Source organism: Stomoxys calcitrans, chromosome 5 (genome assembly GCF_963082655.1).
Source record: "Stomoxys calcitrans chromosome 5, idStoCalc2.1, whole genome shotgun sequence".
In the NCBI taxonomy this organism is placed as follows: Eukaryota; Metazoa; Arthropoda; class Insecta; order Diptera; family Muscidae; genus Stomoxys; species Stomoxys calcitrans.
Window position 1 is genome coordinate 40,094,360 of NC_081556.1, and position 144,179 is coordinate 40,238,538.

The 144,179-nt window shown below is 37.9% G+C and overlaps 11 protein-coding genes across 13 annotated transcripts; 3 read left to right on the plus strand and 8 right to left on the minus strand.

The window, feature by feature from the left end:
* Window positions 1-1,310: 1,310 nt before the first annotated feature.
* On the minus strand, window positions 1,311-2,086 carry LOC106080917 (phosphopantothenoylcysteine decarboxylase). Its single transcript, XM_013242523.2, has 3 exons — window positions 1,952-2,086; window positions 1,689-1,892; window positions 1,311-1,603 (listed from the first exon to the last, which is right to left on the minus strand). Exons 1-3 carry the CDS (start codon window positions 2,084-2,086, stop codon window positions 1,349-1,351), a joined length of 594 nt encoding a protein of 197 aa, XP_013097977.2. The 3' UTR covers window positions 1,311-1,348.
* Window positions 1,917-2,428, minus strand: LOC106080918 (cytochrome c oxidase assembly protein COX19). The gene has a single exon (XM_013242524.2). The coding sequence runs from the start codon at window positions 2,340-2,342 to the stop codon at window positions 2,067-2,069; it is 276 nt and encodes a 91-aa protein (XP_013097978.2). The 5' UTR covers window positions 2,343-2,428; the 3' UTR covers window positions 1,917-2,066.
* A 3,533-nt stretch (window positions 2,429-5,961) lies between these two features.
* On the minus strand, window positions 5,962-35,418 carry LOC106080922 (uncharacterized). Its single transcript, XM_059368437.1, has 13 exons — window positions 35,245-35,418; window positions 34,465-34,689; window positions 18,800-18,925; window positions 18,549-18,719; window positions 18,090-18,467; window positions 12,697-13,606; window positions 11,000-11,291; window positions 10,759-10,894; window positions 10,602-10,704; window positions 8,151-10,534; window positions 7,946-8,087; window positions 7,479-7,880; window positions 5,962-7,411 (listed from the first exon to the last, which is right to left on the minus strand). The coding sequence occupies exons 2-13, from the start codon at window positions 34,645-34,647 to the stop codon at window positions 6,606-6,608; spliced, it is 6,033 nt and encodes a 2,010-aa protein (XP_059224420.1). The 5' UTR covers window positions 34,648-34,689; window positions 35,245-35,418; the 3' UTR covers window positions 5,962-6,605.
* Window positions 35,419-37,708: 2,290 nt separating this feature from the next.
* On the minus strand, window positions 37,709-38,622 carry LOC106080937 (alpha N-terminal protein methyltransferase 1). Its single transcript, XM_013242566.2, has one exon. It carries the CDS (start codon window positions 38,513-38,515, stop codon window positions 37,763-37,765), a length of 753 nt encoding a protein of 250 aa, XP_013098020.2. The 5' UTR covers window positions 38,516-38,622; the 3' UTR covers window positions 37,709-37,762.
* An 824-nt stretch (window positions 38,623-39,446) lies between these two features.
* Window positions 39,447-41,043, plus strand: LOC106080936 (eukaryotic translation initiation factor 3 subunit M). Its single transcript, XM_013242565.2, has 3 exons — window positions 39,447-39,597; window positions 39,726-39,905; window positions 39,977-41,043. Exons 1-3 carry the CDS (start codon window positions 39,550-39,552, stop codon window positions 40,913-40,915), a joined length of 1,167 nt encoding a protein of 388 aa, XP_013098019.1. The 5' UTR covers window positions 39,447-39,549; the 3' UTR covers window positions 40,916-41,043.
* LOC106080935 (GDP-fucose protein O-fucosyltransferase 1) lies at window positions 40,956-42,610 on the minus strand. 2 transcript variants are annotated; one of them, XM_013242564.2, is made up of 3 exons: window positions 42,543-42,610; window positions 42,268-42,452; window positions 40,956-42,206 (listed from the first exon to the last, which is right to left on the minus strand). In XM_013242564.2, exons 2-3 carry the CDS (start codon window positions 42,362-42,364, stop codon window positions 41,122-41,124), a joined length of 1,182 nt encoding a protein of 393 aa, XP_013098018.2. In that variant the 5' UTR covers window positions 42,365-42,452; window positions 42,543-42,610; the 3' UTR covers window positions 40,956-41,121. The 2 variants fall into 2 exon arrangements, with proteins under 2 accessions (XP_013098018.2, XP_013098015.2); XM_013242561.2 differs by having other exon boundaries at window positions 42,268-42,568.
* A 1,262-nt stretch (window positions 42,611-43,872) lies between these two features.
* LOC106080943 (cysteine--tRNA ligase, cytoplasmic) lies at window positions 43,873-46,610 on the plus strand. Its single transcript, XM_013242571.2, has 6 exons — window positions 43,873-44,151; window positions 44,210-44,699; window positions 44,780-45,466; window positions 45,543-45,687; window positions 45,754-46,340; window positions 46,408-46,610. The coding sequence occupies exons 1-6, from the start codon at window positions 43,970-43,972 to the stop codon at window positions 46,531-46,533; spliced, it is 2,217 nt and encodes a 738-aa protein (XP_013098025.2). The 5' UTR covers window positions 43,873-43,969; the 3' UTR covers window positions 46,534-46,610.
* LOC106080944 (nucleoporin Nup37) lies at window positions 46,555-47,771 on the minus strand. The gene is made up of 2 exons (XM_013242572.2): window positions 47,510-47,771; window positions 46,555-47,442 (listed from the first exon to the last, which is right to left on the minus strand). The coding sequence occupies exons 1-2, from the start codon at window positions 47,642-47,644 to the stop codon at window positions 46,621-46,623; spliced, it is 957 nt and encodes a 318-aa protein (XP_013098026.1). The 5' UTR covers window positions 47,645-47,771; the 3' UTR covers window positions 46,555-46,620.
* Window positions 47,772-75,216: 27,445 nt separating this feature from the next.
* On the minus strand, window positions 75,217-75,858 carry LOC106080920 (uncharacterized). Its single transcript, XM_013242526.2, has one exon. It carries the CDS (start codon window positions 75,833-75,835, stop codon window positions 75,419-75,421), a length of 417 nt encoding a protein of 138 aa, XP_013097980.2. The 5' UTR covers window positions 75,836-75,858; the 3' UTR covers window positions 75,217-75,418.
* A 4,722-nt stretch (window positions 75,859-80,580) lies between these two features.
* Window positions 80,581-87,088, minus strand: LOC106080915 (protein deadpan). 2 transcript variants are annotated; one of them, XM_013242520.2, is made up of 3 exons: window positions 86,825-87,088; window positions 83,222-83,317; window positions 80,581-81,845 (listed from the first exon to the last, which is right to left on the minus strand). In XM_013242520.2, the coding sequence occupies exons 2-3, from the start codon at window positions 83,300-83,302 to the stop codon at window positions 80,700-80,702; spliced, it is 1,227 nt and encodes a 408-aa protein (XP_013097974.2). In that variant the 5' UTR covers window positions 83,303-83,317; window positions 86,825-87,088; the 3' UTR covers window positions 80,581-80,699. The 2 variants fall into 2 exon arrangements, with proteins under 2 accessions (XP_013097974.2, XP_013097973.2); XM_013242519.2 differs by having other exon boundaries at window positions 86,053-87,088.
* Window positions 87,089-122,600: 35,512 nt separating this feature from the next.
* LOC106080923 (protein peanut) lies at window positions 122,601-134,236 on the plus strand. The gene is made up of 2 exons (XM_013242528.2): window positions 122,601-125,027; window positions 129,949-134,236. The coding sequence occupies exons 1-2, from the start codon at window positions 123,428-123,430 to the stop codon at window positions 129,981-129,983; spliced, it is 1,635 nt and encodes a 544-aa protein (XP_013097982.1). The 5' UTR covers window positions 122,601-123,427; the 3' UTR covers window positions 129,984-134,236.
* Window positions 134,237-144,179: the final 9,943 nt, after the last annotated feature.

A 144,179-nucleotide genomic window follows, 5' to 3' on the forward strand; every position in this document is an offset into this window, starting at 1 on the left:
TTTGTTTACTGATTGCTTCTTAATATAATGGTGTGTTCGCGTACTTATCCAGTAAGAGTTTGCCAATATAAATTTTCAAAATAGTAACTTCTAAAGTGGAAAAAACATACAGCAGAAATTTGCAACCTCTCATTTAAAAAATTCTCAAATGTGTTTCGCTCTCTCACTCTCTTTTAATAAAAAACGAACAACTCCGCAAAAGTTTGTGCAAATTCTTGAGTACGCGATTGTATTGCTGCGTAATGTTGCAATGTTGTACGCGATTACGAATTGCTGCGTAATGTTGCCATATCTTCTAATTTACCTTAAGAGTGTACCAGGATTCACTGAATAAGGTTAGGCCAAGCAATCAGCCGACATACAATTTTTTGAATTTTTGACAGTAGTCGGCATTGAGGATGTCAACTTGCTCTTTGCTTACATTCTCACATTCGTTGATGGTTTGCATATGTCATTTATTTAAATTTGAATTTTGAAACGTTTGAAATTTTCGAAATAAAAGATTTGAAAAACTACATTTAGAACTTTTTCTTTTCCAAGACTGCGGCTTCAAGAAACATAGTTTTTGAATTGAATACGTCTACGCCTTTGTCAGCAGAAAAATCATATGCCATAAAATGTTTAACAAACAGCAAATAACAAAACAGATAGTTTTTTTTCAGAGAAAGAAGGAGAGAATGAAAGAAAACAAAAATCTACTGACATTTGATGACATTTCCAATCGGCACATTTGACATCCTCAATGATGTTATGGGGCCAATTCACTTTATGTTTTCGAATGTGACCTAACCTTCTATTGGTGAATCCTGAGAGTGTACGAGAAAACAAAATTTGTTAGCAGGAGGTTTATCAACACTATAAATTAATGTTCCGGTTAGCTAACACGAACTTTATTTTTTTACGAATAAACCCGCCCTAAATTTTGTAAAAATACATCTATCCCCTAAAAATGGCAAACGTTTCTTCCACTGATTTCTGTTTGCTTCCCACTGTGAGAAGGTAGACATAAAAATCTGTTTAGATAGCCTGGTCGATAACAACAACAAACTGCTTTAATAACAACACAATCCCTTGGCAGCCGGTTGTACGTAGCGGGTTGATTTGATAGAGTCCTTCATCGGTCATCCTACATGCTACAATAACAATAATCGAACATTTCAAAATACACCTGTTAAATAGATACACGTCTACAGAGGTATTCCAGAAAATTGTAGCACCACCCTACACTATCGATGAAAATTGGGATTCTTTGAAATTATTTCGCACAGCCTAAACTTGAAAATAAAACAAATTTAATAAAAATTTAACAATTGCTCCTTAAAATATTGATTTATTAAAACATAATTTATTACACGCGTAAGTTATTTAATATATGCTCAACAATGGTATCCACCTCGGCCATAGCACCATTGCCGGTATCACCACACATTAGAGTTTTAGCTATTGTTGGAACCTCAAGGTAGCCCCAAGACTTTAACTTGGCAATGTGCTCTGCAGTCACTGGGTGATCATACATGCGAGTATTCATGGCAGGGCAGAAAAGTAATTTTTTGTCAAAATCCCAGGCTCGCACGACGCACATTAAAAGATTATCACACAGCCCCTGTTATATAAAGTAGAGGTATGTTATAACAAAATATCTCCTGCTTGGGTACCTATTGAGATAACGATGATGATGGATTACTTACAACTGCCATTTTAGCCAAAGAATTGGCACTAAGTGGTGCTATTACCATTAAATCGGCCCATTTTCCCAAGTCAATATGTACAACAGGATCACCTCTCCTATTCCAAGCTTCCCACTCGCTAGTATCGTCCAACATTTCTACATTTTGGGGCAACAATGAGGTATCAACAAAATGTTTGGCATGTTTTGTAACTACTACTTTAATCTGGATGAAAAAGAAAGCATGGTATAATTTATTGTCATTATATTTGCACTACAACTGACATTAAAATTAAATTCCGAATCAAGTGTTTGCAGTTTTTCAATTAGTACAGGTAATTTTATTGTGGCTACACTTCCAGTGCAAGCCAGAATCAGATTTTTGTCCTTCTTAATGTCGTTATTTTCCTGGCGATTCATTTTGCTTCTGTTTTGTTGTATCTTCAAATCCAAGTTTTGACCATTCAACCTCTTCCATAAGCTGATTTTTCATGCGGCATCCAAGATAATCTTGAGCTTCTTTGCGGCACTCTGAACTTTGATCGTCACTACGCCGTAGGCATCGCATGTACAATAAATAATACTTCTTGCACAGGCTTTCGTGATCCAACGGAAAACTGCCTTTTTCGGGAGGAGTCGGAATGAATTTTGATTGATTAAAAGTATTTGAAGTCATTTAATGTCAACGTTAAGCAAAGCAAGAGGTGTTATGAAGTCGAGGAGTCTTTTCATGGCTCTCTGAAAACATTGTTCTATTGTGATTAGCTAACTAGTATTGTGAATAACCAACAAGTGTTGCTTGTATTGTGACAATTTAGATGAAGCGACAATATTAACATACGACACGCGACTTAAGCTGAGTATTCTGTTCAGCTTTTTAAGCGGAATGCTGTCAAACTCCATATGAAAAAAAAAAACGTTGCCTAAAAGTAGGCGGAAAATTAGTACTCTGCTTATAGAGAGAAAAATGGCAAAAAACTATTATAGTGCCAACACTTGAAACTATTGCTGGCATCATTTTTGTTTGTTTTATTAGTTTCAACGGTTCGTTTTTCTTTATTTATTTGAAAAAAAAAAATATATATATATATTAGAGAAAACAACAAGTGCAGATAAAGAAACGAGTTTTGGTATGGAAGCAAAAACAATTGATTGCTGTCAAATTCCGGAACAATTAAAAATTCCGCGACTATTCCGAAAGCAGAATAAAATACCAACCCTTAAACAACTACATTTGTGAGATCTTCAACCATGTGAAGCTCTCTTAAATTGGTGACGAAGATAATGCGAATAGATTCCGTACAAGTGGTACATAGTTCTATGAGCAAGATGTCGCTGCATCAGGAAAAATTTCGCTCAATTTTAATTGCAAATGTAATTAAACGCTCACGAAATGGACAGAAATAACTCTGTTTCAATACTGTTGTCTTTGTTGAGTGTTGTTGTTTGGCTTTTGCGAAGACAAAACTACATGCTGTCTAAGTAATACCTTTTGGGCTGTTATCGAAGAGACAATCCAAATCATCATCTTGTGGATAGATATCCACCACCCAGAAGCCATAAGGTAGATCTACATGATATAGAGCGTGAGGTTCAGCGCTACAAGTGAGAACATCTAGATTAAGCGGCATATCAAGCAGGTCTAGACAACATTCATGCAGACACGGTAGCAGATGCGGTAAATAGCTACCGGGTGAATGTAGTCCTTGGAGAACGCCTCCCGTTGCACCTGAAGAAATTGACCTCCCCGGCAACCCAGAGTAGTTCTGGCCCAATTACGTTCCGGCAGATTCAGCCGCCTCAACTACTACAGAGCTAGGATTGATGCCGACGCACGATACATGTCACCTGTTTAACTATCCATTCGACTCAGACCCTGATCCCTGTGGACGCACCCCATCTTAGTCGCAGAGTTCCCTTGTCTTGACACTTAACAGAATCAAGCAGACGAAAGATAGAACACAATAAACTGCTACAACAGCTACAACAAAGACAAACGCTGTGAAAAAAATTGCACATACATATGCAATTAATATAAGCGATAATATAGACCAACGTAGGGACATGTCTCTTGTATTTTGCTCTTAGAACTCGGTACCTTTTCTACGGAATGTGTTCGTATTTTCTTTGTCACCATTTTTTGTAATGTGTTTTGACAGTTGTTTGAGCGAAAAGTCAAACTCAGTACTATTAGACAAACTTATTATTGAGCCATGCTATTTTCAAAATGTTGAAGTTTTATTGCATTCACAACATAATATATATTCACAATAAAACGAGAAAGTCGCACACACGCAAACATTTCACCTATGGGAACCCGAACACATTATGTGGGAAAATGGAAGTGTGGGTGTAGGTTGCGGGGGATATATTTTTCTTCTTCTTTCTTTAAAGCACAACTGCTTTGCCAGTGTTCACTAAAGATTGTATATATAATAATCTATAATTGCACAATGTGCTTTGCATGCCATAATTTTTTGGGGCTTCTTGTCGCATTTGATAAGGCGGTGCTTGCCCTCCGATCACTTTTGCAACCCTTTGACACACACCGGCTTTTCCCTTCTCATAATGTAGAGGTGCATAGGTTCAAAACGTCAAGAAAGTGAAAGTGTTTTGATCACCACTACCGAGCAGGGCCATTCTCGTTTTAAAACGGATCCGCTTTTAGCCGATTCGACGAAAAAATAGGAAGTTGCTTTAGACCATTAACATCCTTCTACAGTATGTATTGTTGGTATGATGCCCATGATAGACAAGGTCAAAAGTCAATGTAATCATACTTTCCAGAATGGCAGTTTGTTCAGTGTTGGCTTGTGAATCATGCCTGCAATCGCTGTTGATAGTTGTTAGTCAACATTCGACTTCGAGGGCCAATTATTATGCCTAGGTCGTCACGAGGTTATGCTTTCTCTGGTCCAGGATAATTTTATTTAATTTTTACCAACTTTTTATTTTTTTTTAATTGCCAACCTGTTTCACGAAACCCTCTGCCTCGTAGTAACTCTGCATAACTCCACAGTATCAGTTCTTGTTTTCTTTGTGTGGTAGTTGTAAACAGCGTCTATCCTACCAATTAGCTCGCACAGGGGTTAGGGGAATTACTAATTCAGGGGATTGATCAGCATTCATCAACTATCCGTTTCTGGTAAGCTAGTCTCTAGCCTTTTTCCCCTGCCATCCCTTTTTGGCACGGGACCCAACAAAGCCTTGCCAAGCTGTTTCAGTTCCTTTTTTTTCTTTGTGTGGTGGTTGTAAAGAGCGTCTATCCTACCAAGTAACTCACACAGGGGTTGCGGGAATTACTAATTCAGGTGCTTGATCAGCATTCATGCCTTTTTACTTGCCATCCCTTTTTGGCACGGAACCCAACAATGCCTGCAGGCTATTCTCACTGTACTAAGATACTCTTGGCATCTACCAACTAAGATACTCTTGGCATCTACTCCTCATATAGCCGACGCCAGAGCTTTCAGTGCAGATTTTTCGCCTTCGACAACCGGAATATAGGCAATCAGATTCTCTGAAATATTTAGTCCATTGAGGAACTATTGTACAAGAGCAAACACGAAATAATCAACCAATTTACAATGTTTTCATTCGCTAATTCATACAAGTCTTAAAAGACATACAACCATTAGTCTATTAACATGTTTTCCATGGCAGACGGTTGTACGTACCGGATCGACCCGATGGAGTTCTCCATCGGTAAGGGCTGCCGCCTCAGTGTACAACACACTGCTACAACAACAACAACAGCGGACTCGCTGAGTAGATACTTTTTTGCTCGCCAATGGCAGCAAAGTTATCTTTTTGGCAGCTCCTTTCCACATTCCATACAATCTGCTTTCAGGTCGCTAGGTGTATAACTACAGATCCAGTTCTTCCGAATGTGTCAGATGATTCTTTGTCTTGCAAGCTCATTTGCTCAATAATTCTCTGAGAACTTGTGGTTGTGGTAGCAAGAATAGACAAATTCTTAACTGTGCAGTCATTTCATTGACAAATCTGCAACATTTTCGGGCGGTTTTGAAAGAAATGAGAAATACGTTCTCCAGAGATCATCCAGTTTGGACCATGCCATAGAAGTATTAGTAGCTTACGTTACCAACGGTTGAAAGGCTAACCTTTGTTGTTATAACGGGAATTGAATGTCGTGTGTAGACCGTAATTCTAACCTCCCCCCCCCAAACAAATTAAAACCCGTACAATTGAAATCAGTTTTAATATATTTAATTTTTTATTGTTTGCATTATGTTCGAAAATCAAAACTACACATTAAAAAATAATGAAAGGACTTAATTTGTAAATAATCATTTTTATTTATTTGAATATTTGTGTTTTTTTTTTTATTTTTTAATATTTTCATCAGCATTTTGGTTGCAATATTAAATGTTGGTTTTTGCATATATAAATATGAAATGATGTATCATGTATTTTGAGTAGTGTTCCAAATGGCCAACGTTTGAACAAATCTTAAAATGATTTCCTCTTCTCTCGATATCAGGTTGCGATCATTCGAGAACACAGGTCAAAGGGGAAAATGTTAATGCTGTAGTACAGTGTTTTAATGGCTAAATGATGAATGACTAAAAGTCAGTGTATAAATAAAAAAAAAGAAACTAAACTAGAATTTTCCATAAGTAACCAATGAAGAGACGTTTACCTAAATCTCTAACCCTTGCAAATTCAATAAATTTAGGTATTCTCAAAAATATAGGACACACTAAATACTAATCAACGAATAGATAAAACTATAATGTGTAGGTGAAGTTTTTAACCAGTTCAACCACACACATAAATATATAGTATATACAATTGGAATTGGATCAATAGACAGTTGCCAGAGGAGACGGGCGACAGACTGAAAACATTGGCCCGAGTATTTCGGACAGTATCCAAAGGGGGACCAAATGTTGTAGTAGCACAGTTTTTCCGTTTCCTACATAATAGAACAAAGTCCGGAAGTTTCATTGCCGCATATCACCTTCTCCTTTTTCTTGAGCGTGGCTTTCTGCAGCTCCGGCTTTAGTTCGTACGTAATGGTCTCCTCGACAGGCGGCGGTGGTGGTGTGGCAGGTTTTGCTGGAGCTTTGGCAACGTTTGCTGCTGGCGGTATGGGTCGGATTACTGTCGCAGGACCATTGCTGCCATAAATACTGCCAATTACTGATATGCTACTTACACTACTATCGCAAATGCTGCCCGAGCTTATGGTTTGAATATTCGATGGCTCATCATACAAAGCACCACCCATGGAGGATGATTGGGTACTGCTGATAGTAGTTCCACCACCGCATAAGACCGGTATAGTGGATATAGTTGGTATGTGATTGAATGTAGTCCCACCTGATGTGCTACCTAGGCTACCTTTTGATTGCTCAGTCAAACTACTACTATTGCTGTTGGCTGAGGAGTTACTTTTACAAGTGTTTGTAGTCGTTCCTGTTGAGCTATTACTACAACTAGCAGTGCTATTTGTGGTTACAGAGTTCTTGGTAATATTTATTTTGATCTTATTAACTAAACTAGCCAAGGGCATGGTGGGCACAAGGCCGGCTGCGGACAAGTTGTGTTCGTCCCCAGTCTCCATATTACCATCCATGGAATTATTTAAATCGGCAACTGAAGGCTCCGCGTTCGTTTCATTTTCATCATTGATGACGGATGGCGTTGTTGAGGCAGGACGTTCCAGAATAGGAGACATGGCAGACGTGGAAGACTCTATCAATTGGGTTTGAGTCTCTTCTGTGAAATGAATGCAAAAAAAAAAATTGACCAAATACTACTACTACTTGAAGTACCACCCACTTACCACTGCTATGAATTGATATTTCATCTGGCGCAATTAAAACTGTACCCACGTCTTCAAAACCATCATCTTCGTCTTCGTCAGCATTCGGCTCCAGTTTGATTTTCACATTCATGAAGGAGGTTCTAGATAATTCATCGCCCTCTGGTAACTCCTTCTCAACATAGGTGTCCAAATCGGTAAAAGGTATGTGTGGTTCCTGAATCTCCACATCCGATTCGTTTGTTTCGTTGAGATCCCCTGCTTCGTCTTCCTCATGAACATTGCCCATATGTTCGCGGGTTACATTGGCAGGTACATATTCGTCATCATCATCATCGTAGATTTCTGTTACCGAGGGCTCTTCGTTGGGCAAAACGATTACATCATCATCGTCCTCATCCAGTTTAGCGCCACCGTCATTTTCTGAATTTTTATATTTGAAAATGTATTTCCCTATTGACAAATGAAGCCCCATACAGCATACTTACTATCATCTTTGCTATCCTCCTCAACTTTTATGACAATATCAACAGCATTGTCATCGTCGATTTGTATAAGTGAAGGTTCATCTTCTGTTGTGTCGGCTAGCTCTTCTTCTGCTGGTTTGGCGGGTGGTGGATTAAGTGAGGCCTTGAAAAAAATTAATCAAATAATAATAAAAATGGCCGGGTTCTAAACCTCCTAATACCGTACCTTATAATCCTCGTAACACAGGGGGTGATAGATTTTATCCTCAACACGAATTGCACACCTCAAATGCCATTCCTCGAGCTCTTCATTGTAGAACTGTTCAAACTTTTCTTGGCACATATCACAAGCTCGATCAACATCATCCGGACCTGCTGGGCAACTTTGAATAGGCGAGTGGGTGGATCGCTGGTTTGAGGTTTCATCAATGACTTCCAAGTCATTTTGCGGCGTTTCAAAGAAGTTTTTCTCACGTTCATCCACATCTTCTATCTCCTCGTATTGAATCCAATCATTCAGGTCATAGTACCACTTGCGGGAGTGGGCCTTGCGCGAAGAGTCACGCTCACGCCGGTTCTGTCGGAAGTGCCAATCTAAATGTTGGCTATATTTTATGGTCTGCTCTGGGGGGAAACGTACACCGCAACTGCTGCATTGCATTCCGGAAAATAGGGTGGCAACAATACCTGCTTGACGAGATTTTATCGATTCTGGTTTGGAAAGATCAATGGGCTTTATAGATTCTGCAACATTAAGAGGCGGAGGAGCCGGCACTTCTTCGGTCGATTCATCTTCAGAGGGTTTCGCCGCCGTTGTTCCAGCTTGATCTGCTGGCCCCGTTGTCTGAGCATTGCTACTATTAATGGCGGGCAGTATTCCACTGGCGCCACCCAATATTCCCGTGGACACCAGTTTCTGGAATAATTCATCGATATTGATGCTGCTTAATGCGGCAGCTGGCAATATGGGTACTGAAGTCTCTGCAGGTTTTTGTAGATCAGCTTGACTGAGTTCAGATTCAGTTGCAGCTAACATGGGGCCAGCAGCAGGAGGAATATTGAGTGCAGTTTCTACATTTATTGCTGAGGGCTTTGTTTCCACATAAATCATGTCCTTGATTTGCACCTTACCGGCAACAACGCCCTGGGGTAGAGCACCAAAACGGACAAAATATTTATTTGCCCCTAGGTACAGACTTTTGGGCAAACCTCCATATTCAACACGCGTGGGAGTGCCATCGAGAAGTACAGTCAACAGATTATCAGCAAATTGCACTGTGTGCTCCATGTCAGCCAATTTAAAAGTTTGTACGCGAGCATCCAAGAACAGGGGAATAACATTGTGGGCATCAACGATCATGTTGATTTTGCCCACCACTAAATCACGTCGCAAATTTCCTATGTTAACTTGAGGCGGGGGACCTTCGGCTTTCAGCATGTGCATTTTATTTCGAATAGGAACACTTATGGCAGGACCACCAAAGTAGATTTCATACCAGTTCTCGTCAATGAATAATTCGCGAGATGGGAATCCAAAACGTAAATTAAAGGTCTCACCATCAATGGTCACAGGCTTGTAGTCATGGTTGAATTGCAACGTTATGGGTTCATGGCTATCAATGTATATGGTACGTTGACCATTTTGAAAGCCAATTTCCCGTGGCTGATCAACTTCCATAAAGACTATGGCCACTTGATCATAGAAACGAATTTCCTTGGCAAGGCCATCTATGGTTATGGTACGCACAATATCTTCCTGGGGATTGTCGATGGAGTTGCATGCTCTGGGCATAATGGGAGGAGGCGGAATCGGTGATTGTGGACCCATGGAAGGCATGGCATTGTTATTGCCTCTCATGTGGGGTGCCATCATGGGCGGTCCTCCTTTGGGGAAATGTTGGGGTCCATTATTACTACTCGACCAGGGTGGACGCACATTTGGTGGCATATTCGGCCGGAAGGGCATGCCTAAATTGCCGCGTTTATTTTGTGCCATCAATGTATTCCAAGGGCGCTGTTGCTGTTGTTGTTGTTGCAACAAACCTGCTGGCATCATGGGTGGGTCAGGCACTCTATCGCCCCACTTTGAGGGTTTGTAGCCACCGCGCTTGTCACGTCTACTATTTCTCAGGGGTGGTTCATCGTTCGAATCATGCTTGTCATCCACCAAACGCATAGGCTGCTCATCCATGTTGCCACCACCACTGCCGGCACTACCCTCGTTCGAGGAGTCAATATTTATAACATCGCCGGCAGGACCACCGCTGCCACCTTTGTTTATACGGGGTATACGTTTCTTAAGTATGGCTTCTCTGGCTGCATTGCGTTCAGAAGAGTCATTGCTGCCATCATCATTATTGTGACTTTTCTCTTTGAAAGCATTGAGTGACTCACGACGCTTGGCTTCTTTCAGTTTGTAGTCCTCATTGATGGACATAACATTACGCACAAGCTTTTTATATTGTTCTTGGTTGATGGCTTTCGATTCCAATAACTCTTGAGCTTGAGCAATCATTGTGCGGATTTTTTCATCATTTGCCTCCTGCGTGTCCTCGTTCATCTGCAGTTCGGCCAATTTATTGCGGTGATCTATGTCTTTGTTAGGTTTCTCTGTAAAGAAAAACAAGTTGCATCAATGCAGACAGACAAAACTTGTAAAGAATCTTAGGATACATACCACCAAGCTTTAGCAATTTGTTTAGTTTTGCTGTTTTCGCCAATTTAGCACGAACATCCTCAAGACTAGACTTCTTAGGGGGGGCAGCTTTTGCAACTTCAGTCTAAATTAACAGATGTTAGGCAAGAACTAGCCACAATAATTTTTCAATACCTACCTTAAGATTATCCCAATTTTCATTCGACTCAGCGGCTACATTAAGGGGGGGCGGCGGAGGTGCAGTCTCTTCTTGGGCACTCACCGCAATGGGTGGCATCAATTGACGCAGATCTACATCCTCAGATCCAAACAAACTGTTTTTTTTACATATAAAATGAAATTTGGGGAAAAAAAAATACAATAAATGGAATGTCAGTCAGCTTGAGAGACTAATAGCGCGCATTTTCCCAGCTACTCACTTGTCAATTTTGGCGGATTTGCTTTTCTTGGCCAGTGGTTCTTCATCCTTGTGGGGTGCTAAGGGCCTCTTCTTGATATCCTCATCATGATCTTTACTTACTTCATGGGGGGAGGTGTCAGCTCCAGCTTTACTTCCGCCATCAGCATCACGTTTGCCAGTGTCCTTTGTGTCGGATTCAGCAGCCTTGACCCTCTGATCATGGCCCATCACAGCCGAGCTCAACGTAGAAGAGGTTGCAATTTTGTTGCTTCCAGCCAAAGAATAGGAGGAGGGGGCTGATAGTAAATTTTCTGTAGATTTTTCTAATTTATTAAAACTTTTTTGAATTTTGAACGAAACTTTGGGTGATGATATCGCTACGTTTCTTCTAGCATTTGTCGAGCATGAAGATGAAGAAAAATCTTCAATATTCCTAACGAAGCTGGTCAGGGTATTTGCCACAGAAAGGGTGGTAGGAGTGGTAGTAGTAGTAGTAGTACAGTTTGAATCTAAAGAGGAAGCACGCAGCTGACTTTTATCTGGCACCAGCAGATGTGGCCTCAAATCTATATCCATCGAACCTGTTGTGGCAGCAGATTCTGTTGGCGGTGGCAACGCTAATAAGGAATTTGCGAAATTTTACAACATTATGATTGGATAGAATATAAAAGTCAAAGGAACAAAATCATCATCATCATCAACAACGATGTCAAAATGAAAAGCGACCAACTTATGAAAGAAATCTCAAGAAATGAACTCAACTCAAAACAATTTAAAAAATAAAGACAAAAAAAAAGGAAGAGGCGACATCATCACCATAAACTTACAAAATAATAAAATATGTTTAAGACAAAGTATAGAGCTAAGAAAACGTTGTTTTTCTTTCTTAAAAAAAAAAAATATATTAAAATGATACACACACACATTATATAGAGTCAATATTCACTCATGATTGGTACAAAGTTCTAGTTTTTAAAGGTGTTTTTTGTTGTTTTTATTTTCTTTTCGTTTTCATTTAAAATTAAAAAGAAAGAAAACATTTTTCATACATAGTTAGTTTTCAATCATCTTCGTTTTCTTTTGTTATACAGTCATTGTGTGTCTCTACTTCTGGTTGACTTAATTTACGAGTTTAACTCATTCGTTATAAACAAAACCCCAAAGAGTTGAAATACAAAACAAAAACTTAATTCGGTGGCTATTACAACAACGATAACAACAAGAGAGAATGCATAATTTCAGAAGCAGGAATTAAAACAACGAAGGACAATTTTTAAAAATGTTTATTTTAGTGTATTAAAACAATTTAATACTAGACATATAAATGTTTGGTTCTTTTGTTACTTAAGCATAATTTTTGATATTGGCCAGCCGACCAGTAGATAGGAAAAAAAAAAACATGGACTAGTTATCTTTGGTATACCTATTACAGCAATTCATAAATACATGGGAGGATAGAGTTTACACGCTGTCTCCTATCACAGATTTGGTACATAACCAACAACTTCTAAACAATCAAGCAAACCCCCCAATTGAGATGAGAAGAAATTGGCCCCTCTAGAGGTTTAGTTAGGCAAACGCTGCTGCTGCTGCTAATATACCACCTACTAGTTAGAGATCTTATGAAACTCTTTGGGGTTAGAAACAACGATTCGATTTGACAAATAATTAAATTTAATGCAAGAGTATTGTAGTGAAGGAGGAGACATGTCTTACTTTTGTCTGTATTATTATTCGCAGACGTAGTGTCTACAATTGAGGATTTCGCCATATCCTCTGCAGCTTTGACTTCTTGCTTCTGCTCCTTGTCATCCGGCAGTTTAGTCATCTTCTTCTCGGGTGAGGCCATCATAGATGATGAGGACGATGTGGTAGACATTCGTCGTGTATTGATATTTTTATACACCCCCAACGAAGATTCAGGAGATGGACTGCGTGAACTAGTTTTGCTGCGCGCCGAACGAGATTTATTGGAACGTTTGGATTCTCTTGATTTACTGGGCGAGGAACTTGGTGAGGTGGATTTCCGTTTGAATGCACTCGAAAGGGGAGCTATTTCAAATGCATCTTTGTCACATTTAGCTGAGTTGGACGAGGTCGACGTCGAAGATGACGATGAAGCCGCCAGCCTGTCAACTTTGCTGCCATATGATGAAGACCCACCATATGACGATGATGATAATTTCTTACTACGTTCAGTGTTAGCAGCACTCTTTGCTGACAATGAATCGGAGCGTTTACTGCGATCTCTGTCCTTTTCACGACTGGAACTTTTGCCCGAACGACTCGATGATGCACGGCTGCTGCTGCTGTTGCTAGTAGAAGTAGATCTTGTAGGCGATTTTCGGCTGCGTTCACTGCTTTTGTGACTACGTTCATTTCTAGGGTTTTTAGAAATATCTGCTGTTTGCAATTGACTAGAAGAAGTTGCAGCATTTTGCTGATGATTGGATTGCTGCAATTGTTGTTGTTGTTGTTGCTGTTGTTGCTGCTGCTGCTGTTGTAGTTGTTGACGGGCCAGCCTGGGATCACGTTGCCGCACCGAACTGATCAATGCTGAGTTTACCGGATGCACTCTAGGCTTATTGACAGTTGCCCCCATATTCCCTGCTGGAGGAATAGTGGCCTAAAAAAAAAGAAATGAATTTGATACTTTTACAATAGATTATACAAAAAAATGATATGATCAGATTCAATTATATCTCTCATATGATATAATTGGATCAAATTATATCTAATATTAGATACAATTAGTTAAAATTTTTACCGAATCTTTAACTTTTTTACTAGGGTCATTGAAAACATTTGTGTAGGGGGTTTAAAAAAGAGATTCCTTTTTGATAAATGCGCAAAACCTTATATCGAGACATCGGTCTATATGGCAGATCTATCCAAATCTGGACCGATCTGGTCCAAATTGAAGAAAGATCTCGAAAGGCATAACAAAACTCACTGTTATGCCTTTCGAGATCAGAAAAATCTGATGATAAATGTGGCTTTTATGAGCTTAGGTTAGGTTAGGTTGAAAAGAGGGTGCAGATATTAATCCGCCCAATGTCACCAAGGACATACACCTAAGCCAATAAGCGGCTTATTGTGCGCTCTAAAAACTATAATGTAACCACTAAAAAGAAAATTTTAAGTTAGGAATTCTGTGCTGCTTACAATATCCCTAAGTTGGTTCATGTCTGATACCCAAATACCCCCACCTAAGTGGGGGTATTTGTTGGACGCGAAAGTCGGGCAATGACGTCTCATCAGCTTTCCCGCATGCACTACACATGCTATCACTTGCCGCACCGATTTTACATAAGTGAGCTCGTAGTCCTATGTGTCCCGTTATGATACCAATAGATATACTGACCTCCTTCTTGCTTCCTTTCAGTAATAGCCTCGTCTTCTTACGATCTTGATCCTCACATAGGATTTTCGCCGTCATACGGATCGTTTCGCTGTTCCACAATGTTGCATGCGCTTTCGTCGCCCACTGCCTTAAATCGGACTGCGTCGACCCGAAAGGCTTAACCGCGTTTATTGACGACAGTCTTCTGGCCTTCACCGACACATATCGTCTGCCCTTTCATTTCCCCTTACTCCATTATGGCCCGGCACCCAAACGATGCAGATTTTTCTATCCTCAGAGAAGGCGTTAATCTCCTTCCTACACTGCAAGACTGTTCGTGATCTTATTACCGTTCTGGTTGCTATTACCCTTATAGCAATTTTACTGTGGGTAACGATGTTCACACTGGACGTCCTCGCGTTAGCACCACACCACTTCACGTATTTCGTCAACGCCCGGATCTCCGCCTGCAGGACCGTATTATGGTCAGGCAGTCTAAAACAGATCTCAGTCCCTGGGTTCTCAATGTAGACCCCCAGGCCCACTCTGTCCTCTAGCTTTGATGCATCCGTGTAACATGACCTTCCAAATGGCAATACTAGGGTTCCGTTAATCCAAGACTGTGTTGATGGCAGCAGTGCCTCGCACTCGACTTGAAGGTTCATCTCTGGTATCTGATCGGAAACCTCTTCCCTTCCTTCCAAGTTTCCTATCGTCGCCTCGATTATACCGCGATGGTATGAGCTGCCCCCATCCTCAATCCATTCTCCCATCGCCTTAAGTCTCATAGCCGCAGTGGCTGCCTCACACTTAATCTGTATGTCAATGGGTCGGATATCTAGGATAGTATCCATTGCCCTAGAGGGCGTGGTCCTCATCGGTCCGCCTATGCCAAGACAACATGTTCTCTGAATCTGTTGTATGGTCCTTATGTTGCACTTTTTCTCCATAGCAGTCCACCAAACTACTGAGGCGTATGTAAGTAGTGGTCTAGTCGAGCTCCTGTAGAGCCAGGGCCCGTCTACATAGTGCTGAATATGACACTTCCTGAATGTGACACTTCCAAATCAGTTTCCTGTCCAAGAGGTCACCTAACTATTTGACCTTGTCAGATATCGAAATCGTCTTATTGAGGGAACGTGGTGCGTTAAATTGGCCCAACTACGTCTTCCACGTGAACAGGCATATTTCAGTCTTCTCTGGGTTAAAATTGATAATTCTTGGTCTAGCCCAGTCATATGCCATATGCAAGACCCCTTCGGCCCATCTGCGTAGCTCGTTCGTATTCTTACCCCATAGAAGTATTATAACATCGTCTGCGTAGCAGACGGCATCAAATCTCTCCTCAGTCAACATCCCTAATAGGTCATTTATGGTGGTCACCTATAGGAGTTGCGATGAAATGCCTCCCTGTGGCGTGCCTTGTGCCACTTTCTCCCATTTATTTAAGTCATGGGACACGCATTTTATCCACCTGTTCCTTAGCACCTTAACATATGGTTTATCCAGTCTCTAAGTATCCGGTCCACCCGGTACTGGTCTAGGGATTGGATCAGTGTGTCGGTCCGCGCATTGTTAAAAGCCCTCTGGATGTCAATGCATACCACCAGGGTGTACGTTTTGGCATCGAAGGATTCTTCTATTTTATGCACAACCTCGTGCCGGGCAGTCTCCACCGACCTTCTCTGGACATAGGCATGCTGTTTGTATTTCAGCATGCCTATGTCAATGGAAGGCGACATTTGCGAGGATGGCACCTCACACATTCCAACTCAAATATGCATATGAAATTCGAGCTGCACTTCCAAATCACTTTAATTCGAGCCACTTATTGCCATGGCCGGTAAATATGAACCGTTTGGTTTGTGTTTTGGGGCTGGGTCGGCCACCGGTACTTTGAATTGAAAATAGATATCAAATTCGCTCTTTATTCCCAACGGAAATTAAGTTCAGTTTAGGAGGTGGTTTAGGGCGTACCCCAAAATACTTGGCTCCAAAATTGAATATCAAATTCGTTTTTTACTCTCAAATAACTTTTATTTGAGTCCCATATTGTCATAATGGGTCAAATAACCCATTTTACGTATCTTTAGGAGGAATAGCGCCACCTAGAAATGAACGCAAATTTTAATGTCATATTGGTAATCTACTCCCTACTACCTTTCATTTGAGTCCCATATAGCCATGGTCGGCTAATATGCCCATTTGGGGGTATTTGGGGGCGGGCGACCTCCCAATACCGTAGTCGTTTTCTGGTCTGCAATACCTTTCATTTGATACCCTTATTGTGCCCATCGAACCACTTTCGGATATGGGTAACCTTTTTTGGAGTAAGGGGGAGGGTCTGCCTCTAAAAATTATATAGCCCATGTTTCCTTCCAGACAAACCTGGAACTTCGATCTGATATTGTACGCTAGATTCGAAATCTACTCCCGAATACTTTTCATTTGAGACCCATATTGAAATGAACGTCCACTATGTCTGTTTGGGGAAGTTTTAGGATTGGGGCGGCCCGATGGTTACTTAGACTCAAATTTTAACACCATATTCGTATTCTACTCTCCAATACCTTTCATTGTATTCTACTCTCCAATACCTTTCATATTGTCCCGATCGGCCCACTTTTGATTTTGGGCTGTGTTTTTGGCATAAGGGGGAGTGTCCGTCCCCCTTCCGTTATCAATAAATTATATAGCCTATGTTTCCTTCCAGACCAACTTACACAATATCCGGAAATGTCGAGAAAATCTGTTCTGGGGGTTATTCAGTCTATACGAAACAAAAAAACCGAGTCCCATATATCCGTGATTGGCTAATTTGCCCATTTTTAGCGTTTTTGTGGGGGTGGGGTGACCCCCTATACTTCGACTTGAATTTGTATACCAGATTCGTTATCTACTCCTGCATACTTTTCATTTGATACCTACATTGTCCTTATGGGTCAACTTTTGATTTTGGGTTGTTGTTGTAGCAGTGTATTGTACACCGAGGCGGCAGCCCTTACCGATGAAGAATTCCATCGGGTCAATCCGGTACGTACAACCCTTCCGCCCCGCCCCCTTCCGTTATCAATAAATTATAAAGCCTATTCCTATTTCCTGATCATATTCGTAATCTACTCCAGAATACATTTCATTTTAGTCCCATATTGTCTTGATTGTCAAATAAATCTATTTTAAGGGGTTTTGGGGCTTGGGCGGCCTCCCAGGTACTTGGATCCAATTTTTTTTTTATGAAATTCGTACTCTGTTCTTGAATACCTTTCATTTGAATCTCATATTGTCCCAATCGGTCCACTTTCATTTTTGGGTAGTACTTTTGCGGTAAGGGGGAGGGTCCGCCCATCTTCCGTTATCAAAAAATTATATAGCCTATGTTTCCTTTCAGACCAACCTACACAATCTGTGAAGATTTCAATGCAATCGGTTCAGGCGTTTTTGAGTCTATACGGAACAAACAAACAAACCGACAAACATGCAAACAAACACTAATTGAATTTTATTGGGTTGCCCAAAAAGTAATTGCGGATTTTTAAAAAGAAAGTAAATGCATTTTTAATAAAACTTAGAATGAACTTTAATCAAATATACTTTTTTTATACTTTTTTTCTAAAGCAAGCTAAAAGTAACAGCTGATAACTGACAGAAGAAAGAATGCAATTACAGAGTCACAAGCTGTGAAAAAATTTGTCAACGCCGACTATATGAAAAATCCGCAATTACTTTTTGGGCTACCCAATATATACAAGATATTACTATTAATTACCTGTGTTTGATCGCCCATTATGCCTGGATGCAAATTTGGCCTGAACCCTCGAATGTTGTGATGATATACAGATGGTCTGATGGGATTTAGGGCCATAGCTTGGGGCCCCATATAACCGGGTGCCATTACGGCTGGCATAACTTGGCCACCCATGGGCGTAGGTCGAATACCAACGGTTTGTAAGGCGTTGGCAACTACGAAGGCATCAACTGGTGGCAAAACGCCTTCAGCAGTTTTGGAAAATTGTTTTTCTTGTTCCTCCAAATGCTTTTTGGTAGCCTCCAGCTCTAATTCAAGTTTACGTTTCTTCAATTCCAAAAGTTCACGAGTCTTGTCCTGTAAAATCATCTCCATTTCTGTAGGAATGGCTTGATTTGCCTAAAACATAAAAAGAAAAACACAAAATACGTTCAGAAAAATAGACTCACAACAAAAAGAAAGGGGTTCTAATGTACTCACAGTTTTTAAGAAGTTGGGATTAACATGGATTGATGGTTGTTTGGCGGTGATGGGCCAATTGTTATCCAAACGTTTTATTTTCACATCTAGAGCATACAGTTTTTGGGCTGAGAATACTTCATTCCATGTTTGTCGTAGAGCATACATTCGTTCTCGAATTTTTTCGTTGACCTTGTGTTTGACGACAATTACCAAAGGGAAGGGAAGGGAAATATTATTTTATTTCGAATAGTGTTGATGATTGATCTCACCTTCTCAAAGACTCCACAAAATAAACTGACAATACATTGGCTGAAGAGTTGCACATATGTGCTTTTGACATTTTTTACAATTGAATCGATTAAATACAATATGGGCAATTTAATCTCTGGAGGAACCTGTTGTAAGCAAAATTCATATAAGTTTGTTGTCGAGGGCTGGGAACATTGCTTAAGGTATTTATCCCGTCTTATAGCTAACATTATAATCTACATATTCACAAAATGTATGATGGACTGACTGACTGTAATTTTGTTCAATGGGGAAATAAAACAATTAACTATAATTGTTTAAGAGATTTGTTTATTTGGTTACAATTGTTGTTATATCTAAAAAAAACTGAGGTATGATGTTTGTAATCATTGGATTTTTTTTGTTTTAATATAAGTTGGTAAAGTTCCGTAGTGATATTTTCAGAGCTTTTCGCTGACCATTTACATTTCTCCATGTCAAAAAATATTTACCTCTACATACCACGCTTCCTATTTGTCGTTGTCCTTTTTCTACGCAGTGGAAGGCAAAACAAACGCAACTGCCCTAAACTCCAAACAAAATTTAGAAAAATAACATTGTTTAAGTTTTCAATACTTTTTATTGTTGTAATGTAAATTTTTTTTATATTTATTTAATATTGTGGGTTAATGGGAGGTAGAAGTTAAAAAAATAGTTCCATTAGCACAAAAAAATAAAAATTGTGTTTAATATTTTTTAATGCAGAGGATATCGGATCAGAAAAGTTGTCAAAAGAAACCTCACGCACAAGGGTGAACTACTCTGTGCAGTAAATGCGTTGCCTCTTCGGCGACATCACTGCTAACACTACCAGGAATAGTTCTGGGAATCATTTAACCTCTTAAAAGAAGAAAAGGAACTGGAAAAAACTCCTTCACAATGTCGAAAGACTGTACGAAAATGTTCACCATAGAATTTTATTCTTACTAGCCAACCCAAGCTCGCTCCGCTGTATAACAGTTTGGTGTAACGCCAGAAAGTCAGCTAGAAATGGGATAGCAGTAATTTTTTGCAAAAAGGCTAAGAATTTTCTGCAGTTTTTAGATGGTAAAAAGTTGACTAAAGCCTAAAAATGTCAAAAATGCTTTAAAAAGTTGTATATTTCTTCCTATTTTCATACCCACCACCACAGGATGGGGGTATACTAATTTCGCCATTCTGTTTGTAACACCTCGAAATATACGTCTAAAACCCTATAAAGTATATATATTCTTGATCGTCATGACATTTTAAGTCGATCTAGCCATGTCCGACCGTCTGTCCGTCTGTCTGTCGAAAGCACGCTAACTTTCGAAGTAGTAAAACTAGCCGCTTGACATTTGGCACAAATACTTCTTATTAGTGTAGGTCGGTTGGGATTGTAAATGGGCTATATCGGTCCACCTTTGATATAGCTGCCATATAAACCGATCTGGGGTCTTGATTCAATTCTCGCCCGATTTGACTGAAATTTTGCACGTAGTGTTTTGGTGTCACTTCCAACCATTGTGCTAAGTACGGTTAAAATCTGTTAATAACCTGCTATAACTGTCATATAAACCTATCTTGGGTCTTGAGGGCGCAATTCCTTACCGATTTGGCTGAAATTTTGCACATCGTGTTTCGATTTCCAACAACTGTGCTAAGTATGCTTTAAATCGGTCCATAACCTGATATAGCTGTCATATAAACCAATCTTGAATCTTGACTTCTTGAGGCACTAGAGGGCGCAATTCCTATCCGATTTGGCTGAAATTTTGCACATCGTGTTTCGATGTGATTACCAACAACTGTGCTAAATATGCTTTAAATCGGACCATAACCTGATATAGCTGCTATATTAACCGATCTTGAATCTTGACTTCTTGAGGCACTATAGGGCGCAATTCCTAACCGATTTGGCTGAAATTTTGCACATGGTATTTTGATGTGATTTGCAACAACTGCGATTTAAATTGGTCCTTAACCTGATATAGCTGCTATATAAACCGATCTTGATTCTTGACTTCTTGAGGTGCTAAAGGGCGCATTTCTTATCCGATTTGGCTGAAGTTTTGCATGAGGTGTTATTAAATCGGTCCATAACCTGATATAGCTGGCATATAAACCGATCTGGGATCTTGACTTCTTAAGCCTCCAGACGGCGTAATTATTATCCGATTTGGCTGAAATTTTGTACAACAGCATCTCCCATGACTTTCAACATACTTGTCAAATATAGTCCGAATCTGTATATAGCCTGATACAGCTCTCATATAAACCGATCTCTATATTTTACTTCTTGAGACCCTAAAGAGCGTAATTCTTAATCGAATTGGCTGAAATTTTACACAATGACTTCTACTATGGTCTCCAACATTCAATTCAATTATGGTCTATATGGACTATAGCTCCAATATAAAATCAATTATTTTCTTTTATCCTTTTTTTGCCTAAAAGGAGATATCGGGAAAAGAACTCGACAAATGCGATCTATGGTGGAGGGTACATATGATTCGGCCTGGCCGAACTTATCACGCTTTTACTTGTTATTACTAGCCAACTTAAGCACGATCCACTGTATAACAGTTTAGTGGAACAACAAAAAATTAGCTGGAAATGGAACAGCAGTAACTTTTTGCAAAAAAGAAAACATTTCTGCAATTTTTAGATACTAAAAAGTTGGCTTAAGCCTAAAAATGTCAAAAATATTTTAAAAAGTTGTATATTGCATTTTTTATTTTTATTTATTTTTCCTATTTTTAATTTTATTTATTTATTTTTCCTATTTTTTAATTTTATTTATTTATTTTTCCTATTTTTTAATTTTATTTTTTTTTTTTTGAGTTTCAGAACTCAATTTTATTATTTTTAGTGATTTATTTATTTTATTTTATTTTATTTTTTAATTATTTATTATATAACAGAAGCCAAAATACATATAAATTTAGTAAGTTAATATTCATGCTCTTAAACAAAAAAAATCATCTCTAAAATATCTTGAAGGCCCTCTGAAACATGAATGTCATGATCGAACCTTTCGTAACATTGCCTCTAACAACCATATGCTCTTTTGGGTAGTTAGAGACTAGGCAACCTCTCACACAACCCGTTTTTATATCCACCACCGAAAGATGGGGGTATATTCATTTTGTCCTTCCGTTTGTAACACATCGAAATATCCATTTCCGACCTTATAAAGTATATATATTCTTGATCAGCGTAAAAATCTAAGACGATCTAGCCATGTCCGTCCGTCTGTCTGTTGAAATCACGATACAGTCTTTTAAAATAGAGATATTGAGCTGAAACTTTGCACAGATTCTCTTTTTGTCAATAAGCAGGTTAGGTTCGAATATGGGAATCGGACTACATCTTGATATAGCCCTCCTATATAGACCGATTCGCCGATTTAGGGTTTTGGCCCATAAAAGGCACATTTATTATCCGATTTCACTGAATTTTGGGACAGTGAGTTGCGCAAAGCCTTTCGAGATCCTTCTTCAATTTGGCACAGATTGGTCCAGATTTAGATATAGCTGCCACATAGTTTTATAGTGAGTTTTCGACATCTTTCTTCAATTTGGACCTGATCGATTCAAATTTGGATATAGCTGTCATATGGACGAATCCGCCGATTTAGGGTTTAAGGCCCATAAAAGCCATATTTTTTATCCGAAATTTGGAACAGTGAGTTGCGTTAGGCCACTTGACATCTTTCTGCAATTTGGCGCAGATCGATTCAGATTTGAATATAGCTGCCATATAGACCGTTCGCTCGATTCAAGGTTTTGGGTCCGTAAAAGGAGCATTTATTGTCCCATGTCGTTGAAACTTGGGACAGTGAGTTGTGTTAGTCTCTTCGACATTTCTCTTCAATTTGGCCCAGATCGGTCCAGATTTGAATATAGCTGCCATATAGACCGTTCGCTATATTTAAGGTTTTGGGCCCATAAAAGGCGCATTTAATGTCCGATGTCGCCGAAATTTGGGACAGTGAGTTAAGTTAAGCCCCTCGACATACATGACATTATGATATTCAACAAAATTGCTAAGTATGGTCCGAATCGGTCCAAAACCTGATATATGTAGCTCTCATATAAACCGCCTCTAGAGGCACGGCACGGGATAGCTGTAAGCACCACACAGGCTGGAACATTGAGATCCGATCTGTGTGGTGTTCATTGCTGTCACGAGAAGCTTAACTTCGAGTTACTGGAAGCGTCAACAGGTTGTGGATAGTGAAATGCTCTATAAGGAGTAGTTGCAACTACAGTCGCGGATAATCAGCGGTATCGAGCGGAAAGTCTCACTGAGAGGCCGGGCGGCACCGGCTCTTGCACAAATACTGAGTTCCTATGATACTCGATATGACAAGATGGGTTATTGGCGCCTTTAAATAAATAATGATCAACTTGTTACAGCGGCGATCGGCCCTTTGGTCTAACACCCCATAAAGTATATATATTCTTGATCGCCCTGTCTGTCTGTGGAAAGCACACAACTTTCGAAGGAGTAAAGCTAGGCGCTTAAAGTTTTGCACAAAATCTTCCTATCAGTGTAGATCGGTTGAGATTTTAAATGAAAACCTAGTATATGTAGCTCTCATATAAACCATTTTATAGGTCCGGCACGGGATGTCTGCAAACACCACACAGGCTGGAGCATTGAGGTCCGATCTGTGTGGTGTTCATTGCTGTCACGAGAAGCTTAACTTCGAGTTACCGGAAGCGTCCGCAGGAAATGCTCCATACGGAGTAGCTGCAACGGTAATCGCGGATAATCAGCGGTATCGAGCGTAAAGTCTCAGTGAGAGGTCGGGCGGCACAGGCTCTTGCACAAATACTGAGTGCCTACGAAGCTCGATATGACAAGGAGAGTTATTGGCGCCTTTAAATAACCAATGGCCACTTTGTTCCAGCGACGGTCAGTTCTTTGGACTGTAACGTCCAATATTGGATATTGGAACGAGCTTGCTCCCCTACGAGAGCTTGACGAGGATCGCCACCTCCACATGAAAATATGGCTATGACATATAACAGCTGTGTCAAGCATGGTTCGATTCGAAATTTTCAATTAATTTTTTAATTAATCCAATTAAAAATGATTAGAATTTTCGAAATATCCAATTGAATTTTAAATAGGATCAATTAAAGATATACAATAATTGAAAATATCGAAAATATATAAATGTCATATTAAATTTTTTGAGAAAAGCGCACTGTATTTTGCGCGTCCTCGATTTCGATGCAACGTGATTCATATATGTAAACCTCCTGGAATATGAATTTGAGATTTATGTTGGGTAAACCCCGTTTACACTGCTCATTAAATCCGGATTTAAGGATCTCGGCAGCTAATTTTATAAAGGGAAAATAGATGAACAAGCCATTTAAATCGGATTTAAAGAGCAGTGTAAACGGGGTTTAACCCGATTCGTCACTGTGTCCAATTTTCCTTACGCAATGAAGGGGAAAAACCTTATTTTTTGCATGCATGCAAAAACAAATTCGAATGATCAATCACTAATCCGCCCAGAAAAATCACTTTATTCGTGTTTTAGACTTCAAACAGTGAAAGTCAGTAAAAGGTAAATAAGTGTAAGCGAAGTTTATGGGATTTTAATGAAACCCGAACGAGAAAGTTTTTAAACCTATTTTAGACTACTACACCTTTTTGTTATGCAATCGCTTTAAAATTTTATATATAAGTAGCTTAGGGTTTCCAGATAACCAAAAACTAAACTAAGTGCTTTTAATGTTTTTTTTATGTTGTATAGGTTAGTTTTGGTTTTCGAGAAATCGAGGTTAAAAAAAAGATAAAGTAAACACTATAAATAAACAAAAATAAAGTTAAAATGTAATATTATTTTATCTTTTCCTATCTTCTACTGGCCATTGGTATGCACTTAAATAGTTATTTTGGCATATTTCTCCATTTTTCATCAAAATAAAAGTTTTAAAAAAAAGTGAAATTTTTTACACTTTTCCGAAATGATTTTTACGAAAAATTATAATAAAAAACACTTGTTTTTTCACTCAGTTTTTGAATAGGTTATTATTGCAATTTTATTCTGAAGAGTCAAAGTAATTCGCAAAAATTAAAAGAATTCAATAAAATTGGACACCAAATTAAGAGTGAAGAAGTGATACTACCAATAAATCAGCTTGGTAGTACTAGCACCACCGCCCGTCCTTTGATGACACGAATAAATGTAAAACCGGGTGGCTAACACGAGTAAAGGAATCAGGGGTCAATAACCGCCTTCGTAGTACAAGCTCATGTTAGTTTCTACACTTAAATGCATGGGTAGTGGATTATATTATGGGACTAGCAGGTGTGTATTAGAAGTTTGCGAAAATACACGCTTTTCGTTAGTCCCTCGCACGATATAGAATTACATTTACACATATAATGGATGATTGTTTAAAAAACTACAATTTCTGCTTCTTCTCGCCTTTATAGGACCCTCGGGCGTTTAAAAGTGTGATTTCCCGTTGTCGAAGGCGAAAATCGACAGCAGTCGTAGTCAAATTTCACATTGGTGGTATTCTTATTCTCCTTCGACAGTTTGATATTAGAAAAATATTGTGGTAATTAAAAAGAATAATGGAAAGTAGGTTCCATACACTTTCGGCAAGCAGGGGAGATGTAGTTTAGAATGCTATTAACTTATATATCGATCGTCTTCGTCTTTGAATTTGACAGTCGAATTCGACTTATGTGATGCCAAAAATGTATACGAATTTTGGTCCCTGACAACCATAATACCGTTTTGCAAAAATTTCGACATTCGACTTCGCCATCGCCAAGCGAAATAAGGGGGAATATATGTATTTTGCCACTTATTCGTTCGCCCATCTCTTCGATTATCGCCGATGTTGTAATGGAAACCTTACTAGACGCTTCAAATGAGAAAATTACAACAAAACCATGATTTCTAACCAAATACGTGGACGATATATTTTGTGTATTGGAAAGAACGCAAGTGGAAAATACTACAAAATACTTCCACCCACAAGTCCAGTTCACAATGGAATGTGATTCAAACAACAAATTGCCATATCTTGACACCGTCGTCCACCGACATCAAAATATGTCAAAATTAAATTGGTATCAAAAAGATACAGCATCTGGGAGACTCATAAATTATTATTCAAATCATCTGAGAAGAATAAAAATTAATACGGCCACTAATTTCATCGACAGAATACTAAAAATCAGTGACAAAATATATCATCAAGAAAAACGAAAGGAAAATCGATTAACAGCCCAATTCTGAAAACTCCCAGGGAGTTAATTTCTGCCTCGAATAAAATCCTCCTATTCTGATTTAATGGGGAGAGGAAATTTTTGGGAGAGGGAATTTCGAATTTTCGAAAACAGCTGTTTTGGCTAAATATTTCACTATTATTTTTTGGAAAAAGAACATAAAATGGAAAAATAAGCAAAAAGAAGTTATAAAGGTTGCCAAAAAGGGTTTACAAACATGTTTACTGTTGTTTTTGTAATGTTTGTTTTAATTTTTCCATTTTAATAGAGCACAATTATGGCCTACAGCTTGTCACCACATTTCTGTGTTTTGATAACAACTTTCCGTCTTTATCCTACAATCGTTGGCTAAATTAAATGCTTCCAGAGTGGTCTGGTAGACAGATTAATCGTGTCGTGTTGTCCCTGGTTGCATGCATGTTGGTGTTTTCCCTTGCCAAAAAGAGTTAAGGTGGCTGAATCGTAATATAGAGGTTTGCTTCTCCTTCGTCGTCATAAATGCTGTGGTGGTCTGATACCCCGTTTTATCTAACGGCCTACTTTTATGGAACTATTTAGAACTTAAAGATTTAATCGACATTTTCGGGCGGCGGCCTTATGGTTTTATTCTTACACCTGTGAAGTAAATGCTGCCGAATGTGGCGCCAAGTATCTTTGAATAATTGCCCACGAACATTCCATTAAGGAACAGGCAGAAGACTTCTTGCACATCATTGAGTGCCGCTCAATTCTACTTTAAGCTCAATGATAAGGGACATCCTTTAAGTATCCGACTCGGAACGGAGCGACAATAAAATTAAAAAACTTAAGCAAATCTTCTATGGCGAGTACATGACATTTAAACAAGGAGAACCTAAAAAATTTGCACTGGATTTTGATGAAAAGTGAAAAATAATTTCCATACTTTTTAAATTTTTCGTAAATAATAAGAAGTGGTATAATTTTTTTTATAAAAGCGATAAAATTCATATTTTTTTATCCTAGCTCCCTTTCATTTAGTTGGGGAATTTTTCCCAAGTTTTACCGTCTCATTCTTCGTTTTATATCGATTTAGAATAGCTACTTTTTTCCTTTTTCGAAGTTTGTTTAGAATAAGGAAAAAGGGATTAGGGATTATTCAGAATAGGGCTGTAAATGACTTTCCAAACAACACTATTGAGGACCTTATAAAATTCAACACCAAACATCTTCAAGAAAACGACTTATATTCCTGGGTTTTCGGAAAGGCTTCCCAATTCCAACATATACAACAGGGAAAAATACCAGCTTGATTTAAGAAGCCAAATTGCAAATTTTGCCCATTAACATCCACATTAATCCACTAAGGAACAGGGGCGAACTTCTCACATATCAATGAGTGCAGTCCGATTCTAGTTTTAAACTCAATGATAAGGGGCCTCCTTTTTATAGCCGAGTCCGAACGGCGTGCCGCAGTGCGACACCTCTTTGGAGGGAAGTTTTACATGGCATTGTACCTCACAAATGTTGCCAGCATTAGGAGGGGAAAACCACCGCTGAAAAATTTTTTCTGATGGTCTCGCCAGGATACGAACCCAGGCTTTCAGCGTCATAGGCGGACATGCTAACCTCTGCGCTACGGTATCCTTACATAACGCTTACTTTAAAAAGCCATAACACACTAAATATTCTATTCAGCAGGATTAAATCAAAGATGAAAAAAGGAGCACAAATCAAATGTAGTTTATAAGATTAAATGAAACGGTGGTGAAGCTAATTTATGACATATGTAGGAACTAAATTAAAAACAAGATTATCATCTTACAAATCTGACCAGAAAATGAAAGACAAACATTTAGAACAAAAAACTGCACTTGCAGCACATTGCACTTTAACAAGGTATACACCAAATTTTAAAGACTTAGGCATACTAGCACAAGAATCCCATCAGAAAAGACGATTACTTTAGAAATGTTACATAGTATTGACACCCTACAAACAAATGTATGAGCTTTAAGAAAGACACAGACAATTGTGCACAAATTTACAGAAATTTGGTACAAAAATACAGACAAAAATGAGAGAGCTTTAGTCAAACTTGTGCGCTGTAAAGGAAAAATCGATAGTTTTGTCTCAAAATGTAATTATTTTCAAATGTATAAATGTTTTATTAATTTTTTGTAAAATTACATGTTAGTTAAATTTATAGATAAAAACCCTGATGAAGATCACCGGCGGTGGTCGAAATATTGGCAAACTTTACAAATAAAACAATTATATAAATCCCGCACACCTTGTCTTTTTAAGCCCCTGGAGGGACCCTAGGGATTGCAATTCTCAATCCGAGTCAATCCGGTGCTTACAACCGGCTACCATCCTTTATCAAAAAAGCAAAATCGCATTTTTATTGTTTCGTTTGAGGGTTAATTCTACATTAAGCAGTATATTGCTCACATATGTATAAACCGATTTATCTTTTTAAGCCCCTGGAGTTACCCTAGAGGTCGCAATTCTTGTCCGATTTGGCTTAGATTTTGAACAAATGCATGTGTTATGACCAATTTAGTGCTTTTCACAATAGAATTTTTTTTTATATTCTACCCGTGATTAGGACTACGCACTCTATGGGTTAACCAATTCAACAGTTGGACAACCAAAGCGAAAACATTCGATGGGGACGACCCCATTATTTTGCGTCAGAACGGAAATCCGATGTGAAATTTTAGAATTTTTTGACTTATTCCAAGGTGAGTACTATTGTCAAGCCACGATTTTTCTCTAAAACTCTACACCCATTTTCAAAAAAGTGAAGTTTGTCTTTTTTAATCTTTTTTTACACAAAATTTTACCCTTTTTAATACTTTTTTACGCTTTTTGCTGGTAAATTGTAGGCATCACTGTTTGTGAATTCCAACATACGTAACAAGTTTGGTCCATATCGGTATATAACCTGATATATAAATGCAAATTTGCCCATGAAAATTCCACTAAGGAACTGGGGCAAACTTCTCACATATCACTGAGTGCTATCCGATTCAAAATTTAAGATTAATGATAAGAGACCTCCTTTTTATAGCCAAGTCCTGATATAGATCTCATATAAACCAATTTCCCGATATGACTTATTGAGCTCCATGACCGTAAGGGCTCAATTCTTGTCCGAATTGGTTGAAATTTTGCAAGGAGGCTTGTGTAGTGACGTCCGACATCCGAAACAAATTTAATACAAATAGGTGTATAACCCGATATAGCTCCCATTTAAAACCGATATAAAAAATTATATATCACATGGCTCACAAACAACATACGGTAGCTTCCAAACCAATGTGCATGGCTACTTGAAATTTTTTCAAAATACTTTTTAAATAATCATTCAACAGGATGATGGTCATGAAAAAAAAATTATGAAAAACTTTTTGAATGAATTTTTTGGGTTCAAATTTTCTGAAAACCCAATTTTTTTGTTGTTGTATGAATACATGTCAAAAGCATTGAACTTATGAATGTCTAATAAAAGTGCATGTTCTCTGAAGTGTACTATAACGAAAGTATTTTTCTCTTATTACCTGTACGTCTTTAATACTGGTACTATGTTCGTGACGAATAGCAATGTTCGTCATTACTTTTTGAAACAATACATCTCAATGATAAAATAATAATTTTATTAAAATTTTACCATAAATGAGGAAATGTCCTAATGAATGAATTCAGCAAGTTTTTTTACTTCAAAATCTATTATCTAAAAAAAGTAATCACGGATTTTCATCCCGAATAACGAACATAGTACCAGGCTTTTAGTTGTTAATATTTCTTTTCAATTCTATGGCAGCTGGTTGTCAGCTGGTGGCAAGGGCTGTCGCCTCAGTGTACAACACACTGCTACAACAACAACAACAATATTTCTTTTAATCAGTTGTTAGATTTTCGAAATAAATTGCCTCGAAATAAATTGATTTTTTTTGCCAAAACATCAACTCTATCCCCTTTACGTATATGAGTTTCACTTAAAAACTCGGGAGTTTATTTGCCACACGAATTTAAGGAAATATATGTACGTACAAAACCGAAAACTGATAACAGTCCAAATTGTGCTTGATATCGAGATATACTCATTTCCATAATCAAAGGTCAGCTGAGATAAGAGGTGATGCTCCAAATCAATATGAATCAAAAGATGTTGGACAAGTTTTCTGACAAAAAGTTGAAGACTTCATGGCAAAGATCATGCGAAGAAGACATATCGAATCTTGGAATTAGGAAAAGCCAGGCACATGAACATTTTTGTAGGGTGCTTAACGAAATGTTTTGTGAACGCCACCTATTAAGTCAATCATATTAATTTTTAATATATATTAAAAATTTTTCAAAATTTTAGCCAAGTTCTTCAAAATGATGGTATTTTTATAAAAACAAATTTTATATATCTATTTGCCCAAAATGTAATTGCGGATTTTTCATATAGTCGGCGTTGACAAATTTTTTCACAGCTTGTGACTCTGTTATTGCATTCTTTCTTCTGTCAGTTATCAGCTGTTACTTTTAGCTTGCTTTAGAAAAAAAGTGTAATAAAAGTATATTTGATTAAAGTTCATTCTAAGTTTTATTAAAAATGCATATACTTTCTTTTAAAAAATCCGCAATTACTTTTTGGGCAACCCAACATTATATAAAAATTAAAGTGTTGAACATAGTTTGTTCCGAGTAGACTCAAAAACAGCTGAGTCGATTTTCATGAAATTTTCATACATGATAGAGTTTGGCCCCTCCGGTGAAAATATGGTACTAAATTGCGTGATATCCGCGAGGGGCGGACTCTCCCCCTAATCTCATTTTTCAAAATTGCCAAATCTCGGAGATAGGTGCATCGATTTAAGCGAAATTGTGTATGCCCCCTTATGATAACCCAAAACTACAAATTGGTATAAAACTTTTGGGTCAATAAACGTGGGGGACGCCCTACCCCAAAACTCATACAAACGGACCTGTTTACCGATTGGGACAATATGAGCATCAAATGAAAGGTATTTAAAATTAGAGTGCAAACTGGACATAGCAATTTGAGCCTAGATTCAGGGGGCCCGCCCAGCCTCAAAAACCGCCCAAAATGACAATGGGCATGTACACCGAACGGCACAATATGAGACTCAAACGAAAGGTACTTGAGAGTAGAATATGAAACGTATATAAAAATTTGGGTCTTCCCGGGGCGTCGCCCTAACCAGGAATTCGGAGCGCGGCCGGAGTGGGGACGGAGGTAAAGCGGAGCGGTCACTCCGCCCACCACCACGCTCCAGCCATGCCCGCTCCGAATCCCTGGCCCAACACAAAATAATGCCCCAAATGCACATGTATACCAAACGGGACAATATGGTATTCTAATGAAAGGTATTTGAGAGGTAAATACGAATATAAATTATTTTCAAATTTGGACCATTTTTCATATTAATGGTGAAATATTCATATTTATTGATTGGTATTATCAAAATATTGTAGAACATGCTAAGTATTTAAATCACCTTGACAATCCAAAAAATTTACAATTTTACTTTTATACAGTTAAAAGTAATCGCATGATATCAATAACATTCCAAAGCATCTTTGTTCTGGAAACCTTGCGATTATAACTTACTTGCACTGAATAGTGTTTAAATAAAGCAATGTCAAATTGGGATTCTGAACGTTAAGTTTCTTAAGTTCCGACATTTGAGAACGAAAAGTGTTTGAAGGAAAGGATTGCATCACAACCGCAACGATTATTTCTAAGCATATTTTTGCTTTTAATATATTGTCTATTGAATTAGTTACCGTCTGCATATCATTGCCATTAATTTATGGGGAAGTTTTTTGCTGTAAAACTGACGTGTTATTGGCGCCTTTGAATAACCATCGGCCACCCTGTTCCCCGGCGATCGGTCCTTTGGACCGGAACGAGATTGCTCGCCTGCAGGAACTTGACGAGGATCGCCACCTCCACAACAAAAACAACAACGTTTCCGCTTGCTCACCTATAAGAGTTTGACGAGTATCGCTGACTCCAAATGCAAATAAGTGGCTTCTACAGCATCATCTTATAGACAATCATCGTCCAGAGACGTCAAGTTGAATTTTTCATTGCTTAGACCAGTAGTGGACAAATTCGCAAACAATTATTATTGTGTAGAGGCATGAAGACATAAGCCCAATGGGCCTGAAAAAAGTTTGCACATGTGTTAGTTGGCCCACCACTGATATAGAGCGAGAGGTTCAATCTAAACTGCATTCATGATAGTGGAAATGGTGAATAAAGTTATTGGAAACCATCTATCGCCCATTGCACATAAAAAATTTTACCTTCCCTGGAAAACTGGAGTAGCTCTGGCTCAACTTCGTTCCGTCAGATGCAGCTACCTTAATTAATACTGGACTAGGATTAATGCCAAAATGCCAGATATCTCCCGCTTCAACAAAAGAACATAAGAAAAACATCATTTGCCATGCAATTTTTTTGCAAATTTTGCCCATGAACATTCCGCTAAGGAACAGAGGCAAACTTATATATCAATGAGTGCAGTCCGATTCAACTTTAAGGGCCACCTCTTTGGAGAGAAGTTTTACATGGCATAGTACATCACAAATGTTGCCAGCATTAGGAGGGAAAAGCCACTGCTGAAAATGTTTTCTGATGGTCTCGCCAGGATTCGAACCCAGGCGTTCAGCTTCATAGGGGGACATGCTAACCTCTGTGCTACGGTGGTCTCCCTGTCTGTACAGCCAATCTTCCAAAATCTATCTAATCACACCCTTTCCAAGATGCATAGTTCCCAGATCTGGACATTACTTAGAACCAAGCACGCAAATTAGGCATGGAGACATAAAAATCTATAAGAACAATAACATTTTTAAGAGATCCACATGTAAAGCTGTATGAACCCAAGATCATATTACGTCACGGACAGTTTTCTATCCAAACGCATTCAACGACCGTTTTAAGTTTAGGTTGGAGCGTTGACAATAACCAATTTGAGTCTTTCTATCCTTGGCAGTCTTTCAAGCCTTTTATCGAAAAGTTAGCTTTCATGTTTCCCTGGATCGTTCACAGCATCCGATTTCAGCCATTGTCTGTTCTTGGCTGTCTTTCAGGCGATATAAAGAAAAGTTAACATTTAAGTTTTCCTGGAATGTGTAAGATAATTCCAAGCCTTGCAGGCTGCCTTGATCCGCAAGTAGTTATAGAATTTGCCCACGAACATTACAATAAGGAACAGAGAGAAATCCTATATCGTTGAGTGCTGTATGATTAGAAGTTTTAGTTCAATGATAAAAGATCTCCTTTTCTTAGTCAGGCCTGTATGGCGTGCAGCAGAGCTACATCACTTTTTGGTGTTTTACATGGTTGAAGACTTGAAGAACTCGCCAGCATAAATGAGGGGATAAACCCCATTACCCTCATTGTCTGATATATCAGGCATTGTATCATTGGATGAAAGTGTTTGTAACAGTTTCTTGACCAAAAAAAAAAAAATTCTGTGCATCTCGCATTATATTGCCTACCCGCAATCCCCAGATGCATTCAAAGAAGATGCACAAAGTATTGGGATAACATTTATAGTATGTTTGAGCATCGGCTGAATGGTTGCTTTGTCTGCATATTTTTAAAAATCTAGTTGATTGTTTTTGAAATAGATGTTTCTTGATATTTCTTTCGATATTTACCAAAAAAAAAAAATGACCTCGATACACAATACCGACAAAAAATTAACAGGAAATTTCGAATCGAAGTCAAATATTCGACTACGACACACATATTCAGGCTGAATTACGCTAAAATAGACAATACTGGACAAATTTCCATGTCAAAAGTTTACTTCGGAGACCAGAAATTGAATGAGATGAATAAAACCATGGAAACGTGCGAACTCGTAAATTTTATAGATAATCCAAAAATACTCTTCAAAAGATTTGACTTAAACAATGCATACTTACGGTTTTTCTCAACATATCTATAAACAAACTTTTCCCGCTCTTCAGTGAGTGTTGTCAAGAACATTATTTAAAGCATCCAGACATACCTCGTGACAAGTAATATGTGATTATTAATATTTTGTAGACGAAAAATAAAGTCTGTTATAATATCCCATGTATATTTGTTGATTCAGTTTCGTTTGTTTTGCCACCACTGTTAGATGCTTAAATCTAATCGTTTCAGTCTCGAAGGAAGGTTTCTATATATTTATACCCAGATTTTGTATACTTTTTTTTGGTTGTATCTAAAAATAACTTTCGCGCATTGAGTTGGGGGAAATTTTCCATAATTTTTCTAAAAAAAGGACAACCAAGTAAACTTTAGGTAAACATATACAAAATCTGTATAAGACGGTCGGTCAACTTTGAGCGCGAATCCTTGGTCTACACCTAATGCTCAACCGTAAGGATGATCCCATCCAAGCGTAATCAAGTGAAAATTATTGATTCTATTAACCTTTGCTATATGTTGTTCGACGACTTTTACAATAACAGCTGCATATTCGATATTTTCCTCGGCCAACATTGTGAGCATGTTAATTAGAGGTTTGCTGTTGCAGTTCAAATCCGACAAACTGGAGAGGTACTCCTCAGCAACACGTTCCTCGCATTCTCGTTGGGTTTTCGTAGCTATATCCATGGCTACGGTTATATAGTGCCCCTATGTTTTATATATATTAAACTGCAAATAAAAATAAAGACAAATTGATTATTGATTTTTTTTTTTAATAGAAAATGTTCTTTTGTTGCGAATAAAAAAAAAACAAAGCTATATGAAGAAACATATCTATAATGTTTTGTTTATTCGGCGACATTGCAGCTTTTGCAGGTTGGTAATTATGGAAAGTCTCATATGACAAACACATGTAAATACCCACTGAAACGTCAATCGCTACAAAGCGTACAGATTCGCGCACTCTCACACAACCATACATGGTCAGGCTAATTACACATGCATATATTTTTCAATATGTATACATGTATGTTATTGGCAAACATTTTCACATTTTCACCAGTTTTAATTTTAACAATGCCAACACCATATATATTTTGTGGTTTATTTCACCAGAATGCGTAGTTAATCATATTCCAAACAATACTTCATAAAATTTACAGGCAAAATTTGAGTTTGCAAATAAAAAAACATGCAAATGTATTGAAAAATAAAGGAAATGAAAAACCCAGCATCGTCATCAATTGGAGGACATATGACCAATTAAATGCGACCGAAACTTACCTTATATTTATAAAATGCTCGTGAATATCAGTCTTAATTCATTTAACAAATATTTTTCACTATTTCACTCCGGGTTATTGAAAAGATAAGTTTAACTAAACACTAAAATATCTTTATTTTATTCACGTAAGAAAAAACGATGCTCGCTCAAACGGCGATTACAGAAAAAATGGCCGTCAGCTAGTGTTGAGTAAGTTTAGAGTTCTACTTGTACCAAGTATTTGGTAGTGACTAACGGTCGCTTTAGACGAAGCGACATATGCCACTATAACGCATTGCGTTTGCTGTTTAGTTTATTCATTGGTTCGAGTATTCGATATTAATTATTTAAATCTGACTGCCTCTAAACGATGACATAAATTAAAAGTTGTCCTAAAACATACAAAAAGGGAAAAAATTAAATTGGAGACCAAAAGAAATCTAATACAGCGACATTTCGTTCCATTATGTTAGGTTTCATTTTTTCTTTCTAGATTTTTTAATTTTTTTATTTATTTGTGGGATAGACATTTATACGATGGAAGTTTTAAAATAAAAAAGTATATTTGTATATATATTTTTTGTAGTCGGTTGACTAAGGGATTAAACCTAACCTAACCTTGGCTTCATCCAGATGGAGTTTCTTCGGAATATTTATTAAAATGCAAACTAGAGGTTGATAATATTTTTAATCAGAAATGAAGACCACTGTGGCACAGAGTTTATTGTGTCCGCCCATGGCGCCCAACGCCAGGGTTCAAATTTCGGCGAGAACATAAAAAATGTTTAAGCGGTAGTTATGTTATATCTACTTCTATACGGATGGTTCCAAACTAGACGACCATGTGGGCTTTGGGTGTACTCTAAAGATCTAGAACTGGTCATATCGAAAAGGTTACCCGACCACTGCAGTGTGTATAAAGCAGAGATCCTTGCAATTAAGGAAGTGTTGGAATGGCTAAGATATAATGTCATTACGACGATTGGCATATATATTTTCTCAGCCACTAAATCCTTGGAGAACCTATTTCTGAACTCAAAAACCGCCCTCGACTGTCGCAGATCTCTCAACGAGATCGCTGAACAGTTCAAAATTCACTTGTTCCGGGTGCCGAACCACAGAGATATCCCAGGGAACTGTAAAGCGGACGAGCTTGCGAGACTAGGAATTTCCCTACACATTCCAGGGACACTGGAATCTGTGGGTGTGCCTCTAGCGACATGTAAGCTAAGGGGCTGTGAGCATTCCAAAACTATGTGGCCTAATCTAGATTTGAAGAGGCCTACCGCCTTGCTGTCCTTGGCTTAAACAGACGTCTCAGTCATTGTGTCCGTCATGACAGGTGACTGTCTAATCCGAAAACATGTTGACAGGTTGCCAGTAACGTCTTTTGCAGAAGCCGTGAAGACATCGAAGACAAAGAGACTGTAGAACATCTTCTGTGTGTGTGTGTCCCGCACTAGCAGTCAGAAAGAGTTTCACTTTTGGTTCTTATTTCTTTGAGAACCTGTCTGATTAAGCGGATGTGAACATTCGCAATTATTGGGTTTTTTAAAGCGATCTGGATGGTTCAACGGTAGGAATTAGAAGGCATCTTCTTTCTTCTTCTGTTCCTGTGGTATCACAATGGACGAAAACGTCTAAGAGAGTCTGAAGGCAGACTGGTTTGGCTGGGCAGTTAAACGTGTGACGTGTATCGTGTTGTCCCCGGCCTTAATCGATCACACATCCTGCACGTTGGCAACATTCCTTGTTCTGTAGGTGTAGGAGACTGCTGCATCAGCCGGATAGTAATTGAGCCAGAACTACTCTGGTTTGCCGCTAAAATTCAATTTCTTCGTGTGCAATGGGAGGTGGTCGTTCTCCAAGTACCATATTCGCCCGGTAGATATTCACCGCATCTGCTACAGTGTCTGCATGAATGTTGTCTAGATCCGCTTGATATGCCGCTCTCTTGTAGCCTTAACCTCAAGCTCTATACCTGGTTATTCCTTACAAATGCTGGGGATATTTGTAAGGTATCCAGTTATGTTAAAACTTGTCTAACAAGTGGTTCGCACATTTTTTTTTGTTTGCACAAAAAGTATAAACTCTTCGAAACAATAATCCAAACAAAAATTCATGAAAGACGACCGAGAGGAAGAAGAGGATAAAAATAAAAATAATGGATAAAAAAACGTTCAAGAATGTACCAGTCATAAGATAGAAGTCTCCTAAATGTCGCTCTTAACGAATACCTTTGGTGTTTGCATACGGTTGTACGTTCCGGATTGACCCGATGAAGTTCTTTATCGCCATAACACACTGCTACAACAACAACCTTTGGTACGTTGTGTTCGCGTAAGAAGGTAGAAGTAGAAGAAAAGCAGAGAGGAAACACACATGTAAAACACAAAACTGTGAGAGGCAGTCCCAATACCCCAATACCAGCTCCAACAACTGCCAAAGATCCTACAAGTCCGGTAATGATTACTACAGCAATACTTCATTTAAAATTTGTGCTTTATTTAAAACAAAAAGCTCTTAATATAAATAACATTATTCGTTTTGTGTGAGTGGTTGACTGGCTATCATATACACTGGATATAAACCTTTGGGTAAATTAGGTTGTTTTGTCATTTTCACAATGCGATAACCCGTTTGTTTTAGGAATTTTTCATAGGTCTTTAAGGGTCTTGTTACCGAAGAATCGGCTTCATCCAATTCTGTTTTATTTGATGATGTTACATTCTCTTTCATAACAAATAAGCCGTCGTCCGTCAAACAATTTTTAAGGCGCTTAAAAAATTGCAAAAGATCCTCATCAGTCAAGTGGCCCAAGACCCATTGAGACCAAACGACATCGTATTTCTTGGAACTTGGTGTAAATTCTTGAAGACCAACATTATAAATCTCGCCTAGACGCTTGGGGTAGCCAAGTGTTGAACCCATATCAGTTGTACAATACTCCCGAGCTCGTTCGGCAAATGTGGGATCTTGCTCAACAAGATCTACTTTTTCAAAAAGGGGCATTAGTAAATTCTTGGTGACGCGCCCTATACCAGCTCCACAATCCAGGGCATATTTTTTGTGCATATCCTTTATTCGTAGCTCGCGCAAGAACTTTGTAGAGCCTTCAACATCGACTGCATTGATGTAACCCAAACCACCCAACATTCCATTTACAGTTGCGGGAACTTCTGACCAGTATTTTTGTGCTTTGACATAGAACTCTTTCTCTGAGGTTGTCGCCATTAAATCTTGTAATTTTCCATTTTGTTGCATGTCAGTCTTCTCTCGTGTTTCCTCCATTGAGGCAATTTTTGGGCGATGTGTTATGTCAGGACGAGTAATGTATGTGCGAACAACTGAAGGACTTACTATACTATGCAAAACACTTTCAGATCAAAACAAAAAAAAAAACAGCACATTTTTTACAGCTGTTGCTGTTAAACAACTCTAACGGTTACTGAAACGTAATGCATTGACTAAACAAAAAGGTGTGGTATTTTGTTCGGCTTTCCAAATAGTATTGTAGATGACATATTTGTTCCATGAACGAAATTTGACAGCAATCATGTTTTTGTTTCTATACCAAATGACGTTTTTTTCTGCATTTAATGTTTTATACATTTCGAAAATAAATAAAATAAGAAAAGAAACAAAAAAAACGAACGATTCAAATCTATAAACTAACAAAAGGATGCCGGTTATGCCACCCCAATGGTTTTTTTTGCCATTTCCCTCGCTATCGGCCTGGTATTTGTAATCTGTAGGTTTTTTTGCTTCCAAATTTAATTACAAAAAAATTTGCGAAGAGCGAAAAACCCATTTCGTTGACATGGCGAAACAATTCAATTTGTTCTCATTTGTACAACAATCACAAATCATATGGTGCAATCCGCCATTTTGCCATCAAGCTGATCGACGTTTTGCCAACACACGCAAAGAAATTTGTGTGCGAGTGTGTATACGTGCGTACATGAGCAGAGAATATACGAGATAACAACAAAGAGAATCCAATCAAAAATCTGACATCTTAATACCGTCAAACCTGGCCGGCTGTTAACAGTTGTTTGCGCGAGACCATCTTTTTTGAATTCACCTTGTTTCGTTGAAATGAATTTTCATAGATATGTCCAATAACAAAATTACATATACGAGCATCTGCAGCTTTTACGTTACGATTTGTACTGATTGTCACATGAAAGCATCCATCGCGAAGTGTTAACACCAAATGTCATCATTTGTTTTCTCTTTTCTTCTGCCATTAAAAAAGAAGCGACGTGTTTGCTTAAATTTGCTGTAAATTCGTCAATTGCCCCGAAACACGTCTAATAGTTAAGATGATGAACTCGCCACCAGTTTTTATAGATCTATCCATGGACGAGCAGGTACGTATCAAGTGGCTTTTATTAATCCATAGGGATAAAAATTTGCATTCGCAACTTCGATTTGAGGTTATGTTTGTATATGTGTTCTGGTTCTAAACCCATTTTAATATTGTTTTTCTTTGTAATAGGTCCAGGAATTGAGAAAATATTTTAAGAATTTGGGTGCCGAAATCTCCTCGGAAAAGTCCAGTAAAGGCGTGGAAGATGATTTGCATAAAATTATTGGAGTTTGTGATGTTTGCTTTAAAGATGGGGAGCCAGCCCAAATTGACTGCATACTCAACAGTATAGTATCCATTATGATTACGGTAATTACTTTGTAAAACTTCTTAAAAGGCGGCATAAGGTTGATATCTTGTTCTATATATATACCCCACAGATTTCTTTGGACCGCGGAGAAAACATCATCTTGGCTTACTGTGAAAAGATGACAAAGGCACCCAATGTACCATTGACGAAAGTGTGTTTACAGTCACTTTGGCGTCTCTTCAATAATCTCGATACTGCCTCTCCTTTGCGTTATCATGTTTACTATCATTTGGTACAGGTGGCTAAACAGTGTGACCAAGTCATGGAAGTTTTTACTGGTGTTGACCAGGTCAAATCACAATTTGCCAACTGTCCACCCTCGGCCGAACAAATGCAAAAACTGTATCGACTTTTACATGATGTTACTAAAGACACCAACCTGGAAGTATCCGCCAAGGTAATGATTGAATTGTTGGGAACATATACATCGGACAATGCTTGTGTTGCTCGCGAGGATGCCATGAAATGCATAGTAACTGCATTGGCCGATCCCAACACATTCCTTTTGGATCCTTTGTTGGCCCTGAAACCCGTTCGCTTCTTAGAAGGTGACTTGATACATGATTTGCTATCAATTTTTGTATCCGAAAAGCTACCGGCATATGTACAATTCTACGAGGACCATAAGGAATTTGTCACTTCACAAGGCCTCAACCATGAACAGAATATGAAGAAGATGCGCTTGCTCACCTTCATGCAGTTGGCAGAAAGCAATCCCGAAATGAGTTTTGAAACCCTCACCAAGGAGTTGCAAATAACCGAAGACGAAGTCGAACCATTTGTCATTGAAGTTCTTAAAACTAAATTGGTACGGGCTCGCCTCGATCAAGCTAATCGTAAGGTCCACATTTCTTCCACCATGCACCGTACTTTTGGTGCACCCCAATGGGAACAGTTAAGAGATTTGCTGCATGCTTGGAAAGAGAACTTGAGTTCTGTTCGTGAAGGATTAAATCAAGTATCTACGGTACAATTGGATTTAGCTAGAAGCCAGAAATTGGTTCATTAGATTGCAACAGATCAGAGATCAAGTAACACAACAAACTACGTTTAATTTTTTATGACGTCTATGTATTTAATAAAAAGGATATAAATATAAACTGTATCCCCTTAATTGGGGCTACAATGAAATACTAATATATAATTTAATTTTACTTTTTAACTTAAAGTCTATGAGATTTTTTATGGAATTAAATGTTAGTGTAGTCAATTAGCTCAAAGTTCTTCATGAACTTTCATGTGTTGACGTTCCTTTTCCTTTGGGTATGCCCAAAAATAGGAGGGAAACCCTTTAACATCACGTTCCCTTTTAACAAAGGCTGAATAGGATGATATGCAGTTGCCTATGAAATGATTAGACATGCCCAAAATTGCCAAATCAAGATGTGGATTATCGTCCGGCAGGCGAAAAGCTGAGATATTCATACGTTGAAGAGCACTATTTAATTCTGCTATCATATGATTGGCATCCGAAGCAACAAATATGGAACGAATCTCATTCTTTGGATGATCTTGCTTGACGTTCTTTATCAAACGTTTGATTTGACGTATTATCAATTCCTTGGATGGCATGCAAAGCTCTGGGTACAAATTACCCTTCTCATTGGTGTAGCCCAAGCATTGCGGTGAAGCAAACAATTGTTGGCTATCTCGTATGTGATCACATGCTCTTACCCAATCGATGCCATTACGTAGATGTATGCCCAAAAATGCGCCTTTTGGCAAAGTGTTTTTAATGAATTTTGCAGCAGCATCTCGATATTTTTGGTTCCATTTCAGATAAGCGTGCAATTCTCGATTTTCTTTTTGTACAGGAAAACTGGCAGGGGCTCCCGTAAAAGCCAATACGGGCCATAAGCTAGGTGGATAACGTTCATTCCATTTCTCTGCCATATTGCTATGATGCACATCGAAAAGCAAAGGACCATAAAATTCGGAATCAATAAAGTCTATTTGAAATGTATCCCAAAATGGTCCAAAAGGATTGCCCTCCTTGGCGTGGCAGCCAGGATTAGCGTTCTCTTTTTTCTGTATACTTTTTCGTTCCATATAACAAAATGAGACCCGCTTTTCTTCAGGCCACACTGTAGGAGCGAATTCCTTCATAAAGTCAGCCATTAAAATAATGCGGTGGTAGGTTTGCAGGGTTTCTACATCAAAATATGTATCAAAGGGAACCTGTATTGAACGCATTTCACCTTTACGATACTCCACCCAGGGTGGTAAGATCAATGTACGATTCAAAGCTTTGGAGAAAGCTAAGGCTCCAAGAAAATGGTCCGCTTGATTGCCAAAACGTCCTTTATAGAATACAAGTGTTAAATCAATATTATGATTAAGGCGAGAAATTGACACACTCACCCATACAGGGACAATAGACTAAGTAGCCGTTAGCATCTAAATCTTGAGCTAGACCCAAACTGAAGCACATAAAAATCCATAATGGGAGTGCAAGCATTTCTCTGGCTTCTTTGTGAATTAGTTAGAAAGACTTTTTTTTAAACTCCCTGCGATGTTAATTGTAGCAATCAATCACTTGGCATAATCTCATAAAAATAATTAATAATTATTATTTTATAAACAAAAATGGAAATAAGGACTCAGTAAAACAGGAACTCAGGATTTTTTAATGTCACCTGTTTGTTTGTTGATTTGCCGGCTAGTTATCGATAACGGTGTGGCTACAACAACATAACGATGTCACATTTCGATATTTTCTCAAAATGTTGCAATGTAGGGATATATATTTCGAAAATCCTAACTTTAGATTTTATAAAGGGAAAACAGATGATCGAGCCATTAAATCCGGATTTAAAGAGCCGTGTTAATGGGGCTTTTGATTGGTTTTCAGATAAATTGGTGTATCTGAAATCCTAAAAATTGTTTATAATCCGCGATGCCCAGGCCCTTACGGTAATGTTGATGGCAAGCCACACGTATACTTATAGTCTTTGCGGCAGTCGTTGTTGAGGCGAAACAAGGAAAGATGGCTATTAACAGCTGTTCGCGTGAGACCACCTTATTAAATCCGCATTAGAACATGCGTAAAAAGGGTATACACATCGACTTCTTGTTCTTATTTTTTTAAATTGATTAATAACTTGGAAAGTATAAAAAAAAATTTTATGTTTATTTTTGCAGAACACCAATCATTCAGTCCAAAAATGATTTTTTACATATTTAGAGAATTAAAAATACTTAAAGAGAGTATATCACACAGTCACATTGTTATGGCCATTGGTTATTTAAAGGCGCCAATAATTTGCCTTGTTATATCGAGTATGACAAGCACCATACACGTCACTCCAGGTGACGTGTATGGTGCGGTCCCTGGTCTTGCACGTCGGCATCAATCCTTGCTCTGTAGGAGTTGAGGCGTCTGCATCTGCCGGGACTATCACTGAGGCTCAAGACTTGATACCACTGATTTTCCACGTCTGCAGTTGCAGCTCCGCATTTAAGCAAGGCCCGGACTCTCACTGAGGCTCCAGATTTGATACCGCTGATTATCCACGTCTGCAGTTGCCGCTCTGTTTATGGTGAACGCGCCCGAAAGAGAGATTTCTCGTGATGACGATGAACACCAACCAAATGGGAGCTTAGCATTCCAACCGTGTGGTGCTCAAATTCATAACGTGCCGAACGAAGTATTGAACATTTTTAATACAAAAATAAATTTACTGTAAAGCTGTTTAAGTTTTGTGAATACAGGTGCATAAGTGTAAATAAATTTTTTTTACGGCCTTATTCACAAAACTTAATTTGATTTGAAATAGGCTATTTTGATAGATTTTCTTTATAGAACTGTCAAAGAAACCTATTTTAAGGCTTCATAAAGTTGTGGGAATTAGGCCGTAGGGAGCTATGATATGGCAGTTATCGTATATATATTTTTCAAACATTTCTTATTCTCGTTCGGCATCCCTATTTTCGATAATCGTAATCGTTATCTTTTCTGCGAAATCCCAGCTGACGCATTTGCTTCTTGCAACGTGGAGAGGATTTCATCAGAATATTGTATTTATTTACTATTTGTGCATTTTAAATAATACTTTTTCTCAAAATGGCAAAACGTCAGCAGCCTTTGTGGCAACCACCTCCCACAGCAGCAGATACACCGAAACTTCGTCTATTCAACAGCTTAACAAGACAAAAGGAGGAGTTTGTGCCTTTGGATGGAAACAATGTAACTTGGTATAGCTGTGGACCAACTGTTTACGATGCATCTCACATGGGGCATGCCAGGTAAGTAGGTATTCAATTAAAAATGACCATTTTAAATGCTTATTTCATGTATTAATAGGTCTTATATATCATTTGATATCTTGAGACGAGTTCTATCGGACTATTTTGGTTACAATATCCACTATGTCATGAATATAACCGATATTGATGATAAGATAATAAAACGAGCTCGTCAAAATTATCTCTTTGAATGCTACAAACAGAAGGTCACACAAGCTTCTTTGGAACAACTATTGGAAGATCAACGTTCGGTTTTGTCACAGTTCCAAAATACCTGCGCAAAAAATACGGATCCCGATAAAAAAATAATGCTCGACAAATTGTTCGATCGCATGAATAATGCAGTGGAGCTCTTAACCAAGGCGGTAACAAATGGTAATCAACAAGAGATAGACAAGGCAAGGGATTTTTATCTGTTGGAAGCGAAAGATCCCATATCTGATTGGTTAGACTCTAAGGAGGGCTCCTCAGTAAATGATAATGCAATTTTTGAGTCCTTGCCACGTTATTGGGAAGATCAATTTCACAATGACATGAAAGCATTGAATGTAAGATAACTTCTTTTATAAATATTACCTTTTTCTCTCTGCCATATTCCAGTTGTTTCACATTTTTTTTTGTCATTTAGATTTTGCCCCCTGATGTTTTGACGCGTGTCTCCGAATACGTACCTCAAATTGTTTCGTTTATTCAACGTATTATTGACAATGGTCTGGCCTATGCTGCCAATGGTTCAGTGTATTTTAATGTAAATGCTTTTGATGGCAAGGATAAACATTTCTATGCCAAATTGGTTCCCGAGGCCTACGGCGACACAAAGTCTCTGCAAGAGGGAGAGGGCGACTTGTCAGTGGGGGAAGATCGTTTAACCGAGAAACGATCTCCCAATGATTTTGCCTTATGGAAAGCTAGCAAAGCTGGTGAACCTTGGTGGGATAGTCCATGGGGCAAGGGACGCCCTGGATGGCATATTGAATGTTCTGCCATGGCATCGGATATCTTTGGACCTATGTTCGATATACACACTGGAGGTGTTGATCTGAAATTTCCTCATCACGATAATGAATTGGCTCAATCTGAAGCTGCCTTTGATGAAGCAGAATGGGTTAAATACTTTTTGCACACGGGTCACCTAACCATTGCTGGCTGCAAGATGTCGAAGTCTCTTAAAAACTTTATAACCATACAACAAGCTTTACAAAAACATACACCCTGTCAATTACGTTTAGCATTTCTGCTGCATTCATGGAAGGACACTTTGGATTACTCCGACAATACTATGGACATGGCCATACAGTATGAGCGTTTCTTAAACGTAAGTACTTTGGCAAATAATCATTATTTTGTTTATTAGTGTGCCAAATGGTCCTGACAATTAGTCCTCTTAACAGGAATTTTTCCTAAATGTCAAAGATCTAACACGTCATGTCACGACTGATGAGCCTCGAAGACAATTTGATGCCTGGACTTCAATTGAAGCTGGACTTCAAAAGAAATACAATGAAGTAAGAAGTGCCGTGCATAAAGCCTTGTGTGGTATGTTGGTAATCTAAATCTTGAAAATTTTACAACGTTCAATTTCATTTAATACTATATTTCTAGATAATATTGATACACGGAGTGCCCTTGATGCTGTCAGAGATTTGGTTACAGCTGCCAATATTTACATTCGAGACAATAAGGAGCGTCTAAACTGCCTATTGTTGCGAAAAATTGCCACATACATTACCAATTTGATGTGCATCTTTGGAGCTATAAACCAAAAACCCAACATGGGTTTTCCAGTGGGTGGTACTTCTGAGGACAATATGGACTTGGAGTCAACTGTTCTGCCTTATGTGGAAGCTACCGCAGAATTCAGAAACCAAGTAAGAGAAATGGCCAAACAACTAAAGGCTACCGACATACTGAAATTGTGCGATGAATTAAGAGATGAAGTGCTGCCCAATTTGGGAGTACGTTTGGAGGATAAAGACGGGGGCAAGTTTGCTGTAAAGCTGGTGGATCGTGATACTCTTTTAAAAGAAAGAGAGGCAAAGAAGGCTGCCGAGGCTGAACGTTTGGCAGAGAAAGAACGCAAGAAACAAGCAGCTGCAGAAGCGGCGGCGGCAAAAGAAGCTCAAAAGAAAATAAATCCTAAGGAAATGTTCTTAAACGAAACCGACAAGTATTCAAAGTTTGATGAAAATGTAAGCAATCTACGTGCCTTAATGTAGTTTTCAATTTTCTTTAATATTTTTTTCTTCCTATATTAAGGGCCTTCCCACACATGACAAAGAAGGCAAAGAGGTTAGTAAAGGCCTACTTAAGAAACTCCAGAAACTACAGTCTCAACAAGAAGTGCGATATAAGGAATATTTGGCAACAGTAAATGCCGCATAACACTAAGAAAAATGTCCTTAAAAATGTTTTATACTTTTGCAATAATATGTATTCAATAAAATTAAAAATAAAAAATACATTGTGTTTCTATTTAAATTGAACTTTCCAAAAGCCTAATTTCCGATCATAGGCTGCCGCAACATATGGCAATCGATGGTGCCAACTTAAGCCAGCATACAATTTTAGTGATGCCTCTACGAGCGGCACAGTTGATTTGGCTGTACATACTTTCAGTGTAATATCTGGCCTACCTATGCTGGCCGAAACTAATTCAGTATTTGGAGCAAAACGCACACAACGACCTCCATCTTCATGGATTTGTTTGACATCCGATGGAGAGCATGGCTTATGGGATAAATCCCATGTAACAAGATCCCCATAGGCCAGTGCGGTTATATAGTGACAATTATTGAATGACCAGTCGGCCGACATTAAAGGTCCCCTGGGAGCTTCTAGTGACATAATAGCTTGTTGCGATCTTACATTGTAGAGATGTACCACGCCTTTTTTCTCGGCTACCAGCACCTTGTGTGGCTCTTCGGGATGCCATTTAGCAGACATACCCGCCGATGACAAGCAAAAGGTTGTGACATTTTCGTATTGTGAATCGGAGGACCATATTTTGCATGAATGATCATCACTCACCGATGCTAGATACTCTCCTTCAGTGTCCCAGGCCACATCATTTACATAATTGGTATGAGCTTTAAGGGTTTGCACGGTGTCGGCATTCTGCAAATCTGTGCGAAATATACGTAAATTGAAATCTGCACCAGCAGAGCAAAATGTTACAGTTTTGGGTACCGTAACCAAAGATGTTTCCGGATGAAAGGCTAAAGCATGACAACGGCTTTCGTTATAGATGTCTTTTAGACGTTCCCACTCAAAGGCTTCATTTTCGGATTCTTCCTGTGAAAAGGCAGCAAAACAAAAATGAAAGATATTTATGTGCTAAACGGCGGACGACCACACTTACCGGAAACCTAACTAAACCCAATATCAACTTTTTGTCCGATGCTATGCATATAAGATTGGATGCAAAATCTGTGGCACATATGTCGAAAGTATGAATTTGATCAGTAAAACTTAGCAAATGTGTTGGAGCAGTCATATTGTTTGGCGTTCACTAAAAGAAAAACAAAATAAACCGCGAAGTTGTCGAAAAGTTGAGATTTATCGAATTATCGATTATGAAATTAAAATTAATCGACTATTGGTTTTTGTTGTGTGCCAAACATATGGGGCCTTGGGATTTGGAAGTATGTGAAAAAATCGGTTATAATAAGTCAACTATTTTAAAAAGGATTGGAATAAGACACTTAAAGAAAGAAGTTTTCTGTTTATCTAAAAAAATTAAATGTTGAATTTCTATTGAAGAAGCTTATTGCATCTGACAATTTATCGGTAATAACTACTAAAAGCACTAACGGTATTTTTTACACATACCTGCCAAGGGTATGGCAACTCTTTCAATGTCATTCTATGGTATCACTCTTTGTTGTTTCTTCGTGTAAGTCAGTCAGCCAGTCGATTTTATTTCAAGCTCGACAAGTGTTGTGAAAAGTTCTTAAACAATTTTAAAGTGTGTAAATATAAAACAATAAACTAAACAAGTGAGTAACCCTTTAGTTTCAATACTTAAATTTAATGTAGATAGTTTAGTTTGCCTTTGGCCAAACATTCCACCATGTTAGATTTGTAACATACCACCAATAACACAACAAGGCATCAACAAATGCTTTTTCTTCGACTTGAAATTCTCCAAAAGTGCATATTACGGAACATTTCACTTGATTGGAAGTTTTTAAATGATTTGTTGAAGATAAAATTACTGTAGAATAGTCTTTTAGTTCCTTTGATCTTTTCTTAATTTGAGACACTACTAGGGACGATGTGTTATTGTGATGCGGAATGACTGGCGTTACGTCGTTCTTCAGTATTTTCATTTTTTGACTTCTTCAGCTTGCAAAGAGCAATTGAAATTGGAAATAGTGAGCCAATGAACAACAACCATGATTTAATGTGAATGAGGCCAAGGCACTGGACACGGGCGGAATCTTTACACTGATGCGTAAGAATTTGAATGTATCGGCTGTCCCGTACCAGGCCAATTCCTCAAAATGTCTTTGCACACACTTTTAAATAGTTCTCGTTGTCTGGTAAATGGGCAGAGTGTTGCCGCTACTGCGGTTAGGAAAGGTTTCGAGTAAAAGAATCGTATTGAATGATTTTCTTTCTCTCGCCTGTAGCAAAAACGCTTGGCGCTTTTCTTCTCTCGAGCTTTGTTGTAGAATGTGAAAGTGCTAAGCAGCATGGGCTTCGTAAATTGCATAGTACGACGTCGGCTTTGGACGACATCACACATGCACATGCCGCGGTCTGAACCAAGTCAAGTCGTGCTGGTGAACTGATTTAATTTTTTGTTTTGATCAGTACAATATGGGTATCAAATAAAAGGTGTTTGTGAGTAGAATAGGAATCTGATACAAAAAAAGAAACAAATCTCGGTGGGGCGCATTACATCCAAGTCCTGCCTGCCTAAGCGAACATGCAGACCAGTTGGACAATATGGGGTTCAAATGAAAGGTCTTTGGCAGTGGAATACGAATCTGCTATTCAAAGATATGGGACTCAATTGAAAGGTCTTAGAGAACCTATATTTGGGAACAAAAGTCCACTCAACGGACATACGTAGCCGTCATCCTCTGAAATAACCCCCAAAAAGCATTCATGTAGACTGAAAGGAACAATATGTAGTATTTGGAAGATGAGTAGTATTTGGAAGGTGAGTACGAATTTGATAACAAATTTGGCCCACCCCCAAAAACCTCCCAAACGGACATGTAGACCGATTAGAAGAACATAGAACTCAAACGAACGGTATTTCTACGTGCAGTAAAAATGCAAATGCAAATTTTGCCCATGAACATTCCACTAAGGAACAGAGGCAAACTTCTCACATATCAATGAGTGCAGTCCGATTCAAATTTAAGGTCATAGATAAGGGGCCTCCTCTTTATTGCCGAGTCCAAATGGCGTATCGCAGTGCGAAACCTCTTTGGAGAGAAGTTTAACATGGCATAGTACCTCACAAATGTTGCCAGCATTAGAAGGGGCAAACCACTGCTGAAATTTTTTTCTGATGTTCTCGCCAGGATTCGAACGCAGGCGTTTAGTGTCATAGGCGGACATGCTAACCTCTGCGCTATGGTGGCCTCCGTAAAGAATACATCTTATATTGGTATTAGGCTCAGGGGACAAGTATCTTGGGGCCACCCAACCCTAAACAAAAAACGGAACAAAAAGCGGTTTGGGAAAATATAGGACTGACATTGCTATTTGGGACCAACCCCAAAAGGATATGTAGGCCGATGGGTACAACAAGGTTCTAAAGTGTAAAGTCTATGAGATTAGAGTATGATTATTAAATCCAAGTTTGAGAGAAATGTATGATAGCCGCTCTACCGGATAGGGACAAAAAAAGTCTAGGTTAGGTTGGGTTGAAAAGAGGGTGCTGATATTAATCCGCCTCATGCAACTATGGACATACACCTGAGCCAGTAATCGGTTTGTTGTGCGCTCTAAAAACTAAAAAGTAACCTCGAAAACGAAAATTTTAAGTTAGGAATTCCGCGCTACTTACAAAATCCTTAATTGTTTTCCATACCACTCCCCTCAGTTGGTTCATGTCTGGTATTGTGTCCCCACCTAAGTACCGGTGTCTTTTACCTGCGAAAGCCGGGCAATGACATAGGAAATGCTCCTATGCTAAGGATTAAATTGAAAGGCTTTTGGGAGTAGAGTACAAATCTTGATCCAGGAAGGATCAGGCCTAAATTGAAGGTCTTTGGGAATAGAGCAAATCTTGAGCCAGGAAGGATTATTAGATATTGAAAAATGTTGAGTCCGCTATGGTACCTTCCCAGCCAAAAACATTTTTCGATTTCGGTTCGACAATCGGATGAATCATCCGATATCGGAACCGATGTCTTACCGACATTGTAACTAAAAACGAAGAAAGTGGTTATCATGTTGTGGGAAAGAAGCGCCTGAGGGAAATCTGATATATTGGGTTGCCCAAAAAGTAATTGCGGATTTTTTAAAAGAAAGTAAACACATTTTTAATAAAACTTAGAATGAACTTTAATCAAATATACTTTTTTACACTTTTTTCTAAAGCAAGCTAAAAGTCATAGCTGATAACTGACAGAAGAAAGAATGCAATTACAGAGTCACAAGCTGTGAAAAAATTTGTCAACGCCGACTTTATGAAAAATCCGCAATTACTTTTTGGGCAACCCAATATTTACCGCCGATGTCGGAGTAAAATTCCAGGGAAATTCGGTTGGAAAATTTTACGTCGTACCGCATTGGGACCGAATTCGTAGACGATTTCGGATCGATTTATTGACGAATGACTTACAAAATGCGTACGATTATGCCGACGAATCGGTCTGATTTCAGACCGATTTCTTGACAAATGTCTTACAATTGATCAAACAAAACAAAAATTCCAAGGCAACAGATAACGGCACCTCACGCAATTCCAAAGAAAAACAAAAACAAAATAATCCCCCCTCCACAACTTGTGTACATTGCAAAAATAAAACTGAACCAAACAAAATAATCCTCCGATACGTCGTACAGAAATCGTGACGATTTCGTTCTTATATGTCGAATCAGGAAAAATAAATTCCCTCAGATTTGTCGAACCAATTTCTTTCCGGATTTGGTAAGAATTGTCGTATGTTTCGTCGGTCTATGTGCAGACATGTCGGACGTCAGACAAAGACGGATCATATTGTTAGCTGGGTTATGACACTGTAAGTGGGTTCGTGTACTCTAATTGTTACTGGAAGTCATTCGCGTATTTTATTTGCTAGCAGAAGAGAGCGGGAGAGTGCGTGAGAGAGAGCAAAATTTTGAGAGTTTAAAAAATGAGAACTTGCAAACTTTTACTGGAGGTTTTTCCCCCGCAGCAATTTGCAGCATTGAACAGCTGTTTTATGAAAACCAGCTGTTTAATTCAAATAAAGAGCAAAAGAGAGTAAAGGCTGTTCTTACTGCCCTACAAATACGCTAAACAAATAAAATAATGTGAATTTAAATGCTTTAAATAATTAAAGAACAATCTAGTTTCATAACGTTGTTGTTGTAGCAGTGTGTGCACACTGAGGGACTCCACCGGGTCAATCCGGTACGTACAACCGGCTGCCATGCGATTGAGTTTCATAAAGTTATTTAAGGAGGCCAGCGTAGCGCAAAGGTTAGCATGTCCGTCTATGACGCTGAAGCCTGGGTTCTAATCCTGGTTATTTAAAGGTCCTAATAACTCGCATTGAATTGAGCATCATAGACAGTCAGTATTTAAACAAGAGCCGCTGCCACCCGTCCTCTCACTGAGACTCTCCACTCGACACCGTTGATTGGTCGCGACTGCAGTTGCAGCTACCGCGTATGGAGCATTTCACTGTCCGCAACCTGTGGACGAACCCGGTAGCTCCCAGCTAAGCTTCTCGTGATAACGAAGAACAACACACAGATTGGAGCTCAAAATTTCAGCCTGTGCCGTACTCATAGTTATCCCGTGCCGGGGACACAATATCAAGAACTGCAAAAAGTACTGGGATTTTCGATTGATTACGAATACCGTAAAGTTGGGCCAAAAATTGGACGCGCTAAGACTCGCCCTCATCCATCTTTTCATCGTTTTACGGGTGAACTCGTGGCACATTCTAGTTCACTACCTTTAACGGATGTTTGTGTCCACATTTGAGATGAAGGAGGACCAAGATACTAGATAATCCTGGATTTTGCCAAGTCAAAACCAATCATAACCTTTGCTTGGTTTTCAACATTTCTAGTCAACTTGAATTCGGTTTTTATTTTTTGTAACTTCATATGTCCCATGTAAAAAATTTCTTGCACCAAACAATATTGGTGGTCTCCATAGCCAGTTTACTAAAAAATGTCGATTTGGAAATAATTTTTGCTCGATATGGAGATTTTGGGTATTTTTGCTACCCAGGTGACACCGCAGGATGTTTGTGTTCACATTTGAGACGAATGAAGACCAAGATAATCCTGGATAATCATAACCGTTGCTTGGTTATAAACATCCCCAAGGCACCCTGAAATATATCTTTATTTTATGTAGTTTCATATGCCCCCTAAACCCATGCACAAAATTTCTTGCATCAAACAATATTTGTAGCCCCCATAGCCAATTTATAAAAAATTTCGGTTTGGAAATAATCTTTGCTCGATATGGGGATTTTGGGTATTTTTGTGAAAATTTTCGGGCTTTTTGTAATTTTTGTTCTTTAAGGGAAATTTTATGGCGGTATGAAATAAGGCCCCAATGCAATTAAGTACCAAATGGAAAATGAAAAAAGGCCCCAAACTCTTATACATGAAAAACAAAAATATTTGGGGTTTTTTTTTATTTGTTGGTGCTTTATTTCATTTGAAATAAACAGGGTTTTATTTCGTACGAAATAAAACGCCGAATTCGTAAAGGAAACAGAACCAGAAGCCCAATTTTTGGGGATTTATTTCGTTTTGGTTAAATTGAGGAGTTTATTCATACAGACAGTAAAAGATTTATTTTCTTTCATTTTCATTTCATTTATTGGTCATTATTTTATTTTAAAATTGGGACTTTATTTAATATGAAACTATGCCCCAAAATTTTGGGGCCTTGTTTCATCTAAGTTTTTGGTGTTTTTCATTTCTTTGCGGCTTTATTTCATTTTTATTTTGGGGTTTTATTTCGTTATGAAATATGGCCCAATTTTTGGGACTTTATTTCATATTCCGCTTGAGTCTTTATTGCATTGGGGCCTTATTTAATGGGAGCTATATTTAAATCTCAACCGATTTCGACCAAAGTTTATAGATATTGTGGTAGTCATCGAGGAAAGCGTTTTAGCAAGATTGGTCAATACATGCGCTTGCAGTCGCTCTAGGAGGGAAAATCGGGCGATACATAAAATGTGATTTTTTATGAGCTATAGGAAAGTTTTTTAAAACAAAAACACATTAAATTCAGAAAAATGCATGAAATCTTTATTTTAATCGATAATACAGTCCATATAATTTAATGTTTGAAGATTATTTCATGCAAATGTTCACCGTGAGTGCGCCTCAAATCGTCCATCCGCTTAGTCCAATTTTGGCATACTCTTTCCAACATTTCGGTCGGTATCTCACAAATAAATGCTTCAATGTTGTCTTCCAATGCGTCAATTGAAGGGGGCTTACCTGTATAGACATGAGCTTTATCATAGCCCCATAAAAAATAGTCTAAAGGCTTTAAATCGCACGATCTAGGCTGCCAATTGACCGGTTCCGACCGTGAAATAAAATGTTCACCGAAATCGCCTCTCAATAAGTCCCTTGTTACGCGGGCTTTGTGGCATGTGGCACCGTCTTGTTAAAATCACATGTCATGCAAGTCAAGCTCCTGCATTTTGGGCAAAAAAAAGTGGGATATCATCTCATGATACCGCTCACCATTCACAGTTACGATACGATTCCCATCATCTTTAAAGAAGTACGGTCCAATGATGCCACCAGCCCATAAACCTCACCAATCTGTGACAGAATCAGAAAGTGATTCTGAGTCGATCGGTATACTTATCAATGGTCCAACGCCCTTTCTTCTGGGTGCTACAAAAAAAATGCACTAAGTTATAATACCCTGAGTTCTAAACGCAAAACTTTTTACAAGTTTTTGTCGAATCTATTCCACTTTGCGACGCCTATAGCCTTCATATAAAGCGATACCCTGATATGACTTTTTGAGCCCTTACAAGACTCAATTGCCAAACGACTTGGCTGAAGCACATTTATGTCCCCCTGTTTTCAGATGTCCAAATGTCGTTCAGATTGTTCCATATATTGACATAGGCTCTATATAAACTGGGCCTAGTATTCGGAGGCCACCGAGCACTGAGTTTAGCATGTCCGCTTATGACGCCGAGCGCTTGTTCTCAAGTCCCGGTGTGAACATCAGAAAAATTTTCTGTGGTGGTTATCCCCTTACTAATGCTGGTTACATTTGTAAGGTATCCGGCCATGTTAAAAATTCTCTACCACTCCGTTCGCACTCGGCATAAAAAAGGAGATCCCTTATCATTGAGCTTAAACTTTAATCGGACTGCAGTCATTGATATGAGAGAAGTATCTCCGGTCCCTAATGGCATGTTCAAGGGAAATTTAGTATTTAGTATAAGTCTTCAGTGGCAACCGTGGCGCAGAGGTTTGCATGTCCGCCTATGGCGCCGAACGCCTGGGTTCAAATCCTGGCGTGAACATAAGAAACATTTTCGGTGGTGGTACTCCTCATACTAATGCTGGTTACATTATTGTTCGGATTCGGTATAAAAAAGGTCTCTATCATTGAGCTTAAAACTTTAATCGGACTGCACTCATGTATGAAGTATACTTATCGTCCAAATATGCCTACAAATAAATGTACCCCCATTAAATCAGATCCCTCAATTGTAAGTTACTGCACTTATATACAGACCACAGTTTCCATTCTTTTAACCAAAGTTTCCATTCTTATTACAATACATCATTCCTCAATCTACCTGTCACAAAGCCGGAAGTAATATTGCTTCCTAAAAATTTCCTATTACAAATTCCTTGTATTTACATTTGTCAAACTATAAGAGGAGAGCTCTTAACCTTAACAAAACAAATTTGAGGGAGTCACCACTTGTGTGGAAATTTAAACACTTTTCTTTTTCCACTTGAGAAAATCTACAACCCCTTAGAAAGGATAAAGGATGTGGGATGTTTTCAATTAGCTGCGTTTTACACCAAATCATGTTCGTTGTTCCTTGTTAGAATGCATGCAAGTTTCACGCAATATGTTCCCATGTTTTAATGATTGAATAATCAGTTTGCCTTCTTCAATCTCCAGGATATGAAATTCACTTTTGTTTGAAAATTAAAAAAATTGGTTATGGAAAGTCATATGGTGCCATAAGATTTGAGTAGAAACCCCTATCAGAGCCTAAGGGAAAGTCATTTAAAGGATATGAAAGCGAAAGGAATTATTAAAGTGACCTTTGCCTTGGCACCAAATGGTGGCAGGTTGTTGTATTTTTAAAAAATTCAGATTTTATTTTAAATTTTGATTTAGGGGTAAAGAAAACGGAAATGTTCTAAAGGATTAAAGACAAAAGAAATTAAAACTACAATGAATGATGAATGAATGACACAGGAAGTATTTGGTATGGTTCTGGAGTACCATTTTTGCCTCCACTATTGGATATTAGGAGGAGAGTAATTAACTATTTTATAGTTGGCATATATAATCTTGTCTGTTTTTTTGCTTACGGGGCATGTATGAACAGTTTTTAACCGTCGAATAGGCATACTTTTTACCAAGATGCATCGGCGATCTGATGCATATATCTTATCAGCGAGTAGCCTAAGGTTTTCAAAAGTTCGCTAGTAACCCATCGGCTCCTGCAGACTTGTAGGTTCTTTAGTCGGATTGTAGTTATGTTGACCTTATTCTAGGTATCCTTGTCGCCGCATCTATCAGTAGCTGGAATAATGCTCTTTCTATAGTCTCACGCCATTCTCTATGATGAAAATACCAATTGTATCAAAGCGGACTTCATTCTTGGCTCTGAACATCTTGTTTCGTAGGCCTGTCTCTTCACTTCCTTTTGCTTCCTGCGGATCGTTTCTTCTGCCGCCTTCTTGACTTCTGTAGGATTTTGGCACCTCTGGTCCTGTCGTTGTTGTAGGAGTATGTTGTGTTCTTTCGTCTGTTAAGTATCCAGATACGGAAACTCTCCGACTAAGATGGGTGCGTCCAGAGGGATCTGGGTCTGAGACGAGTGTGTCTGGTTAGGCATTAGGTGACGTGTGGTCCCTGGGTCACAATCGGGACATACATCCTGCACGTTGGCTTCAATCTTTGCTCTATAGGAATTGAGGCGGCTGCATCTGCCGAAACATAATTGAGCCAAAACTACTCTGGTTTGCCGGGGGAGGTCAATTTCTTCAGGTGCAATGGAAGGCAATCGTTCTCCAAGGATCACATTCACCCGATAGCTATTCACCGCATCTGCTACCGTGTCTGCATGAATGTTGTCTAGGCCCTCTTGATCTAGAGGTTCTCTCTTGTAGTGCTGATCCTTACGCTCTAGATCATGTAGATCTACCATAAGGCTTCTGGGAGGTGAATACCTATCCACAAGATGATGATTACGATGGTCTCTGCGATAACAGCCCAGAAGATATTGCTTAGACAGCATGTAATTATGTTCTCGCAAGGGTAGGATCTTTGTCTCCTAATGAAGGTGATTCACATGACAACTGAGGAGACAACCCGTCGCAGTTCGAGGGGTTGCTGTGGCATGTGAGTAGAATTTGAAACAGGTGTCAAATGTGACACCAAGTGTTTTGGGACACTTGATGGTTGGAATTTTCACTCCGTCGAACATCACATTCAGCTTCTTAAGCACCTCATACGCGTATGTAGTGAACAATGTGGATGAAGATTTGGTGGCAGATATCTTCAGTTTTCTTGCAGCAAAATCAGATGCAAGTTCGTGGAGGTAGACGTTTAAACTACGTTCAAACCATAATCGTATCATCGTCCTCATATGATACGATCTCTATGTCGTCTGGAGGTGGTGAAATGGAGGATAGATAGAGGTTAAACAGCGCCGGAGATATCACCCCGCCTTGGGGAACTCCCTGTTTCACTCTACGGTGTTTCGATTTCTTATCCCAAAATTCAACAAATGACTGGCGACCACACAGATAATTCGCGACCCAGCATTTCAGGCCTGGTTGGAGGGACGTGTTGGCGATGTCCTCAATTGGTTTGACATGGTTGACCGTGTCGAATGTCTTCGATAGGTCCAGTGGAGGATCGTCCTATCACATGGTCTGGGCTAATTGAAGCCAACGCAAATGTGTGCTGTGATGGCATGCAGTGCGGCTCGGCGAATAGAAATTCTCCAACGAGGCTCCGGAGGAGTAGTCCCTCAAGCGTCTTAGTTACTGGAGAGAGTAGGGAGATCGGTCTGTACGACTGCCCCAAACTCGAGTCCTTTCTAGGCTTCAGTATCGGGATCGCTCTGCCCATTTCCCAGACAACGAGAACTACAATATAAGAGTGTTCAAAGACAGGTTGAGGACAGTACTAAGGTACTCAACTCCAGGTAAACCTAGATTCTTCAACATCAGTGTAGAGATTCTGTTGGGGCCCAACCCCTTGGATAATTTGGCGCCACATATGACATTCGTAACTTCTTACTTTACTTACTTTAATTAGGTATGACAGAATATTTCTTCCATTAGCCGAACGTAGAATAGCGTTCCAAGCGCCTCGATCTTCTGCGCTCATTCTAAAATCTCTGACACCAAGTTTCGAGGTGTCTCCCACAACATGATCTTTCCATCGGGCTTTTGGTTTGCCTTCAAAAGACTTCTTTGCTGGAGCTTCTTCATCCATTCTGACAACATGACCTAGCCACCGCAGCCGTTGTATTTTGATGCGTGTAACTATGCTATCGTCGTCATACAGCTCATGGTTCATACGTCGCCTATATTCTCCGTTAACGCAAACTGGTCCATATATTTTACGAAGAATCTTTCTCTCAAATACTCCAAGCACTGCCTCATCTGCTTTCACAAGTACCCATGCTTCAGAACCATATAACAGCACGGGTAGTATCAGTGTCTTGTAAAGTGTAGTCTTCGTCTGTCGAGAGATGGCCTTGTTTCTAAACTGCTTACTTAGTCCAAAGTAGCATCTGTTTGCCAGTATTATTCTTCGCTTTATCTCAAAACTGGTGTCATTCGTTTCGGTTACGGCGGTGCCGAGGTAGATAAAGTTACTGACTACCTCAAAGTTGTGATTCCCAACTTTCTCCATGTTCTTTATCTGCTCGGTTGTACAAGGCTTTTTGGGAGTGGAGACCATTCATTTCGTCTTATCTCCATTCACTGCCAGACCCATTTTCACTGACCCTCTTTCGATTCTTTCAAAGGCTGCAGTTACTACTTCCGGTGATCGACCTATGATATCGATATCGTCGGCATAGGCAAGTAGCATGTGCTCTCTTGTGATTAGTGTGCCATATCTATTCACTTCTGCATCTCGTATAATCTTCTCCAGCAGGATATTAAAGAGATCACACGATAGGCTGTCTCCTTGTCTGAAACCTCGTTTGGTATTAAATGGTTCGGAGAGATTCTTTCCTATTCTTACTGATGAACGCATATCAGCAAGTGTCATCCTGCAGAGTCTTATTAATTTTGCAGGGATACCAAACTCAGACATGGCTTGAAATACCTTTGAACGTAAAAGAGTATCGAAGGCGGCTTTGTAGTCAAAAAAGAGGTGGTAGGTGTTGATTTGTCCTTTTCGGGTCTTTTCCAGGATTTGGCGCAGTGTGAATATCTGGTCTAGGGTGGATTTACCAGGTCTAAAACCGCATTGATAGGGCCCAATTATCACATTGATTGGTTTTAATCTTCCACACAGTACGCTCGAGAGTATCTTGTATGCGATCATCGCATCGCATCGCATTCGTAACATCGTCCAAGGTAAATTGTGATGGATGTTCTTCAACTCGAAGACCACGGATACGGAAAATGAGCTCTCCTCCTAGCCTTGTCACTCTCGAGATACACAACATTCGTAAAGTGACGGTTGAACAACCTGGCGCATCTCTTCGGATCGGTCACAATTACGTCGCCAGACATCGGGTACTATAAGAGTGTTCAAAGACAGGTTTAGGACAGTCGTAAGGTACTCGACTTCAGGTTGATCCAGATTCTTCAGCATCAGTGTAGAGATTCCTTACGGTTGAACAACCTGGCACATCTCTTCGCATCAGTCACAGTTACGTCGCCAAAAATGACTGATGTACTGTCGTTCCGTCTATCAGGGTTCGAGAGTTACTTAACCCTATACCACAGCTTGCCTAAACTGGTACTTAGTTACATTACTCTAGGTGTTTCAGCCACAAATCCCGCTTATGTTCGTTGACTACCTCGTTAAATTCCAGATTCAGTTCCCTGATTCAGGGGTTACTGGGGTCTGTGCAACGAATCTCATCACGTTCGTCCGCGAGTACCACTGCCTGCGGCGGGAAATTGGGCCGCACTTGGGGTATTCGCCCGGGTGGTATAAAGCGAGCGGCTGCTGCGTTAATGATGTCTCAGAATTTCCTCTTGACAATTAGCACATTTGAGGGAGGTGTCAGTTGACTGAAGCAGCGATTGTTGTACTCTCTGAATCGGCCTTCTTTTGATTGATAAACACCCGGCGCTCAGAGGTTTTGCATTCGGGTGGTCGGTCGATGGTGAGAATTATGGGGAGGTTGTCTGATCCCATAGAAATGACGGCTTGCCGAGATCAGGGAATGCAATGGAAATGTCTGTCAAGCTGCTACATCTCCTCGTAATCCTAGTGGGGGCATCCTCATTCACCGTGCAAAACGTCAATCCCATGACAGCCGGTCGTATGTACCGGATTGACCCGATGGATTCCTTCATCGGCAAGGGCTGCCGCCTCAGTGTACAACACACTGCTACAACAACAACCGTGCAAAATGTGGAGCCTTCAATCTACTCTCCCAAAGCTATGCCCTGCTGGTTGTTACCTAGGGGAGAATGCCATGAAATGTGATGAGCATTAAAGTCCTCTAGAACCAGATGATTATGGCAGATAGTATCCCACTTATGTGGGGCTTTTAAGCCTGGCCGTTATTGGGGACACAGACCGGCGGTATGTACACGTTGTAAAGCTCTATCTCGGCAGTACCGGACCTGACTGCTCTCCCCATGTACTCCATGTAGGGGTCACTAGCGCCAGGCCCAAGCGAGATGGGTCTTGACTGCACGGGATGGTGTATCACGAAGGCCAATCCCCCACCTCCATTCCTTGAGCGATCTTTAAGTAGCACATTATATCCGTGACAACTGTGAAAGCTGCAGGTGTTGGTAAGCTTTATCTGCTGGATCGCTGCAACCAATATGTTCTTCCGACTCATAAAATCCACTATCTCATCGATCTTGCCTCGGTGACTGCTGCAATTTAATTGCAAAAATTATACACTTCCCGGCACTGGCCTGGCAATATTGGGGCTGGGATGCTGCCGTTGCCTATATTGCCGCACGGGAGAGGTCGCGGTGTCCCATAGTCTAACGACGAGGACGCAGAAGGCGACGACGCCGACGCTTCGCACAGTACCATGCAACATATTCAGTGTGACCATATTCCCCTAGTGACGTAAGGCCAGAGCAAGATCGAAAATGTACCCACTTCATGCACAGGTTACACCTCACCGACACCGACCGATGATGGAGGTGGTTTTGGCAAACCGAACAGAACCAGGGTCCGGGGCTCTTTTCAATCCCGGCACCGACCAGAAGCGTGCTGAGAAGGCACTCTGGGGTATGCCTCTCTCATGACGAAAAAAAGGACAAAGGCGGTCCTTTCGTGGCAAGCTCTTGTAACCCAAGGCAGTTTCCTTGGTGGGCAAATCAGTGTCCACGGCTGAGATGGAGGAGGGGCCTAGATAGGCGCGGCACCTTTACCTGGCATACAAAATCTCCTCACTGTACCAAAATTTTGCCTAAAATTTAAAATTTTCGTGGAAAACTCTTGTAACCCAAGGCAGTTTCCTTGGTGGGGCAATTTAGTGTCCACGGTTGAGATGGAGGGGGGGCGCGGCACCTTTACTTGGCATACAAAATCTCCTCACTTTACCAAAATTTAGTTTAAAATTGAAAATTTACTTTTTCCTCCCATTTGGGACAAGGACTTAAAAAGGATTTTCGAGAAAATCTTTCGACCTTGATATGGGTTTGAATTCCAAGAAATCACAATGGCCTTATAAAGAGATCGGAGATTTGTATCATTTCCCAAGAAAACTAGAAAATGTCCTTGTATTTGTGTTTGTGTGTGTTTGCATAACTTCTTGGCTACTTGAAATTCGGCTGTACAAAAACAAATGCAAAGGAAAATTAAAATGTTAAATATCTCCATTGAAATGTATCTCATGGAAATAAGGCAAATAGCGTGGGATTCAATAACAATATCTTACAGTGATCCTTTTTTCCTTTCTCAAAAGACAAACCTGCTTCCTTGAATGTTTTTACATTACAATAAGACTACACACACAAACATCCAAAAGGAGACGTTCTCACACAAACATATCCTTTTGCCATGGCAATACTAAGGCTGAGGAGTCAATCTTTGGAAATTTCATGGGAAATCTGCAGGAGTGAAAAAATAGGAATTTAAATCAAAGCAAATTGGAACAGGTACATCATGACATCATGTGAACAACAATTGGTAGGACCCACAATGTGAGTTTTGTATTGGAATTTCGGCTTTTTCAATTTGAATGTGATTTTCTTCTATTTCGAACACTTTAATACAATTAATTTTGCATTTTTTGTATTGTTTGCTAGAGTTCCAAAATCGGAACAAAAGATTTTATGCATTTGTGTGACAAAGGGCGAGTAATAGAAATGAATTCTGCGGGAGATCTTTCCATTGTTTTGCTCGGCATGGCTGTTTTTTGTGTATGCACTTGTTTTGAGTTTACTTAAACTCTTTAGGAGAGCCCCTGTGAAATTTTCGGAATTTATTAAAGTGATTTTTTTTTCAAAAATTACATTTATTACTCGATGCAGAAAGAAATATTTGTAAAAAAATGTTTAAAAGAGAAAAAATCGGCATGAAGTCAAACAATTACAAGGTTTTTGAAGGCACTGCAATTTTTTGGGTTAGACTGTTACGTGGTTTTGTCAAAGTTCAGTCGTCTCCAGGGACATCCTTAGGACCCACAAACCTTAAGTGATAACACAAGTTAACTATTGGGTTGCCCAAAAAGTAATTGCGGATTTTTTAAAAGAAAGTAAATGCATTTTTAATAAAACTTAGTATGAACTTTAATCAAATATACGTTTTTTACACTTTTTTTCTAAAGCAAGCTAAAAGTAACAGCAGATAACTGACAGAAGAAAGAATGCAATTACAGAGTCACAAGCTGTGAAAAAAATTTGTCAACGCTGACTATATGAAAAATCCGCAATTACTTTTTGGGCAACCCAATAGAATCGAGGGTTGACAACTAGGCGACTTTATCAGTATCATTTTATGTTACACTCTACTTGTGTTATATTTTTCTCGGATCTCCATTACTTTATTTGTCCCGAACGGTCTGATTGGCCGTTACAGGTGATTTAAGGCGCTCCACAGATACTTGTCTCCAAATTCTGATATCAGATTCGATTTATAATCCCAAAGTCCTTTCATTTAAGTCCTACTTTATGTCGGCCATTTTCCATGAGCGTTCAGACACTTGTATAAAAGGTGATTTTTTTAGCTATTATCTTTTTGGCAACAGTGGTTTAAACAGCTACGCACGTTTCGTGTTTTGTTTCACTGTTAAACATCTTCAGTTTGGTCTATAATTTAGCCATAAATCGTCTTACAAACGAACAACGCTTGCAAATTATTGATTTTTTTTTATCAAAATGTTAAAAAAGTTCATCGCGCGCTTCTTCCATTTTATGGTCAGTTTAATCGACCCACTGAAGCGGATATTCAGGTTATTGTGACTAAATTTCGCACCAAATTTACATTGTTGGACATTAAACCACCAACACGCTTACGTAGAGTGCGAACTGAAGAAAATGCCGCAGCTGTATCGGCTAGTGTTAATGATGACCATCAATTATCGATTCGTCGCCGGCTATTGTGCCTCTGCCACTCAACAAAGTGGTAAATTTTGCGGAAGGAGTTAGGTGTGTAGCCTTTCAAAATACAGCTGGTGCAAGAAGTGAAGCCGAACGGCTTACCGCATCGCAGAATTTTTGGTGAATGGGCTCTTGGAAAGTTGGCCGAAGATCCACTTTTTTTTGTCGAAAAATTGTGTTCAGCGACGAAGCACATTTTTGGCTCAATGGATAGGTAAATACGCAGAATTGTCGATTTCGGAGTGACGATCAGCCAGAAGCATTGCAAGAGCTACCAAAGCATCCAGAAAAAGTCATAGTTTGGACCGGTTTATGGGCTGGTGGCATCATTGGACCGTACTTCTTCAAAGGTGATGTGAATCGTAACGTAACTGTGAATGGTGAGCGCGTAACAGTGGACTTATTGAGAGGCGAGTTCGGTGAACATTTATTCACGTTCGGGACCGCTCAATTGGCCGCCTAGATTGTGCGATTTTCGACTATTTTCTGCGCCTTTAGACTATTTTTTGTGGAGCTATGTCAAAGCTGATGTCTATACAGACAAGCCTGCTTCAATTGACGCATTGTAAGACAACATTGAAGTATTTATTCGTGAGATACCGGCTGAAATGTTGGAAAGAGTATGCCAAAATTGGACTAAGCGGATGGACCATTTGAGGTGCAGTCACGGTCAGCATTTGCCTGAAATAATGTTCAAAGATTAAATTATATGGACCGTACTATCGATTCAAATAAAGATTTTTAATGCATTTTTCTGAATTTTATGTGTTTTTTTTTTTGGAAAACTTTCCTATAGCTCTTAAAAAAATCACCCTTTATTAACACTCTACTCTCAAGACCTTTCACTTATTGTTTCGGTCGACCTACATGTCTGTGTTAAGTGTTCTTTTTATACCCACCACCATAGCACCTCGAACACACCTATAACACCTCGAAATATTGATCTGCGATCCCATAAAGTATATATTCTGCATCGTCTCAGCATTCTGAGTCGATCTAGCCATGTCCGTCCGTCCGTCTGTCGAAATCACAATAGCGCTCGACCGCGTAGTGCATGCAGCTTGAATTTTTGCACAGATACTTGTAGTTCACGTAGGTCGTTAGGAATTGCAAATGGGCCATATCGGTTCAGATTCGGATATAGCCCCCATATAAACCGATCCCCAGATTTGACTTTTTGAGCCCATATAAGCCTCAATTTTCAACTGATTTGGCTGAAATTTGAAATAAAGGCTTGAGCTATAGCTTCCAACATCCATGCCAAGTATGATCCAAATCGGTCTTCAAACAGATATAGCCCCCATTCTTGAACGGGATCCCAGACTTCTTGAGCCCTTAGAAGCCTTAATTTTCGTCCGTTTTGGTTGAAATTTGGAACAAAGACTTGTGTTATGACTACCGGATCATTCAATAAACAGATATAGCCTCCATTTAAACCGATCCCCATTACAATATCATCCAAATCGGTGAAAATGGTGATATAGGCCCCCTCTAAGCACCGATATTCCGAATCACTACTTGAGACCAAAATAATTCAAATACAGACTCAGTTGATGGGCACCCAAGATTCGACCCGGCGGAAATTAGCACGCTTTTAATGCAAGCGATTTAACCATGACCGTGTGTCTGTCCGTCCGTCTGTTGTAATGACTCTGCAGCCTTAAAAAAATTTGAGAAATTGAGCTGAAATTTGGCACAGAGAATGCACCGATCTGCCGATTAAGGGTCTGAAGCCCATAAAAGCTGCATTTATTACCCTATTTCGCTGAAATTTGAAACAGTGAGTTGTTGTATGCTTCAGATCAGACTATATTTAGACATAGCTGCCGTATAGACGCTTTTTGCCTAAATCGCCAGATCGGTCTATATGGCAGCTATATCTAAATATAGCCCGATATGGGCCATATACGGGACAGATGTTGGGAGTCTAAATGCGCCTGTTATAGGCCTAAAACCCAAATCGGACTATATGGAAGCTACATCCAAATATGTTCCGATCTGGACCATTTTTGGTTCGGACATCGGCGGGCCTAATTAAACTCACTATGCCAAATTTTAACGAAATTGGGTAAAAAAAAGCGCCTGTTATAGACTTTAGAACCTAAATCGCCAGATCGGTCTATATGGCAGCTATATCCAAATGTAGTCCAATGAGGCCTATTCAAGAACTTAACCTGCGTATAGAAGAAATACGAGTCTGTATAAAATTTCAACTCAATATCTCATTTTTTAAAGACTGTAGCGTGATTAAAACTGAAGGACACACGGACATCTCTAAGACGATTTAACGTCTTAGAATTTTACAACGATCCGAAATATAAATATGGGGTTGCCCAAAAAGTAATTTGCGGATTTTTTAAAAGAAAGTAAATGCATTTTTAATAAAACTTAGAATGAAATTTTCTAAAGCAAGCTAAAAGTAACAGCTGATAACTGACAGAAGAAAGAATGCAATTACAGAGTCACAAGCTGCGAAAAAATTTGTCAACGCCGACTATGAGAAAAATCCGCAATTACTTTTTGGGCAACCCAATATACTTTGTAGGGTCGGAAATGGATATATCGGTGTGTTACAATTGGAATGACTAAATGAATATACCCCCTATTTGAAGGTGGTGGGTATAAAACCCGGTTTGTTTTGTGTTCATATATAGATTTGTATACCCACCACCTTAGTATACCCCCATACTAATCTAGTCATTCCGTTTGTTACACCTCGAAATATTCGTCTAAGACCCCATAAAGTACATATATTCTTAATCGTCTCAACGTTCTGAGTCGATCTAGCAATGTATAGCGGTCGAACGCGTAAAGCTATTCGCTTGAAATTTTACCCAGATACTTAATATTGATATAGGTTGTTGTTGTTGTTGTTGTAACCACATTTTCATGTGGAAGTGCTGATCCTCGTCAAGCTTCCGTAGGTGAACAAGCTCGTTCGGGTCCAAAGGCCGTGGATCACCGTGGGAACAGAGTGGCCATTGGTTATTTAAAGGCGCCAATAACTCGTCTTGTCATATCGAGCATCATAGTCACTCAGTGTTTGTGCAAGAGCCGGTGCCACCTGACCTCTCATTGAGACTGCCGTTGTAGCTACTCCGTATGGAGCATTCCACTATCCGCAACCTGTAGACGCTAAGCTTCTCCGTGTCAGGCTTTTGATGTAGGTAGTTGGGGATTGCAAATGGACCGAATCAGTTCAGATTTGGATATAGCTCCCATATAAACCGATCTCCCGATTTGACTTCATGATCCCCTGGAAGCCGCAATTTTTGTCCGATTTGGCAGAAATTTTGCATGCGGTGTTCTGTTATGACCTCCAACAACTGTACACTGTACGGTCCAAATCAGTCTATAATATGATATAGTTCCCATATAAACCAATCTCTCGGTTTGACTTCTTGAGCCCTTACAAGCCGCAAGTTTTGTCCGAATTAGCTGAAATTTTTCATGCGGTGTTCTGTTATGACCTCCAACAACTGTGACAAGTACGGTCCAAATCGGCCTATAACTCGATATAGCCCCTATATAAATCGATTCGATTTCTTGAGTCCTTAAAAAATTCTTGTCCGATTTGGCTTAAACTTTTTATGCGGTGTTCGGTTACGACTCCCAACAACTGTGCCGAGTACGGTCCGAATCGGTCTATAACCTGATACAGCTCCCATATAAACCGATCTTTCGATCTTACAAGCGACAGTTTTTTCCGAATTGGCTAAAATTGAGCATGTAGTGATTTGTTATGACTTCCAACAACTCTGCCTAGTACGGTCCAAATCAGTCTATAACCTGATATAGCCCCTATATAAGCCGATTTCCCTATTTGACTTCTTGAGTCCTTACAAGCCGCAATTTTTCCGAGTTGGCAGAAATTTTGCATGCGGTGCAAAATGTTATGACTTTCAACAACTGTGCCTAGTAAGGTCCAATTCGGTCAATAACCTGATATAGCTCCCATGTAAAGCAGTCTCTCGCAGTCATTCTTGTTCGGTTCCTACAAGCTTTAATTTTTGCCGGTTTGACAGAAGTTGTGTATGTAGGCCTTCAACTATTGTAAATTTATTTTGTATAAATTTTAAGAAGAATACATTGTAGTGGGTACCTAAGATTTTGGCCCTTACGCGTTTACTTGTTTAAGTAATACAAAGCCTTTTGCGTTCATGCAATTTTACAAAAAGTTATACGAGTAACCATCTCCTTTTTTGAATTTTTGGTCACAGTTTATGCTCCATCATGAATATTCTCAAACCATTGTTATTACTTTGTAGTGATGTTAAGTATGGCATACTTGTTCATAAAAAAGAAAGCTATAAAATTGTAATTTGTATTTGAAAAAATATGCTTAAGTATCCTGGGAAAATCTCACAGTTCTCATGATGCAGAGAATTGCACTCTCACGCATATTCGAAATGACATTGGAAATTTTTGAATGAGCGAGAAACCATAACAAATAACCCATACTCAAAGAGTAGACACCACAATACAACAAATAACACAAACAAATCACTACAAGGAAATAACAACAACAATATAACACAACTCAAAGGAACAACTACTCAGTTCAATCAACCTTAAGGACCTGCATAACATACTCGTAGCTCACAGTTCCACTTGTTGTTAGGCAGCAGAGAGCAAGTGAGAGTGACAGCAGCAGCAGCATCGCCAGACCAAAGCCAAAGGTTAATAAACATTTCGAACTCTTCGTTGCAAGGAGCCAAAGAGCAATAACACCGAAACAGACGGACATGCGAGTTGAAACGCCAAAGCAAACAAAAGATTTCAGATTTCGTCTGCCAAGAGTCAAGAACAACAATAACGACTAAGGCATTATCGTTCGATCGTCATGCCTTCCATGCAAGGATCTGTGGGAATTTCCGAAAATGCCAACATCAGACGAAACAAGTGAAACGGTATTCAAAACGTACCAAATATAATAAAAGATGGTCATATCTGTTCTCATACCTATGTATGTATGCACGAAGAATGTATGCAGACGATAAATGTTCCTAATGAGGTTCGTTGATGATCATGACCGTGATCGTGTGATTTTTTTCTCGATATGGTGTAGCAGGAGAAATGAAAGGAAGGAAAAATATGAAAGGATAAATGAAATAAAACCTACATACATACTTATGTATGTGGTCCACAACATGATTTTAATAATCGAAATTATTTGCAGAGATGCCAGTTAAAAAAATCAAAACAAGTAAAAATGAGCTGAGTTTGGCCGGGATGAATCTTGGGAACCACCACCATGGATTCTTATACAAAATGTACACAAATGAACGTAAATAGCTGCAGGACACATGTGAACTTTAGGTACAAAATGTCTGCCAAATCAGCCAAAAATTGAAGCTTATAGGAGCCGTAGAAGACTAATCGGAGATTGGTATATATAGGAGCTATATTAGGGAATAGACCGATTTGGACAATACTTTCCAAATTAGGATAAAAATGGCGGTTTCCAGGGTCTTCAGATGTCAAATCGGGAGGTCGGAGGTCGATTCCGATTTGGACTGTACTTTGCACGGTTTTTGGAAGTCAAATATTGGATATAGCTCCCATTGCCGTCACGGCAAATGGGATGGGATATCCAAATCTGAACAGATATGACCCACTTGCAATCCCAAACTACCTACATCAGTAAGATGTCTATGTACAACATGTCAAGCGGAGAATTTCAAGACGATCAATCATATATCTATATATATATATAAAAGTTCCGTGACAGACTGATTGATTGATCAACGCCCAGCCCAAGCGATAAGACGGGATTTTGTGATATTCGTACCTTTAGGTACTAAAAAGTACCAAATAATACGAAATTGTGACTTTTTACCCAGCGCGAACTAGAATTATGGTTGTGGATTCAAATTAAAGAGCGTCTCGAAAAACTAAGATTTGATTACAAAAATTTCCCAAAATCGTACCAAAAGAGGGTGAAATAGTAGGTTTAGTACGGCAGTTGGTACTTTTTGGAACCTTTTTTTAATTGCGCTAGACCTTTGAATTTTGGTTCTTAAGTACACTATGGCAACTTTAATTGGGAGCCAAATGAGTTTTTGGACACTTAGGTACTAAAAGAACCAAAAAAGTACGAAATAGGTGAATTTTTCATAGGGCTAAAACTAGAACTTCGAAGGGTTACAACTAGAACTTCCAAGGGTTAGAGCTAAAACTGCGAAATATGACTTAACTGATTGTTGTTGCAAAATAAAGGGGGTAGAAAAATATGAAAAATAGTACAGGAAATGGAAGAAACGTACGTTTAGTGTCGTATTTGGTACCATCTCGTACTTTTTTACGGATTGAACTAGAGCTCTGAAATGTAATATATAGGATCAACTAGGAAATATATGTTAGCTGACTAAGTGATTTTTTTACAAATCGTACATTTTGGTACTTAAAAGTACTAAATAGTACGAAATAGATTATTTACTATTACAGTGAAAGGAGGCGGGTAAAATTAAATAATTTAGTAAAAATAATTGTAATCTTGAAAAAAATACAATAAGTTGTATCAAATACGAAATGCACAAATTGTACCAGGAGTGTAAGAAAACGTACATAGGTGCTGTATTTGGTGCTAGTTAGGACTATCTTACTAGATTCAGCTAAAGCTCTGAATCTTGTGAGACAGGTACATCTTGACAGTATGTACCGGGCGATTAGAAGATTTTTTTATATTCGTACATATTGGTACTAAAACGTACAAAATGGTACTTTCTTTACAAACTGAGCTACAGTTCTTAAATTTGAGATACAGGTTCATCTTGGCAGTATATATAGGGCGACTAGAGTTTTTTTATACCCTTCACCATAGGATGGGGGTATACTAATGTCGTCATTCTGTTTGTAACACCTTGAAATATGCATCTAAGACCCCATAAAGCATATATATTCTTGATCGTCATAACATTTTTAGTCGATCTAGCCATGTCCGCCCGTCCACCCGTCCGCCTATCCGTCGTCTGCCCGTCCGTCCGTCTGTTTGTCGAAAGCACGCTAACTTTCGAAGGAGTAAAGCTAGGTGCTTGAAATTTTGCACAAATACTTTTTATTAGTGTAGGTCGGTTGGAATTGTAAATGGTCCAAATCGGTTCATTTTTTGATATTGCTGCCATATAAACCGATCGTGGGTTTGGACTTCTCGTTCGATTTGACTGAAATTTTGCAGGTGGTGTTTTGGTATCACTTCCAAAAATTGTGCTAAATATGGTTCAAATCGGTTCATAACCTGGTATAGCTGATCTTGGATCTTGACTTCTTGAGCCGCTAGAGGACGCAATTCTCATCCGATTTGGCTGAAATTTTGCATGAGATGTTTTGTTATGACTTCCAATAACTGTAACAATAAATCGGTACATAACCTGAATAGCTTCCATATAAACCCATCTGGGATCTTGACTTCTTGAGCCTCTAGAGGGCGCAATTCTCATTCGATTTGGCAGACATTTTTTACAACGGCTTCTCCCATGACCTTCAACATACGTGTCCAATGTGGTTTGAATCGATCTATAGCTTGATACAGCTCCCATATAAATCGATCCCCCAATTTTGCTTCTTGAGCCCCTACAAGGCCCAATGGACCCAATGACTTTTAGAATGTTCAACATTGAATTCATTTATGGTCCGAATCGGACTATAACTTGATATAGCTCCAATAGCAAAGCAGTTCTTTTTTATTGTTCTTTGTCTGCCTAAAAAGAAATATCCCGCAAACAACTCCACAAATGCTCTCCATGGTGGAGGGTATATAAGACTCGGCCCGGCCGAACTTAGCACGCTCTTACTTGTTTTTTTAAATTCGTCCATTTGGGCACTAAAACTTACAAAATGTTACATACAATATTTTGAGGAGTTACAAACATAATGACTAGTGGTGGTTATGAAAATCTCCAGATTATTAACATTGAGGTGTCTTTCTTTGCGAAAAGTAATGTCACCCACTATTCACATCTATCAATAATTTCTTTCTTAACCATTGGATCTGGCAATATCGTTGATTTATTAATTTTCTCCATTACTTACCTTGGGAGTTTTTCTCAGTTCTCATATTTCAAATGTGTGAGAAATTTAAAATATACAGCAACAACTCACATGATAATCATTTTGCATCGTCCAACAAAGAAACAAGAAAAGCAACTACAATAACAACATCATCTACAAAAGTGCATACAATAACAATAACAACCTACAACGGAGGAGTAGGCGTATGTGAGAACCTGCAGAGTTTTGTGTGTTGAGAGTTGAATTTTTTTTTCGTTCAAGATTTAAGAAAAGGGATAAATCAGGTTGGTGAGTTTGTGCACACACACACAGATTCACAGTTATAGGGACAAGTGTTTTTTGTTGTGTGTGTGACCCTTTTTTGTATGAAGAGGGAATCGAAAAATTACCCACGCTATCTAGCGAGTGTCTGACACACGACGATGAGAGTTTTTTTCTCCCCTCTTGAGTGGAGTAAATGAAAAAGGATATGGAATTATAATTAGTTCCGTTTAGCAGGTCCTTTTCTCCGACATTTAAGGGAAGGGGCGATACTTTTGATGAAGATTATTATAGGAAAAGAGTGGTTTGGGTTTTGGCTGAAAAATATTGAAAGCGTATGATCAAGATACATAATTGTTGCTTGAACTTCCTTTGGATTAATTTGACCTTTTGGTGTCGTCTCTATCTATCCGGATTCGCTTTTCCGAAAGGGATGATTGGTATGCGGATGCTGTGTTTGAGTTGGATGAGACCTCGGTCTCCACTGACGGCTCCAGGATGAATTCAGGAACGGAACACTCAACAACTGCATGTCAGTTAGATTGCGGACGAGTGCACGATCTTTCAGGAAGAGGTCTGTGTCATGGACCTGCCACTTTCGAAACTCATGGCATGTATGGACAGTATGGCGCCCTTAACTGGTTCCTGGCTCCTGAAATTGTGTTGGCCTAGGTTCCGGTATACATTTGTGTCCTTCAACACTGTCATGCATGCGCAAACACAGAGCATCAATGTTTGGACCTTGGCAAATGAATACTTGAGTGAGTGTGGGTTTACGCTCCGGGAAAGCACTAGCGTGGGGGTGTAATGGAAAGGCTCCCTATATTATTCCTATGTTTGGCAATTGGCGAGTGAATACTTGAGTGAGTGTGGGCTTACGCTGCGGGAAAGGACTCGCGTGGGGCGTAATTCAATGTCGTCAAAATGAAAACAATGATCGATATAAATCCCTTAAAATCAAATTTTGACAAAATTTTCCACGAAATCTAAATTTCTATGAAATTTAAATGTCGAGAAAAAGAAGCGGGCTTGTTTTCATTTCGCTCCTCGAAAAAAATGATCCGTATCTCGGACTAGGTACCTATTACGAAAAATTTTAAAACCTTTCAGGAGTAGACTCAAAATGAAATCCAAAGACCCAGCGGCTGCGGTGATGGCATCAGACCGTAGCATATTGTCCGTCCTCCTATAGGTGTGGGTGACTTATAATGCTTCCAGTGCACAACCAGTCGTCATACTAATTGATGAGGAAGAGATGGATAAACCAGCGGGATGCACAGTGCATCCCCAGCCTTTAAGTAAAGGTGGTGTTTCCAACTCAGATTCAGACAACGGCAGTGTCAATGAAACAGTCATCGCAGCCAAATCGAGAGATTAGAACAGCGGGATGACGGCAGAGGTGAGCGAGGGCTTCGCTAAACTCATAAAAAGAACGAGAAAGCAATCCGGGCACGACGGAGGAGGCAGTGAAGTATGCACCAGGAGCGCAATCGGGCGAAAGTGCAGGATGCTCGAAGTTGTGCATAAAATAGAAGAATCCTTCGATGCCAAGATGTACACATTGGCGGTATGCTTAGGATCGAGGGGCCTTTCAACAATGTGCGGGCCGACTCACTGATCCAATCCTTAGTCCAGTACCGGGCGGACCGGGTTCTTAGAGATTAGATAAACCATATGCTAAGGAACAGATGAATTAATTGTGGGTTCCATGACATTAATATAAGGGAGAAAGTGGCACAAGGCAAGCCACAGGGGGGCATTTTATCACCACTCCTATGGCTCATCACCATAAATGACTTATTACGGATGCTGACTGAAGTTGGATTTAAACCCGTCTGCTATTGAGACGTTGTTATAATACTTCTTAGGGTAAGGATCCAAACCAGCTATGCAAAAGGGCCGAAAAGGGATTTTAATGTTAACCCAGAGATGACTGAAATCTGCCTGTTCACGAGGAAGACGAAGGTGGGCTTCGAAAATTTAGGGCCCCACGTTTCCTCAATAGAACGATTTTGATATCTGACAAGGTCGAATACTTAGGTGTAATCTTGGACAGGAAACTAAATTGGAAGTGTCACATTTAGGAGCGCACCGAGAAAGCTAACAGATGTAGGGCACTATAGACCAATCCCATGGCAGCCGGTACCGGATTGACTCGATGGAGTTCTTCATCGGCAAGGGCTGCCGCCTCAGTGTATAACACACTGCTATAACAACAACAACTATGTAGCTCCAAATGGGGCCTGAACCCGATGATAGTCCACGAAACTTACTTACGCTTCAGTAGTTTGGTAGACTGCGATGGAGAAAAAGTGCAACATGTTGTCTTGCCATAGGCGAAGCGATTAGGACCACGTCCACTAGGGAACTGGAGTCAATTTTAGATATCCGTCCCATAGATAAAGTGTGACGCAGCCACTGCGCCTATGAGACTTAAGGCGATGGCAGAATGGATAGGGGATAATTGAGGCAACAATAGGAAACCTGAAAGGAATGGAAGAGGTTTCCGATTGGATACCTGAGACGACACTTGTGGATTGACGGAACTCTGGTATTGGCATCTGGAAGATCATTCTACACAGATGGATCAAAGCTAGAGGACAGAGTGGCTCTGGGGGTCTACATTGAGAACCCAGGGACTGAGATCTGTTTTAGACTGCCTCACCATAATACGATCCTGCAGCTGGAGACTCTGGCGATCACGGAATGCGTGAAGTGGTGTGGCAACGACAACCAGGATGGTAAGGTCACGAATAGTGTTGGAGTGTAAGAAGGAGATTAACGCCTTCTCTGAGGATGGCACGACCTGCATCATTTGGATGCCGGGCCATAACGAAGTAAGGTGGAATGAAAACGCAGACGAATTGGTTGTGAAGGTCAGAGGACTACCTTCAATAAAATTAGTTAACCCGAAGCCTTTCGGGTCGACGCAGTCCGATTTAACGACTTGGGCGACGAACGCGCTTATAACTCTGTGGAACAGCGAAACGGTAGGTAGAACGACGAAAATTCTATGGGGAAATCCAGATTTTGAGGCTGTTTCTGAAAGGAAGTAAGGAGGATGTCAGTATAGCTTTTGGTATCATATCAGAATACAGGAAGACGGGCTCACTTATGTAAAATCGGTGAGGCATAGGACTACGAGCTCACTTATGTAAAATCGGTGCGGCAAGTGATAGCATGTGTAGGGCATGTGGGGAAGATGATGAGATGTTAGAGCATTTCCCATGTCATTGCCCGGATTTCGCGGCTAACAGACATCGGTACTTAGGTGGGGACACAATACCAGACATGAACCAACATAGGGGCTAGGTATGGAAAACAATTAGAGATTTTGTAAGTAGCACGGAATTCCTGACTTAGATTTTCTTTTTCAAAGTTACTTGTTATTAACAACAAGCCGATTACTGGTTTTGGTGTATGCCCATAGTAGCATGGGACGGATTTATAACCTCACCCTCTTTTCAACCTAACCTAAATGAAAACCAGACGGTGAATTAAAATTTTTCCCTCTTGCAACCTATTGAACAACATGATAAGTTACCGCTGTGTTGATAGCATTAGTGAATGGATGACTAAGGCAGAACAAAATAGTCTAACCCATATGTCACTGTGGCTTCTATGAATATTAGACTAATCAGATGCAAGTTCCAATTCAAAGTTAAACACTTGAGCTCAAATGTGTTAGATTTATTATAGGCTATTACTTAAAACTATTAAATATAAAGCCTCCGATTCCAGTCGCGCAAGATATACCCAGACTTTTTCAGTCTCTCCGAAATATCAGGACTATCAGAAATATAAAACCATCACAGATTGTTACAGATTCAATTCCTCCTTTGCAATAGGAAGTAGATCATGTAGCCTTTTCATTTTCTTCATTCTCAGCATAACCAAATAATTTCTTAAGCATGTTGTACAAAATCATTTGCCGTGTGACCTCCGATTCATATTTCATATATTCTTTGATGCGTTCTTCCTTATACAAGACATCCAATAGATCAAATAATTCAATTTCCAATTTTCGCATATTCATCTCCAAATTCGGGGTATGCGTTCCCGAAAATAAGGCCTGCATGTAGATGGTGGAGATTTTGGCCAAAGAGTCGTCTAGTTTGTTAAGTGTGGCATCATCATCCAGATGTTTGAATTTCTTGGGCGCCATAAACTTGGGAGAAGGTCGATAATTGTCCTGGTCTTCTTCGCTACAGCTAATCAGAGTAAGGCAGAGTCCTAGACTGCACATAAATGTCAAATACTTGGAGGATAACATTTTTTAACCGTTAAAAGTTTCGTTTTTTTAGAAAGAAATTTAAACGCCTGAATATAACACTGCGCTTATAGAATTTATTGAATCTTTACTAGAAAACAATCAAATTTTCGCAATTTCTATGCTAATACTGTTACTAAATGCTTGCCCTATTTTGGCTTTTATAGGCGTTGTTACAATGAGCGATTTATGTTCATTATTATCAGCAATTTGGTACCCTTGTGCTGTGCTGATTTTTTTTAATCAGGCACTATGGAAAAAATGCCATTTGAAGGTTATTTCCTTAATTGCTTGACAAATATCCGCTGCTGTTTACTCAGCGATTTTCACTATCAATGTTAAGGCTGGTTTTGTGAATGTTCGAGGGTGTAGCATTTATTTCCGTTTAGTTTTATTTGCACATCATATAGATCATAAAACAAGATAAAAATTAAAGCTCCAATACTTGTGGATAGATAAAAACCAATGATGCCCCATATACGTATATTATAATATACGTATACGTCACTGGGTTATTTGGTTGTTAATCAAAGTAGCCTTAGAGGCTATATGTCATTTACCTTTTAACTCAAATGACATGAGGATCAATAATTTATCGACCAAGGTGATGAGGCTAGCAAGCGTCAACAAGTATTGCTATGAGTTTGTGTTCCCATAGGCAAGGCTTAAGGCAAAAAAGCCTTCGTTCTAAACCTAGCGAAAACATGGGAAGACATTTCAGCGTTCGTTATCCCTCACTAATGCAAGCGACATTTATGATATATTCAACAGTGTCAAATATCTCTACCAAGTAGTTACAGGCCTTTCAGACTTGGTATTAAAAAGGTGGTCCCTTATCATTATTGAGCTTCAACTTGAATGGATCAATGTCCAAACTGTTCCACAATCCAATGATCATGGGCAAATTTGCAATTTAAAAAACATTTTAGGGACTCCTTAATTCAGCATCAGATGTATTTTTTCTGTCATCTAGGAAATCTGCTCCAATGCCTAACTAACAGAAGTAAAAAAAAATACTTTTCATTTAACAATTATTTACAAAATAGCAAGGAATCCGTTTCAATTTCCTGGAACGACTTATGGAACTGCATTTGAAAGTGAAACTGACATCATACATGTCCAGTGCGATTAGAATGGAACGCTAACCGTGTTGCGGAGAGAAAATTCCGAACCATTATTGCATCCCTCGGTACTATGGGACTTCAATGCACAATACGATTTATGGCATTCTTTCCTAGGTGACGACTAGAAGTCATGACTATGGCACAGCCGATCGAAAGCTTTACAGTAATTGACGATGCTCAAACCGACAGTTCGCCAGACATTTTCTCTTCTGCGAAGCGTGAAACGTTGAACCGGGAATTACCCGTGAAGTCACCAGTCGTATGTGCATTTATGAAGGGATAAGACGTTGAAGCCCCAAGGAGTTCTTCAATATAGGCTGACATCTCTCAAAAGACATTGAAATTTCTCGGGAAAATGGAACCTAAACTACAGTTTCTCGAAAAAAAGGCCACAAAAACTGTAGTTTCTCGAAGAAATGTGACTAAAAGTCTAGTTTCCCTAGGTGAATGATATTAAAAATGCATTTTCCAGAGGGAAGGGTTACTAAAACTACCCTTTTCCAAGGGCTAGTTTATTAAAATTGCACTTTGTCAAAGAAAAGTTTACTAAAACTACCCTTTCCCGAGGGAAAAGTTACTGAATCGACACTTTTCCGGGGGAAGTTTACTAAAACTAACCTCTTTCCCGAGGACAAGAATACTAGAGCTAACAATTCCCTAAGGAAAGGTTACTAAAAGTACCCTTTTCCGAGGGAAAGCTTACAAACCTACCACTTTCCGAGGAAAAGGTTACTAAAGTGACCCTTTTCTGAGGGAGAGGTTACTAGAGCTAACATTACTTTTGGGAAAGATCACTAAAACTACCCTTTCCTTGGGGAAAGATCACTCAAACTACCCTTTCCTTTGGGAAAGATCACTAAAATCGCCCTTTCCTTTGGGAAAGATTACTAAAACTACACTCTAATGTGGGAAAGATTACTAGAACTACGCTTCTCCTTGGGAAGGTTACTTAAACTACCCTTTCCCGAGTGAAAGGTTACTATAACTACATTTTCCCGAGGGGAAGGTTACTTAAACTACCCTTTCCCTTACGAAAGGTTACTAAAACTACCTTTTCCATAGGGAAAGGTTACTTAATTACCCTTTCCCGAGGTAAAAGTTTTTAAAACTAACTTTTTTACGAAAATTAATAACCTTTCCCTCGGAAAAGGTAACTAAAACTACCCTTTTCCTTGGGAAAAGTTACTAAAACTACCCTTTTCCGTGGGAAAGGTTACTAAAACTACCCGTTTCCTTGGGAAAGGTTACTAAAACTACCTTTTTCCATGGTAAAGGTTACTATAACTACCCTTTTCCATGGGAAAGCTTACTAAAACTAACTTCCCTTGGGAAAAGTTACTAAAACAACCCTCTCCCGAGAGAAATTTATGAAAACTACACTTTCCCGAGGAAAAGGGTTTTAGAACTATCCTTTTGGCGAGGGAAAGGTTATTAAAACTACCCTTTTCCGAGGGAAAGGTTACTAAAACAGCCACTTTCCTTGGGAAAGGTTACTAAAACTACCCTTTCCCGAGGAAAAGGTTACTAAAACTACCCTCTTCCTCGCGAAAGGTTAATAAAACTACCCCTTCCCTTGGGAAATGTTACTAAAACAACCCTCTCCCGAGAGAAAGGTTATTAAAACTACCTTTCCCGAGGGAAACTACTACCTTTCCCGAAGGAAAAGTTATTAAAACTATCCTTTCCCGAGGGAAAGGTTACTAACACTACCCCTTCCTGAGGGAAAGGTTACTCAAACTGCCCTTTTCCTTGCGAAAGGTTATTAAAACTACCCTTTTCCATGGGAAAGGTTACTAAAACAACATTTTCCCTTGTAAAAGGTTACTAAAACTACCCTTTCCCGAGGGAAAGGTTACTAAAACTACCCCTTCCCTTGGGAAAGGTTACTATTACAACCCTCTACAGTGAATAGGTAATTAAAACTACCCTTTGCCCTGAGAAAGATTACTAAAGCTTCCCTTTCCAAACCTCTCCCGAGAGAAAGTTACTAAAAATACCCTTTCCCGAGGGAAACGTTATTAAAACTGTCCTTTCCCGAGGGAAAGGTTACTAAAACTACCCTTAACCGAGGGAAATGTTACTAAAACTACCCTTTTCCTTGGGAAAGGTTACTAAAACTACCCTTTTCCTTGAGAAAGGTTATTAAAAATACCCTTTTCCATGGGAAAGGTTAGTTAAACTACCCTTTCCCGAGTGAAAGGTTACTAAAACTACCCTTTTCCTCGGGAAAGGTTACTAAAACTACCCCTTTACTTGCGAAAAGTTACTAAAACAACCCTCTCTCGCGAGAAAGATTATTAAAACTACACTTTCCCGAGGGAAGGCTTACTAAAACCACCCTTTCCCGAGGGAAATGTTATTAAAACTATACTTTCCCGAAGGAAAGGTTTATTAAAACTACCTTTTGCCGAGGGAAAGGTTATTAAAACTATCCTTTTCCGAGGGAAAGGTTACTAAAACTCCCCTTCCCCTTGGGTAAGGTTACTAAAACTACCCTTTTCCCTGGGAGAGGTTACTAAAACTACCCTTTCCCCTGAGAGAGATTACTAAAGCTTCCCTATCCTTTGAGAAAGGTTATTCAAACTATCCTTTCCCTTTCCTTTGCGAAAGGTTATTCAAACTATCCTTTCCCTTGAGAAGGTTACTAAATTTATCCTTTCCCTTGGGAAACGGTACTAAAACTATCGTTTCCCTTGGGTAAGATTGCTAAAACCACCCTTTCCCTTTTGAAAGGTTACTTAAACTACCCTTTCCCTTAGGAAAGGTTACTAAAACTACCTTTCCCTTAGGAAAGGTTACTAAAACTACCCTTTCGCGAGGGAAAGATTACTGAAATTTCCTTTCACAGAAGAACAAGGCACTAAAACTACGTTTTTCTAAGGGAAAGTGGTCTAAAACTTTTTCTAAGGAAGGAAATGATATGAGAACTATTATTTACTGAGGAAATGGGTTCTTAAATGCCATTTCATAAGGGAAATGGTGCTAAGGCCAACCTTCCCTAGAAAAAATTATACTGAAATAATACTTTGCTATGGGAAATGTACAAATTTACCTTTTCCCAAAGGAATGGAGTTCAAAGATTGTTTTATTTTGAACACTAAGAACATGTTCAATAACTACCGGCATAGATTTTACTATATGTCCATTCTGATGCCATACCTTACCTTTCTTTTTTTATGAGTTAAAGCATCTCAAAAACTTGAATTTGTTTTTAGTTTTAAATATTTTGTTTATTTTAGTTACAAAGTTCATGAAAAATTGCAACCATATTTTCTTATTTTGCGCAAATAAAATTTTATCGAAAGTTGGAAAAACTTAAACGCCTTCTTAAAACTACTTATGACATCAATGAGCAAACACAAATGATTGTTCAACATTAAATGAATTGGTTAAATACTTAAAATTAACAAAAAATTATAATAATAAAAACTTCATTGTTTCAAATTAAAACGAATTAAAAAGAAAACTCAACTAAACACGCACACAAGTAAATAAATTTTTACAAAATTATATACAAATCACAGAAAAAATATTTGGAAACTTAAATAAAAAATGTATCAATTAGAAAATAATTACAATTTTAATAAAAAAAATAATTTATATATAAAATAGGGAAGGGAGGGGCAAAATTAATCAATTTCTTTCCAAGGTTTTATAAAAATTTTAAAGTTTTTTTTTGTTTTGGAAAAAAAGAAAACTTAATAAGTTGTTAACAATAGATTTTGTTTAAACTTAACCACTTTTCACCATGGTCGCCACATGCTGTCCTGATCTTCGGCTTCCACCTGTGCTGCTGGCTCTTTGTGATATTTCTTAGCTGATTGTTCGTCCTCCGAACAAATGCTAGAATCAGCAGCTTCTGAGAAGGAACGCTTCAGAGAAGAGCTAGAGCTGCTATTCAGATCGGAGCTGCTGGTTGAGGATACCTGTTGCTGTTGCAAATTGCCAGAGGTAAGAACAAAAGAATTTTCCGCTGATGAAGGCGGTGTGGTGGTCAAAACGCCCAAGAAGGTATTGTGATGCTTATCGGGACGCGGTGAGGCCGAACGCGATAGGGTGAAATCAGAACTATTGTGTATGATGGAATCTTCATTATGACTAGACACCGAGGAAATGGGACTTAGTGGAGGGCTGGTGGCATTGTGGAAGGCCTGCTGCTGCTGTTGGCTCAAAGGCTGATAGCTAGTGTTGGTCAGAGTAGTTTGAGGATACATATTGCTGGGATTCACTTTGGGTGGGGTAATCAGGGTATTCTGAGGCTTAGAGAAAGCACTGAGACGCTTAAAGTTGGCCGCAAAATCATTGATTTGAGGCGATGAATTGTGGTTGGTATTGCCAGCTGCTTGAGTAGGCCACGCTGGAAAGCCACTATTCGAATTGCCGTTCAACAAAGAACTGGTTTGTGTAGCACTAGCAGTGTTGGGCATAATTAAAGCAAACTCTCCAGAGGGCAAACGCGATGGTATCAATTGCACTCCACCCATTTGTATGCCTGCAGCGCTATTTAAATCCTGGGTCAAGGTTGGAAACAAAGGGCCATTGCCGTTAACGGCCAAAGGCAAACTATTGGAGGCAAAAAGATTGGCCGGACCACCATTGCGTTGATAGCCATTATTGAAATTGGTCATGGAGCCAATTTGATCCAGACCAGTGGCACATGATCTTAAATGACTGTTAAGTCTTTGGCGTACAGCATCATCAACACCATCCAGTTGGCTAATGTAGCGATTGACTTCTTCGGCACACTCCGAGAAACCAGTTTTGAATTTATGAATAACGGTGGGATCAGTTTGCAAAGCCATATTGAGTTGTTGACGCTGCACCGATTGCAAATGCTTAACGGTCATCTCAAGGATGTCGGCCTTCTCCAGTTTTGTATGGCGTGCTGGCTGCAAATAAGGAAAAGAGAAAATACATTAATGTAAAGTTTAAGGCAAAGGGAGGAGTGTTGGCAACTCTTAGCTGACTCATGGTATGGTACGCATAACATGGGATATTGTTCGTTTTTCCCAGGCTTCCAAAAGGGCTTTTAAAGACGCCGCCCAATCGTTTTTATGCGTTCATTAAATTGTTTAGGTTTCGTTTTTTTTTTAAAAATTTTAAAAATTTCGCACATTTTCTTGTGCATGAGAAACAAAAAACTGAAGCAAAGCGTTGATAATGTTGTTGCACACACTTGAAATGCAGACGCAGACAGCCGAATAGACAGGCATCAGCAGAAACGTAGCAAAGCATGCAGCTTCTAATTGATTGCAATTTGCCTGGCTGCCAATGCTTTACAAACCAAAACAAGGTAAAAAGAAATAAAAAGAAAAAATTCACAAACAAAAAACTCAAAGCAAAAAATAACAACAAATCTGTCTGGCCATTTTTTAAGGCAAATAAAAACGATGCATTCTCTGGGCCGTTGATAATGCCGCCGTTAAACAACTGGACAAGTAGATGTTTATGATGTAGCCACAAAGAATAGGGCCCAAAAGGAAGGCGAAAAAATCGTCTTCTTCACTCTAAAAAGCCTTTATTTTGCAAGCTCCCGCTGCTGCAGCAACACCACCACCTTCTACGAAGGTGGGAACATAAAATCAAACTCCAGAAATCAGAAGAAGACTCAAGGAATGTGAAAATTTCATTCACTTTATGTTGAAGCGATCAAGAGCATAAGATAAATTGTTGGGGAAGCTAAGCAGTGGCGGCGGCGAAGTCAGCAGCATGAGATGATCGTTTTTTTTTTTGGTTATTTTCTTAAAAGATTCCCTTTTTCTGAGCCAAAGGAGTAGTATAGTGTAGAAATGGAAGATTGCTTCAACACTTTTTCATTGTTTGCTCTTTTTTTTTGGCCGAGATTTATTTTGGAAATGTTCCCACGCAGGTTTTTTGCTAAGCTCCACGAATAAGTCTTAGCGTGGTAGAGTAATGGGCAAACTTTAGAGGCAGTTCTCAGATTCTGTTATTTTTTTTTTCTTACTGCCAGAGAGCTGAATTGAGTTGAGTTAATGAGAATTCCCTTTTATGAATGTTAGTTGGGTTGTAGGGTGTGCAAATCTCAAATCCCTTTGCAGCTCAGCAGGCAGTATTCCCAAAACACAGTAGGATTTTTAAAACAGGTTTTTTGTGAGAAAATTTTCTCATAATGCTTAGGTGTATTTTTGTTCGATCATCATAATGATAAAGGCTTTGATTTTAACCGCTTTCGAGTCAAATAATGAGAGCCTTTGATAGGAAAAATTGATTTTCCGATCTAGTTGTATTAGAAATAAATACTTACGTCTTTTTTCATTGCCTCCAGAATCAGTGATTTCAATTCGTTTAAGCAATGATTAATGCGAGCACGTCTTCTTTTTTCCATAATAGGTTTATTGGTCTGAAAAGAAAGGGAAACAACAAGTTGTTATTATTAATAACATTATGCGACTTTAAAAGGAAAATTGAGAACATAAAAGGATTTTTGACTTAAACTAAAGAATTTTGTTAGAGGGTAAATTTTTTATAAGATTTAATTTTCATAGATTTTTTTGTTTATAATATATTTCGCACCATGCTTCTCCGACAGAAAAATAAAACAGTTAAACAAAGAGAATACTCTATGAGAAATTCCAATAGGGCGAAACAGCTATGAATAGACCCAGATTCCAACAGAACAAACTGAAAAAATCCCGGAAAATCTTAGAATGACCAGTGATCAGCTCGGTTTTTGAAAACCGCGTTTTGGTTTTTTGAGAATTGTATTTTTTCCGGATTTTTGGTAACTTGATTTCTTTACCAACGAGTCAAAAAATCGATCAATCTATCATTAGCGTCTGAACTTTAAGTGGTCATGGGTGAGCGAATGACTAAATAAGACCAGTCCATAGAAAAGTTTTAGAGATTAAAGGGGAGATCCTTTGAGCGTTGATTCATGAGAAAACGAGAGGAAAGGCAGAATATGAACTCTGAAGAAAGCACACCCTATTAAAGAAACGCATGCTTCTCAAGACCATAAATCAACGAGTTTTTCATCAGCTAAACCACAAGTGGGTATCCTAGTCGGGAGCAGTCCTCAACGTCGGTTGTCTACATAAAAATGGCAAAAGATCAAGTGAAAATTTTCTGAGGTCTATGGGATGCTGTTAGAAAATTAAAGGATGCCAAGGTAGAAATTATACTCAGAAGAATCCTATCGGATTGTATTAGAATAGTATAGGACCAAAGGCTGAAAGTGCTATAAAAAGACCACACAGGATTCGCATTCTATTGTAATAGCAAGGCCACTACTGTGGGAATAAGATAGCATTCGAAAACAATTGGGCCAGAAATCTACCAGTATGTCATCAGCGTCTGAACTACAGGCATTTGTCCTAGATCATAGTAACTCTGAAGTCCGGTTGTGCACAGATGGTGATGATGGCTTCAATCTCTTCCTAATGATAAATGACTTCAGAAAACGATTAATTTTTCATTACCATCGGATCTACAAGTGGTCATGGTGGACCAGAGAAATCCAGAAGACCTGCAGAAATTTTGCTAAAGAACTTCTGATCTATTGGAAAAGAAGAGATTTGCCAAAGGTAGAAGGTAGGGTCAAAGGACTGCGCAAGAAATCGAACTGTCAGCGTCTGTACTACAATTGATAATGCTGAATCGAAGCCCTCATTTAGGCCAGTTATCTCCAAGAAAGGTGACTAAAAATCGAGGAGAAGATCCTCTGAGCTCTATCGAAAGTTAAGGGTGTATGTCCATAGTGGCATGGAGCGGATTAATATCTGCACACTCTTTTCAACCTAACCTAATAGAAAAGAACAGTTTGGCCCCAAAAAGCGAATTAAAGTTCCAATTATTGTTGTTTGTGTTTCATGTATACAAATTTGGGGCCTTTTTTCATGTTCCGTTTGGGGCTCCATTGCATTGGGGTCTTATTTCAAACCGTCGAAGACTATAGGACATCTGCTATGTGAGTGTACCACATTGACAAGCAGAAGGAATTTAAACTGAAGTTTTCATTTCTTTGAGGACTTTTGTCTGAATTAGCGGCAGCGGATATTTGCAAGTTGTTGGGCTTTTTAACGCTATCTGAACGGTTCAATGCTAGGAACTATAAGTCGTGTTCCTGAGGTATTACAATGGACGAAAACGTCTAAGGCATCTTACTTCTCCTGTTCCTGAGGTATCACAATGGACGAAAACGTCTAAATGAATCTGATGGCAGACTGCCACTTAAATCTAACCTAAGTCGCCAGATAGAGTATAACCACTGCTTAAAAATGAAAATGGTCAAGAATCTCACCAAAAAGTTCAGATTTATAGGGAAATATGCTAGCCTATGAGCCACAGTGGCCCCCAACTGAACCTAACTAATTTTTGATAATTTTTTTTTGTTTTCTATAAAAAAATATTTTTATTTTATTTTTTTTTTGTTTTTGTACTTTTTTACTAAATAACGTTTTTATATCACTTTTAAATTGTTATTTTTTCATTTGTATTTTTTAAGTCAAATGTTATTTCTTATTTATTTATTATTAATTTTATTTTTATAATTATTTTTTAAGTAATTAGTCTCATTTTTTCGGTATTATATATTTTGGTATATATAATTTTAAATTTATGCTAATTTTTTAAATATTTTATATTAAGTATTTTTTTTATTTTGTTTTTTTTTTATAATTTTTAATACAAAAAAAAATATTAAAAAAGATTAATGTAAAAAAATATTTTATTTTTTTTTTTACATCAATTTTCTTATATTTTATATTGAAATTTATTTTTTTATTTTTACATTTAAATTTATTTTTTTTATTTCAATTACTTTATATTTTATTCTTTTGTAATTCATTTTTATTTTACTTTTTTTTTAATTTTTTTTAATTAAATTTTTCTTATATTAAATATTAAATTTTTGTTTTTATTTTTTAAGATTTAAATTTTTCATTCTCTTTCCTCATCTATTCTATTTTTTTCTTTGTTTGAATTATTATGTATCTTATATTTTTGCAATTTTTTTATACTTTTATTAGTTTTAATATTTTTATTTTTTAATTAAATTTTTCTTATATTGGATTTTTTTTGTATTATATTTTTTTTATATTTCATAATTTTTTATATTCATTTTTCTTATAAACTCACCTTTCTCAATTCTGCCTTGGATAAACCATTGGGGTTTGCCAAACGTCCTGTAGAGGTATTGAATTGATTTTGCGATGAAGAATTCGATTGTTGATAGTTATCGCTATAACTATCAAAATCATCATCGGAATGTATATCGTTTTTGTAATCCATGGTGTAAGAATTGTTGAAGTTTTGGGTTTGGTGTAAAAAAATATAATCCAATTGTTTTGTGGGGCAAATAAAATGTATATAATCCAAGTGGAGGGGGATGTACACAAATTTAGCACTTAAATAAATCCATAAATATTAAATCCAATTGCTTATTTGGCTTTAAACACAACTTCTTGGTTTGTTTTATAACTTTGGTTTTTTTAAAGTTTTAGTTTTGTTAATTGCACTATTTGTTAATGTTATCTTTTTTTGAAGAAATTATTGTTATTGTCTGCTCTTTATTTGCTTCGATTTTTTCTTTTTTAGTTATATGAAAAAATCCGAAGACTTCGCGCAATGCGTTCGAAGTGAACTCCTGAAGGATACTGATCCTTAAACGTATGCGCACACACATTAAGTTACAACTGAACGAAGGCAAAAGCCATCAACAAACACCAACAACAAAAAATGCTCTTAATATCCTTAAGGCAAACCAAACATATGGCAGTCAATGCTGCCAACACAAGCACTGAGCGAGGGAGAGCATGACAGCCGTAAAACAAACACACCCATACACACACACACAAGAAAGAGAGTTTCCCACGTTCAGCCCAAGGTAAGTGATGTTGTTGTTTTTTACCTGTGCTTCTTCAAAGGTTGCTCAAAGATATCAATTTACACTAAACTACCTTGAGAAGTAAGTAACTCATGGTTTATGCCATGGTTCTCTTGGCATCTTTCTCTTTTGCAGAAGGTTTTTGATCTTGAGTAAATGTTTAATGCCAGCTCTTAGTTTTCACTCGTTGTCTCCTAAACTTAGTTTTATAAGATTTTGTTTTTGGTAATATCTCTTAAGATTTGTCTTATGCTAGAAGCGAGTGAGAAACGTTTGTTCGGCTTGTTATACTGAAACTGGCTGAACATACTGCTGATATGACAATGGTGATGATGGTGTTCCCCAACGGAATTAAAAATTTAGTTCCTGGTTTCATTAGATTTGTTGATGGTGTGGGGATTCGTCTGTTTTCTAAATTGACCCCTATGCAAGTTAGTTAACATCATATATATGGTCTCGTCACTTTTATGACATTTAGACACAAACACCCTCAGACATCATCTATTGCCGCCTTTATTTATGCATGGGAATTTTACATTTTTCATGTTTCATCATAAATCTGGACAATGGATATTTAAATAAATCATGTAGAGTTTATAACAAAAAAAAAAAAAACAAACAAAAACAAACACGAGCGTGCTAAGTTCGGCCGGGCCGAATCTTATCTACCCTCCATCATGGATCGCATTTGTCGAGTTCTATGCGCGGTATCTCTTTTTAGGCAAATAAAGAATAATGAATATGGACGGAGGAGGAGCTATATCAAGTTATAGTCCAATTCGGACTATGACTTCGTAGAAGTCATTGTGTAATATTTCAGTTTATTCGGATAAGAATTGCGTCTTGTAGGGGCTCAAAATCGGGAGATAGGTTTATATGGGAGCTGTATCAAGCTATTGATCGATTCAGACCATATTAGACACGTATGTTGAATGTGATGAGAGAAGCCGTTGTACAAAATTTCTGCCAAAGCGCCATACTTAGCACAGTTATTGGAAGTCATATCACCTCACCTCATGCAAAATTTCAGCCAAATCGGATGAGAATTGTGCGCCCTATTGGCTCAAGAAGTCAAGATCAAAAAAATCCAAATTTTACCCATGAACATTTCACCAAGGAACAGGGACAAACTTCTCACATATCAATGAATGCAGTCCGATTCAAGTTTAAGCTCAATGATTAGGGGCCTCCTTTTTATAGCCGAGTACGAAAGGCGTACCGCAGTGTGACACCTCTTTGGAAAGAAGTTTTACATGGCAAAGTACCTCACAAATGTTGCCAGGATTAGGAGGGGGAAACCACCGCTGAAAATTTTTTCTGATGGTCTCGCCAGAATTCGATCCCAGGCGTTCAGCATCATAGGCGGACATGCTAACCTCTGCGCTACGGTGGCCTCCAAGTCAAGATCCAAGATCGGTTTAGTTGTTGGAAGTAATACCAAAATACTACGTGCAAAATTTAAGTCAAATCGGTCGAGAATTGCGCCCTCTAGAGGCTCAAGAAGTCAAGACCCAAGATCGGTTTATAAGGCAGCTATATCAAAACATGGACCGATTTGAATCATACTTAGCATAGTTGTTGGAAGTGATACCAAAACACTACGCGCAAAATTTATGTCAAATCGGACGAGAATTGCGTCCTCTAGAGGGTCAAGAAGTCAAGACCCAAGATCGGTTTATATGACAGCTATACCAGATTATGAACCGATTTGAATCATACTTAGTACAATTGTTGGAAGTGATCCCAAATTGCGCCCTCTAGAGGCTCACGAAGTCAAGACCCAAGATCGGTTTATATGACAGGTATATCAAAACATGGACCAATTTGAACCGTACTTAGCGCAGTTTTTGAAAGTGATACCAAAAAACCACGTGAAAATTTTCAGTTAAATCGGACGAGAATTGCGCCCTCTTGAGGCTCAAGAAATCTAGAACCAAGATCGGTTTATATGGCAGCTATATCAAAACATGGACCGATTTGAATCATACTTAGCACAGTTGTTGGAAGTGATGCCAAAACAATGCGTGCAAAATTTAAGTCAAATCGGAATTGCGCCCTCTAGAGGCTCAAGGAGTCAAGACCCAAGATCGGTTTATATGGCAGCTATATCAAAACATGGACAGATTTGGCCTATTTACAATCGCAACCGACCTACACTAATAAAAAGTATTTGCGCAAAATGTCAAGCGGCTAGCTTTACTCCTTCGAAAGTTAGCGTGCTCTCGACAGACGGACGGACATGGCTAGATCGACTTACAATTACACGACGATCAAGAACATATATACTTTATGAGGTCTCAGATGAATATTTCGAGGTGTTACAAACACGAATGACGAAATTAGTATACCCCCATCCTATGGGGGAGGGTATAAAAATGAGTGCCAGCTCTTCAAGCTTTGAAAAGAAGGTCTGATGGTATTGTAAGAGTTGTCAAGCTTTTCTTAAAAAGCTAAAAAAACCACTGCCATGGAAAACTAATCTGTGTGTAGACAAAACAGCTCTATGAGATTATATTTCAAATGGTTGTTACATGCAACGCAAAAGGTAAAGATAAAGAAAATGGTGGGACGTTTAAAAGTATTTTTTTCATAAACTATAGCGAAGATAGAAAGGAATGAACATGCTGAAAATATTTGTTTTGCTTAGGGGACTCAAAAATTTGGCGCTTGATTGGCACACGAACTGAAGGAAAGACATAAAAATAAGCGAACCTTGCCAGACATCGAGATACAAAGACAAAACTTTGTAATACAAGAAATAAACCGACCTTTATTACCCCAGGAATATGTGACTGGTAATAAAGTTTTCTCCTCTTAGTTGCGGAGCAGTGACACAACAGTTACTCGACCGTTTTCCACTCCTCCTCGTCATCGCACATCCGGTAGAAGTCTGACTTTTCCTGCGACCAGCACTAAGTCAAAGATTTGACGTTGCAATGATCAATCAGGACTCCTGTTAGTAGAGCTAAGTAATGCTTTCTCAGCCCCAAAATAAGCGATGTCCCGTTTAGCGAAGTACTCGGCCTCAGGTCCTTTGACCTCCTACAACCTACAGCACCAGCCCACGCCTTGTTTGCTCAGTCATCTTAGAAAGCGTCCACCCTACCAAAAAGCTCCACACAGTGGAAGTCTCACTGAGTCCATAGCAAGATCTGCAATCCATTCCTGGCCAGCTCGTCTGCCGCTTCCTTCTCCGCCACACCTTGATGGTCTGGGACCCAGTCTGACCACCCTTTGCCATGGTTCGAAGAAAATCTTTGCCCGAGACCGGAGCCTTCAGAGCACCTGACTGTCTACGTATGAATATCGTGACTGTCTAATCGGGGCGCCGCTTCCGCATCACGTAGTCTCCAGTGCCTTCAGGATCTCGTAGACCGCCTGAAAGACGCTGCTTGTTACTATAGGGGTATAATGCAACGCATTTTGTTGAAATCGGGTCATAAAAACATCTTTTTATGGTGGAATACCTTAATTCGGCAGTCTATATGGTAGCTTTATCCAAATATCTTTCAATTTGGAGCGTAGTCGACACGGATATTAAAGGGCCTACCACAGCTCATTGTACTAAATTTCAGCAAAATCGGTTAACAAATGCGTATCCTATAGGTCAAGACCCTTAATAGGGAGATCGGTTTATCCAAAATTGTTCGATCTTCACCATACTCGACACGGATGTCCAGGGACCCTAGCACAACTTACTGTGCCAAATTTCAGCCAAGTTGGGTAATAAAATATTGGGCCCAAGACCAAAAATTGCATCATATTCGGTATGGATGTCGAAGATCTAACAAAAATCTCTGTTCCAAATTTCATCAAAATCAAATCATATCTGCCCAGGACTATATCGGACAACATCTTCGGACTTAACCTGCCTGTGGTAAGAAAATTATCTGTGCGATGTTTCATCTGGATATCTTAATTTTTAAAGACTGTAGCGTGATTATCACAGACAGATTGACAGACGGACAGTCGAACATGGCTAGATCGGGTTGGGTAATAAAACTATGGGCCAAAGACCGAAAATCTGAATCATATTCGGCACGGATGTCGAAAGGTGTAATAAAAATCACTGTTCCAAATTTCATTACAATCAAATCATATTAGCCCAGGACTGTATCGGACATCATCCTGATACAACCCATTTTCGAACTTAACCTGCCTGCCTGCCAATTTTGGCAAAATTTTGCTTAAAAATGATGATTTATCAAAATTTTATTCAAAATTAAGATTTTTTCAAAATTGCTTTAACAACATCACACTTTTGACTGAGTGCTTCGTGTTTGGGGCCCCTTTTGACATAGTCCAAATTAAAAAATATATATGCGTATTTAACTCTAAAATAATTTTCACTAGAATCCCATATTGTCGCGTTTGGTGTCCATGTCCATTTGCGGTATAATTTTTTAGGATGGGGCTACTCCCCGGGAATTGATCCAAATTTGTGTGTAATGTTTGTATTCTACCCTCAACTAACTTTTTTTTAGTCTCCCATCTTGTTCCGTTCGTTGTACATGTCCATTTGGTGCATAACTTTGGGGTGGGGTAACCCGCCTGGGAATAGTCCCCAAACTTTGATATAATTTTAGTATTCTACTACCAAATGCTTTTCGTTTGAATCCCATATTGTCCCGATCGCCCTTCATGTTCGTTTGAAGGTGATTTTTGTGGTGGGCGGCCGTCCTGGGATTGGACCCAAAATTTTTGCATAATTTTCGTATACTTCTTCGAATTACCTTTAATTTGATGTCCATATTGCCCCAATCGGTGAACATGTGGTTTTTGGGCGGTTTTCAGGGATGGGGCGGTTGAATTTTTTTACCAAGTTCGAACTCTACACTTAAATACCTTTCATTTGATACCCATATTGTCCCAATCGGTAAACATGTCCGTTTGGGTGGGGCGTTCCCCACCCTTATTTGACCCCATAGTTGTATATCAATTTTGTATTTTAGGGTTACCATAAGGTGGCATACAAAATTTCACCTAAATAAAATCCATCTCCCCTTTTTGACATGGTCAAATAACTTTCATTAGAATCCCATATACATGTCCATTTGGGACATAATTTTGGGGTGGACAATCTCTCCGGGAAATTACCCACATTTTTATTAATTTTCGCATTCTACTCTCATATAATTTTCGTTTGATACCCATGCTGTCCCGTTCGGCGTACATGTCTATTTGGTGTATAATTTTGGAGTGGGGCGACCTTCATATATTATTTTACACTCCTTTTTTGGGTAAGGTGGGGGAAGGGGGATTGCCCTCGGACTCGTCCTTTCATTTGGTTACAATATATTTTCCCGTCGCCCTATATAACAGTTTGATGTTTGGCAAGAGAGGGTCGGTCCCCCGACGTTAAGACTCAAAAGAGAAATTATTTGAGTCCTTTATTGTGTCCTGCTGAACGGCAGGATTGAATTTAAACTTAGTTCTAAAATAAATTTTAATTTTTGCTTCTAATTTTCTTCAAAAAAATCTTTTAATACTTTTTCGATTTTCATCAGCTGCTGCCTTAAAATGTTCTTGGATACTAGGCCATGTCCCATGATGACATTGTATGAAAAACTAATTCATTAGCATCGCCCAGGCCGAATTCCAAGGGCATGACAATTAAAAGATTTATCATGCTTAAGAAAAAATAAGCAAAATCCTTATGCTCATCCTCATCTCAAAAAGGGGAGGGAATAATGTGGTGGGTTATAAGAAATTTTGGCACAGCCGGCTTTTTTCCTAGAGAAGAAAGGGAAATCTTAAAGTTTAATGAAAACAGCAGCTGTTTCTTTGTCACAATCGCCGACCATTGCCTGTCGATGGCCAAAATTGTGATTTGGCCCGTGGCTAATAAATTGGGGGTTGATCTTCTCGATCACCTTGAAAGAAAGTTCGTGTCGTGATTTTCTTTCTACGACCACCAAACAGGGGGTGGTGGTTGTTGCTTGGGCCATACTGTATAAGAAAGTTTTATTTTTACCTGAAAGTCAGCCCAGGACTGATAGATGATGATCCTTAAGGAATTTTGCAACACGCGTCTATTTTTATGGCATGTGTGCCAGTGTGCCAGAAATTTTTATTACCTTACGAAATGTGAGAGGGATTAAAATTGTTTTGCCTTTAAGATATGCTTGGCAAAAAATTCAACTTTGAAAGCAGCTGCTTTTCTTAAAGAAAGAAATTTTAAAAATTTCTATTACAAACTCGTTAGGAAAAGAGATTTTGTGGTTTTTATTAAGAAGTCTGTATTTTGAGGTTATCTGCAAAAGTTGGCAACCTTGTTTGAGTGCTTTTAAGAGGGAGAGCAAGAGAGTGTGTTTGAGAGAGATCCATTGGAAATGAGTGATACTGTTAAAGGAAAAATCAGAAGACACTCAAAAGTGGCGCTTGTTTGAGATAGGGTTTTTCAAAAAGGAAATAGGAACTGCGTGTATGTTAAGATTATGATTAATGAGGAAATATAACAAATGATCATGGGTGTACAAATATTAGAGCTATGACTCAAAGTAAATAAATTTAAAAAAATCCTATGAAATGAAATTTTGACAAAATTTTCTTTAGAAATGAAATTTTTACATAATTTTCTTTAGAAATGAAATTTTTACATAATTTTCTGTAGAAATGAAATTTTGACAAAATTTCCTATAGAAATGAAATTTTGACAAAATTTCCTATAGAAATGAAATTTAAAAAAAAAATTCCTATCGGAATGAAATTTTGACAAAATTTTCTATAGAAATGAAATTTTGACAAAATTTCGTACAAAAATGAAATTTTGACAAAATTTCCTATAGAAATGAAATTTTGACAAAATTTCCTATAGAAATGAAATTTTGACAAAATTTCCTATAGAAATGAAATTTTGACAAAATTTCCTATAGAAATGAAATTTTGACAAAATTTCCTATAGAAATGAAATTTTGACAAAATTTCCTATAGAAATGAAATTTTGACAAAATTTCCTATAGAAATGAAATTTTGACAAAATTTCCTATAGAAATGAAATTTTGACAAAATTTCCTATAGAAATGAAATTTTGACAAAATTTCCTATAGAAATGAAATTTTGACAAAATTTCCTATAGAAATGAAATTTTGACAAAATTTCCTATAGAAATGAAATTTTGACAAAATTTCCTATAGAAATGAAATTTTGACAAAATTTCCTATAGAAATGAAATTTTGACAAAATTTCCTATAGAAATGAAATTTTGACAAAATTTCCTATAGAAATGAAATTTCCTATAGAAATGAAATTTTGACAAAATTTCCTATAGAAATGAAATTTTGACAAAATTTCCTATAGAAATGAAATTTTGACAAAATTTCCTATAGAAATGAAATTTTGACAAAATTTCCTATAGAAATGAAATTTTGACAAAATTTCCTATAGAAATGATATTTTGACAAAATTTCCTATAGAAATGAAATTTTGACAAAATTTCCTATAGAAATGAAATTTTGACAAAATTTCCTATAGAAATGAAATTTTGACAAAATTTCCTATAGAAATGAAATTTTGACAAAATTTCCTATAGAAATGAAATTGTGATAAAATTTCCTATAGAAATGAAATTTTGACAAAATTTCGTACAAAAATGAAATTTTGACAAAATTTCCTACAAAAATTAAATTTTGACAAAATTTCCTTTAAAAATGAAATCTTAACGAAATTTCCTATAGAAATGAAATTTTGACAAAATTTCCTATAGAAATGAAATTTTGACAAAATTTCCTATAGAAATGAAATTTTGACAAAATTTCCTATAGAAATGAAATTTTGACAAAATTTCCTATAGAAATGAAATTTTGACAAAATTTCCTATAGAAATGAAATTTTGACAAAATTTCCTATAGAAATGAAATTTTGACAAAATTTCCTACAAAAATTAAATTTTGACAAAATTTCCTTTAAAAATGAAATCTTAACAAAATTTTCTATAGAAATGAAATTTTGACAAAATTTCCTATAGAAATGAAATTTTGACAAAATTTCCTATAGAAATGAAATTTTGACAAAATTTCCTATAGAAATTAAATTTTGACACAATTTCGAAGGGATGAAGTCTCACCGACTAGAGGGCCTCCCGTCAGCCATCCCAGACCACTGCAGAAATCTAAAATGACCCGAGGGTTAAAAAACTGTAGGGAGCTCAGTGAAGAGAAGAGGTGTTCACCGATAATCCCGCGCCCTCGCCCCGTCATCGCGGGGCATTGGCACAGCAGATGCCCTGCAGAAATCCTCATCGTACCGAGTTCATCGCCATGGCAGCGACCTGATATCACAGTGACCGGTCAAGATTACAACCAACAGTCAAAGATCATGCTTCCGCAGCTCGAGAAAAATCGACGTCCTCGTTCCGGGGAACCTTGGCCGCAGGACCTTGGCAGTCCTGCAACCAACAACGCCAGCCCACACCGAGTCAACACATTCGTCATAGTAGGAATCCACCATCCCAAATAGCCAACTCAGAGGGAAGTTCACTATAGGCGTCGCGCTTCCTTTGGACAGTCCTTTCAATTGTCCTTATTTTGAGGCATGTTTTCCTTATCAAAATTTTTAAAATTTCTCACGATGTTTTCTTTCGAAAAACAAAAATCCCTTTTCAATTATGATCCACTACGATGCATGCCGTTGACATTTCAATTAGAATCTTCTTAAGTTCCCATGATCACCTTTTGCACCTCTCCCGCCTGCTTGAAATTCTTTACTCCCCCTCAAACAGCCTCAGAAAACACCCACAAATCAGCCAACAAAACACGATTTTCTAGGATGGGGACAAGGATTCCCTTCATTTGAAATAAAACAAATATTCCACACCAAAAAATTATAAATAAACAAGAAACCTATTACATACATCATAAAATGATGAATATGCCGAAAAAAACTCCCTAGAGGAATATGGAATATTGTAAGGGGATGAGGTGGAACAAGACTATTCTTAGCGGAATATCACACACTTCAATTGGAGGAAAAAACTCTCAAAAATATTTCCCAAGCCTTCGACACATGCGCCACAATTTGTTAAGGGGGCATGTCAGGACACGACATTAGCGACCATAAACACTACGACACGCCAAGCATTGTGGTGATGTCCATCTTTTTAAGCATCCTACCCAAACCAAAAAACATGAGGTATGCCTTATCCTGACAAAAATATAAGAAGACATAAAATGCACCAATTCTCCCCATAGGTAAGGGAAGTTCTTAACGAGCGACTACTAGCGAGTAAGATGAGCGGCATATTAATCAAAAACACTAAAACTAACACATCAGAAGGGATAAAAAATGCATAAGAAATAAAGTGTTGCAAGATTGGTTTGAGGGAAATTAAAAACTAAATTTTGCAAAAATTTCTTTACTATGGGAATTCTAGCTAAATTTTCATTCTAAATGAAATTTTGTATAAATATAATTTCTCAACGAAAATTTGTCAAAACTCCTTTTGTATGGGAAATTTTGTCAAAATTCGTTTGCTATGGGAAGGCTTGTCAAAATTTCCCTTCTACAGGAAATTTTTCTCAAAATTTATTTCTGTAGGAAATTTTCTCAAAATTTCCTTTCTATAGGAAATTTTCACAATCTTTCACTTCTGTAGGAAATTTTGTCAAAAATTTCGTTTCTGTAGCAAATTTCGTCAAAATTTCCATTTTATACCAAATGCTCTTTAAATTTCCTTTCTAAAACAATTGTGTTCAAAATTTCCTTTTTATAGGGAATTTTCTCAAAGATACCTTTCTGTAGGAAATTTTCTCAAAATGTCCTTTCTGTGGGAAATTTTCTCAAAGTTTCCTTTCTGTACGAAATTTTCTCAAAATGTCCTTTCTATAAGAAATTTTTTCAAAATTTCCTTTCTATAGAAATCTTTCTTAAATTTCCTCTCCACAGGATTTTTTTTATTCAAATTTCCCTTCTATAGGAAATTTTCTAAAAATTTCCCTACTATAAGAAATTTTCTTAAAATTTTCCAACTATCAGAAATTTTTTAAAATTTCCTTTCTACAGGATATTTTTTAAAAATTTCCTTTCTACAGGATATTTTTTAAAAATTTCTTTTCTACAGGATATTATCTTAAAATTTCCCTTCTATAGGAAATTTTCTCGAAATTTCCTTTCTATAGGAAAGTTAGGTTAGGTCAGGCTTAAGTGGAACGGAAGATGCCTTCTAGTTCCTACCCTTGAACCATCCAGATCGCTTTTAAAAGTCCAATAACTAAACCAGACAGGTTCTCAAAGAAATGAGAACCTAAAGTGGAACTCCTTCTGACTGCTAGTGCGGGACACATACATAGAAGGTGTTCTATGGTCTCTTCTTCTTCGATGTCCTCACAGCTTCTGCAAAAGTCTTTACTGGCAACCTACAGCCTGTCGGTATGTCTTCCAATTAGACAGTGACCTGTCATGACGGACATAATGACTGAGACGTCTGTTTTAGCCAGTGACAACAAAGCGGTAGACCTCTTAAAGTCTAGATTAGGCCACATAGTTTTGAAATGCTCACAGCCCCCACTTCGTGACCATCTATCATTCGTTGTCCTTCGGACCTGGTCCTAATCCCGAAAACTTAGCTTACATGTCGCTTGAGGCTAACCCACAGATTCCAGTATTCCTGGAATGTGTATTGTAGTTTCTAATCTCACAAGCTGATCCGCTGTACAATTCCCTGAGACAGTCGAAGGCGGTTTTTGTGTTCAGAAATACGTTCTCCAGGGATTTAATGGCTGTCTGAGAAGATATTCCTGCCAAACCGTTATGATATTACATTACATTCCACCATTTCCATAGTTGCAAGGATCTCCGCTTGATACACACTACAGTGGTCGGGTAACCTTTTCGATACGACCAGTTCTAGATCTTTAGAGTACACTCCAAAGCCCACCTGGTCGTTTAGTTTGGAGCCATCCGTATAGAAGTCTATGTACCTTCTGTTACCAGGGATATCCTAGTTCCAATCGGTTCTATCAGGAATAGTGGTACAGTACTTTTTATCAAAAAGCAGCTCAGGTAGGGTGTAATTCACACTGCCTGGAACATCGGATATTGTATCAAGGATAACACAGTGTCCGTAGCCGCCAGACGACCAATAAGAACTCCGTAACCTCACAGCAGTGGTCGTAGCAATTTGTCTAGCCACAATCTCCATGAAATTCAGTGCATCAGATTGTGTCGTCCTCAGTGCGGCTGTGATGCACTAACAAGCCATCCTTTGGATCCGGTTAAATATTGAGCTGTAGGTGGACTTTTGAAGCGCCGTCCACCAGACCACAACACCATATAGCATTATAGGTCTGACCACTGCAATATACACCCAATGGATGATATCCGGTCTAAAACCCCAACTTTTGCCAATGGCTCTCTTGCAGGTGTATAGGGCAACAGTTGGCTTTCTTGCCCTCTCCAAAATGTTCCATTTGAACTTCTATAGGAAATTTTTTGAAAATTTCTTTTCTGTAGGAAATTTTATTTCTATAGGAAATTATCTCAAAATTTTCTTTCTATACGAAATTTTGTCAAACTTTCAACTCTATCGAAATTTTTCAAAATTTCTTTTCAATAGCAAATTTTCTCAAACTTTCTATTCTTGGGATTTTTTTCAAAATTACGTTTTGAGGAAATTTCTCTGGAAATTTCCTTTTTATAGCATATTTTCTGGAGATTTCCTTTTTATAGGAAATTTTGTCCAAATTTCCTTTCTATGGGAAATTTACTCAAAATTTCTTTTTATAGGAAATTTTCCCAAAAATTCCTTTCCTTCACAAATTTTCTTAAAATTTCCTTTTTATAGCAAATTTTCTTAAAATTTCTTTTTTTTTGGAAATTTTTTTCAAATTTTGTTTTCTATAGGAAAATTTCTCAAAATTTCCTTTTTATAGGATTTTTTTTTTAAATTTCCTTTCTATAGAAATTTTTTTTTAAATTTCCTTTCTATATGAAATTTTGTCAAACTTTATTTCCCCCCATAATTCTATCACCCCAAAAAATTATATTCGTCTGTATATTCTTGCTTTATCCCATACTAGCCTTATCTCGTTTTGTTCTGCTTTAAGTGGGGGTAACACTTTTTACGAATATAAAAAACACATATTAATGTGAAAATCGTGCGTTTCAAAATTAAATTGAAATGTTGGTCTGTCAGATGACTTCTGTTTCGAATGCCTCATTAATGTAAGGACTAGGCATATGGTCGAAATGAAGATGGTGGGAATGGGAAACAATCGCACGAGGTAAGGACGATGTAAAGCTTAAAATTACAAAAAAAAATATTATTTATGGGTTTAACGAATGTGAAGATTTTACCTTTTGCTTGTCAGCATATTTTCTTCCAAGGAAAATATTTGATAATTTTGTTTTTAATTCATTTTTATTTTAAATTTTGTCAAAATTTTATTTCTACATTTTATTTTATTTCTATAGCAAATTTTGTCAAAATTTCCTTTCTATAGGAAATTTTGTCAAAATTTCCTTTCTATAAGAAATGTTGTCAAAATTTCCTTTCTATAGAAAATTTAGTCAAAATTTCCTTTCTATAAGAAATTTTGTCAAAATTTCATTTTTATAGGAAATTTTGTTAAAATTCCATAACTTGTCAAAATTTCATTTTTATAGGAAATTTTGTCAAAATTTCATTTCTATAGGAATTTTGTCAAAATTTCATTTCTATAGGAAATTTTGTCAAAATTTCATTTCTATAGGAAATTTTGTCAAAATTTCATTTCTATAGGAAATTTTGTCAAAATTTCATTCCTATGGGAAATTTTGTAAAAATTTCAATTCTATAGGAAATTTTGTCAAAATTTCATTTCTATAGGAAATTTTGTCAAAATTTCATTTCTATAGGAATTTTTGTCAAAATTTCATTTCTATAGGAAATTTTGTCAAAATTTCATTTCTATAGGAAATTTTGCCAAAAATTTCATTTCTATAGGAAATTTTGTCAAAATTTCATTCCTATGGGAAATTTTGTCAAAATTTCATTTCTATAGAAAATTTTGTCAAAATTTAATTTCTATGGGAAATTTTGTCAAAATTTCATTTCTATAGGAAATTTTGTCAAAATTTCATTTCTATAGGAAATTTTGTCAAAATTTCATTTCTATAGGAAATTTTGTCAAAATTTCATTTCTATAGGAAATTTTGTCAAAATTTCATTTCTATAGGAAATTTTGTCAAAATTTCATTTCTATAGGAAATTTTGTTAAAATTTCATTCCTATGGGAAATTTTGTCAAAATTTCATTTCTATAGGAAATTTTGTCAAAATTTCATTTCTATAAGAAATTTTGTCAAAATTTCCTTTCTATAAGAAATTTTGTCAAAATTTCCTTTCTATAGGAAATTTTGTCAAAATTTCATTTTTGTAATTTTGTTGTATTGTATCGGCTATAGGTCCATTAAAACACAAATATTTAAGGTTTTTTTTCTTTTATTTTTCTCCAATATTTCGGTAGACTCCGTCTACCATTTTCAAGGCTAGTTGTATTTAAATAAAAAAAACAGAAAAACACAAATTTTAGTAAAAACGAATCACACAATAAAAACAGAAAAACAATAATTTTTAAGAAACTTTAATTCCTATTACATTTAATGAGTTGTTACACGAACTATTGTCTGTTGGCAACTAAATGTTCTCTTCTGCTGTGCTTGTTGACTGTGTGGCGGTATACCTTCGCGCAGCTTTCTATATCTTTCTTGAAATTCATTCTCTCGTCAGGCGGTAAGTCGATGATATGCAACATCTCGAGAGTGAATCTTCGTCTGTAATTGTTCTCTTGAGCTAAGATGTCCACATCGTTGAGGTTTGGCTTATGACCAGTCAATGCACAGTGGGCTGCTAGTGCAGTTTTCTGCTCGATTGGTCTATTATTGGCTTTTTGGTCAGATTTATGTGCAGATAACCTAGTTTTCAATTTCGTCATGGTAGTGCCAATATATGCCATCGGGCATATATTGGACTTGTCGCCGTTACATCTAATTTTATATACCACGTTTGATTTTTCCTCATTTTTAATTTTACATTTTGTCTTGCTGAATAATTCATTCACAGTTTTGCCTGTTTTTAATGCGAGATGGTATTTGTCCTTGTCGTATAGATTTGATTTGCCAAATCTTTCGGAGAATCCTTGTATGTATGTTAGCGATTTATAAATTTTTCCTTTTGTAGGCTGCTCTCCGTCTATGATTTTTCCAAGACGTTCCTTGGCCTTGCCTAATAGTGAATTAATTGTCCAATTAGGGAAGTCGTTGGCTCTAAGAATTGCCTTTATTTTCCTCTCATTGTCAGGATGAAAGTCTGGATCACTAATGCTAAATACTCTTCTTATAAAATTCGTTGCTGTGTTTGTTATTACTCTCTTGTGGTGTTTAGAGTAAAAATTGATTAATCTTCCGGAAGCCGTCGATTTTTGATACCAATCTATTTTTAGCTGGTTGCCATGTCTATAAACTACCGAGTCCAAATAAGGTAGTTTGCCATCATATTCTTCTTCCTTCGTAAATTGGATGTAGTTGTTGAAGGAGTTCAGAGTCTTCAGCGTCTCTGCCACGTCTGATTTCTTCAAAATCGCGAAAATGTCGTCTACATATTTTGTCAATATCTTAGGTTTTCTTATTTTGTCAAATGTGTTATTGAGAAGTTCCTCCATTACGATGTCAGCAATAATGGGTGAAGCGGGTGATCCCATTGGCATTCCTCTAAGCTGTTCATACAACTTGTCATCGTATTTAAAATATCTGCTGTCCTTAATGCAGAATGTTAGAATTTCCTTGAAAATTTCCCTTGGAATATTGGTATATTTTTCAATCTCGTCCCATTTATTCTCAATTGTCTGGAGTGCTAAATTTATTGGAATACTTGGGAACAAGGACACCACGTCAAAAGATACTAAAACTTCGTCATTTTCTATGGTCATGTTCTTTATCTTAGCTTTAAAGTCCACTGCGTCTTTCACATTATATTTGGAATCCTTGGTGATATTTTTCAAAATATTCACTATGTACCTACATAGATGATAGGACGGCGCGTTTATTGATGAACATATTGGTCTCAACGGTGTACCTTCTTTATGGATCTTTGGGAGTCCATATATTCGAGGGGCCAATGCGGTCTTGCTGGTCAATTTATTCTTCTCCTGGATGCTGATAAGATTCAAGTTGTGAAGTTTATCCACCAATTTGTTGTTCCTTGTCTGTAGCCTAGATGTTGGGTCAATCTTTAAGCGCCTATACATACACATATCGTGTATTATTGCCTTCATTTTTTGCTCGTAGTCATCTTTGTACAAAGCCACTGTCTTTCCTCCCTTGTCTGCCGTTAAAATTAATAAATCCTCATTCTCCTTTAAATATTTTCTCGTTTGAGACACTGTGTCCACCACATATTTGTCTCTCATGCTCATCTTTGACTTTCGTAAGTGATCGTCTATCAATGTTGTAAGCTTGGTTCTTCCCATCTCCTGTTCCTCTCTATTCTCTATAGTTTGTACACACTCCTCTCCCTCTGCAATGACTTGCAAGAGTGGAAAGTTCTTGTTGGTGTGTGGGAGAGCGTGTTTCGGACCTAAAGAGAGAATCCATTGTACGTTCGTTGGTATCTCTCGCTCTGTTTTATTCACAAACCACACGTCGTTGCGTCTAATGTTGAGGGCCTTGTCTTGTCGTTGTGTGAGTGCCTGTAGTTTCTTTATGTGTGTTGTCTTGCTCTTGCTAACATTGCCCTTGTAGAGAGTAAGCTCACTGTCGAGGTATTGTAGGAAATCATCTTGAGTCAGTAGTTCTCCTAGCTTAGTCTTTGTATTCTCTACTTTCTCTTTAAAAGAGTGGATAATACAATACAAACACAAGCAAATCCACTCTTTTAAAGAGAAAGTAGAGAATACAAAGACTAAGCTAGGAGAACTACTGACTCAAGATGATTTCCTACAATACCTCGACAGTGAGCTTACTCTCTACAAGGGCAATGTTAGCAAGAGCAAGACAACACACATAAAGAAACTACAGGCACTCACACAACGACAAGACAAGGCCCTCAACATTAGACGCAACGACGTGTGGTTTGTGAATAAAACAGAGCGAGAGATACCAACGAACGTACAATGGATTCTCTCTTTAGGTCCGAAACACGCTCTCCCACACACCAACAAGAACTTTCCACTCTTGCAAGTCATTGCAGAGGGAGAGGAGTGTGTACAAACTATAGAGAATAGAGAGGAACAGGAGATGGGAAGAACCAAGCTTACAACATTGATAGACGATCACTTACGAAAGTCAAAGATGAGCATGAGAGACAAATATGTGGTGGACACAGTGTCTCAAACGAGAAAATATTTAAAGGAGAATGAGGATTTATTAATTTTAACGGCAGACAAGGGAGGAAAGACAGTGGCTTTGTACAAAGATGACTACGAGCAAAAAATGAAGGCAATAATACACGATATGTGTATGTATAGGCGCTTAAAGATTGACCCAACATCTAGGCTACAGACAAGGAACAACAAATTGGTGGATAAACTTCACAACTTGAATCTTATCAGCATCCAGGAGAAGAATAAATTGACCAGCAAGACCGCATTGGCCCCTCGAATATATGGACTCCCAAAGATCCATAAAGAAGGTACACCGTTGAGACCAATATGTTCATCAATAAACGCGCCGTCCTATCATCTATGTAGGTACATAGTGAATATTTTGAAAAATATCACCAAGGATTCCAAATATAATGTGAAAGACGCAGTGGACTTTAAAGCTAAGATAAAGAACATGACCATAGAAAATGACGAAGTTTTAGTATCTTTTGACGTGGTGTCCTTGTTCCCAAGTATTCCAATAAATTTAGCACTCCAGACAATTGAGAATAAATGGGACGAGATTGAAAAATATACCAATATTCCAAGGGAAATTTTCAAGGAAATTCTAACATTCTGCATTAAGGACAGCAGATATTTTAAATACGATGACAAGTTGTATGAACAGCTTAGAGGAATGCCAATGGGATCACCCGCTTCACCCATTATTGCTGACATCGTAATGGAGGAACTTCTCAATAACACATTTGACAAAATAAGAAAACCTAAGATATTGACAAAATATGTAGACGACATTTTCGCGATTTTGAAGAAATCAGACGTGGCAGAGACGCTGAAGACTCTGAACTCCTTCAACAACTACATCCAATTTACGAAGGAAGAAGAATATGATGGCAAACTACCTTATTTGGACTCGGTAGTTTATAGACATGGCAACCAGCTAAAAATAGATTGGTATCAAAAATCGACGGCTTCCGGAAGATTAATCAATTTTTACTCTAAACACCACAAGAGAGTAATAACAAACACAGCAACGAATTTTATAAGAAGAGTATTTAGCATTAGTGATCCAGACTTTCATCCTGACAATGAGAGGAAAATAAAGGCAATTCTTAGAGCCAACGACTTCCCTAATTGGACAATTAATTCACTATTAGGCAAGGCCAAGGAACGTCTTGGAAAAATCATAGACGGAGAGCAGCCTACAAAAGGAAAAATTTATAAATCGCTAACATACATACAAGGATTCTCCGAAAGATTTGGCAAATCAAATCTATACGACAAGGACAAATACCATCTCGCATTAAAAACAGGCAAAACTGTGAATGAATTATTCAGCAAGACAAAATGTAAAATTAAAAATGAGGAAAAATCAAACGTGGTATATAAAATTAGATGTAACGGCGACAAGTCCAATATATGCCCGATGGCATATATTGGCACTACCATGACGAAATTGAAAACTAGGTTATCTGCACATAAATCTGACCAAAAAGCCAATAATAGACCAATCGAGCAGAAAACTGCACTAGCAGCCCACTGTGCATTGACTGGTCATAAGCCAAACCTCAACGATGTGGACATCTTAGCTCAAGAGAACAATTACAGACGAAGATTCACTCTCGAGATGTTGCATATCATCGACTTACCGCCTGACGAGAGAATGAATTTCAAGAAAGATATAGAAAGCTGCGCGAAGGTATACCGCCACACAGTCAACAAGCACAGCAGAAGAGAACATTTAGTTGCCAACAGACAATAGTTCGTGTAACAACTCATTAAATGTAATAGGAATTAAAGTTTCTTAAAAATTATTGTTTTTCTGTTTTTATTGTGTGATTCGTTTTTACTAAAATTTGTGTTTTTCTGTTTTTTTATTTAAATACAACTAGCCTTGAAAATGGTAGACGGAGTCTACCGAAATATTGGAGAAAAATAAAAGAAAAAAACCTTAAATATTTGTGTTTTAATGGACCTATAGCCGATACAATACAACAAAATTACAAGAATTTTAAACCAGGTCAACAATACCCTAACAGAAAATTTCATTTTTATAGGAAATTTTGTTAAAATTCCATAACTTGTCAAAATTTCATTTTTATAGGAAATTTTGTCAAAATTTCATTTCTATAGGAAATTTTGTCAAAATTTCATTTCTATAGGAAATTTTGTCAAAATTTCATTCCTATGGGAAATTTTGTCAAAATTTCAATTCTATAGGAAATTTTGTCAAAATTTCATTTCTATAGGAAATTTTGTCAAAATTTCATTTCTATAGGAAATTTTGTCAAAATTTCATTTCTATAGGAATTTTTGTCAAAATTTCATTTCTATAGGAAATTTTGTCAAAATTTCATTTCTATAGGAAATTTTGCCAAAAATTTCATTTCTATAGGAAATTTTGTCAAAATTTCATTCCTATGGGAAATTTTGTCAAAATTTCATTTCTATAGAAAATTTTGTCAAAATTTCATTTCTATGGGAAATTTTGTCAAAATTTCATTTCTATAGGAAATTTTGTCAAAATTTCATTTCTATAGGAAATTTTGTCAAAATTTCATTTCTATAGGAAATTTTGTCAAAATTTCATTTCTATAGGAAATTTTGTCAAAATTTCATTTCTATAGGAAATTTTGTCAAAAATTTCATTTCTATAGGAAATTTTGTCAAAATTTCATTCCTATGGGAAATTTTGTCAAAATTTCATTTCTATAGGAAATTTTGTCAAAATTTCATTTCTATAGGAAATTTTGTCAAAATTTCATTTCTATAAGAAATTTTGTCAAAATTTCATTTCTATAGGAAATTTTGTCAAAATTTCATTTCTATAGGAAATTTTGTCAAAATTTCATTTCTATAGGAAATTTTGTCAAAATTTCATTTCTATAGGAAATTTTGTCAAAATTTCATTTCTATAGGAAATTTTGTCAAAATTTCATTTCTATAGGAAATTTTGTCAAAATTTCATTTCTATAGGAAATTTTGTCAAAATTTCATTTCTATAGGAAATTTTGTCAAAATTTCATTTCTATAGGAAATTTTGTCAAAATTTCATTTCTATAGGAAATTTTGTCAAAATTTCATTTCTATAGGAAATTTTGTCAAAATTTCATTTCTATAGGAAATTTTGTCAAAATTTCATTTCTATAGGAAATTTTGTCAAAATTTCATTCCTATGGGAAATTTTGTCAAAATTTCATTCCTATGGGAAATTTTGTCAAAATTTAATTTCTATAGGAAATTTTGTCAAAATTTCATTTCTATGGGAAATTTTGTCAAAATTTCATTTCTATAGGAAATTTTGTCAAAATTTCATTTCTATAGGAAATTTTGTCAAAATTTCATTTCTATAGGAAATTTTGTCAAAATTTTATTTCTATAGGAAATCTTGTCAAAATTTCATTTGTATAGGAAATTTGTCAAAATTTCATTTCTATAGGAAATTTTGTCAAAATTTCATTTCTATAGGAAATTTTGTCAAAATTTCATTTCTATAGGAAATTTTGTCAACATTTTATTTCTCTGAGAAGTTTTCTTTGAATTTTCTTTTTTGTATGAAATTTCATCAAAATTTCTTTTCTAGAAATTCAGTTTCAGTTTCCATAACTTGATCGAAACAAGTGTTTGATTTATGATGATTAGCACGTTCACACCATCAAAGGCAGTTATCCAAATCTTTGTAAGCATCTGAGGTTTCTTTTAAAACTCATTATCACTTTGGTATGTCAAAGAAGAAGACCTGTGTGTGCCCGCACCCTTTACAACCAACCCTTGGCCTAATCCTTTCGTTAATCTTTTCAACCATCCTAATCAACAAAACAAACGACGAACCAAAAGGGGGAAAAAAGAGTGAAAACATTGAATATCTTTAAGAAAATCCCCCTGGATTTTCACAAGACATAGAAACAAAACCAATTCATAATTACATCATGATCATCTGATAGAGAAGCAAGCAGCTGCTCTAGCCAAAGCGTATGCGTGCCATCCACACAAAGCGGAAGAAAGAATGATAGGCCTTCATTGAGTACAATCTAACAGTGCCCATTATCGCAGACTCCATTCGTGGCGTTTGGCACATGCCTTTCTTTTTTATATGAAATACTCCACTAGTTGTTTTTGTTGTTATAACATCTTCGGGATCACGGGGATTTTTTGCAGCCGCTTTATAATGTTGCTGGCCTGTAATGTCCGTTACTGATTTTAGGGGACGCTTCTTGTGTATATTGCCTTTTGTTTCTATGCCTGTGGTCGTTATTGTCTTTCTTCTATCCCTCCCTGACTTTCTTTAAGAAATTGACTGAACGTTCGAACGAGAACACCTTTGCCTTTGGTAGGTTTTTAAATTTTAATCCTATTTCTGTTGTTTTTGTATTTTTTCAATATTTTTTGATATCAGAAGTGTGCCAAAACTGGGCAAGAATGTACTGTCGGTTAGTTTTTCTTTATTGTTTCAACTCAAATATGCTGAAAAGGACGCATCAGATTGGCAATAGATTGTGTGTGAGTGAGGCCTGAATGAATTCATTATGACATCCCAGATTTTGTAACGGTCGGTTTCCGTAGTGTTGGAGGTGAAAAAATGTGACATTGAATTGATGATCCATCAATTACATAAAAACATTACGTGGCTAAAGAATTTGGAATTGGGGTTTTCTAAGTATTCGATTTTCTCATAGAAAATAGAAGCCTATTAAAATATAAAGAAATTTTTGGTTAAACTTTGTCAGAATTTCAATTCTATCAATTTGTCAAAATTCTATCAATTGTTTTCTTCCAGACCAACCTAAACAAAGTATAGCGGTGAGCCCCTATACTTTGACCTGATTCGTAATCTACTCCCAAATATCTTTCATTTGAGCCCCATATTGATATGAACGTTGAATTTGTCCACTTAAAGGAGTTTTGAAGTTAGGTGACTTCCTGGGTCCTTGGTATTTTATTCTTCAATAACTTTCATTTCATAACCATATTGTTCCGATCGGTCCACTTTTAATTTTAGGTGGTGTTGTTGGGGTAACGGGGGAGGCTTCGCCTCCTTCCGATATCAAAAAATTATAAATCCTATTCCTTCTTCCTGACCATATTCGTACCATACCATACCATGTACTATATTGTCATGATTCAATGATACCAATACCTTTTTTTGGGGGCTTTCGGGCGGACCCCTCAGTTACTTGTACCCAATTTTTAATATGAAATTCGTATTCTACTCCAGAATACCTTTCATTTGAGTCCCATATTGTCCCGATCGGACCATTTTTATTTTTGGGTAGTACTTTTGGGGTAAGGAGGAGGTGCGCTCCCCTTCCGATATCGAAAAGTTGGTATCGCCTATGTTTTCTTCCAGACCAGAATCTTTGAAAATGTCAAGGTAATCGGTTCACTTTGGGGTGTGTTTACACATTTTTAAAGATCCGCAGGTCCTTCCTGAGTTTTTTTTCTTTTATTAGTGTCCGTAGTCAACTCCCAAAGAACTTTCCTTTGATACACATTTTGTGACATTTTGGGGGTTTTTAAGGTTAGGGATGCCCCGTAGACACCTTGGACCAAATTCATGTAACAGATGTGTACTCAACTTCCAAATACCTTCCATTTGATACCCATATTGTCCCAATCGGTAAATATGTCCTGTTGAGGGGTTTTGGGGGGGTGGGGAGGCGCTTAATTTTTATATATTTTTATATCAGATTCTTACATATTTTTATATCAGATTTAGATTCATTTCATATCCATATTGTCTCAATCGGTAAATATATTCTGTTGGGGGGTTGGGAGGAGAGTGGGTTTTGGGATGGGGCGTCCCCCCAGGTTATTTGACCCCGAAATTGTATACTAATTTCGTGTTTTCGGGGTACCATTAAATAGCATGCCAAATTTAAATCGGTGCACCCATCTCCGAGATCTGGCGTTTGTGAAAATGTGGTATGGGGGAGGTTCCGCTTTTTCCACCGGAGTCTCAAACTCTACCATCTGTAAAAATTTCATGAAAATTGATTCAGCCGTTTTTGGGTCCAAACGGAACAGACAAACAACCTAACAAAAAAATAAAAACAATTTTTTTTTTTCAATTTTATAAGAAATTTTGACAAAATTTCCTATAATTCTGTCAATATTTCTTTTAATTTTGTCAAAATTTCCTAAAATTTAGTCCAAATTTCATTTCTATAGATGTCAAAATGTCATTGCTATAGGAAATTTTTTCAAAATTTCATTGCTTTAGGAAATTTTGTCAAAATTTCATTACTATAGGAAATTTTGTCAAAATTTCATTACTATAGGAAATTTTGTCAAAATTTCATTACTGTAGGAAATTTTCTCAATATGAGAAATAACTAGAATGGGGACTGAATCCCAGGATGGTCCTCTGACACAACGAAGGTGTGTTCAGATCGATCCCGAAATACGGCAACCGTAGCGCAGAGGTTAGCATGTCCGCCTATGACGCTGAACGCCTGGGTTCGAATCCTGGCAAGAACATCAGACAAATTTTTCACCGATGGTTATCCCCTCCTAATGTTGGCTATTTTTGAGTGCCATGTATAAACTTCTCTTCAAAGAGGAGTCGCACTACGGCACGCAAATCAAGGGCTACCTCAGCCATCAAAATTATAAAAATAATACCCTGTACTACAGTTGCGGCGTAGAGTTTAAAAAACATTAAAAATCTAATTTTATCACATGTTAAAAACAAATAAATATAACAACTCATATCCCCTAACCCTATCAACGCCAAATGAATTCCCTTTCCAAATATGTTCACACATTTGAATCCTCACTCACCCTACTGGAAAAAAAAATCCTCCTCAAAATATCAAATGAAGCTTTTTATAGATTTTTATGTAAATGGAAAACATATTTTGAAATAAAACATGATGATAAAAAACTCCTTAGCGATAAAATGCTGCCCCCTCCTTCTGTCCCCTACTCCCAGGAATAGTGCAATAAGGATCATGTGTATGATAACTTACCTTGTCTACGCCTGCCATGGCAGGCAGTCTGATGGCTGGCTACATTAGGCATTATCATAATCATTATGACTTTTTCCATAGAAATTGTGAAGGGGACAATAAGGGTGCAGCCATCCATTTAGGCAAAGGAAAAAAGTTCCCAGGCTCTCACGTGTTCAAAAACTTTTTTTCCTTATGAAGATCCTTTTGTTTTCCCTGAAATGAAATGCCACCACACACACTCGCGGCCAGTTTGAAGGAAATAAATTCCCATAGTTTCCATAAGGGGCGATCGCTTCGTTTGTAATAAATAGGGGCGTCTTTGCTTGCTTACTTTTTGAGTGTGCTCTCCTTTTCTCTCTCCTTCGCTAGGGCTTGTTGCCATCATTATTTTAATTGTTCTTTGTATGTGGTGCTCTATACTTGGGGAAGCAACTTCCTTAAGTTCCTTCCGTATAACAAAAGGTGAAAAGCAATCAATGGGTGTGTGTGTGTGTGTGTGTGAGTAAGAGAGTGAGAGATAAGAGAAGTATCTACTTAACAGGGTTGCCGTGATGATGACCACTAAATAAAAAATTGTCTATGAGAAAAAATATCAAAGTTGTCATTTTGTACAGTCTCTACCATTGGTAGGTGTGTTTACTATTTATACCCTAAACCTTCACTGTGGTACAGGGTATTAAAACTTAGTGCATTTGTTTGTAACACCCAAAAGGAAGAGAGAAAGACTCATTGATAGGTATACCGATTGACTCAGAACCACTTTCGGATTCTATTTTGCTATGTCCGTCTCTCCATGTTAATTTGTGCATCCGATTATCTTAAAATTTGGTATAGACTTTTTTTGTGTAAAAACGAAGCCTATTGAAATTCGAAAAATCTGTTCAGATTTGGATATAGCTCTCATATATATGCTCATCCGTTGTTCATCATTTGTTAAACGATTCTACCGAAATTTGGAAGGAAGGTTTTTCTCTTGACTCTCGGCATTCTCGATTTTCACTTCTATTTGGACTTCTATTTTGGACCGTACTTGGCACAGTTGTTGGAAGTCATAACAGAACACTACGTGTAAAATTTTATGGTAACCATATCAGTTTATGGACCTATTCGGACCGCACTTGGCACAATTGATGGAAGTCATAACAGAACACTATGGGGATGTTCGACAATTTTACTTCTTTCAAAAGTTTTTAAGTCCCAAATTAAGTACCAAAATGTTTGCTCTACAAGGGATCTCCATATTATAGCCGAGTTCGATAGCTGTGTACAAAAAATGCCAAAGGCCAAATACTAAAAGTAACCTCGAGAAAAAATCTAAGTCGGGAATTCCGTAAAACTCACCAAATTTCTAATATTTCTTCATTCTTTGACCCTAAGTTGGTTCAAGTATGGCACTGTGGCCCCATCAACTTAACCAGGTAGCACTCATTGATAGAAAAAAATCTTTCCACTGTTCCTTAAAGGGTGCTCGACGATTTTACTTCTTTCAAAAGTTCTTAAGTCCACCAAAATGTTTGCTCTATAAGGGATTTCCATATAGATGCCCAAAAAGGGCATCTCTTAGCACAAATTATATATGAGTGACTCGGACTTGCAAATGTCGCAAGCATAAATGAGGGGAAGGTTAGGTTGAAAATAGAGTGCGGATATTTAAAGGCTTCATGTACTAAGAACATACACCTAAGCCAGTGATCGACTTGTTGTGCGCTATAAATACTAAAAGTAACTTCAAGAAAAAAATCAAAGTCAGATTTCTAATATTTCTCCTTTCCTCGTCCCTAATTTGGTTCAACTATGGTATTGTGGCCCAATAGCCGTGCAATGACGTAGGAAATTTTCCAACTTCTCATCATCTTCCCCATATGTCCTACACACGCGAACGCTATCTCTTACCGCACCGCAAAACTTAAAATGACTGTAACTCCTTAAATACGATCGGGATTAGCTACTTCATTGAACTATATAACTTGTTGGCTGTGTGAATGGTCTACGTTGGTCCTGTCCGAAGTGCAGACTTTGGACCATGACGGACTTGGGTGGTCTTCCTCGGACATAATGGAGAAAAGGGTGTCTATCAATATCGATACCTACTCAGGCTCCTCCCGTACTGGTACTGCGGGCAGTGAACGGATTTTTATTCCCCTCGTAAAGAGGAACTCACGATCGTTGGGGGTGGTCGGGCTTATGGTGAGAAAGAAGTCTCCGCTCGCCTTAAAGGAATGTTCGTGGAAAAATTTTCTATTTTTGAGAAATTTACAGGATTTGAGAGATTTATGCAAATGCCCCCGAAGTTAGATTGGATGATCCTTTTATATGGCAGAATGGTATTTTTTGGCCCATGAACCATGCCAGTCAACATTCAAAGTAAGATTTAATAATTTTTTAAAAAGTATCAGTTATTCTATCGGACAAACAAATCCAAGATGCCTTTAATGTCAATCCACACTGTAAGAGAGATCGCTCAAGGCTTTCTTGCTTGATTTGAACCTATAGTCCCCTATACTACTTTTAATCACAGTCTCAATGACTTTACTTATAGAAAATTCTTCTGTTTTCTGTTGGCAACTCTACTCCCTTGTATGTCCATGGTGCTTTTTTTGTTCGCTGAAATGGTTAGAGCCAATGTGGCGGCGGTGGTGGTTGTTTTTTGTCCTGACAATGAAGGAACTCTACCATACCTTGACTTCCCCCTTTTGCACGTGGATTTTTTTTACTACTCGTCGTTTAATCAACATTCAAATAATTCATTTTAAGCAACATGACAGTCAGGACAAATAGTCAAACACTAAAGAGGGAGGCAGGCAGGCTTACACATGCATACCTTTACAGCGTCAGTGCTAAGGTGATTCTGGTGGTGGCGATCGTGAGAAAAAGTTTTTCTCACAATTCAAATTTTTGAATTCTTCCTTTGCAGCGCGTCGGAATGTTTGAAGGATTTCAATGCACTGAATTGCTATTTTATGAAGGTGATATTTGGCAACTGTACTTTCCACCACAGCAATGACTGGCCAAGGATTGTCGTTGGTCTGGATGTACCTACCTTTGAACCTTGCTTGCTTGCTTGCTTGCAATTCAGGATTGTGGTTTAAGTTTCACTGGGTTTAGGGGTTGCATTGATGACTTTGTACTTGGGATTGATGTAAGTTTTAATTGAAGTGAGTGTGAGTTCTGTGGATATTTGAAGGTGTTGTCCTGCGTCCTGTATTCTAATGTGTGGGAATATGTTAACAGATGTTCACAGAAGAAATTGCATGTTAATTAATTCTGTCCAAATTGAGACTATTGTATTGACAAAAAGCCTTTATCTGGTAATAAGAAAAAGTAGTGGGAAAATTTTTGCAATGCTTTTATTTTAGAGTAAAGATTTTAATAGCGAATTATGATATTTTGATAATGGATACAAACGCTATGTCAGGTTATGGAGTAGTTGGAGCCATACTTGGTTTGGATGTTGGAGACCATAGTGGAAGTTATTGTTTAAAACTGCAATCAAAAAGTAAAGTCGGAAGATAGGTTTATATGGGAGCTGTATCAGACCGATTCGGACACTCGGATACTAGACCGATTCGGACACTTGGCACGCATGTATGTTACGGGTCATTAAAACGTCACTATGCACTATGCGTCCAGGCCAAGTATGATCCGAATCGGTTTTTAAACTGATATAGTTACCATATAAACCGATCCCTGGATTTGAGCTCTTCTTGAGCTCTTAGAGGCCTTAATTTTTACCTGATTTGGCTGAAATTTTTCAGCGGAATCCATGGTGGGGGGAACCCAAAATTCGGCCCGACCGAATTTAGCATGTTTTTACTTTTTTGATCTTATGTTCCTCTGAATAAATTCATCAGAATTGCAAAACTTAAAATGGCTGTAACTCCTTAAATGAATGCAAGTTTAGTTCGAAGGAAGTAATTTTTGGCTTCATATTCTTCGAAGTGCACCTAAGCTCTTATGTGGCCTACTGTGTGCTCGCTTGTAATAACGGAAAATATATGTTGTTCGCTTTTAACTTTCGATTTGTAATGATGCCCATTTCTTGATGGATTTCTCTTCGAAGATATGAACAAATTTTGTATTGACAAATTGTTATGAACTTTTATACTTTGAAACTAAAGGAGAGCCCCCACATGGGTAGAATCAGTTTCACCGCTGGTTTTGGGCAGCTTAAATTAAAGGGTGATTTTTTTTAGCTATTATCTTTTGGCAAGACTGGTTTAAACAGCTCACGCAAGTTTTCGTTTGGTCTATAATTTAATCATGAATCGTCTTGCAAACGAACAAATTATTGAATTTTATAATCAAAATGCGTGCTATGTTAAAAAGTTCATCGCGCGCTTCTTCCATTGAGCGACAAAGCTCATTTTTGGTTCAATGGGTACGTAAATAAGCAAAATTGTCGATTTTGGAGTGAAAATCAGCCAGAAGCTTTGCAAGAGCTACCAATGCATCCAGAAAAAGTCATAGTTAGGCGCGTTTTATGGGCTGGTGGCATCATTGGACCGTACTTCTTCAAAGATTATGCGAATCGTAACGTAACTGTGAATGGTAAGCGCTGTCGTGAGATGATATCCAACTGTTTTTTTGCCCAAAATGCAAGAGCTTGACTTGCATGACATGTGGTTTCAACAAGACGGTGCCACATGCCACACAGCACGCGTAACAATGGAGGAGAGTTCGGTGAATATTTTATTTCACGTTTGGGACCGGTCAATTGGCTGCCTAGATCGTGAACATTTTATTTCACGTTTGGGACCGGTCAATTGGCCGCCTAGATCGTGTGATTCAATGCCATTAGACTACTTTTTGTGGGGCTATGCCTAAGCAGACAAGCCCGCTTCAATTCACGCACTGGAAGACAAGATTAAAGCATTTATAAGTGAGATACCGGCCGAAATTTTGGAAAGAGTATGCCAAAATTGGACTAAGCGGATGGACCATTTGAGGCGCAGTCACAGTCAACATTTGCAAGAAATAATCTTAAGACATTAAATTATATGGACCGTACTTTCGATTCAAATAAGGATTTCATGCATTTTGCCCAATTTTTTGTGTTTTTGAAAAACATATCTATAGCTCTTAAAAAATCATAATTTTGAACAAATGGGAATTGCAAAACTTAAAATGGCTGTAACTCCTTAAAATACTGATCCAAAATATGATAAGGGCTTAGTTCGAGACCCTACTACGTGAGGATGAAAAGAGGATGCTATTAAGAGGGTGGATATTAAACCGCCCAATGCCACTATGGACATATACCTCAGTAATCGGCTTGTTGTGCGCGCTAAATACTAACAAGTAAAAAGGCGTTAAGTTCGGCCGGGCCGAACTTTGGATACCCACCACCTCGGGTATATATGTAAACCACCTTTCATCAAAATTCGGTGAAAATTTCATACCTTATACTCATATACCTCATACCGATCTGAACTATATACGACACGGATGTCGAAAAGCCGAACATAAGTCACTGTGTCAAATTTCAGTGAAATCGGATTATAAATGCGCCTTTTATGGGGCCAAGACTTTAAATCGAGATATCGGTCTACATGGCAGCTATATCCAAATCTGGACCGATTTGGGCCAAGTTGCATAAACATGTCGAAGAGCCTAACACTAAGCACTGTCCTAAATTTCGGCGAAATCGGACAATAAATGCCTCTTTTATGGGCCCTAAACCTTAAATCCAGAGATCGGTCTATATGCTATATTCAAATCTGGACCGATCTGGGCAAAATTGAGGAAGGACGTCGAAGAGCCTAACCAAACTCTCTGTCTCAAATTTCAGCGACATCGGACAATAAATGCGTCTTTTATGGCCATAAAACCTAAAACCTAGATATCGGTCTATATGGCAGCTATATCCAAATCTGGACCGATCTGTGCGATATTGAAAAATTATGTCAAGGAGCTTAACTTAACTCACTGTTCCAAATTTCGGGGACATCGGGCAATAAATGAGCATTTTATGGGCCCAAAACCATAAATCAAGAAATCGGTCTATATGGCAGCTATATCCAAATTTGAACCGATCTGGACCAAATTGAAGAAATATGTCAAAGGGCCTAACACATCTCACTGTCCCAAATTTCAGCAAAATCGGATAATGAATGTGGCTATTATGGGCCTTACACCATAAATCGGAGGATCGATCTATATGGCAGCTATATCCAAATCTGGACCGATCTGAGCCAAATTAACGAAGGATGTCGATAGGCCTTACACAATTCACTGCCCCGAATTTCATCAAAATCGGATAATAAATGTGGCTTTTGTGGGCCTAAGACCCTAAACCGGAGGATCGGTCTATATGGCAGCTATATCCAAATCTGAACCGATCTGGACCAAATTAAAGAAACATGTCAAAGGGCCTAAGACAACTCACTGTTTAAAATTTCAGCGAAATCGGACCATAAATGTGGCTTTTATGGGCCTTAGACCCTAAATCGGAGGATCGGTCTATATGGCAGCTATATCCAAATCTGGACCGATCTAAGCCAAAGTGACAAAGGATGTCGAAGGGCCTAACACAACTCACTGTCCCAAATTTCAACAAAATCGGATAATAAATGTGGCTTTTATGGGCCTAAGACCCTAAATCGGCGGATCGGTCTATATGGGGGCTATATCAAGATATAGTCCGATATAGCCCATCTTCGAACTTAACCTGCTTATGGACAAAAAAAGAATCTGTGCAAAATTTCAGCTCAATATCTCAATTTTTAAAGACTGTAGCGTGATTTCAACAGACAGACGGACAGACGGACAGACGGACGGACATGGCTAGATCGTCTTAGATTTTTACGCTGATCAAGAATATATATACTTTATAGGGTCGGAAATGGATATTTCGATGTGTTGCAAACGGAATGACAAAATGAATATACCCCCATCCTTCGGTGGTGGGTATAAAAAGTAACCTCGAAAAAGGAGAAAATCTAAGTCAGGAGTTCTGTGCACTTTACAAAATTCCCAATTGTTTTCCATAGCACTACCCCAAGTTGGTTCATGTCCGGTATTGTATCCCCACCTAGGTGCCGGTGTCGGTAAGCCGTCAACGCCGGGAAAAGCTTCACACCACACTGGGGTAGAACCGAAAAAAACTATGCCGTGTGAAAACGGATAGAGATATCTCTGAAATGTAAAGAAGATGAAATTTGGAATCGTTAGAAAAATCTCCACCGACCTTTGCTTGACATGCAGTTGTCCGACCTATAATGCTATATGGTGTTGTGGACTGGTGAACGGCGCTTCAAAATTCCACCTACTGTTCAATACTCAAGAGGATCCAAAAGATGGCTTGTTTGTACATCCCAGCCGCACTGAGGACGACACCTTCAGATGCACTGAATTTAATGCTACATCTAATTCCAGTGGACATTGTGGCTAGTCATTGTAGCTGCGACCACTACCGTGAGGCTAAGAGAGCGTTCTATTCGGTCATGTGACGGCTACGGACACTGGATACTGGGTATGCCTCAACGTGGATATGCCTCTAGCGACATGTAAGCGAAGATTTTAAGACCAGACCCGAAAGACAACGAATGATAGATGGCCACAAAGAGGGGACTGTGAGCATTCTAAAACTATGTGGCCCAATCTAGACTTGAAGAAGTCTACCGCTTTGCTGTCACTGGCAAGAACAGAACTCACTGTCTAATGGGAAAACATGCTGACAGACTGAAGATTGCCAGCAACGACTTTTGCCGAAGCTGTGAGGACGTCGAAAAAGAAGAGAATATAGAACACCTTCTGTGTATGTGTCCCGCACCAGCAGTCAGAAAGAGTTCCACTTTAGGTTCTCATTTCTTTGAGAACCTGACTGATTTAGCGGATGTGAACTTTCGCAAGTTGTTGGGCTTTTTAAAGCGATCTGGATGGTTCAACGGTAGGAACTAGAAGAGGTATCACAATGGGCGAAAACGTCTAAATGAGTCTGATGGCAGACTTCCACTTAAACCTAACCTAACCTTAGCATGACATAGCCATGTTGTTTGTATTTGAGCAGTTCACTGGATTGCCTACTCTTTACCATAGTATCCACAATACGTTCCATGGTTTTGAGTAGAAAGGACATAAAGCTTATAGGAAGCCTTTGGTATGGCATAACTTGCCTTGAAGTGCTTGGGCATAAGTACCACCCTTGCCTCCTGCTAGAATTTCCGAGTATATGCAAGTTCTAAGCAAGCTGTAGTTACGCCGGAAATATTCCGTCAGGCCCGGGTTTGAAGCCCCTTAAGCCTTCCTTGACCATAATTTCATTAATGATAAGATTGATGTCTGACCTGTGTGGGGTTCATTGCAGTCACGAAAAGCTTAGCTGCGAGCTACCGCGTCCACAGGTTGGTGATAGTGGAATGCTCCAATGCACGGAGTTGCTGCAACGGCAGTCGCGAACAATAAGCGGTATCGAGCGCAGTCTCAGTGCGAGGCCGGGCGGCACCGGCTCTAGCATAAATACTGAGTGCCTTTGATATGAAAAGGCGAGTTATTGGCGTCTTTAAATAACCAATGGCTACCTTGTTTCCGCGGCGATCGGTCCTTTGGACCGGAACAAGCTTGCTCACCTACAGGAGCTTGATGAGGATAGCCACCTCCACATGCAAATGTGGCTATAAAAACAACAAGGCTATTGACCTGTTTGCAGAAAAGTTTCCAGGAGTCATGTTTTCCCGCTCTGAAAATTTTATTCTATTCCTTGAGCCGTGTGTACTACACATCCCTATAAACTTCCGTCTTTTTACCACGTGCTCTGTTTTAAAATCTGCGGATTTGATGCATTGGAACATCAAATCTTCCCCGTTCTTTGGGGTCTGATTTCCTTTCTCGAAGAGTACAATTTCGGAGAAGACCCTTCAAACTTGAGCCTCATCGATCAATTTTCCGAACATTTTGTCACATCTAAAACCCCCCTCCCTAATCCTATTAGCAAAGGTAGCGGTATAATCAATATTAAGTGTTATAAGATCGTTAGTATTTATCAAAGAATTCTGACAAGGCTTGGTCCCGCTTATTACTGTTGGTACTACTTCACGAAATGTGATGAGAATTCGCATCGCACCTCATTTCCTGTATGTTTTGCCTTCCTTCCTCGCAAGCCGTTGTAGCTCCGATGTGGGTGGCGGTGTCGGAGAGTCGAAAGTATGTTACCTGAGTTAAAAATTCTCAAGGCCCCTTAGGTTCTTCCCGGGTCCAATTTTTAAACATATTTATGATCTACTTGGCAATACCATGCATGTTATACCCATATTGCCTAGGTTGGACCACTTCCCTCCAAGGGGGTTTTTTGGCCCCTAGGGGGTCCCAAGAGCCTTTACCCCAAAAACGGGGGTCAAAATTAGGGCGGGTGCAAAAATTAAGAAAAATGGGGGGTTTGCCCTATAAAGTGCAGTTTTCCCTAAGACTAAAGTATCCCCATTGTTCATTGCATTTGCAATTCAACTTATTATTTGTCCATTATTACCTCAATTTTTGTTATTGTGGGAATTTTGCTGTTTTCCATAATTTTCACTTTTTCTCTAAAACCCCAATGATACCATGATAGTAGGCTGTCTATTAATGTTAAAAGAAATGTTGCGCTTCATTCTGTTTCGGTTTCTGTTTGACTGTGATTCGGCTAAACGTCAAAACAAACGGTACCTTAACGGTTAGTGGGCCAAGTAGTTTTTCGTTGAGCATAGAGGCAAATCGAAGCATTCAAGTAAAGACATTAGTGTGGTTCTTAAAAAGTAAAAGTAAAAGTTTTAATAAAAAACTAGAACTTTGCATTTTTGGTACAAGCCTTTGGAAAAAAATCGAATATGACCATTTCTTGGTACGGTGAAATTCTACAGGGTGCGCCAAAAAAACTTACTTATTTGAAAGTTCAATAAAAACAAAAGTACTTTAGTTATTGTTTTAATTCTTTATCTATTTGAGACTACAATATCTCAATTTTTTTCATGAAGTCTTGAAAATGAATGAGTGATTTACCCGATAAATGGCGACCCCTGTTGGGCACACGGATTAAGTCGATTATTGAAATTTAAATCGATATGTTGCCAATGGCTTCGCGAATTTTATCCTTGTTCGATCGACATAAACCAGTGATTTCAATAAATTAAGAATTGACCCCAACTCTAACTAACTCTTCGCATCTCTGTAAATTCTAAATTGTGACTTGGCATTATTTTTTACTTTGTTGTCTCTAAACTATACTCGACTCGGGCTCTGTCATCAACGACAGCCGAGCACACAACATCAAAGGAAGGTGACAATAAAATTACTCGTTTCAAAAAAATACTTGGCCTCTATTTTATTTTTCTCTCCCCTCTCTAGGTCAAAGGCAATCATTTCCTATATTGCCCGTTAGGATTTGTAGTAGATTTCTACCTTCTGAAATCTACGCGTCTTTGCACCACTTTTGGTAAATGAAAGTGTCCCGCCACTTTCTGCCTGGTGTGGTTTTATTTAGGAAGAAAGTTCACACTCCACTTTCATCAAAAAAAATTACACGGTCTCAAATCTGAAGAGCGTACCGGCCATTGAAGGTCGCCTCTGATATAGATGAGGAGCTCTTGAGGTGTGCTATAGCCCGTGGTCGATCGACATAACCCTGAATTTTCAAATAGTCCCATAAAATGAAATCGCACTGATCCAAATCTGGAGAGCGTGCCGGCCATTGAAAATCACCTCTGAGAGAGATGAGGCGGTCGAAAAAAATTCAAAATTTCATTTTTGTAGGAAATTTTTTATTTCTATATAGGAAATATCGTCAAAATTTCTTTTCTATGGGAAATTTTGTCAAAATTTTCTATGGAAAATTTTATCAAAATTTCATTTCTATGGGAAATTTTGTCAAAATTTCATTTCTGGGAAATTTTGTCAAAATTTCATTTCTGGGAAATTTTGTCAAAATTTCATTTCTATGGGAAATTTTGTCAAAATTTCATTTCTATAAAAATTTTTGTCAAAATTTAATTTTTATAAAATTTTTTGTCAAAATATCATTTCTATAGGAAATTTTGTCAAAATTTCATTTCTATAAAAGAATTTGTCAAAATTTCATTTCTATAAAAATTTTTGTCAAAATTTCATTTCTATAAAAATTTTTGTCAAAATTTCATTTCTATAAAAAAATTTTGTCAAAATTTCATTTATTTTTGTCAAAATTTCATTCCTATAGGAATATTTGTAAAAATTTCATTTCTATAGGAAATTTTGTCAAAATTTCATTCCTAGGAAATTTTGTCAAAATTTCATTCCTATAGAAAATTTTGTCAAAATTTCATTCCTATAGGAAATTTTGTAAAAATTTCATTTCTGTAGGAAATTTTGTCAAACTTTCATTTCTGTGGAAATAGGATAATTTAATTTCTAAAGAAAATGTAATCAAAATTTCATTTCTATACGAAATTTTAATGAGTTTCAATTCAACAGCTTATTGTTTTGTTTTATTCATAAATTATTTCTTATATTCTATGATTTGGCCTTTTTTCCGAGTTTATTTGTAATCCCTCCATTTTGTATTTGGGTATTTAGGCAACCTTTAAACTTTGCTTTGCCCAGAAACAAACTATCTGGCAATGCCATATACTGACATTTGGATTCCAAATGGCAAAACAAAAGCAATAAAGAGCAAAGAGTGAGAGAGTGACTTTGTAAAGGAAAAGTGAGATAAGAAAGTAAAAAAAATGAAGCAAATGAGCTATCGGACAGTGTTGTCTACTTATATAAAAATTGTATGTGTTTTATGTATTGCCAAACTATGTAAACGGCAACAAGACATAAAGAGTTTTGAAATAACTAAAGTAAAGCAAATGTCAAGCTTTTATAGGTGTCGGTAATTATTATATTGTTCTTCAAAGCAAGCAGCTCTGTAGGAAAATTAAAAAAATCAAATTTACAGCAAAAAGAAAAGAAATTAAATAATGAAAGATTTAGAAGCTAGAAGTTTCCTTCATGGGAAAGGAAATAATGGCTATAAAGAAAACGCAAACGACACAAACAGCTTGCCATTGAGAGCAGAATTCTGTTTGCCGCATGTTCTTATATAATTCTCATTTATCTATATTCACAAACGCCACCAACCAGTCAAGGTGGGAACTTCAAAGTCTTGATCTATATACAATATATCTATGCAAGTCATGTTGAGATGTTTGGTTTCTTTGCAAAAATAGTTTATTAGCAAAGGTTGGGGTATTTCATACTTGTTGTTATAGATATTGATAACCATATACAATTGTCTGGGTTGAAGATCTGTAGAAGTTTTTTGGTTTGGTCTTATTGAGTTTTATACTCGTTTGGGGAAATTAGAGGTTAATGTGAAAAGAAATGTCATTGATTTTTAATAAAATAACTAAATTCTAATTAGGCGTTTCCCTTAGTTGGTTACTTCACCATTTTTTTCATGTCGAGTTTTTGCAATGCCTATCTGGCATAACATCGAAATTGACAACACTGATGATGAGTAATCTATAATCTAGCCATCTCACTCTTACTCATACGAAGTGAAGCATGCATTATGGAGAGTATTATGGAGAGGGAGCGAATGTTTAAAACATTTTCAGCGCAAATTGACTTTTCTTCATAATGCTATTGAAATTAACAGACTAAAGACACCAACCGTGGAATTAAACAATTGAAGAACGCAGTAAAAAAGTGATGAACCAACTCACAAATAAAAAACAAAGTGAAGATTAAACGAAATTTGCTTAAACCGAAACGAAAGCACAAAAATTAATAACGAAAATATACAAAACAAAAGTGGAAAAAAGCATAGCCTAAAGATACACCACCTTAAAATTAACAGCAGCAGCAAAAGTAGCAGCGGTGGATAAAGAAAGGAAGAAACAAGGAGCAAGCAACAAAAGAGTCAAGCAAGGGAGAGTTCCAGAGCGATATCAACAGCAAAAAAATTAGGTGTGACATGGTGTGGAATGGCAGAAAAAAGTAAAGAAGTTGCAAAGTTTTATGTTGAAATAAATTGAAAAGAAATAACAAAATCCTTGCAAAAAGGATTGAAAGAAAATCACAAAACATAAAAAGCAGTTGAAGAAGAAGAAGAAAAAAACGATTTATTTGCAATTACAAGCAATAAAATAAGAAGAAAAGTGGAAAACGGAAAATTCTCCAAAAAAGAAAAGCCCTCATACCTTGTGAATGTGTGTGTAGTGTGTTGGTGGTGTTTCTCTGTAGGCATATGAGTTTGTGTGAGTGTTGTGTTTTGTAAGAGTCAGAGATAACAAAAGCAAGCAAAGGCAACCGCAAACGACAGCGCAACAAAAGCAACGACAACAACGAAGACAACGGCGACGTCGAAGACGACGACGACAAAAAGGAGAATCATCCATTGCAGCAGCAGTAACAACAACAACAAGACAGCTAACTAAAACAACAAACATCATGCAGAACAGCCCCCGTTCGAATGTCAATGGAGCCATCTCCTCATTACCCAGCACTTTGGCCCAGCTGGCCCTGCGTGACAAACAGCAACCCTCCAGCCTGCCCGTCATAGGCGGCGCTGGTTCCGGCTCCAGTGTACTCTCCAAAGCCGCTGTGCTACAGCAGCAGGCCAATGGCGGCTCCAGCGTCGATTCGTCCTCCTCGAATTTGGGCCACAATGATTCCAACAAATTGACAACGGAATTGCAGGAGAAAGAACAAGAGAACCAAAAGCAACAGCAGCAACAGCTAACACAGCCAAAACAAAAGCCTCCATTGCCAGTACGTAATAAGCCCATGGAAATTGCAGGTTATGTTGGTTTCGCCAACCTGCCGAACCAAGTGTACCGCAAAGCAGTCAAGCGTGGCTTCGAATTCACCCTGATGGTGGTGGGCGCCAGTGGTCTGGGCAAGTCGACACTCATCAATTCCATGTTTCTCTCGGACATCTACAATGCGGAACAGTATCCTGGGCCCTCGCTGAGGAAAAAGAAGACAGTGGCCGTTGAAGCTACCAAAGTTCTGTTAAAGGAGAATGGTGTGAATCTCACCCTTACAGTTGTGGATACTCCCGGCTTTGGCGACAGCGTGGACAACACCAATTGTTGGGTGCCCATTCTGGAATATGTGGACTCTAAATATGAGGAATATCTGACAGCCGAATCTCGGGTATATCGCAAACAGATACCCGACAATCGTGTGCATTGTTGTCTCTATTTCATTGGTCCCACTGGCCATGGCCTAAGGCCCTTGGACATTGCTTGCATGCAGAGTTTATCCGATAAGGTTAATTTGGTTCCTGTTATAGCAAAGGCCGATACACTGACCCCAGATGAGGTGCATCTCTTCAAAAAGCAAATTCTCAATGAAATTGCCCAGCACAAAATCAAGATCTATGACTTCCCCTCCACGCTGGAGGATGCAGCGGAGGAGACCAAGACCACACAGAATCTACGCACCCGCGTACCCTTTGCGGTGGTGGGAGCCAATACCATAGTTGAGTTGGCCGATGGCAAGAAGGTAAGGGGACGCCGCTACCCTTGGGGTTTGGTGGAGGTTGAGAATCTATCGCACTGCGATTTTATTGCTCTGCGCAATATGGTCATACGAACCCATCTGCAAGATCTGAAAGATGTCACCAACAATGTGCACTATGAGAACTACAGATGTCGCAAACTCTCCGAGCTGGGTTTGGTCGATGGCAAGGCCCGTCTGTCCAACAAGAATCCTTTGACCCAAATGGAGGAAGAGAAGCGTGAGCATGAATTGAAAATGAAGAAAATGGAGGCAGAAATGGAACAGGTCTTTGACATGAAGGTCAAAGAGAAAATGCAGAAGCTCAAAGATTCCGAAATCGAATTGGCCCGCCGCCATGAGGAACGCAAAAAGACCTTGGAGCTGCAAATACGTGAACTGGAGGAGAAGCGTCGTGAGTTTGAGCGTGAACGCAAAGATTGGGAGGAGGTTAATCACATCACTTTGGAAGAATTGAAACGACGCAGCCTGGGCGCGAACAGCAGCACGGATAATGTCGACGGCAAGAAGGAGAAAAAGAAGAAGGGTTTGTTCTAAGGCTTGTTGTTTAAAGAGGAGTAGAGAAGTCTAGTTTTCTATTTAAAAAAAGCACAGTATTTTTTGTATAACCTTCTCCCACGAACCAGAACACGAACATAAACACATACATGATCACCTCAACATACACATTCACGACCATCCCGCCTGCCTTTTTTAAAAACCAACAGACCAAACTTTGTTCCTTTTGCCCTCTTTGATACTTTTTATTTTGGAAAAACTGCACTTGATTTTGTTTTCCAAAGGTATTTAAGGTCTCTTTTTGAAAATTTTTGTTTAAAAACAATAACCGTTTTCTCTCTTGACGCTGTAGAGTTAAACTTCTTTAGAAAGAAAATAATAACAATAATGATACTTAATTCATTATACAACAAAAAATCTATAAGATATGGAATTTCAACAATGAAAGCACAAAAAAACTACTGCCAAATCTCAAAACTTTGTTTTTTTTTTTTTAATATAGCGCTATCACCTTGTACTGTATTAAACATTTTGCTTCTTTGCCTTCTTCCCCCTACTTCTTAAAAAAAAAACATTAGGAACTAGTTGTATTACACTTAAGCTATGTATTTTTTTTAAATATATATTTTTTAACATTTATCCTTACGAGCATATATTATTAGGTATAGTTGTGTGTTATATTTGCAATATTCTCTAGCCTGTCATACCATGTACAAGATTAGAATTTTGTTAAGGGCTCTTCTAGCGTATTTTTTCTTTGCATTGCTTCTTGTAAAACGATAATTAAGCCTAACTTGTTGTTTAGCAGCAGAGTAGCAGTATGACAAAAATCCAAGAAAGTTTTGTAAATAAAGGAAAAAAGTTTTCAATATTTAAAGTTGAAACAATTCTTAAAATTGGTTAATATTGAATAAACAAAAACAAAACATGTATACTTTAAAGAGTAAAAATAATATTTATTTTTGTTTTATTTTTGGTTTTTTACTTTAGCTTATTGCTGTAGAATTTATAAGCGAAACAAGAATTGAAATTCCAAGGAACACAATCTTTGATAGTTTAAACAAGTAAGGGCGGGTTAAAGTAGTGCATAGTAAAGCTGGCAAACTATCGATAATCGCAACATTCGATATTTTCGATAGTTTTAATAACTCGATATCATATCGATATCATTAATTTCCCTTCACCTATATTTCAAACGAATATGAGAGGTAAAAATGAGGATATCGATTTAGAAGCAATATCAATGCACAGACCAAATAAAACCAAGGTTAATAACGTCATTTGGAAGTCATAAGGGAAATCATTGTACAAAATGTTATTCCAATCGGATGAAAATTGCGCCCTCTATAGGCGCAATGTATCTTAAAGGATACATTCAGTGAAAGATTGCTTATTTTTGCAAAAAATTTAACTTTTGTGATAGTATCCATCGAAAAAACATCTATCGATATTCACTCAAAAAATTAAATATCGATTGTGCCATCGATTTTTTGCCAGCTCTAGAGCATAGCTGACCTTTTGATACCCTGTAACCAGTGATGCCAACAATTTACCAAAAAAAAAAGCGTAACCAAAATTATAAAAAGCGTAAAAAAGAGTAAAAATTTGTGTAAAAAAGTGTAAAAAAAAACATTAACTTCAAATTTTGGACATTTTTGCCAACAGGTGTATAATTTCAGCGAAAAATATTTGCTATATCGAAGTATGAATAAGTCAAAAAACCCAGAAAATCACAACAAGTGAGCAAATCGGCGCAAAAAAATGTGGCATCCCCATTGAATGTTTTCTTTTGACCGTCCAACTTTGATCTGGTTGACCCATCAGATCGTCTGAATTCAAATACTGGGTTGACACTCAGAAAACATGTTGAGTTGACATTTTCCTCTTTCTAAATATTGGCGACATTGGTTATGTATTCAGCCATTTAAGACTTTTCTACGAAGAGTTGTCATTTAGCTGCGCTTTGTTCGGAGAAAATTCAACCTTATAAAAATGGTAAATAAACACTAACTAGAAATGCAAAAAGCGTCCACTTAGTGCCTTTTTACGTTTCGCACTATTTAGGTGGTAGCTTTCGCTTTTTTGGTGACCTAAAAAGTACCAAATCTAGTACGAGAAGCAATAAGTTGGCATCACTGCCTATACCACACGGAGTATGCATGCAAAGTCGTCGAAATGAAAATTGGTTAAAATTTGAATTGAGGAATTTCGACCAAAGTCCTTGTAGTTGTAACCACATTTTCATGTGGAGATGGCGGTCCTCGTCAAGCTCCTGTAGGTCTGCAAGGTCGTTCCGATCCAAAGGACCTAACGCTTGGGAGCAGGGTGCCCATTGGTTATTTTAAGGCGCCAATAACTCTTCTTGTCATATCAGTCATTATTCAGTATTTATGCAAGAGCCAATGCCGCCTGGCCTCTGGCTGAGAATCTCACCGCGATACCGCTGATTTTCTGCCACTGTCGTTGCAGCTACTTCTTATGGAGCATTCCACTATCCGCAACCTGCGGACGCGTTCGGTAGCTTCCATCTAAACTTCTCGTGATAGCGAAGAACACCACACAGATTGGAGCTCAAAGTTCCAGCCTGTGTGATGCTCATAGTTATCCCGTGACCGGGACCAGTATGCACCTCTGAAGGAATTTTCGTTACCATAAGACACACATTGACATATCCTACACGAAATTTTCGTTACTGGTACCGTTACCGAAAATTTCGTTTGCAGGTACGCAGCTCAAATAAAATTTCCTTTGCGTAACAGGGTGACATAATAGGCATAGGTGAAGTTTTTTTGCAACTACCAGTGAAAATGTGTGTTTAATAGCTCCATGCTACATGAAATAAATTTATATGCAAATAAATAGTTATAAATCGATTTTTGTCGCCATCTTGTTTTCTACACAACTAGTTTTCAGTGGCGACATAAATGTCTTGCGTTCATGTTGCGTTCTTCCTCTTTTAGTTTTGTCATTCAAATTGAATGATGACACCATTTGTTTAAATAAACGGCGATAGTACACGGCGAAAAGAATAGACGCTTAGCTAATCGGGTATAGCACACAAACTAAGCAAGAAAATCCGCTTAATAGGTAAATAAAACACCCATATGTATCTCTTATTTTATTTTTTTTTGCACAAGGCACAGTATGCACCTCTGGCGAAATTTTCGTTACCATAAGAAATGCATTAACATATCCTAAACGAAATTTTCGTTAGCGATACCGTTAACGAAAATTTCGCTTGCAGGTACGCAGCTCAAATGAAATTTTCTTCACGTAAAAACGATTATTTACAGCACATATGTACTTTACTAGACAACAATGATCAAAGTTAGGGCTAAATTGTAAATCGATTTTTGTCGCCATCTTGTATTTTACACAACTATTTTTCAGTGGCGACATAAATGACTTGGCTGTAAACGAAAATTTCGCTAGATGTGCATACCCAGCTTAAGGTGGGAAATTGCATTACAATGTAATGTCGCCTCTCGCCGTATGTCATTCTCGGCCTCTACCGGCTAAGCACCCACCTTATCTCTCGGGATATGCAAACAACCTCGGCACCACTTTTGCATTACTTCGAGGAACATACGCTATACATCTTGGTATTATTGCGTCCAGGTGCCCCCTCCATACAGCATTCGCTATATCATTGATGTCGCGTCAGAGTCTATTTTCTTTGATCTGGGTATCACTTCGACTGCAATTGTCATAGCTCTCCAGCTATCCTCTCAGTTGCACATCTTCGTTATTAGATTCTAGGTTAGGTCGCGCCAGCGTTGACAGCGGAAGACTGTGTGCTCTGCATCATCCATCATCTCTTCTTCCTCGCAAATGCGGAATGGTGAGCTGCATTTTCCCATTCCGCGCAGGCTCAGAATGTCTAGTTATTGCCTATGTCAAATAGAAGTTTACGTTACCTTTCTTTCTATCGATCCATTGTTGTTATCGGGGATAAACTTAAAGGTCCATCTGCCTCGCGTGTCATTATTCCACCTTGATTACCAAATGCTCTGCGTGGGTGTCTTGTCGTATATCTTCCTGTTGGGAGTTCAGTTTGATGTCATATATTTTCGGGGCCTGTAGGTCTATTGACACCATACCGGCAATGACGAAAACTACGGTCCTTTGTACCGAAAGCAGCGCCTTAGCCCTGCATCTGGTCTTTGGGATTTACCCCAAATCTAGCTTCCATATAAAAGAAAACTATTGCAGTGCTCCATCTTTAGCTTGCGCCTGCCTGGTAGAGGTCCTCCGATATACGCCATTTATTGCTTTAATTGGACCATTATCTTAGCCGCTTTTGTTGCCGCGTACTGCGTCTGGGCTGTAAACGTCAACGTTTGGTGTCGAGTCGTACCCCTAGGTATTTCACGTGCCTTCTAGTGGGTAAGACGACGTCGTCGATCCGCATATCTATCTCTGGAAGAATGTGTTTCCTCATGAGTAGGAGTAGCTTAGACTTGGTAACAATCGATAACATGTACATCGTAAAACAGTAGACTTTAGATAACTTTTAATAACAGTTAGATAACTCTTGATAATAGTGTTTAAATGCTGTGTTTTATTTTAGTTCTATCAAATTCAAATTCGGCGTATTGGATACAGTTCCAGTGTAAAGTTGTACTGGATAGTTATCCATGTCATGGCATAACAGTGATTAAGCGATAAATAATGGTTTGCTCAGTATATCAGTAAAATAATAGTTATCGATGTCACGCGATAACATATAATACGCGATAAATGGTGATTTGCCCTGTATAGCACTTAAATAAAACACAGCAAATATACATTTTGATGTATATATGTATGTTGAGCATAAAGTAAAACAACAGACGTTTGATGACTTTCCATAACATCTACATATAATTCATACAGAAAACCGTAGAAGTTAGATAACTTTACTTTCGATAACAGTGGATAACGCATGTTTTACTCTTTATATATTGCAGTACACGAAAAGCGTTCGTTAGATAACTTTCGATAACTGCCGATAACACTCGAGAGCACTTGACAACTGCAGTTTTACTCTAACAACAGTACTAGTTCTATAACTCTTGACATAATAGCCAATAATTTTAGTAAGGATTTATATTGAGCATAAAGAAAAAGCAAAACAGCAGAAATAAATTTACTTTCGATAATAATCGATAACTCATGTTTTACTCACGATATATTGGAGTAAATGAGCAAGTAGTCGTAAGATAACTTTCGATAGCAGTTGATAACTTTCGATAACCAGCGATGACAACCGATAATTCAATGACTTTCGATATTATTGATAACAATCGATATCCCGATAACCGATAATAATAAGAAGTAATCGATGACAGTCGATAACTACTTTATATTGAGAATAGCCGAAAAAATGCTTTTAAGAACTAGTATTTTATCTATCGATAACTATCGATATAAAGAAAAACAAAATACCAGAAATAAATTCACTCTTGATAATAATCGATAACGCATGTTTTACTCACGTATATTGCAGTAAATGAACATGTGGTCGTTATATAACTTTTGAAAGCAGTCGATAACTATCGATGACAACTGATAACTCAATTACTTTCGATAACTATTTATAACCGATAACTTCCGATAACCAATAATAATAAAAAATAATCGATAACAACCGATAACTTTACTTTATATGGAGTATAACCAAAAAAATGGTTTTACGAACTAGTATTTAATTTTTCGATAACAAACGATAAATTTAATTTATATTGAGCATAACCGAAAAAAATTTGCTTTACGATCTAATTTATCATAAATTTTTATTAAAGTGAAATTTTTAAATAGGAAATGAAAATTGAAATTCCGTTGCTGGATATTGTTCGGCTATAGACCATTTTGTTCAATGCTTTCTATTCAAAGAATAGCAAATAACTTTGAAAAGTATGACAAATTGTGTGATATTGCTTAATGAAAATTTAAAGCTTGTTGAAGAGAATTAACAAACACGAAATTCACATTCCATACTCGTATTACTCCCCATTAAGTGTTCAACATGACTTCATGACTTTAAAATCCCGTTTACACTACTCATTAAATCCGGATTTAAGGCTCTCGTCAGCTGATTTTTTAAAGTGAAAACAGGTGATCGATCCTTTAAATCTCGATCCATTAAATTTAATGAGCAGTGTAAACGGGGTTTAAAGGAAAACAACAAAAATATTGCCTTACCGATCTCCTCTCAATAAGTCCATTGTAACGCGTGCTGTGTGGCATATGGCACCGTCTTGTTGAAACCACATGTCATGCATGTCAAGCTCTTGCATTTTGAGCAAAAAAAAAAGTTGGATATCATCTTAAGGCAACGCTCACCACTCACGTTACGATACGCATTATCTTTGATGAAGAACGGTCCAATGATGCAACCAGCCCATAAACCGCACATAACTGATTTTTTCTGGATGCATTGGTAGCTTTTGCAATGCTTCTGGCTGATATTCACTCCAAAATCGACAAGTTTGCTTATTTGCGTACACATTGAGTCAAAAACGAGCTTCGTATCTGAAGAAGAAGAAGCGCGCGATGAAATTTCTTAACAGAGCTCGCATTTTGATAATAAATTATAGACCAAACTGAAGATGTTTGACAGTGAAACAAAACACGAAACATCACGCACGTTTCTGTTTAAACTAGTGTTGACAAAATGATAATAGCTAAAAAATCACCTTTTATAACCCCAATCGAAGACGAGGGTCATCATTTTTGGGAGATATACATCAGCTATTGGTAAACCTCTATCTATTCGAATTTTTGTGCATTGATGATAGTAACCCAAAAACAGAAATCAGATCACACTTTGAGTCAAATAACCCCAATCCAAAACCCTACAAAACGACCAATATATGTAAATTTGCCCATGAACATTCCACTAAGGAGCTGGGGAAAACTTCTCACAAATCAATGAGAACTGTCCGATTCCATTTTAAGCTCAATGATAAGTTATTTCCTTTTTGTAGCCTAGTCCGAAGAGAGGCCGCAGAGCGACACTTCTTTAGGGAGAAGTTTTTACATGGCAAAATACTTCACAAATGTCGCCAGCATTAGGAGGGGATAACCACCGCTGAAATTTTTTTTGAAGTTCCTGCCAGGATTCGAAACCAGACGTTTAGCGTCTTAGGCGGACATGTTTACCTCTTCGCTACGGTGACCTCCAATAGGTACAATACGGGATCAAAATGAAAAGTATTTGGGAGTAGAATATGATTCTCATATAGAAATTGGGTGTCAAGTGTCAGGGGCCCTCTCCTCTCACATAGCTTTTTAGAGGGCCATTAAAATCCCAAACGACCCGCATACGGCAAATTCAACAGTGGGCGGACATGATTCGATCGCCTAACAAGCGAATATCCTTATTTTAGCGTGATGCGTTCTCTAAATTAAGAACAAATTGTCTGTAAAAAGAAACTCGAAAACTTTCGAATACCTTAAAAATTCTTTGTACATCAAAAGATACTAAATCGGTCGCGGGGCTACTACGGTACTCTTCGGGTGGAAATAGTACTAAAAAAGTACTAAAAAAGTGACTTTCCCATCCCTGGCATACAGGAGCAGAGAAAGAAGATAACAACAAAGAGAATTCAAACAAAATCTGACATCATAATAACGTCAAATCAGACTGGCTGTGAGACCCAGGGCTGCGGAGCCGACCGGAGTCGAGTTTTTGAGGTCGGAGTGAGACTATTGACCCGGAGTCGGACTTTGGTTCCGAGTTGAGCACGCTTGCCTCGACTACGAACCAAAGTTGAGTTTTTGAGGCCGGAGTCGGATTAATAACCTTAGTCGGGGTTGGTCACGCTTGCCTCGACTCCGAACCGCTCTCCGACTCCTGCTTAATACTTTGACTTGGACTCCGACCAGGTCGGAGTCAAGTACTCCACAGCCCTGGTAAAACCACCTTTTTTAATCCGCCTCCATCTCACCATTCATGTGCAACTTAAACGAAAAAATTTGCCAAGCTTGACATGTCAAAATCAGCTGTTTCTGCTGGGGAAAACAGCTGATGAAACAAACGAACAAAAACTTTTAAACGAGTTACTTACCTTTCGGGGTTTGACTGTTCCTGCCGAAGCCACTGAGATTTGTCTCTTTCCCAATATTGCGAATCTCCCTGATCATCCAGGTCCAGGGTTTTTCTTGGGCTGATTTCCTTTCACGAAGAGGACAACTATTTTCGAAAGACCCTACCAATGCAATCGTAATCCTGTTGACATTTTCGAATACTTAACAAATTTTGTGTGCATCAAAAGATACTAACTCAGTCGCGGGGCTACTACAGTACTCTTCCGCTGGAAATAGTACAGAAAAAGGTACTAAAGTGTAGATTTTCCCATCCCTGGCATACAGGAGCAGAGAATAGACGAGAAAGAAGATAACAACAAAGAGAATTGCAACAAAAATCTGACATCATAATAATGTTAAATTTGACTGGCTTTGAGACCCAGGGCTGCGGAGTCGACCGGAGTCGAGTTTTTGAGGTCGGAGTCGGGCTTTGATTCCGAGTTGAGCACGCTTGCTTCGAATACGAACCGAAGTCGAGTTTTGATGCCGGAGTCGGACTATTGAGCCGAAGTCGGACTTTGGCCCCGAGTTGAGCACGCTTGCCCCGATTCCGAACCGCTCTCCGACTCCGGCTTAATATTCCGAATCCGGCTTAATACCCCGACTCCGACTTAATAATCCGACTCCGGCTTAATACTCCGACTCCGCCTTAATACTCCGACACCGGTTTAATACTCCGACTTCGGCTTAATACTCCAACTCCGACTTAATACTCCGACACCGTCTTAATACTAAGACACCGACTTAATACTCCGACTCCGGCTTAATACTACGACACCGACTTAATGCTCCGACTCCGGCTTAATACTCCAAATCCGGCTTAATACTCCGACCTAGACTCGTGGTTGGAGTCCAGAGCTAGACTCCGCAGCCTTGGTAAAACCACCTTTTTTAATCCGCCTTGGCATAAATCATTGTTTCACACCCAAACTCACTAATGATGTGCCATTTGAACGAACAGTTTTCCCAAGCTTGACATGTCAAAATCAGCTGTTTCTACTGTGGAAAACAGCTGATGAAACAAACTAACAAAAACCTTACAAACGAGTAACTTACCTTTCGGGTATTGACTATTACTGCCAAAGCCACTAAGATTTGTCATTCGACGAGTTCACCAATACATGAAAATCAGTTGTTTTTTTTTCTATGAAATCAGCTGGTTTGGTGAGTTGGCGATTAGCAAACTCGAAACAACATTTTAGTGATTTTTTGCCGCTTAGCTTTTCTTTCTAAAGAAGTTTAATCAAACACATGTTCTGTAATTTTTTTAATTTGCCAATTTTTTGTTTTGCCACCATATTTAAATTAAGTAAAATTTAGTTGTAAACTCAAACAAATGTATTTTAAATACTTTAATATTTGTGTTTAAGGTAAAGAAAACTCCTCTAGAGAAACATAACAACTAAGGAAAGAATAAAACTAAGAATGGAAATAAAATAAAAACAAAAACAAAAATAAATTAAAAACTTTGTAGGAATTAACAAAGCAGAGAAACCCTAAGGAAACGAAACAAACTCTAAAAAAGTATAAAGACATGAGAAACAAAAAAAAAAAAAAATAAAAAGTTTGAAAATGTATGAATAACTAAAAATACAAAAAATTATTATAAATAAAACAAAAAATCGATTAGCCATAAATGAAAAGATGACTTCAATTCATTTTCATTTATTTAAATGTGACAAAATTTTGCTAATTAGTCATAAAAACAAAAACAAAAAATCACAAGGACAAACAAAATCAAAGTTAAATTTAAATTCCAAAAAAGATAAGAAAACAAATATAAAAACCAAACGAAACATATATGAAAACACTGTCTTCAGCCACAAAAACAAAAACAAAAATTAAGCCTCTTTGTAGCTCTTGTAGAAACTACAGTTTTTTAAGCCAATAATAATCGTAAAGAAATAATTAAAATAATTGTTTAAGTCTCTAGTTAGCTTTGTTAAACACCTACCCCCCCTTAAAACAAAAAAAAAAAACTCCCTCACCCCACACGCCCCAAGTCTCTTCACCAAAAATTAAACAAAAAAACACAAATAACAACAAAAACTGTCATATATACATACATTACTTATATAACTATTATTAAAACTATATAAATATTTATAATATTATTGCTCATAATACAAAAAAACAAAAACAAAAACAAAACAAGAAGAAAAACAACACACAAAGAAACAACAAATGATAAATTATAAATTGATAAAAACAACCGATTTAAATATAAAACCAAAATTAAAACGAAACATAATGTTTACATTTACTTTGTAAAAAAGAAAAAATTATAACAACGGCAAAAACAACAAATAATAAAAATTTAATAAATATTAAATAATATATAAAAAAGAAAACAAATCGCATGTTGTTCTCATTCTTCACTGATACCCTCGTTGCTCCAATTTTTTTCCTTGTAATTTATGCAAGTTATTTTAATTGCATTAAATAAACTAGAACTAGAACTAGAATTGAATAATTCATTCTTCGATACACATGATGCATTACTGGCCAACTATGTTTAAAAAAAAAACGATTGAAAGCGTGCTAAGTTCGGCCAAGCCGAATCTTGGGAACCCCCCATCCATAGATGCTACTAAAAATTTATACAAAACTAGTAAAAAAGGCATTAAGTTCGAGCGGGCCGAAGTTTGGATACCCCCCACCTCGGGTATATTTGTAAATCCCATTTTTTCACAATCCGGTGAAAATTGGATAACTTAAGCAACCAAATTCGGCACGGACTATGAGTGGTCTTATATATTGGGTTGCCTAAAAAGTAATTGCGGATTTTTTAAAAGAAAGTAAATGCATTTTTAATAAAACTTAGAATGAACTTTAATCAAATATATAATTGCCATTTTGTTCGATAACCTTTTGCCATCTTCCTGGCAAATTTAGTATTCCACGCTCATAGAACTTCTGGCTTTTATCTGCAAAAAACTGAACCAAGTGCGATTTTATAGCCTCATCATTGCCGAAAGTTTTACCATTTAAGGAGTTCTGCAAAGATCGAAATAAATGGTAGTCTGATGGTGCAAGGTCAGGGCTATATGGTGGATGCATCAAAAGTTCCCAGCCAAGCTCACTCAGTTTTTGGCGAGTGATCAAAGATGTGTGCGGTCTAGCGTTGTCCTGGTGGAATACAGGGTGGCTGATGAAAGCCGCTACCAAAAAAAAATGTAATAACTTTTTTTCTATTTAATAATAATAATTTAATAATTAATTTAATTAATTAATTAATTAATTTAATTAATAATAATTTAATAATTAATTTAATAATTTAATTTAACATGAATAAAAGAAAAATGTATTCCATACACCGAAAAAAAAATGTAGCAATATTCATCATTGTAGCAATATTCATCAGCCACCCTGTATGACACCTTTACGATTGACCAATTCTGGTCGCTTCTCTTTGATGGCTGTATTCAATTTGTCCAATTGTTGACATTAAACATCCGAATTAATCGTTTGGTTCCTTGGAAGCAGCTCAAAATATACCACACCCTTCCAATCCCACCAAACAGACAGCATAACCTTCTTTTGGTGGATATCAGCCTTTGAAGTGGTTTGAGCTGGTTCACCATGCTTGGACCATGATCGTTTTCGACTAACGTTGTTGTAAACAATCCATTTTTCATCTCCAGTTATGATTCGTTTTAAAAACGGATCGAATTAATTGCGCTTAAGGCGCATATCACAAGCGTTGATTCGGTTTGTTAAATGAATTTCTTTCAATACATGTGGTGGTACCCATTTAAAATTGACGCCAAACAAACAAATGTAAACAAAATTTCGCTCACTTTTTTTCTAAAGCAAGCTAAAAGTAACAGCTGATAACTGACAGAAGAAAGAATGCAATTACAGAGTCACAAGCCGTTGAAAAAATTTGTCAACGCCGACTATATTACTACTATATTACCGACAATTACTTTTTGGGCAACCCAATATATGTCACTATTCAATTTTGTAGAACAAAATATTGGTATGTTTGGCAGACATATCCAATTATACACCGATCTGAACCATATTAAGGTCGGATATCGTGGGGCTCAGAAAAACTCACTGTTTCAAATTTCATCGAAATCGGGTAATAAATAAAGCTTTTATGGGCTTCAGTCCCCTTATCGACAGATCGGTCTATATGGCAGCTATATCTAAACTTAGACCGATCGGAACCATATTGAGGCCAGATGTTGGGAGGTCTTTACCTACCCACTGTTGCAAATTTCAGCGAAATCGGGTAAAAAATAAAGCTTTTATGGCTTTCAGACCCTTTATCAGCAGAACGGTCTATATGACAGATGTATATAAATATAGTCCGATCTGTACCATATTTGGGTCGGGTGTTGGGAGGCTTAAAACTGTGCATTATTCCAAATTTCAGCGAAATCGGATAAAAAATAAAGCTTTTATGGGCTTCAGACCCTTTATCGGGAGATCGGTTTATATGGTAGCTATATCTAAATATGGACCGATCTAATCCATATTCAGTTCAGTTGTCGGGAAGCCTTGAGCTACTCACTGTTTCAAATTTCAGCAAAATCGAATGAAAAATAAATATTTTTATGGGCATTAGACCCCTTATCGGAAAATCGGTCTATATAGCAGCTACATCCAAATATGGCCCGATTTGGTCCGTTCAAGAAGTTAACCAGCGTGCATCAACAAGATGTATTTGTGCCAAATTTCACCTCAATATCTCAATTTTTGATGGTTCTAGAGTGATTACAACAGACGGAAGGACAGACGGATAGACACACGGACATCGTTAAATCGTTTTAAAATTTTACGACAATCCGAAATATATAGGAACCGAACAAGGTTCCTATATATTTCGGATCGTCGAGAGCGGTTTATATGGGAGCTGCACCAGGTTATGGGCGTACTTGGCACAGTGACTGGAAGTCATAGTCCGAACACTATGTGTAGAATTTCCGCCAAAACGGACCAAAATTGCGACTGGTAAGGGTTCAAGAAGTCAAATAGGGAGATCGGTTTATATGGGAGCTATATTAAGTTAAAGACCGATTTGGACCGTACTTGGTATAGTTGTTGGAAGTCATAACAGAACACTATGTGCAAAATTTCACCCAAATCGGACAAAAATTGAGGCTTCCAGGGGCTCAGGAATCAAATCGGGAGATCGGTTTATATGGGAGCTATATAAGGTTATAGACCGATTTGGACCGTACTTGGCACAGTTGTTAAAAGTCATAGCAGAATACTATATGCAAAATTTCAGCCAAATCGGACAAAAATTGCGGCTCAAGAAGTCAAAACGGGAGATCGGTTTATATAGGAGCTATATCAGGTTATACACCGATTTGGACCGTACTTGGCACAATTCTTGAAACATAACAGAACACCACAAACAAAATTTCAGCCAAATCGGACAAAAATAGTGGCTTCCAGGGGCTCAAGAAGTCAGATCGGGAGATCGGTTCATATGGGAGCTATATCAGGTTATATACCGATTTGCACCGCATTTACCACAGTTGTTGAAAGTCATAACAGAAGACTACTTGCAAAATGTTAACCAAATAGGACAGAAATTGCGGCTTTCAGGCACTCAAGATGTCAAATCAAGAGATCGGTTTGTAAAGGAGTTATATCAGGTTATGGACCGATTTGATCCATACTTGGCACAGTTGTTGGAAGTCATAATAGAACACTATGTGCAAAATTTCCGCAAAATCAGACAAAAATTGCGACTTCTTAAAGCTCAAGAAACCAAATTGTGAGATCGGTCTATATGGGAGCTATATCAGATTATAGACCAATTTGGACCGTACTTGGCACTGTTGTTTGAAGTCATAACAGAACACTATGTGCAAAATTTCAGCCAAATCGGACAAAAATTGCGTCTTGTAAGGGTTCAAGAAGCCAAATCGGACGATCGGTTTACATATGAGCTATGTCAGGTTAAATACCGATTTGGACCGTACTTGGTATAGTTGTTGGAAGTCATAACAGAACACTATGTGCAAAATTTCACCCAAATCGGACAAAAATTGAGGCTTCCAGGGGCTCAGGAATCAAATCGGGAGATCGGTTTATATGGGAGCTATATAAGGTTATAGACCGATTTGTACTTGGCACAGTTGTTAAAAGTCATAGCAGAATACTATATGCAAAATTTCAGCCAAATCGGGCAAAAATTGCGGCTCAAGAAGTCAAAACGGGAGATCGGTTTATATGGGAGCTATATAAGGTTATAGACCGATTTGGACCGTACTCGGTACAGTGGCTGGAAGTCATAACGGAACACTACATGCAAAATTTCAGCCAGATTTGGCAAAAATTGCGGCTTCCAAGGGTTAAAGATGTCAAATCGAGAGATCGGTTTATATGGGTGCTATATCAGGTTATAGACAGATTTGGGACGTACTTGGCACAGTTGTTTGGATGTCATAAGAGAACACTATGTGTAAAATTTCAGCCAAATCGGACAAAAATTGCGACTTTTTTATTTTCAGACAAATCGGGAAAAAATTGCGGCTCCCAGGGGCTAAAGATGTCAAATCGGGACATGGGTATATATGGAGGCTATATCAGGTTATAGACCGATTTGGACCGTACTTGGCATAGTTGTTAAAAGTCATAGCAGAACACTATGTGCAAAAACTTGCAACTTATAAGGGCCCAAGAAGTTAAATCGGGAGATCGGTTTATATGGGAGCTATATCAGGTTATAGACCGACTTCGACCGTACTTGGCACAACTGTTAGAAGTTATAACAAAATACTATGTGCAAAATTTCAGACAAATCGGAGAAAATTTTAGGCTTATAAAAACTCGAGAAGTCATATCGGGAGATCGGTTCATATAGTAGGTATATCAGGTTATAGGCCGATTTGGACCGTACTTGAAACATTTGTTGGAACTTGTAACAGAACACCGCATCTCAAATTTCAGCAAAAACGGACAAAAATTGCGGCTTCCAGGATTTTAAGAAGTCAAATCGGGAGATCGGTTTATATGGGAGCTGTATCAGATTATTGACCGATTTGGACCGTACTTCAGGTCATGCACCGATTTGGGCCGAACTTAGCACAGTTGTTGAAAGTCATAACAGAAAACCATGTGCAAAATTTCACCCAAATCGGACAAAAACTGCGGCTTCCAGGGGCTCAGGAATCAAATCGGGAGATCGGTGTATATGGAAGCTATATCAGGTTATATACCGATTTGAAACGTACTTGGCACAGTTGTTGAAAATCATAACGGAACACTATATGCAAAATTTTAGCCAAATCGGACAAAAATTGCGGCTCCCAGGGGCTCAGGAATCAAATCGGTAGATCGGTTTGTATGGAAGCTATATCCAAATTTGAACCGATATGGCTCATTTACAATCCCCAACGACCTACATCAACACTAAGTATCTGTGCTAAATTTCAAGCGACTAGCTTTACGCGTTCCGTTGCTATCGTGATTTCGACAGACGGACGGACGGACATGGCTAGTTCGACTCAGAATGTCAAGACGATCATGGATATATAAACTTTATGGGATCCTACATCAATATTTCGAGGTGTTACAAGCGGAATGACTAGATTAGTATACCCGCATCCTATGGTGGTGGGTATAAAAATGTTCAGCGGTGGTTATCCCCTTCTAATGCTAGTGAAATTTGTGAGGTACTACGCAATGTGAAAACTTCTTCCCAAAGAGGTACCGCACTATGGCTCTCCGCACAGTGGGAGAAAATGGAAAAACACTAGTTGGTCACCACGTTATTTCGTAAAATTGTTTGGGCTGCCAAATCTTCATTTATGGTCTGGCTGCCAAATCTTCATTTATGGTCTGGCTGTCAAATCTTCATTTATGGATAATACTCGAAAATCCCTACCAAAAAGTCCTCTTGAGGTCTACAATATCTCCACTGGTTTCGGAGATATTTGACTTAAACTTTTTTGTGTGCCATTTTGACCGAGATCTGCTTCGTATTCGTTCGATTTTCATTTTTATGCATGATTTGGGTTCGTGGCAAAATGTACAACTTTAAATACCTCGACTTTTTCTTTTGTTTGTAAAGAAGACATATTGTAGATGCTTCTTAAGTGAAATTTGAACCAGATATGTCAACCTAAACGGGTGCTATATGTACTTCCAAATAGGCAATTTCTTATTAAAATATCGAAAATATTCTCGAGTTCAAAAATTTCAAAGCCCAGGCCGTATTTTTACCAAAACTTGATCATTAGATTAGATAGTTTGGTCTGGTACTACAAAGTTCCAAGGTCAGGGGACTTGACTAATTTCTCAAGAAACATGGATCCATACAAGGTCCTTGTTATTTTGCATACTCTGGGAACGATTTCGCAGGAGCAGCTACCCTTCAGGCAGTAATAAAGTTAGAATCTAGTCAGATGGGGATAAAGGCTTTGGATGCTGGCTATTTGAGTTCATAAATTGTGAGGAATTGCAGGGAAGGGCTATTAGACCATATGGGGGCCCAGGACATCGGAGGATGACAGGAAATAAGGTTACTGATAAGCTGGTCAAGAATGGATTACTGATGATGAACCGATTTCGTTACACTCTGGAACAACTTCAGGTCCATGGTCTGGGTGTGGAAAATCACAAGTCTGGTCGATGTTTTAAGCAAAAAGAGAAAAACCCCAAAAAGGTTTAGAGTTCTTAGGCCAACATTTGTAGGACACCTTATATTTAACCTTTACCCACATATATTTATATGAGACAAGGGGACGAATTTATGTATTATTTTTTTGTTGGCACATAAATAATAAGAATGCAAAAAAACAATATCTGATTTGTAATAATTTAATTTATGGTCAAGTACCTAGGAGGGACGCCCACCCCAAAACTCCCCAAACAGCAATAAAGACTGATCAGTACAATATGGGCTGATATGGAAGGTATTTTGGGAGTAGAACATGAATCTGATATAAAAAGAAAAACTACGCCATCCACCCAAAATATCAATCAGATATTAAATTTGGGGTCAAGCACTTAGGGGGAATGCCCCTCCCAAAACCCCCACAAACGGGCATAAAGCCCGATCTATACAATATGGGACTTAAATGAAAGGTACTTTAGAGTAGAGTACGAATTTAATATAAAAATTAGAATCTATGTATAAGGGGGCACGCCCTACCCCTGACGCTGAACGCCTGGGTTCGAATCCTGGCGAGAACCCCAGAAAACACTTTGCCTCCTAATGCTGGCGACATTTGTGAGGTATTTTTCCATGTAAAAACTTCTCCCCAAAAAGGTGTCGCTTTGCGGCACGCCGTTCGGACTCGACTACAAAAAGGAGGTCCTTTGTCATTAAACCTAAACTTGAATTGGACAGCAAGCAGTGATATGTAAGAAGTTTGCCCCTGTTCCTTAATGAAATGTTTATGGGCAAATTTGCATTTGGATATGGCCTGTAAGCTTGGCCGTGGTGGCCATATGGCTGACGTTTTTTTTTTTTTTTCATTATTCCGATTCGATCATTTATCTCAAAAAATAGAATTTCTCTGAATATCTGAATACCTAAATAGCACCTCCTATTGGAAAATCTTCAAAAAGAGTTTTTCTTTATTTCTTGTTTTATTTTCTTTAAAATTAAATCAAATGGTAATAAAAAAAATTTTTGTAAACCATAAACGATTGACAGTCACAAATGATTGACAGCGTCTGGACTATGTGGCCATAAAATAGTCCCCTCTATGTATGATACTAGACCATAAAACTACTAAAAGTTTAATAACTAATAAGGAAATTAGAAAGTCTGACTTGTTTAATCAAACACCAGCCATGGCAGATAGACAGACAAACATACAGTGACTGCAAAACACTCAAGTCTCACCAGCTATTGGCAAACTTTAGCATTACTTCACGCTCTTGGTTTGCTTTCATGCGCTGTACTGTGCTGTGAAGGCATGAAAACAGAAATTAATTTGAAATTACTCATCATTGAAAAAAAAAAATATCGTATATATTCAATACTTGAGTTTTTTTATGAATACTTTTTTTTCGCAGAATGAAATGCGGTTTTTATCTCAATTGAAACGTCGTTGATAGCTTGTTGACTTACTGTTGGCTACTGGGCTTTAGACACCTACAATGCCTTACATTGGCGTTGTTCATTAGAATGGGGGTGCATTGGCTGTAATTGAAGTGGTTCATCGAGTTGTATATGGAATGAACATTTGAAATAAGGGATTTAAACAAAATCTGTAAAGTAAGAAAATGCAAATTTGCCAATAAACATTCCATGAAGGACCAGTGGCAAATTGTTAAGTATAGTGTAATGAGAAGTAATATGGAGAAAATTTTCTAAATTTAATCTTTTTTTTTTAATAGAAATCAAAAAATAACATTAAAATTAAATAAAAACCAGTAAGGATAGGCAAAACTCGGGCTGAGCCGACTGCATACCTACCCTACACCACCGAGTCTATGTTCTATTTTTCATACAAAGAGCCTACCTCGAAATCTAGTCAGACTTTGATCTTCATGCCTATTGAAATATCAAATTAAATTCTGTAAGATTTTCTTAAGATAGGGTCTAAATTGTGGCAACAGCCTTAAAGGTCATATCGGATGAAAGATCCCATATAGGGAGCTATATCTATACCAATATATCTGAACCAATTTTGACGAAAATTTTCACACTTACTTGGACTTACTTGTAAGGATCAGAAACAAAATTGTGGTTTCTACAGCCTTAAAATGCAACATCGGATGAAAAAAATATATGGGAGCTATATCTAAATCCGATAAAACCGATTTTGATAAAATTTTGCACACATTAAGGCGTCAAAAGAAACACCTCATGCAAAATTTTCTAAAGGTCACGCCAAAATCGTGGTTAATACAAACTTTAAACATCGGATGAAAGTTATATATGGGAGCTATATCTAAATATGATCCGATTTTGATGAAATTTTGCACATATATTGGGACATCAAATAAAACACCTTACACAAAAATTTTTAAACATCGGACCGAAATGGTCGCTAATACAGCCTTAAAAGACTACATCGGATGAATCATACATATGGGAGCTATATCTAAATTTAAACCGATTTTGTTCAAAATCAATAGCGTTCGTCCTTGGACCAAAGAAGTGACTTGTGCAAAACTTTATGACAAT

Excerpts from the sequence above, each read along its gene's own strand:
- LOC106080944 (XM_013242572.2), bottom strand. The coding sequence starts at position 47,644 with ATGACTGCTCCAACACATTTGCTAAGTTTTACTGATCAAATTCATACT. Across the intron at positions 47,443-47,509 it reads TGGGTTTAGTTAGGTTTCCG|GAAGAATCCGAAAATGAAGC; the intron begins GTAAGTGTGGTC and ends GCCTTTTCACAG.
- LOC106080922 (XM_059368437.1), bottom strand. The coding sequence starts at position 34,647 with ATGGATATAGCTACGAAAACCCAACGAGAATGCGAGGAACGTGTTGCT. Across the intron at positions 13,607-18,089 it reads TAATGGGCGATCAAACACAG|GCCACTATTCCTCCAGCAGG; the intron begins GTAATTAATAGT and ends CTTTTTTTTTAG. Across the intron at positions 8,088-8,150 it reads TGTGTTACGAGGATTATAAG|GCCTCACTTAATCCACCACC; the intron begins GTACGGTATTAG and ends ATTTTTTTCAAG.
- LOC106080935 (XM_013242564.2), bottom strand. The coding sequence starts at position 42,364 with ATGCTTGCACTCCCATTATGGATTTTTATGTGCTTCAGTTTGGGTCTA. Across the intron at positions 42,207-42,267 it reads AGTCTATTGTCCCTGTATGG|GACGTTTTGGCAATCAAGCG; the intron begins GTGAGTGTGTCA and ends TATTCTATAAAG.
- LOC106080917 (XM_013242523.2), bottom strand. The coding sequence starts at position 2,086 with ATGAATCGCCAGGAAAATAACGACATTAAGAAGGACAAAAATCTGATT. Across the intron at positions 1,893-1,951 it reads ATTCGGAATTTAATTTTAAT|ATTAAAGTAGTAGTTACAAA; the intron begins GTCAGTTGTAGT and ends TTTTTCATCCAG. Across the intron at positions 1,604-1,688 it reads CTTTGGCTAAAATGGCAGTT|GGGCTGTGTGATAATCTTTT; the intron begins GTAAGTAATCCA and ends TTTATATAACAG.
- LOC106080943 (XM_013242571.2), top strand. The coding sequence starts at position 43,970 with ATGGCAAAACGTCAGCAGCCTTTGTGGCAACCACCTCCCACAGCAGCA. Across the intron at positions 44,152-44,209 it reads TCTCACATGGGGCATGCCAG|GTCTTATATATCATTTGATA; the intron begins GTAAGTAGGTAT and ends ATGTATTAATAG. Across the intron at positions 44,700-44,779 it reads ATGACATGAAAGCATTGAAT|ATTTTGCCCCCTGATGTTTT; the intron begins GTAAGATAACTT and ends TTTGTCATTTAG.
- LOC106080920 (XM_013242526.2), bottom strand. The coding sequence starts at position 75,835 with ATGTTATCCTCCAAGTATTTGACATTTATGTGCAGTCTAGGACTCTGC.
- LOC106080936 (XM_013242565.2), top strand. The coding sequence starts at position 39,550 with ATGATGAACTCGCCACCAGTTTTTATAGATCTATCCATGGACGAGCAG. Across the intron at positions 39,598-39,725 it reads ATCTATCCATGGACGAGCAG|GTCCAGGAATTGAGAAAATA; the intron begins GTACGTATCAAG and ends TCTTTGTAATAG. Across the intron at positions 39,906-39,976 it reads TAGTATCCATTATGATTACG|ATTTCTTTGGACCGCGGAGA; the intron begins GTAATTACTTTG and ends TATACCCCACAG.
- LOC106080918 (XM_013242524.2), bottom strand. The coding sequence starts at position 2,342 with ATGACTTCAAATACTTTTAATCAATCAAAATTCATTCCGACTCCTCCC.
- LOC106080937 (XM_013242566.2), bottom strand. The coding sequence starts at position 38,515 with ATGGAGGAAACACGAGAGAAGACTGACATGCAACAAAATGGAAAATTA.
- LOC106080923 (XM_013242528.2), top strand. The coding sequence starts at position 123,428 with ATGCAGAACAGCCCCCGTTCGAATGTCAATGGAGCCATCTCCTCATTA. Across the intron at positions 125,028-129,948 it reads GAAGGAGAAAAAGAAGAAGG|TACACGAAAAGCGTTCGTTA; the intron begins GTTTGTTCTAAG and ends TATATATTGCAG.
- LOC106080915 (XM_013242519.2), bottom strand. The coding sequence starts at position 86,205 with ATGGATTACAAAAACGATATACATTCCGATGATGATTTTGATAGTTAT. Across the intron at positions 83,318-86,052 it reads CCAAGGCAGAATTGAGAAAG|ACCAATAAACCTATTATGGA; the intron begins GTGAGTTTATAA and ends CTTTCTTTTCAG. Across the intron at positions 81,846-83,221 it reads TGGAGGCAATGAAAAAAGAC|CCAGCACGCCATACAAAACT; the intron begins GTAAGTATTTAT and ends CCTTATTTGCAG.